Here is a 144,179-nt window from a genome sequence, read left to right as displayed (position 1 = left end):
CTAACATAAAGCACTAAGTCTCTTGAAGACTGTAGATTTTTTTTTTTTTTAATTTTCCTACTTACATTCATATTCTACAGTTGCTTATGCTCAGCACACACACAGGATTTTTTACATAAGGTTATAAGGCCTCTCTGTTACTGTTCAACTAGTAAAATTTATATTCAGAAACATCAAAGAACTTTGAAAGAGAAAAGCAGACAAGAAACGTACAATTTTACTCAAAATCTCAAACACTATCCATTACAGCTATGCAACTTCTTTCTTCTGTTGATAGCTCAAATGTACATTCACATATTAGGCAACTCCAAGGAAATACCTCATCAACTACTTAATGGAGTGTGTTTGAGTACTTGATGTAACTACCAAATGTAGAACTATATTGGCCCTTAGCAACTCAAAGTACTATTGCATTTTATGATGGTATGCCAGACAACATGGAAGAAAAATTTTCCAACAGTGCCAGTAATATTGCCTCTGGTGGAGTATGCCCTGATTACATTAGAAGGACCTATTGTAGAAGATTCATAGGAAAACTTAATTCAGACTACCATCCCTTGGACACCCATTCAGTAAAAATGGCTAAATATAGAAAGTGAACACTGCAGAAAATTTCCTGTTGTCTGTGGAACTGTGAACAAATATCAACAAATTTGTTTACGTTGAACATATGAAAGTTAAATGCTTATTTCATAGGTCTTATCAGGAATAAAAACTGGGGGCTTAATTTAAGCTCTTACAGACAAAAAGAAATTTTGAGAACATTAAAAGAGTGAAAAAAAATGCAAGGAAGGTAAATGGTGGTAAATTTTGGTCATTCTCTTAGCACCAGTAATAGCAACAAGAAAGAGACTTTCAAAGTTAGATGAAGGAATAAACAGGTACATGATGTTTCAAAAGGGGACTCATGAATATACATAACACTAATTTTAAATCCCACTGGATCGTAGCTTCTCTAATGGCAGAGCATTTTAAAATCCCCCTCAAGAAGTCTCACAACAGTGAGATGAAAGAAAAGCAGAAACCTGATCAACATAAACATGGTAATAAAAATAGACCTTAATTAAGAGTTGAGTGAGAGTGGACTCATCAGTTTGGCCAGATGTCTCAAAACTGTGGGAACCTAAATGGAAAATGAAAGAAAAAAATAGCAAACAAAGCTAGTCTTCAATAAACTTGTTTCTATTATTGTTAGGATAAAATACTGTGTTCTCATCTATCTTATGCAGAAGTTTCACCATCTTATCGTGGTGGTTGGTCAGGAGGTCAATTGAACAACCACGAGACTGGAACATTTCTGCAGGCAAGGAAGCTCTAATGACTATTGACTCTCAAGTCACTTCAATGACTCCATGATTTGTAAAGATACATAACCTGACTTTGAACATTCAACTTCACAACCTAGACACTGGAAAGAACCTTGGTATTCTACAGAGATGTGAGTGTGTAGAGCACGTATTACTCTGTTAATCTCTTTATTGACCACTCATTGCAATAGGCATCAAGAGAGATCTTTATGTGCCAGTGTTTGTGGGTAATTATTGTTAATTTCTTGTTGACAACTAACAGCATCAAAGAAGACTAAAATGAAAGATCTTGAAATGGTAATTGACTCTGCTGAGAACAACTGAATACATGAAAAAAAATAAATTAATAAAAAATTGGGAGGATCAAGAGTTTTCAGTATTTCATAGTTTTCAGTTTTCAGTATTTCATAGGATTTCAAGCTGTATTTTTTATCCTTTCGCTTTGTATTGGTTTTACATGCTGAAAATTTCTATTATTATTATTATTATTTTTATTATGTATTACTTTATATTTTTTTATATTTATGTTTTAAAATTCTGATTATTAACTGGAAGATAAGAAAGTTTTGCTATCCAAAACGGTTTGCTAAACTTCTTCTCCTCTGGTATCAAAATATTGTTACTAAAGAAGACTCTTGTATATAGGTTTAAATATTCCAAAGGTGTAGAAACACTGGTGTCACCAGTGGCCTTTAATAGAAGAAGGGTGTATAGTTTATTTTCTTACAGAAGCCAGAAAAATATATACAGTGGCATAACATCCCAAATGGGAAATATAAAAGTTAAAGCAGCATTCTAAACTTAAGTGGCAGGAGGGAAATACAATATTATTAAATTAGCATTCATTACAATAGACAAAATAGACAGAAACCTGCATCATATGTCAAGGTTTTCATATACCTCCAGGCAAGCTACAACAGGGAAAAAAAAAAAAAAAAAAAAAAAAGCACAGAGCATACCCATTTTAACTCTGCAAAATGACAAAAATGACAAAAATTAACATCTTTAGCTGAAGATTAAAACTTTTTATTGGCTATGTTGATGAAAACTTTTTATTGGCTATGTTTCAAAGTACATTCTCTTTCTACATTTCTCTCTAGGCTAAAATGTGTTTACGATGTCTATATTTTATTTTGGTCTCTATAATTTGGAAAAATTTCAAGCACTGAACTGATATTACATCACACACATGCAACAAGGAAATAATATTCAGTGCTGTTGAAAGCATATGACCTTCTTGCACATGGTGGTGAATAAAATAAGTGGCATAACTAAGTCCTAAAGATAAGTACATAAAATACAGTCTATTTGTTTGTTATTAGACTCTGGGATTCAGAAACAAACAAATAAAAAAAAGCACCACCATTAAAAAATAAAAAAATAAAAATCCACCTAGTTTTTTTCCCATCAGAACTTTAAAATACAGTTACACAGAACATAACCAATCCATTAATGACATAGATTTTTCTTGGTTTTCTAACAGTTTAAAATATTATATACCTGGACAATGAATCATAGAATATCCTGATTTGGAAGGAACACATAAGGATCATCAAGTCCAACTGTTGACTCCACACAGGTCTACCCAAAAATTCAGACCATATGACTGAGAGCATAGTCCAAACACTTAAACTTCAACAGGCTTGGTGCCTGTCCTGGTTTCAGTTAGGATAGAGTTAATTTTCCTACTAGTAGCTGGTAGGGTTGTTTGTGGTTTTTTTTGGATTAGGATGAGAAGAGTGCTGATAACATGCTGATTTAACAATTGCATTGTGCATCACTTTTTTTGTACATATTATTATTATTTTTATTATTATTATTATTATTATTATTATTATCATCATCATCATCATCATCATCATCATTATCATTATCATTATTTTCCTGTCTTAGTAAACTGTCTTTATCCCAACTCACAGGCTTCACTTTCCCGTTTCTCTCCCCCATCCCAGAAAGGGAGGAGGGTGGGTGAGCAAACAGCTGTGTGGTGTTTAGCTGCAGATGGAGTTAAACCACAACAGTGCCATGACTATGTCCCTAGGGAGCCTGTTCCAGTGTACAACCACCCTCTTGATAAAGAACCTTTTCCTGATGTCCAATCTGAACCTCCCCTGTCACAGCTTGACTCCATTCCTTTGGGTCCTATCACTGGCCACCAGAGAGATCAATGCCTGCTCCTCCATTCCCCCTTGTGAGGAAGCTATAGAACATGATGAGGTCTCCCCTCAGACCCCTCTTTTCTATGCTGAAAAAAACAAGCGACCTCAGATGCTCCTCATATGTCTTCCCCTCTAGGCCATTCACCATAGCCCTAAACAAGTTAACCAGATAGATATCTAACCAGATACACAATTCCCACTGCATGCATGATACAATCACATTGAAAAACTGACTGAACAGTTATGAGGTATTTGTGAAAGACTTCTTTCTTAATGCATTTTTCAAAAGGAAAATACTAAGACTAGAAAATGATAATTAAAATTATTAATGTCAAGAGATATTGATATATTTTAAAATTAATGACTGTCATTGGCTTCCACAGAGGCTGTGTTCTTGATGCAGTGAATCTTCTTTTAATCTTTCTTCAGCTACTTACCAACTATTTCCTACTGTCTCTCTCTGAGAGTATAGCTATAATCTCTGACTGGTATAATTAACTAATTCATTCACCACAGTTAAGTTCTTCCCTGAGTCTTCTCAGGATATAAAACAGAACAAATTAGGAGCTTACAAAGTCATGTAGGTATACCTCATTACCAGCCTAGTCAGCTCACAGAGGCAACACTGGACCTTGTAAAGCACAGAAACAGAATTCACAAGGTTCTTTTGTCTGTCACAGAGCTTGGTATTCTTGATTCAACTCATCTTTTTATGCCTTTCTTCCTAATCAGTAAATTCCTGACAAGATTTCCCTAGATGAAAGGACCCTTTTGTAACAATATCCATAAAAAATTAGAATATACTCAGAAAAAAATACGAAATTTATAGTCTGAATTTTTTGAAAATTTAGTGCACAATGTGTCGGCTCTGAGCCTTCATTGTGTGATTTCAGGAATGGTAGAATTTCACTGAAGTCTGCATTAGTATGGAGTTTCTATTTCTTTTCTAGTATTGCCTATGAAATTTGAAAGACTGTGGTTAAGCTTGTTAGAAAAATTCTTGAAGACAAAAGGATGAAGACAGGGATTCCTGCTCCATTTGATATTTTAAAAACTCTCAGACAAACCCTGAAGTTCTTTTTTATTCACATCTCAGAAGTTAAAAGGAACTTCATCCTTCTTCCAATTTCTTTAGTTTTCCTTGTCGTCTTTTTTTTTTTTTTTTTTTTTTTTTTTTTTTTTTTAAATGAAGAAAACATTTATATTGTATATTTCACAGTGAAAGTTAATTGGTTCAGAAAAGCTGCATTCTCCAAAACACCTTGCCAGTTTAAGCCTGATGCTATAACTGCAAAGTACTCCCTTAGCAAAGGGAGAACTCCAGGGATTGGGAGTTGAATAGTTATATGCTGCTGTTAAATGAAGTAGTTGTGCTTGAGAAGCCTCTGCCTGAATGCAACTCATTTTATAGCATCATCTGGGGACAAAGTATAGTTTAAGATGTAAACTGAAATGACATCTTCTGGTAATGCAGAAATATCCCTCAGTTGACTTGAAGAAAGAAATGAAGCTGAAAACTGGACCAGCAGAAAACAATTGATCATTTTATTTTTGGTAGGGGTAGTCTTAACAAGTGTTTCTTGGACTGAATGTTATTCTGTGTATGCGAATGCATTAAGTGTGTCACTGAGGGTAATCATATCTAAAATGCTTAACCATGCAATGTCACTAATGTAATTCATTTATTTTTTTTTTTTCCAAGAAAGGGAAATGAATTAAAAATATGAGTTGTAAATGCAGGTGTGCTTTCCAAAGTCTATGTATTTTTGAATGTACAGATATCTGGAAAAAATGCAAAAATACATTATAACAGAGAAAAAGAAAACAGCTCAAGTAGCTCAGGACAAATAGACTGAGATAAACTAGGACTCATAAGGATCATCAAGTCCAACCTGTGGCACCGCACAACCCAAAAGTTTAGACCATGTGACTAAGTGCATGGTGCAATCGCTTTTTAAATTCAGACAGGCTTGGTGAAGTGACTACTTCACTGGGGAGCTTGTTCCAGTGTGGAACCACCCTCTCAGTGAAGAACCTCTTCCTGATGTCAAGCCTAAACTTCCCCTGCCTGAGCTTAACATCATTCTTGTAGGTCCTATTAATGCTGTTTACAGAGAATAAGTCACCTGCCTCTCCACTCCCCCTCGCAAGGAAGTTGTGGGCTGCAATGAGGTCCCCCCTCAGCCTCCTCTTCTCCAGGCTGAACAGGCCCAGTGACCTCAGCCGCTCCTCACACGTCTTCCCCTCTAGGCCCTTCACCACCTTCGTCACCCTCCTCTGGACACTCTCCAACAGTTTAATGCCCTTTTTGTACTGTGGTGCCCAGAACTGCACATGGTACTCAAGGTAAGGCTGCAGCAGCACAGAGTGGGACAATCACCTCCCTCAACCAACTAGCAATACCATGCTTGATGCACCTCAGGATATGGTTGGCCTTCCTGGCTGCCAGGGCACAATATTTTTATCATTAACATAGACAGTAGGATCAACTGCACCCTCAGCAAGTTTGCAGATGACACCAAGCTGAGTGGTGTAGTTGATAACAAAGAAGGAAGAGATACCATTCAAAGTTTCCTGGATAGGCTGGGACCATGTGAACTGGTTCAAGAGCAAGGTGCTGCACCTGGGTCGGGGCAATTACAGACAGGAGTACAGACTGGGAAAAGAACTCATTCAGAGCAGCCCTGCAGAGAAGGACTTGGGGGTTCTGGTGGACAAAAGGCTTGACTTGAGACAGCAGTACACACTCGCAGCCCAGAAGACCAACTGCATCCTGGGCTACATCAACAAAGGAGTGGCCAGCAGGTTGAGCGAGGTGATTGTCCACATCTTCTCTGCCCTTGTTAGACCCCATCTGGAGCACTGGGTCCAGGTTTAGGGTCCCCAGCACAAGAAAGATGTGGACCTGTTACAGTGAGTCCAAAGGAGGGCTACAAAGATGATCAGAAGGCTGAAGCACCTCTCCTATGAGGAAAGGCTGAGAAAGCTGGGGATGTTCATCCTGGTTAAGAGAAGGCTCCTGGGAGACCTCATCGTGACTTTTCAATACTTAGAGGGGATGGAGAAGGACTTTTTACTCAGGTAGATAATGATAAGACAAGGGGGATTGACCCTAGACTAAAAGAGGATAGATTTATACTAGACTTTAGGAGGAAATTCTTAATTGTAAGGGTAATGAGGTACTGGAAGAAGTTGCCAAGAGAAGTTGTGGATGCCCCATCACTGGAATTGTTTAAGGCCAGGCTGGATGAGGCCTTGGCCTGATCTACCTGATCTAGTGGGTAGTATCCCTGTTGGTGCCAGGGGGGTTGGAGTTAGATGATTTTTAAGGTCCCTTCCAACCTGATCCATTCTATGATTCTATAAAAACTAATTTTATTTATTTATTTATTTTCTAGTCCACAAACATGGAAAAAGCCCACAGTTTAACAGACCTAAAACTGAACAGTGATGAAACTGACTAAATGCATAAGTACATAAATAAGCAACACCTTTAAAAATTCAGTTCCACTGTATATCCAAGGATTTTGATCTTTGCTTTTGATGAACTTTTCACTGACAGTTTTTCCTCCCTGTTATTTATGAACGAATACAAGCAAGAGTTGTGAATGTGAATAGACAGTGAATATAAAGGTTAGCACTAAGGGCAACCAAAGCATTCGGTGTGGAAAAAATGTGATGAAAAGCCAGGTCACCTGAGGTATAAAATAAGTACTAATAAAACACGAGGTGGAAGATGAAGCTATAAAAACACCTGGCACTCACAGACTCAGCAAGAGACATATAAAAGCAGCAATTCAGTAGGATAAACCTAAGGAATAATGACATTAAGGAGAAAGGGTATGGAAAAGTTGGACAAGGAAGGGACACAAAGTAGATAGAAAGTGGCACTGGAAAAGGTACATGAGTAGCAATATAGTATGTTTCAACCATATAAGGTTGTATGCGAAGCTTTGTTTTCATTAGGTTAGCTTCATTTTCATTAGGTTATTTTTTTTTCCTTTCTCCTCATCTCTTCTTTACATACATACTTGACAGACAAACCCCTTCCATGCTGTTATTTTACAATCTTATTCTCTTACTAAATGCTTTGAACTGCTTCAATCTGAAGTTTGCATTTCTCTAAATTTTATAATCCAAATGATGCTTTTATTTTGATGAGAGGCTCTCTTTGTCTCAGCAAAGAAAAAGAAATGACCACACAGAATTCTCTAAGTGGAATCAGGCACTTTTATGAAATTTATTCATTACATGATTCAGCTCCTTTAGCCAGGAACTTAAGCAGAAAGACCTTTTACATTATATTACTACTATTAAGTCACAAGAGCATGTTGTGTTAATAGAAGACAGGTGGAAGGATACAGGATATTTCATTTATGCAGGAAATTTGTATTGGCAAAATATTTTCTACTGTCAATGTATATGAGTCATCATTAAAAACTCAAAATCTATGTTTGGATAGACCCTGAGTTTGTAAATATTTTTCTTCTCAATGTAAGGAACACTTGCTCCACCAAACTCTTCAAATAATATATGAATTTAAAATAACTAATTGCATAGATTGTCACAGATTACTCTTATTTTACTTATAATCAAGCTTTTTCTATTGAAACTATTTCAGAGGCTTAATTTCTTATGCTTTTTACATTGCATCATAGGTCCATATGAATGTACTATTAATTCATTAATATCTAAAATAAGCTTTTGTCCACATAGAACCAAATTAAATAAATAAAAAGAACCAGTGCTGCTCTATTACCTTCTTTATAGCTTTTAGAATTACAAAACACGTGCTATTTATAAAATTACTTTTTGCAAAATTAATTGTTCATTTCATTCTGTACTTGTAAATATAACTCTTTCAAAAACTCATTTGGCTGCAATGCTTAAATCTGAGTCTAGCAACAGTGTTGGTGTCACAGAGATTATACGCTTGGACTTCGAAGAGGTCAATGAGATGACTGCAGTACTCACTGTACAATAGCTTTCACTAGCTAATTCATAATGCAGCACTGTCAAATTATGAACATGCACCTGCAGTTTTTCAAGGAAGAGAATTCAAAATAAGAAACTCCATCTGGACCATTCTCTCTCTCTCCCTCTTTCTCTCTCTCTCTCTTTCTCTCTCTTTTTCTTTTAAAAGGTGTTCTCCTCCTATTGAATATAACAATGACAATAACAATTAAAGACCTTTATGGTAAGCATTAGACACTGGTATAGAATGCAACATCTACTTACTAAACACACTTTAGTGCATAAAGACCTATCTGAAAATACTTATTCAGGAGTCTTGCTGAATCTTTGATCTCTGTGTGAAGAAATACTGTTATAGGAACTAGCAGTAACAATTCAGTAGCTCTGTAGCAATAAATAAATAGACAAAAACAAACCAACCAAGCAAAAAACTACAATCAGAAAATAAAAAAGTACATATAGATCACTAAATACAGAAGAGAAAGATTATGAGAGAGAACGCCTTCAGAAAATTAACACTTCCCACATATTTTACATAATATCTTGTGAAAACATTTTGAGTATTTGAATATATTCAAGTTTAGTCTTCCCCTAGATATAGTGGATGTCTTTTTACTTTACTTACTCATTGCTATTAAATGTCTGCAACCATCTTCTTCCTATGTTCAGTGCTGCACATATAACTGAAACAGTAGCTTTTTTTCTTGTGACAGGAGATCTCCCATACCTTTAGTACATGTAATAGGTTGCACATGATCCTTAGTGTACAAGGACTCTCCTTTCTCTTCCTTCCATCTCTACCCACAGGTATGAATTCTAGAGTTATAAAACTGCCCAAAGCTCAGAAGCAAAAATTTATTTCCAAATTGGAATGCTATTCTTGTTTTTACATTTTACAATGCTATTCTTAAGTTTTTACATTTGCCATGGACAAAGCCCTGGAGGGAAGAGGCTCCCAAGAACACTGGTTAATATTCAAGGATCACCTCCAAGCTCAGGAGAGATGCATCCCAACAAAGTGGAAGTCAAGCAAAAATGCTAGGAGACCTGCATGGATAAACGAGGAGTTCCTGACCAAACTTAAGCAGAAAAAGAAGGCTTACACAGAGTAGAAACTAGCGGTGTTCCCCAGGGGTTGGTGCTGGGTCTGGTCTTGTTCAACATCTTCATCAACAACCTGGATGAGGGAATAGTGTCCACTCTCAGCAGCTATGCTGACAAAGCTGGGAGGAGTAGCTGACACGCCAGAAGGCTGTGCTGCCATTCAGCGAGACCTGGACAGGCTGGAGAGATGGGTAGGAAGAAACCAATAATAAGACCAAGTTTAATAAGAGCAAGTGTAGAGTCCTGCACTTGGGAAGGAACAACTGCATGTATCAGTATAGGCTGTGGGACGACCTGCTGGAGAGGAGCTCTGAGGAGAAGGACCTGGGGGTCCTGGTGGACAACAGGTTGACCATGAGCCAGCAGTGTGCCCTGGTGGCCAAGAGGGCCAATGGGATCCTGGCGTGCATTAAAAGGAGTGTGGCCAGCAGGTCAAGGGAGGTGACCCTCCCCCTCTACTCTGCCCTCAGGCCATACCTGGTGTACTGTTTCCAGTTCTGGGTTCCCCGGTACAAAAAAGACACAGATCTCATGGAAAGAGTCCAGTGGAGGGCCACAAAGGTGATACAGAGCCTGGAGAATCTTCCCTATGAGGAAAGGCTGAGAGACCTGGATCTGTTCAGCCTCGAGAAAAGAAGACTGAGAGGGGATCTCATCAATGTGTATAAATACCTGAGGTGTGGGAGACAGAGGGATTTGGCCAACCTCTTTTCAGTGGTTTGTGTGGACAGGACAAGGGGCAATGGCCACAAGATAGAGCACAGGAAGTTCTGCACTGACATGCAGAAGAACTTCTTCACAGTGAGGGTGACGGAGCACTGAAACAGGCTGCCCAGGGAGGTTGTGGAGTCTCCTTCTCTGGAGATATTCAAGGCCTGTCTGGATGCCTACCTGGGCAGACTGCTCTGAGGAACCAGCTTTGGCAGGGGTGTTAGACCCAATGATCTCTCGAGGTCCCTTCCAATCCCTACAATTCTGTGATTCTGTGAAATAAGGATGGATAGCCTGGGAGACACTGTCTGAGCAGCTGGGGATCAGGTCAGGAAAGCCAAGATCCTTTTAGAATTAAATTTGGCCAGGGACATCAAGGGCAACAAGAAAGGCTTCTATAGGTACATTTGTGGTAAAAGGAAGACTAGGAAATCTGTGGACCCTCTCCAAAAGGAAACAGGAGACCTGGTCATCCAGGATATTGAGAGGGCTGAGGTACATAATGATTATTTTGCCTCAGTCAGACAAGAGCTCTAGCCACATAGCCCGGGCCCCAGATGATGAAGGCAGGGACTGGAAGAATGATGAACCACCCAGTGTAGGAGAAGATCAGGTTTGAGACCATCTAAGGAAACTGAAGGTGCACAAGCCCATGGGATCTGGTGAGATACATCCACAAGTTATGAGGGAACTGGTGGATGTAGTTGCTAAGCCACTGTCCATCATATCTGAGAAGTTGTGGCAGTCCTTTGAAGTTCTCACTGACAAGAAGAGTGGAAAGATAACCCCCATTTTTAAAAAGAGAAAAAAGGAAGACCCAGGCAACTACAGGCCAGTCAGTCTCACCTCTGTGCCTGGCAAGATCATGGAGCAGATCCTCCTGGAAACTGTGCTAAGGCACATGGAAAAGAAGGAGGTGATTGGTGGCTTCACTAAGGACAGATTGTGACTGACAAATCTGATTACCTTCTATTATGGGGCTGCAGCATAGGTGGATAGGGGAAGAGCAACTGACATAATCTACTTGGACTTGTGCAAGGGATTTGACACTGTCCCCCATGATATCCCTGCCTCTAAATTGGAGAGACATGGATATGATGGATGAATTAACTACTCAATGGGTAAGGAACTGACTGGATGGTAGCGCTCAAAAATTTGCAGTTTTGTCCTAGTAGAGATCACTGTGGAGCAGTGTTCCCCAGGAGTTGGTATTTGTACCAGTACTGTATATCATCTTTGCTGATGATGTGAACAGTGGAATTGAGTGCATCCTCAGCAAGTTTTTCAATAACACCAATCAGTGTGCTGTAGTCAACAGGCTGGAGGGAAAGAATGTCATCCAAAGGAACATGGACAGGCTTGAGAGGTGGGCCTGTGCAAACCTCATGAGGTTCAACAAGGCCAAGTGAAAGGTCCTGCACTTAGGTAGGGGCAATACCAAGCACAAATACAAGGTAGGTGGAGAATGGGTTGAGAGCAGCTCTGAGGAGAAAGAATTGGGAGTGCTGGTTGATGAGAATCTCAACATGAGCCACTAATGTGCTCTTGCAGCCCAGAAAGCCAACCATAACCTGGGCTGCATCAAAAGAGGCATGGCCAGCAGGATGAAGGAGGTGATTCTCCTACTCTATTCTGCTCTTGTGAGACTGCACCTGGAGTTTTGTGTTCAGCTCTGATGCTGCCAACACAAGAAGGACATGGAAGTATTATAACAAGTCCAAAGGAGAGCCACAAAAGTGATCAAGGACCTGGAGAACCTCTCCTATGAAGACAGCCTGAGGGAGTAGGAGTTGTTCAGCTTGGAGAAGAGAAGGATCTGGAGAGTACCTAAAGGGGGCCTACAGGAAAGCTGGGGAGGAACTCTTTATCAGGGGGTGTAGTGATAGGACAAGGAGTGGTGGCTTTAAACCAAAAGAAGGGAGATTTAGATTAGATATAAGAAATAAATTATTTGTTCTGAAAGTGGTGAGACACTGGCATAGGTTGCCCAGAGAAGCTGTGGACACTTCATCCCTGGAAATGTCCAAGACCAGGTTGGATGGGGCTTTGAGCAACCTGGTCTGGTGGAAGGTGTCCTTTCCCATGGCATGGGGTTGGAATTAGGTGATCTTTAAGGTTCCTTCCAATCCAAACCATTCTATGATTCTGTCATTCTACATGTGTTTGTTTTGATTTGTGATTTTAGTTTCTCCTGCTGAACAAAGTTTACAGCCTGTTGCTATGATTTTTTTTTCCTTTTCCACCAGCATAGACTTTGTATGTACTTAAGTATTAAATGTAATTACATTATCAAAAAGAGTCTTACTGAGAAAAATCCTTTCATATGTAGTTAGTAATTTACATGATGCATATACCATTACTACCTAGATGTTATTATTAATTGAATAAAAGCAATAAACAAAAGTTATTTTGGTAGATAAAACCATCACAGCTTCTACCAGTAAATACACTGGCAGTCAAATTGTGAAATAAACAATTAAAAAAATATAAAGAAAATCAAAACAACAGAACTAAAGTCATGTTGTTTTCATACTTTTTCATGGGAAGCCAAGCCAAAGAAACACTAGAAAAGGAGGATGCAAAAACTGTGGTCCTTTCAGAAAAATATTGCCTGAAGAATTCTCCTATGGAAAAGAAGAGTAATGTGTATTTGAATAGCCTCACAGATATGTAGTGGTTAAGAATCTCTCTTAGGAAAACAGACATAGATTTGAATATTATCCTTTGTATTTTGGACTGCTTCCAAATTTCAAAACAGTCTCTATAGGTAATAATCTGTAACGCATATCACAGAAAGTAAGTTGACAATTACTTTTTGGTGTGAAAATAATATACCTTTTCCATTCACCTTTCTATATTCTTCTAAACAATTCAGTAACAATAAATAAATAATTAATAAATAATAAAAATGAAAATAAAATCACATCTTATCTACTTTGTGTCACTGCCTTTCAGTTTAATAAAAATACCTAAATTGCTTACTTAAGTAGCTGCAGTATAAAGAAGAAAAGAAGACTGCTTAATGACTTTTGATGTTCTATTCGTATTATATTCCATCAAAATTAAAAATCTCATTAACAAAGTACAGTAAAATTTTACTCTTCATTTAATGCATATATTTTGGAAAGTTGATATCTGAAAAAAAAAATCAGAAAGAATTAAAATAATGTTTTATTCTTCTAGTCCACAATGATTAGAAAACCATCTTTTTGTTTGTTTGTTCGTTTTCTTTCCCTTAGTCTTGTGTCAAGTAGATGGAAAACTATAAACCTTGGGACAATGCTGTTCAAAGAAAAAAAGACAGGAAAAAGTCCTCATAGACACTGCATGAAGAAAGAAGATCTCCAGAAGATTTATAGAATCTACACAAATGCCTGAAATAGCCAGTGTAAATGTCTAATACCTTCAGTAAGAAAAAGAGCCTGAAAATTGAGACAAAAATGAAAAAAACGTAATATCCCAACACATTAAAACATTTAGATGTTAACATTTAAATGTTAAATTTCTGGAGGTTCCCAAAGTCTGCTTTACTGGGCTTATTTTATCCAGTGATTTTTTTATTTTCTCTTCAAAATTTTTTCTTTTTAAAAAAATATTAAAAATTTGTCCTTAATTCAATCTTGGATAAATAACTGAAATGACATATGGATTTATGAATACCACTGGGACTTCCATATTTCACACATTCATTCCCATTGTAGATATAATACTAATGTCGTCTAGCTTATGCCTTACTGGTCATAGAATATAACTACATTTATTTAATCAGTTGCCAATGGCCACAAGATAGATGAAAAAATTGGCATTTCTTAGTCTGTGTATTTTTAGTTTCCACCTTCTGAGACACTGTGCACAACTCAAAACCTAATATTGTTTGTCAGTCATTAGGTAGTCTAATAGTCCCAGTAATATGATATGGACTGTGTACAATTGTCTGTGTAATGGACTCTTCCTTAAAAAGTACTATAACTCTGTATGTTATGTCCTGAAAGCAAATGGAAGAGAAACATGAGGACATGTTCCATGTCTTTCAGTGCTTGTTCCCATTTCGTTCCAGGGGAGCTGGAAAATCTTCAGCATCGTTTGCTGCTTCTCTATGTGCAGCAACAAGGCCTTTGATTTCTGCCACTTTACAGAGCTAAGTGATGGTTCTAGCAGTGTGACACTAACAATTAACCAAATAGAAGTTCTCTGAAATGATGCTCAGTTGGGATCACCATTCACAGCAGCATATTCAACTTCAGCTAAGCTTGGTACCTTGAAGTACTTATTTGTCAACTTTTAATAAAGAACAGAAAATAAACTCTTTTATTTCCTGCCAAGATATAGTGATGAAGGGTGGAAGAAAGTTAGGTTCAAGAATTTCACCTTCCCTCTGTGCTGTGTCTTATCAGGATGCCCACAGGTTTCACATGATTTGTCTCACTAACTCAATTAAAATCATAGAATCATAGAAGCAATGTTAGACATATATTTTTGGCTCTGAAAAATTTCCTTAGCATGATGTAGGTCTTGCCTTGAATGTTTCCCCACAAACATATATTCACTTCTGTCTTTTGTTGCTCTTGCAAGATGAGTAAACAAATGTCTTAAATCTAAACCTACTAGTGAGAATAAAAAAAAAAAAAGAGAGAGAGAGAGAAAAGGAAAATTAAAAATGAAAAAGAGAAAAAGAAAAAAAAATAAAAGGAAAAAGGAAAAAGGAAAAGGAAAAGGAAAAGGAAAAGGAAAAACAATGTACCGTAATGTTTTGGAATTAAAAGCAGACAAAAATATTTTTTTTTATTCCCAAGAAGTTCACTTTTATATATATATATATATAATAAGAAAATAGACATAGCTCTAAACTTCCCTCAGGTTGCTATGAAATCATATCAAAATTTTGGTACACTACCATCCAACATGCTTGAATGTATTGCGAGAAACCAGTCTATCACAACGCTTTTAATAGACAGACATGTTTGTTATGCTAAAAGATACAATTAAAAGTATCTGGGTTTTATCCTCAATATTTTGAAAGGTACATTTTCTGCAGATTCAACAATAGCAGCCTGTATCAAATTAATATTTTTTATGTGCTGTATGTGAGAGTTCAAGCACTGCTTTAAATGCATAGTTCTCCACATAAACGGGATTAGCAACTTCAACACTGCAATGTAACAGTATTATGAAATTATTATTGAAATCAATAACACTTTCATTTCCAGAACTAATCTGATGGTAAGATCTTGTTTATAAAGATATTAAACAGATGCATTATTCACATTTTGTAACGATTCTCCAGGAAAAGGATTTTTTTTTAATTACCACATAGAAGTAGTGTAATAAATGAGTGTAATTTTTAATAATAGAAGTTAATTTACATAAAACAAATGCTCATTGAATTATTGAGTATGATAATATCTACATGCCTAGTCCTGTTTGTCATATTTTGTGCCTTTTGGCGACATCAGAATTATAACAACCTGATTTATGCACTAAATTTAATGCATAATATGACAACATACCGATAGGTATGCCTTATAATGTATAATTTAAACATGATTGCTATATATTTCACCCATATTTTCTTGGCTTTACAAAGATTTCTCATGCATCTAAAAATCTCAATTGTAATGTAGGTTGCCAGATATGAATGTCTGTTTGAATTAATGAACATTTTTATAAAAATACTCTGACTATGAATGTTTTAAAAACCTTGTCATAACATTCACCAAACTTACACATGACAGCTAGCATGTGTTACTGCATTTTCATCTTAAATATTTGATGACTGCCTCTTTAAATCCAAGATTCATAACCCAAAGGGTTTCATTTTCTTACAGCATATGTAATTCAAGAGACATTTATTAGTATAGTTCTCATTTTATGCATCAACAAAATATTTTTCAGAGAACCATTAGATGAACTCCCTGGTTTTCAGACTTCTTTCTGAGCATTTGAATTATAATTGTATGTTTTCTTTGACACTATTTGTACACAGTCTATTTGCAATGTTCCCTGCTTCCCTATCTTCATCCCCATTGGAACTGAAAGAATTCTGCAATATACAATAATGCAGAGTCAGAAAATATGAAAAGCATCAACTGGAATCTTATACACACTAGATTAAATATGTGAAAACCCTTGGTAAGCTTTTTTTAACCTCTGAACATAACCTAAGAAATGTTACTGTAAACAACTATGATTCATAAAATTTCCTAAACACAGATGTTCGTCTAATGCTATTAAAATATTACTGAAGCATAAAATGAAGATTTCCGTATTCATTGTTATCTCCATTTTAAAAATTCAGCCATGAAAAATACCAAATATTAAAATGTTTATAATTATTTAAGAAGCAAATCAACAAATCGTTGTTGGTGCAATATATTACTATGTTAGCACTGAAGGTTGTCCACTGACAGGTCACTCTCACTTGACCTTGTATGCACAGAAAGGTAGTTCACCATGGTAACCTTGGTCTTGTGGCTTTCCATACAGTAAATCATTTCAGCCCTCTTCATGTAATTCTTTTATTGGCTGTGCAATTGAAATGTCATGCTTCACGAACAGAGAAGCTAGTAATTTCTTATGGGTGATTAAACTACGTCTGCAATGTATGAGTATGGATAGAACTATATGCAACAGACTAAGGCATATACTTCATCTATTAAAATTCTTGATATTTTTTTTCAGATGCTTACAAGGAAGTTTTCTGTGAGAATGAAGATCGCTTCTTTTTCATATATGCATAATAAACACTTAACATCTCTTTTAGGTCATCTATATGAGCAAAAGGAAAACTGCTTAGAAAAAAGAAGGAAAAAATATCTTTTTAAAAATTAATAGCTAATTTTAATCAGAATGGCAAATTCCAAAAGTTAAGATAGTTTATAAAGGCCAAGTTGGGCCCAAAGCAGGAGCTGACATTGTTATTGACATTGTTATTTTAATTATAATAGAGTTATATATATATAGTTAGTTAGTTAGATAATGATAGTTATAAATAATAATTAATAAACATATCATAGTAAATATATGATATGCAATAAAAATATAATATGTTATGTAATAAATGAGAGTTGATTATTATATAGCTATATTTAAGAATAATTTAGTTTATATATAACATATATATAACAATGTATATAATATATATATAACTAAATTATAGCTATTATATTATCTCACCTATATATCTCACCTGTAAAGGTGAGATATTACAGAAAACAATCAGAAAAAAAATAGAGAGAGAAAGATGGGCAGACTCCTTCAGCTACTATTTTATTTAGTATTTACATTGACATAGAATTGAACAAATTAACCTAATGCTTTCTTTGAACAATTACTCCTTTGAATTTAAACTACAACAGCAGAAAACAAATGGGCTTTTAAACTATAAAGATACATTTAGAAGAACTTGATATCTTTTACATTTTCTTTTGTAAAATGTCACACTTCCATATATAACTGTAATATAAAACAGTCTACTTGCCTGCCTGAAGTTCGTACCTGGATTTTTTTCTTTTTCTGCTCTTGCATTTGTCAGGTTGATAAAAAGTCTGAATGACAGACATATACAGGTATGTGAGTATGCAGTAAACAAATGGATATGTATTTCAAAAACACAAAAAAAGACATTGATACTTTAATTCCACGTACATTGTTTTATAAAAGTTTTTTAAAAAACCCGCAAGTAGTAAAAATAATCATTTAATGGCTTTCAAAACTTTAATTAATGATAATTTATGATAAGCCTGACTTTTATTTTAGTTTTTCAGTTGTACCAATTTCTGAACATATGGAAAAAAAAATCAGTGATTTATTCATAATTAAATGAAGTAATGGTCAACTGAAGATACAATGATTAATCTGGAAACAATCTGATTGCTGAGTTATAGAGAAAATCTGATAATTTAACTATCTCTAATCATTGCATCAAATAAATAATGTGGAAGAAGCTTATCAAGGACAGGGTGGGATGATCTAACAGATGTTACAAAATTCTACTTCTGTGTTTTTATAAGACCGCAGAAACATGTTTCCACTGAGCTTAAGAACCCAGCTCTGCTATCAAGGGATCTATTTGTAAAGGTATACAAGTGATAATATAGCGGACTGACACCCCATTCAGCTGGATTAATGACCTCATGATGAGAATGGCAGCTGCTAGCAGAAACTTGAAAACACTCCTAGTTCAAACCTTGAATTTTGTATCTTGCCTATTTTCTATAAAATATTTCATGTTGTATTTATGGCAAAGGTATCATAGCAAAAATAATAATAAAAAAAATATCATGCAGACTAGGAATTTCACTTTGACAATAGCATTATTATCAAGCAGTTGGACATCTCAAATATGTGGAAGTGCACAAAAAAAAAATCTCTTTGCCCTTCAGTTACTAGTGGTACAAAATTAAAGTTATGATTGCATTTGTAAACTGTAATAATGGAAGAGATCTGCTCTCATGTTGTTTTATACAGGGTCGGCATTTCACACAATGTCTGAGCACTGGCTGAAAAATCATTTCATTTTAGAAAAAAATCTCAAAAAAATTCATTTTTAAAGTTGGGAGACAGCAAACACTTTCTTGAACGAACGATCACTGGAAAAGGGCTACCTCCTGTTTGAGTCAGCAAAATGACAAATAAAGAAAATGGATTTAAATAGTACTCATTTAATCTTTTTTTCTCTTTTGCTTTGTTGTGGAAGATTAGGCTCTGGAACAAGCTGCCAGAGAACTGGTGGATGCCCCAGTATTCATGTGTTCAAGGCCAGGTTGGATGGGGCTTTAAGCAACCTGATCTAGTGGGAAGTGTCCCTGCCCATGGCAAGTGGGTTGGAACTAGATGATCTTTAAAATCCCCTCCAACACAAGCTATTGTATGATTCCATGACTGAAGGAATTCCACCATGTTTGAGAAAAGTTCCAGGGTTAGGTACAACCCTTCAGCATGAATTTGCAAGCTACATCAAGATGTGCTCAATGAAAAAATCACAAAAGATTGTAATCCCTCATTCATCTACTTGTCACCTTCTGTATGCACTATCTAATAAGCCAGACTACACCTTTCAGGGCTCTTAAAGAGAAAAAAAAAAAAAAAAAAAAAAAAGATTTCAGTTAGATTGTGTTCTTCTAGGTATGTTATTAAGAAAATACCTACATATCCTCATTGGTCCCACGGATTTTGTTTAGGTGTTAAATCTAAAATTAACAGCGATAATAGACCAATAACTCAGTGAAATGGCATGGTGTTGTTTAAGCAGGGAACAACAACAGCAAAAGTTTCTTTACAAGCATAATTATCTAGGAGTAAACAACATAAAGGAAGCGTCACAACAAGTATGACCTTACATGGGAAAAACAGGTGTTTTATCTCTCTGATGGGAAATAAACAAATAAATGTGTTAGATATATCTAACACATATATATTTTATTATTAAAATAAATTTATTAATAAATTTATTAAATTTATTATTAATCCACATATATTTTTTTCTGATATATCTAGATATATCAGAAAAAAAAATAAAAGTAAGGATTCTATGAGAAGTACTTACACCAGAACTGAGATTGCTGACTAGAATTCTTTCTTTTAAAAAATATATATTTTTATATGTTATATAAATATATATATATTAATGTTTATATATAGAGAGAGAATTATATATAAATATATTGTATATAAATATATAAATATTTATATATTTTAAAATATATATATTTTTTTTCTAAATGGTGTTACGATTGAATTTTTGTTTTGTTTCCACATTTTCACATTTGTACATGTCTCTATATACTATATCTGAGCTCTACAGACTATAGAACTTAGGGCCTACAATGACAAAGAGCTGTGCATCATATTAAGTTGGAATCTCTCTTTTTTTTTTTTTTTACTGGAACTTTAAATGAGAATTCTAGCTTGTTGTCTTTTTATTTTCTTGTAAAAACAAACAAAACAAAATAAAACAAAACAAAAAACCTGTCACTACTCCACAGATTCATCCATGTATCTTGCCTGATATCTAACATTTTCACTTACAACTAGATGCAAACTGCCAGCAGGAATTAGATTTTGCTTCTTAAGAGAATTATTCTTTCCTTCATATCATAGCAAGGAAACAAATAGCCAGGAAGTCTTCAAGATTGTACATTTAGGGTCCACTTCACTATGGTTATTTTCTCTTGATCTTTATGAAAATACATTTCTTTTTCCTTTTTTCTTTTTTTTTTTTCCTTTTTTTTCTTTTTTTTCTTTTTTCTTTTATTTTTCCTTTTTCTTTTTCTTTTTCCTTTTTCTTTCTTTTTTTTTTTTTTTTTTTTTTTTTCCCACTGTGAAAATATTGTCTAATATCAGGTAGTTTGAACTGACTTTCCAGGGATTTCTGTATGAATGTAAAGGTGGACCAATTAACTTGGAAACAGTAGGGACCTAACTACAAGAAGCTCTAGTTAACCTTGAAGATCAAAGGACAGCCTGGACAAGTGTATCCAGCACTTTTTTATTACAACAAGAAGCAAGACATACCCAGGAGGACTCACAGTTCTTTTCACCCTTAACCAGTCACCCTCCCTCATGAAGTTAGCATTTGTTTAAATGTTTAAAAATAATTAATTAGTGAAGCTGCTAGCTTTAAAGTTAAGCTCAATAAAAACAATGACAACAACAACAACAAAATATTTTTGCAGTTGTGCACTACATCAATTCAGTTGGAAGGAATTTAGATTTTGGCTGAATTTTTTCTCTAAGTAGAGAAAATTTTGGCTGTTTTTTTTTTTTTTTTTTTTTTTTCTAAGTAGAATCCTAATGAATTAAATATGATGATAAACTTCAAGGTGTCTTTAAAAGAACAAGAAATTTAGTAATATATTTGCTAAGCTAGTGTTTTCCAGGTACACTACTTTGTTTTACAGTAATTTTAACTGATAAAATTTTATGTTTTACTGCCATCAAATCCAATTTGTTTTGATCTAATAATCTATAGATACTTTGACAAAGCACTATCCCACTCTGAACCAGTTTGTAAACTGTTTACAAATGCTATCCCATGATGTGAAATTAAATACCACCACAACTATTTTCTGCACAGTATAACTCCTTAATTTTTTCTGCTATACAATGTCTACCTTCCTACTATTGAAAACTATCCTTGAACTCACTCAACGTATCCATTCAACTCTATCTCATAGTTTTCCTCTGTTTCTTGGCCTATGTATTTCGGTCCTCCATGCTCAACACTAGATTTTTCCATTCCCAGTAACTCTTCTGTGTAATTGTCTGTTGCCATTTATAGAATTTAGAGGACAGATAAAAGGAATGGCCGTGTTTCAGTGAACTACTCGATTTTTATTGGACTACTCTCCTGTACTTAATCCCTTACACATCATTTAATCTCTCTTCAAACACTCATATCAAATTATTTTTTATTTTATTTTTATATATTTTCTCTGGAATTCCCTTCACAAACTATTCTGAAATAATTGACTGTTTATTTGTACATGACAAATATATAATATGTTGGCATCTCAGAATACATAGCATGGAACTGAGAAAACATTTGTGAAAATGCCAGAACGTCATATGTGCAAGTACTGCACCATATGTCAATGAACATTACTGGAAGAGGAAACTATATTATTTTACTGCAATTATTGCAAGGCATTTTAAAGTATAAAAATACATAGAGAAAGTCTGAGCCTGAAATCACATTTATATATTGCTATTTCTGAGATACTTTATCCTTGTCCTTACTTGAATTCAATGTTTCTGGTATTTCTCCACTTCAGACTGCTTAACATTAGTTAAGGTATCAGGTTATATTTAAAAAGAATTACTTCGATTTTCTTTAAAAATGTACTCAGTTCATGTCTATGTTACCTTTTCCCTGCAGTCTCTCCTAGACATACCAATTAGTGAGGTACTTTTTAGATACGGACTCCATTGCAGGTCTTTGAGTTTCCTGAAAAAAAATAAAAAAAAATAAAAAAAAAAATTAAGAGATTCCTTGACTCTGAATTCATCCTACTTCAGACAACATAAGTAGTGTTATAGTCAGCAGAGCCTCATTAGTCCCTGATATCACAATAGCTGAGGTTTCAGTCAACTGAGAGTCTTCAGTTTGAGAAAGATCTATTATACACTGTAAGTAACTGCCAGTGATACAGGCTGGTCTTATTGTGAATTGAAGGGTTAAAGAATGCAACATTTGTACTGCAGGCTGTTGTACTTTCAAGAGATGTCCTCCTGCAATTACTTGTTTTATAGAACACTTTAAATTCAAGGAATTAGTTGGTACTGCAAAGAATAAGGGTCTGAGGGGAGAAAAAAAGTTAGCACTGTGAGATTAGATGATATGGTAACAAGCCTGCACCCTGGAGTTCTCCTTTCAGAGACAGTGTGGGACCTATGGGAACCTTGCTCTGTAAAGGTTTATTGAGAATTGGTGTCTCTTCTTCATAGCCAGAGCTATGAAAGATGATCGCAGAGAGCCAATCATACCCAATAGTCTAGTCATTGTATACACCTGATGCTTCTTTGGAAAGAAGTTTGACAGGTGTCTAGTAATAGACTCAGAACTTACAGGGCCTTCACATGTCATATCATGTGGAGATCCCCTGCTGTTTGAGACCATAAGTAACACAAAGGTATTTGCCTTCTCAATCCATTTTCTTTGCTGTAAAAGAGAGATTCCTGCAGTGCTCATAGGGATAGGAGAGATGTAAAGATAGCATAGATGCAAGGTATTCTTTTTCTATTAATACTTTTCTTTTACTTTTTCTATTAATATTGTATAACATCAAATAATATGTATTTCTTTAATATAAGGCATGCAGCTCTGCAGGTGTGGTAAAGGAAAATTATTTGAGGACTTTGTTTTCTGTCTGTCTATAACATGCTATCGTAAGCAGGGAAAGTAAAAATATATATGTTTGTTTGTTTGTTTGTTCGTTTTGGGGGGATGACATCCTTACCTGATTTCTGCAATATATAATAACTTTCCAGTTTTTAAACATCAATATCAAAACAAAGAAAATAAATTCAACAAAGAAATTCAACTGCAGACTTTTTTATTTATTTTTTTATCTTCCTTCTTAATAATAATAAAAATAAATAATTCAGTTCTTTCAAGAGACAGCAAAATAACTACAACAGAAAGCTAAGAAACAAGATCCTTGGAATCATTTTCAATCCTTTATTAATTATCTTTCTCTAAATAGCATACCATACAAGTACAAGGTGAATCTAGCTACGTCATACATAAAATGATAATATTCAAACATAGGGAAATTGTTAATATTAGCAAATCCAAATATGAAATCTTTCAAGAATGTTTCATCTTCATATGTTGACCACAATACTTAGCCAAGAACTTCTCCTCTTGATCTACTTAAAATGTATTTGGAGAAACAGCAACCTCATTAAAATCATTCCACTGAGTGTCATAGGTTCTCAAGCGAAGCAGAACCACTGCATATCCTCATGAAAAGGTCAATGTTGACTCAGATTCTGTTTCTTTGATCTAAACTCATCTCAAGATCAATTTCAATTCTAAAGGAAAAAAAAATATTAACAATTTAAGGTTATTTTTATCATTTAATTGTTTACACATTTAATCTTGTTTATTATTAAGTGTGAGTACTGTTTATTCAATTTGCTATTTTTTCTGCTTGGCCTACTGCAGAGAAAACCGATGATGCAAGAGAAGCCATATAACTAAAAAAAAAAAAAAAAAAAACACACAAACAAAACACTGGATCATAAAATTTGCTAAATCAGATGTTAGCAATTGCCTCTTCTATCCAAAAAGAAAACAAACAAAAAAGCACCCCAATATTCTTTAATCTTCATTACTATTTTTCTTTACAAGAGCAAGAAGTGTATATGACGTACTTTGACCACTTCTACTCTATGCGTTAATAAAGTATTTAAATTTAATGTGTCCTTCTGAATGACAACTTGCTTCTCCTAGTTACTAGTTAGTTAGTAGCCAAGTAAATAGTTAGTTGGTAACTAAGTAACTAGTTACTAGTTATTAACTTGTTAATAACTAGTTACTTAGTTACTTTCTCTGAAACTAAACAATTAATAAGCTAGGAGTTACATGAGTTATACATTATTCATTCAAATAAATAGTCAATTTTAAAGAGTGTTTGTTTGTTTGTTTGTTTGTTTAAAAAAAAAAAAGGAATAGAGACAACTGCTTTTAATATAAAGCCTACACTAGTCACAGTCTCTTTAAACACACGCAATTTGCATAAAGGAAATGTAAGCAAAGGTATATTATAGTTATTTATGTTAAAATAAATGAATGCGTGGTTCAAACAAAATAATGAATCCATGATAATTTACTGATAAACAGAGGGAAATAAAAATATTACAGTTCTGTACTCTGTATACAAAAAGTATATTAAAGTTCTCCAACAATGCTAGTCTTACCAATATTTAAGAATCTTCTCTCTTGGACTCATACAAAAGTTACAATACAGCTTTAAACTTTCTCAAGTTCTTTGGAAAATATTCAGTGTTCTCATGGGCATGTCAAATAATTTTCCTGACACTTAGAAGAAAGCAAGACAATGGGCATAGTCAAATTTTAGTTTAGCCATGACATACATAGAGATATATGAGAAGCACAGATCAGTTCTTATTTCTTGATTTAACTTAGATTTATTCCAGATGTGGGCATTTGTAGCCAGAAGGAGACCAGAATTATTCTCCTATAAAAAATGTTCTTTGTGAATAATGTTTGCAGTCATTTGTAGGAACCGTGGAAAAGCTGCATATCTTTTATTTATTTATTTTCCAAGAAATGAAGTACCAGGATGATACCAGGATACAGATGTAACAATAAGGTCAAAATAGGCAGGAACAGACACCCTTTCTTTATCAATGCAAGAAAACCCATGCCCTTATTATAGATACAATCTCTCACAGATGAGCCATCATTCTTTAATTTTGTATCTCATTCTCCATATTTGTTATTTTTGTAGATTTTAAGCTCTTAAATATAAGATTGTCTCCTACATAATGCTGGTATAGCACATATCCTCCAGCCTTAAGGGACTGACAAAAAAAAAAAAAAAAAAAAAAAAAAAAAAAAAAGTTGTATGTTCTCTAACAAAAATACATAATTTTTTAAAGGATCAAAACTTACCATAAGAATGTCTATTCTGTGTTACAAATTTTTTACTGAAATGTAGCTTCCAGTTTTCCACATAGAGGGACACTTATTTTAATAGCATGCTGGTATTAACTTCTGACAAAGGCAGTAATTTATTTTGAAGTTTTTCATGATGTCCAAAGAAACTCCAAAGTAAACTCCTGTTTTTATTTGTAACCTAATCAATTCCTTATTTTATAAGACTCTACACCAAGCTACCTAATCCTACTCAGAAAAAAAATAAAATGAGAAAATAGTAAATTCATATTAGTCTTCACACAGAATAGCTGCAATAAAGCTAAAATCTAAAGAAAGCCTGCTAAAGACAACATGCCAACTCATGAAAGTTTGTTTCATTAATAATTCTTTTTCAAGTCTACAACTTTGCATGTTTCTATTACTTTGTAGATTGATTTAACTGATCTTAACTGCTTGAAACTGAGGTAGCTACAAAATAAACAAACAATCAAACAAACAACAACAACAACAACAAATTTTCAAGTGAAGACTAGATTCCATTCTGGGAGAATTTCATTAAAAATTCAAGAATTCCAGACATTAATACTTGCTGTAGGGATTTCCATAGACATAGTAGGAAGGGAATGGCACCTCTCTACAGTGAGCATGGAAAATGGTGCTGTAAAGTTTCTGTTTCCCACCATGCAATCTTCACAATTACCTATTAATTATATTTTTTGGTTGTTGTATCAACCCCAAACTGCTCTAAAAATATTTTTAAGGACAATTATCTAGCAAATCTAGAAGAAAATATTTATTGTTTACAAAATAAATATCAAAAAGAAGACTAGGAAATGGACTGGGAGGAAAAAACAAACAAACAAACAAACAAACAAAACAGTAACAGGATATACAGCAGGAGGAATGATTTTGCTTCATGTTGGAGGTGCACAGCTGGGAGACATGCTATTCATTCATTTTCATTAAAATGCCTTTGGACAGTTTAGCTATTTTTATTCATCACATCATTTTTAATAAAAGAAAAAGAAGGAAGAAGAAGGAAAGGGAAGGAAGGGGAAGGGGAAGGGGAAGGGGAAGGGGAAGGGGAAGGGGAAGGGGAAGGGGAAGGGGAAGGGGAAGGGGAAGGGGAAGGGGAAGGGGAAGGGGAAGGGGAAGGGGAAGGGGAAGGGGAAGGGGAAGGGGAAGGGGAAGGGGAAGGGACTTGGTTTCTACTGTGATAGAACCCAAGTTCACCAAAATCTGGAAGTGGAGCGATCTCACTTTTCCCTTATCCGTTGTTTTTAGGATAAGTTCTTTCCTCCAGCTCAAGCTCAGCGATTTTCACCGGCTTTCAGTTTTATTCACACTTCTCAATCGCCTCTACATTTTCCTCCAGAACACTTTCTTTCTATCATATCTTGAAGCTTGTTTATGGGACTCTTCACAACTACAAAAAGAACTTTTGTTCAATTCAAGATTTTGTTGAAATGAACTCTACTTTCTTCTCTTTTAATTCTTGTTCAGCTCACAGTTTGATACTTTTTCTAGCTGTATGCTGAGAAAGTACTCTCTGAGAAGAAACTGTCTGTCCTTTCCCCTGTTATGCATCCTCTGCTGTCTCCACAATGTTTGACTTAGAGCTCATCAGCCAGAATAAGGTAAGCAGGAAGCCTTCCCTTCTGTTTTCCTTCTGGCTATGTTTATTAGCAAGAAAAAATATGCAGTGTACTGATGGTACATGGTGAAAAGATACTATCACATCCATCACAGTTTTCACCAGTCTTTCTAGATTCAGACTGCTGGAATAGATATAACTATTTGTGCTACTATAAGCTGACCATTCAGCAAGTTTAGACTATTTGCTCTTCAGTGTGCCTTGAAACTAGTGGCTTTAAACTAGGTAAGAAGGGGGATGGGGCTGAAGCAAGGATTGTTGGGGCTGTGCCAGGGGGAGCAATGGCAAGGCCGGAGGATAAGGTAAAGGCCCAGCTGAAGTGCATCTACACCAATGCATGCAGCATGGGTAAGAAACAGGAGGAGCTGGAAGCCATCGTGCAGTGGGCAGGCTACGACTTGGTTGCCATCACAGAAACGTGGTGGGACCAGTCTCATGACTGGAGTGCTGCGATGCCTGGCTATAGGCTCTTCAGAAGGGACAGGCAGCACAGAAGGGGTGGCGGTGTGGCTCTCTATATTAGAGAGTCTTTCGATGTTGTAGAACTCGAGGCTGGGAATGACAAGGTTGAGTCCCTTTGGGTAAGGATCGGCAGGGACAACAAGGCTAGTGTCCTGGTCGGGGTCTGCTATAGACCGCCGAACCAGGATGAGGAGACGGATGAGGAGTTCTACAGGGAGCTGACAGAAGTTGCGAAATCTTCAGCGCTTGTACTCGTGGTGGACTCCTACTTCCCTGACATATCCTGGAAGCACAACACAGCCCAGAGAAAGCAGTCTAGGAGGTTTCTGGAGAAAGTGGAAGACAGCTCCCTGACGCAGCTGATTAGTGAACCTACCAGGGGTGGTGCCCCGCTAGACCTTCTCTTCACAAACAGAGAAGGACTGGTGGAGGATGTGATTGTCGGGAGCTGTCTTGGACAGAGTGACCACGAAATGGTGGAGTTCACTATTCTTGGCAAGGCCAGGAAGGGAACCAGTAAAACCACTGTATTGGACTTTCGGTGTCGAGAGGCAGGAGACCTTTTCTCCATTAACACCAGCGACAGGACCCGTGGGAACGGAGTTAAGCTGAGGCAGGGGAAGTTTAGGCTGGACATCAGGAAGGGGTTCTTCACAGAGAGAGTGGTTGCACACTGGAACAGGCTCCCCAGGGAAGTGGTCACTGCACCGAGCCTGACTGAATTTAAGAAGAGATTGGACTGTGCACTTAGTCACATGGTCTGAACTTGGGTAGACCTGTGCGGTGTCAAGAGTTGGACTTGATGATCCTTAAGGGTCCCTTCCAACTCAGGATATTCTATGATTCTATGATGCTATGATTCTAGGGCTGACTTTGGGCTGCTCAGGACACTAGTTGGTGGAATCCCTTGGGAGGCGGTTCTGAAGGGCAGAGGGGTCCAGGAAGGCTGGGCACTCTTCAAGAGGCAAATCCTAATGGCGCAGGAGCGGTCTGTTCCCATGTGCCCAAAGATGAGCCAGCGGGGAAGAAGACCAGCCTGGCTCAACAGAGAACTGTGGCTTGAGCTTAGGAGAAAAAAGAGGGTTTATAATCTTTGGAAAAGAGGGCAGGCCACTAGGGAGGACTATAAGGATGTAGCGAGGCTGTGCAGGGACAAAATTAGGAAGGCCAAAGCTCATCTGGAGCTCAATCTGGCTACTGCCGTTAAAGATAACAAAAAACGCTTTTATAAATACATCAACACAAAAAGGAGGACTAAGGAGAATCTCCATCCTTTACTGGATGCGGGGGGAAACTTAGTTACAAGAGATGAGGAAAAGGCGGAGGTGCTCAATGCCTTCTTTGCCTCAGTCTTTAGCGGCAATACCGGTTTTCTCTGGATACCCAGTACCCTGAGCTGGTGGAAGGGGATGGGGAGCAGGATGTGGCCCTCACTATCCACGAAGAACTGGTTGGTGACCTGCTACGGCACTTGGATGTGCACAAGTCGGTGGGGCTGGATGGGATCCACCCAAGGGTACTGAGAGAACTGGCAGAGGAGCTGGCCAAGCCACTATCCATCATTTATCAGCAGTCCTGGCTATCGGGGGAGGTCCCAGCTGACTGGCGGCTAGCAAATGTGACGCCCATCTACAAGAAGGGCCGGAGGGCAGACCCGGGGAACTACAGGCCTGTCAGTTTGACCTCAGTACCAGGGAAGCTCATGGAGTAGATCCTCTTGGGAGTCATCATGCGGCACTTGAAGGGCAAGCAGGCGATCAGGCCCAGTCAGCATGGGTTTATGGAAGGTAGATCCTGCTTGACGAACCTGATCTCCTTCTATGACAAAGTGACGCGCTGGGTGGACGAGGGAAAGGCTGTGGATGTGGTCTACCTTGACTTCAGCAAGGCTTTTGACACCGTCTCCCACAGCATTCTCCTCAAGAAACTGGCTGCTCTTGGCTTGGACTGGTGCACGCTTCGTTGGGTTAGAAACTGGCTGGATAGCCGGGCCCAAAGAGTCGTGGTGAATGGAGTCAAGTCCAGTTGGAGGCCAGTCACTAGTGGTATTCCCCAGGGCTCGGTGCTGGGGCCGGTCCTCTTTAACATCTTCATCAATGATCTGGACGAGGGCATTGAGTGCACCCTCAGTAAGTTGGCAGATGACACCAAGTTAGGTGCGTGTGTCGATCTGCTCGAGGGTAGGAAGGCTCTGCAGGAGGATCTGGATAGGCTGAACCGATGGGCTGAGGTCAACTGCATGAAGTTTAACAAGGCCAAGTGCCAGGTCCTGCACCTGGGGCGCAATAACTCCAAGCAGAGCTACAGGCTGGGAGATGAGTGGTTGGAGAGCTGCCAGGCAGAGAAGGACCTGGGAGTGATGGTGGACAGTCGGCTGAATATGAGCCAGCAGTGTGCTCAGGTGGCCAAGAAGGCCAACGGCATCCTGGCTTGTATCAGAAACAGTGTGACCAGCAGGGCTAGGGAGGTGATCGTCCCCCTGTACTCGGCTCTGGTGAGGCCGCACCTCGAGTACTGTGTTCAGTTTTGGGCCCCTCGCTACAAGAAGGACATCGAGGTGCTTGAGCGGGTCCAGAGAAGGGCGACAAAGCTGGTGAGGGGCCTGGAGAACAAGTCCTACGAGGAGCGGCTGAAGGAGCTGGGCTTGTTCAGCCTGGAGAAGAGGAGGCTCAGGGGCGACCTTATCGCTCTCTACAGATACCTTAAAGGAGGCTGTAGTGAGGTGGGGGTTGGCCTGTTCTCCCACGTGCCTGGTGACAGGACGAGGGGGAATGGGCTTAAGTTGCGCCAGGGGAGTTTTAGGTTAGATGTTAGGAAGAACTTCTTTACTGAAAGGGTTGTTAGGCACTGGAACAGGCTGCCCAGGGAGGTGGTGGAGTCACCATCCCTGGAAGTCTTCAAAAGACGTTTAGATGTAGAGCTTAGGGATATGGTTTAGTGGGGACTGTTAGTGTTAGGTTAGAGGTTGGACTCGATGATCTTGAGGTCTCTTCCAACCTAGAAATTCTGTGATTCTGTGAAACATTAAGAGCAGTAAAAGATTTTTGACTGCATCCAGTGATTGAGGACCTTAACTGTGTGAGCTCCACAAAGATCATAATTTGAATTTATAAGAGCACATCTCTTTCTGAATAGCTAAGCATTTATTTGTGAATGGGGGACAAAGAAGAAACTGGATAATACAGAACCATAAGAATTTTTACTGTTTATATAATTTCTTGTAATATATATGAGCTTAAGCAGATGAAGTTATTCTTAGTAGAAGAATTCTTAACTTCCCCTTAGTATTTGTTTTATTATTCCCTTTCTTGAGAAGAATGAGATTCCTATCTGCTACTGATTCAGAACCTCAGCAAAATCTCCTTTTATGCCTAAAACCAGGGATTGCCTCTGCTCACGCAGGAAAGAAATCCAGAATACAGGAATAAATATCTACCAACATAAATAGTTTTTCTTCTTCAGAATCCTAATTAATATTCTTCCTTTCATCCAACTCTTCATAAAACCTAATGATTTCTAAGCTGCTGAATGTCCAGATTCCTCTTATCATGTTGACAAGTATCACATTTTGTCCCCTTGTTTCTAGTTCAAACTGCTTCTAGTCTCATGTCTAGTAATTCATTTTAAATACCTTAAGGATAAATACCTTTTTATTCTGTATTTGCATGTTACTAGCTTAACATAGGCTTATGACAGAAGTACTATGATAAGGCAAGTAATAAGGAATAGAAAATGATTTTTATTTCCAGATTAAAAGACATACCAGTAGCAGTTCTAATGGATCAGATGATAAATTTGCAGATTTAATTAAGTACACATTAAAACTTTGATTTAAAAAAATTGTCACTGGGCCTGGGCTTATTAAAAAAAAAAAAAAAAAAAAAAAGTCACTAAGTATAACATAGGAAAACTATTTAGAAAGTGGCAGAAATGAGTGTAATGTTTCCAAAGAAATAGAAAAGTAATTATTACCAGAGAATTTTGTCATGAAAACAATTTTCTCTTCTACACTTTATACTAGTGAGGTTAGAAGTAAAGCTTGATTTAAATACAAAATTCATTAAAATGCTTAGAGACATTGCTACTCTGGATAAACAGAAGCAGAGTTAAAAGGAAAGGTGAGGCTCTTATCATGGACTATGCATGTGTATCATATAAATATATGAGAACTCTGATGCTCAATATTTAATATACATTTCTGTTTATCACCAGCATCATTATGAAATAACAGTATGAAAGCATACTGTTATATCTTGTAAAGGACACTTAATATAGAGCAATAATTAAAAGTAGGTTTTATAGACCAATTACATATATGAAATGTTCAAATACATGTCATTCTCCAAAACATTTCCTTCTTGCCCTAATTTTCAATATTGGCATTCACAGAGAGGATAAGCCTACTTGTAAACATTCCCATAGTCATGCAACACATAATAGTTTCAAGTGACACAAGATAGAAACATTTTTTTTTTTATTTGACAAATTGACACTGACTGGTGCATACCCCACACATCAGAACATGCCTGGGGACAACTGGCTGGAAATAGATCATTGTGGACATGCTGGATGTGACAACTTGGATAAGATGAACATGAGCAAGCAACATGCCCACATGGCAAAGAAAGCCAAAAGCATCGTGGGCTGCATTAGGAGGAATGTTGCCTGCTGGCCAAGGGAGGTGATCCTTCCACTCTCCTCAGTACTGGTGAGGCCACATCTGGAGTACTGTGTCCTGTTTTGGGCTCCCCAGTATAAGTGACATGGACATATTGGACAGAGGCCAGTAAAGGGCCAAACAGATCATGAAGGAAGTGGAGTATCTCTCATATAAGGAAAGTCTGAGAGAACCGGGACTGTTCACCTTGGTGAAGAGGAGACCCACAGGTGTCTTGTCAATGTATACAGAAAACAGAATTTATCTAATGGGGGAAATAAAGCATATGGAGACAGATTCTTCTCAGTGGTGCTCACTGGCAGGGCACCTCAATGATTCTGTGATTCTTCATTGCAATGGAAAAGAGAGAAACAAAACAACAGAACAGAATAAAACAGAACAGAACAAAACAAAATAAAACAAAACACACTGCAAGTTACCAACAGGAGTTTAGTATCATGTTTCTTGAAGTGTGAATATTTACTACAAATATTAATAAAAATACATGCTTGGCATCAAACTTGTAATAAATATTCTTGCAATTTATAGAAAAATCCACAGTTTCTCTAGTATGGGAATTATTAATTCAAAATACACCATCCAACTATAAAATAATAAAATTATTGATATTAAATAACAAAACATTTTTCAGATCAACTAAATACATGGAACAGAAATAGCCAAAATCAATACAAGTCTTGTTTCAGTAAGCTTTAGCCAAACCAAATTTTTACTATTCTTGAGGCTTTTTTTTTTTACTCTTTCTTGTCTTAACAAAAAATGTGAAACGATTCTAGATGGTAATTAAAGATGAATATGCCAACACTCACATCTGTCAAAACTGTATCAACCTCAGCCACAAAGTAAAGGATTTTTCCATACTGCAGTACTGTTGACGTGGCAGCATGAAAAGATTTCACTGTATTTCCACATGAGGAAAAATTTTAGATAGAAAAATTATTGGTAATGGCATTTGTTGTTTTCTTGCTCTATCACTATGCACAAATAAAATCTCTTAAAGATAGCTCTATTTTTATACCCACCACTAATCAGAACAGCAAAAATTTCTCAAAACCAAAAGGTCTTGTCAATCAAGAAAAGTATTAATACAGCATCTTGCTAACATGTTTCATAGTCAAAAATTCCTGAGTAAATTAATATCTAGAAATAAGCACAGAGATATCTAGAAATCAGCCTAGCATAAAGTATATTATAAAGAATATAATAGGAGAAAGAAAAATAAAAATGAGCAAGACAGGAAAGATACAAATAGGTGAATTAAACTATATGTAAACAATATTTCCCTAATTCATATTTGCTTTTCTGTTTGCAGCTTGCTTATCAGAATTCCTTACATATATAAGAACATTCATACATACATATGAATAGGAATGTATATGAAGATGCACTGCAAAGTAGGGTGGAAATAATTTCCAAAGAAAGCCGTGTATATTTATTTAGTAGTACCTACTAAATATAAATATTGGCTACCTGGCTTTCTTAGTGCTCTTGATGTTAAGATGCCATTTCAAGTGTTTTGTGTTTTTTTTTTGTTTTTTCCAGAAATTAAGGAAGACTTAGAACAATCTGTATAAACCCAGAAAGAAATCTTAGAGTACAAGGCCTCAAATATTATGTTGATTTATAACTGTGAAGTGATAATACAAAAAAAAAAAAAGTATATTTTATGAAAATATATATATAATTCCCATCTAAATAAATGGAAGTGGCTTAGAGTCTGAGCATTGTCTAGCACAGATTTTCACTATGAGAGAAAATAGATATATGATAGAAATTTGAATAAATGACTAGAAGACACTAACTTTTATACAGTGAAAAAGAAGGGAAAGTAATGAAAGGAATAATAATTATAATAAAATACTTTAACAAGAACCTGTTTAGAAAGTATGGTGCATATGGGTTACTTATTAATTTAAAATTGCAGCATACTAGATTAAGACAAAAACAAGTAATAGTAATAGGGTTGGCTAGAAATAATTGTTTTGCAGGGAAAGTGATTGCAAAAGATAACTAGAATTATGAGATGTAGAATTTGATATAGGAAACATGCAATGGAAAACTCACCTACCTGCAGGAAGGAATAACAAGGAGTCAAATACATCCAAACTACAGATTGAGAATAACCTCATTGTAGTAGATTATTTTTTTTGGTAAATCCTGAAAGAGGAAAACTAACCATGGTCTTCTTTGTATTTTGTTAACTTATCTTTTCAATCTTGTCTTGGCAGATTTTCTATCTGGTTTCATACTAGAAAGTAGGATGGCACCAGATTAGTTACATGCTGAAAGTGCAGATGGCAGAACTGAAGCTCAGCTGTTCAAATGAAAGAAAAGAAGATTTAAGGAAGTAAGTGGACAAGACCTCATAATGGCCTTGATTGACGTGCCTTTTTGCAACATTGTAAGTGCATTTTTACTGCTTCTCTTCTATGGAGATTTCTTTGAAGGACAGGGGTACACCAGGAATAGAGGATTTTCACTTACAACAATAATTAAATTAAACCTAATCAAACCATTTTATTATTTTGTGCTGAAGGCCAATATATTTAGCATCTCCTTCCATGCATAATAAATTACATTAGCTCTAGGCATTTTCAGAATGCTGATTTGTTAAAGATGTTCATATATATTCAATGGCATTTTTCATATTATCCAGGTAAATATAACCAGTTGAATCCTTTTGTTTTTGAAAGGAAATAAAGTATTAAGTTAATTTGGTTTATTTTAAAGATAAAAATTATAAACCTATCCACTGATATGTCTTTTACACTTGAGACTTTGCTAAGGTCATTCCTACACTAACACCCACACTGTCTTTCGCTGCAGTTTTAAAATAAGAGGGTCAACATTTTAACATAAGAGGCTCGAGGAGAGGAGAGGAGAGGAGAGGAGAGGAGAGGAGAGGAGAGGAGAGGAGAGGAGAGGAGAGGAGAGGAGAGGAGAGGAGAGGAGAGGAGAGGAGAGGAGAGGAGAGGAGAGGAGAGGAGAGGAGAGGAGAGGAGAGGAGAGGAGAGGAGAGGAGAGGAGAGGAGAGGAGAGGAGAGGAGAGGAGAGGAGAGGAGAGGAGAGGAGAGGAGAGGAGAGGAGAGGAGAGGAGAGGAGAGGAGAGGAGAGGAGAGGAGAGGAGAGGAGAGGAGAGGAGAGGAGAGGAGAGGAGAGGAGAGGAGAGGAGAGGAGAGGAGAGGAGAGGAGAGGAGAGGAGAGGAGAGGAGAGGAGAGGAGAGGAGAGGAGAGGAGAGGTCCACAGACTGCAGAAGTTAAGTATTTTGCATAAAACATATCAGTACTCATCATAACAATAATTATTCTTGAAATGGCTTCATTATGTGTTGGAAATATTTTGCATAAAAACATAAAATATTTTTGCATAAAAACAAAGTAGATGGGATACAAAATGTTTCTACCAACTATGTCCAAAACTACGTATGAACTACCCACAGTATAATATTTCCCGTGTTGAAAATATTGCATTTGTATAAACTGACTTGCATATCAGTCAACAATTCCCAAATAATATTAAGAAGCTTTGAGTCTCAAATTTCATCTGGCATATTCAAAATTTCTTTTAATTTTGCAACGTGAAAGTATGCAAACAACTGAAACTGTATCTCAGTTTATTCTAACTCCCTCTATTGTATCCAAGTTTTGAGAATCTCACATATTGTTTCACAGATTAACCAATACGGAAATGTACATATTTATATGTACATAAAAGAATTATCGAAAATCTTATTTCTGGCCTTCCATCCCAAGTTTTATATCATGTCTGTTGTTACCACCAACTTTTTCAGGTCTTAAGGGCTACAAAGATGGTGAAGGGCCTAGAGGGGAAGATGTATGAGGACCGGCTGAAGTCACTTAATTTGTTCAGCATAGAAAAGAGGAGGTTGAGGGAAGACCTCATCGCAGTCCACAGCTTCCTCACAACGGGGAGTGGAGGGGAAGGTGCCAATCTCTTTGGTGAGCAGTGATAGGACCTGAGGGAGTGGTGTCAAGATGCAACAGGGGAGGTTCAGGTTGGACACCAGGAAGAGGTTCTTCACCAACAAGGTGGTTGCACGCTGGAACAGGCTCCCCAGGGACGTAGTCACCAAGCCTGTCAGAGTTTAAGAAGCGTTTGGACTATGTTCTCAGTCATATGGTCTGAATTTCTGGGTAGACCTGCGTGGAGCCAGTATTTGGACTCGATGATCCTTGTGTGTCCCTTTCAACTAGGGATATTCTATGATTATATAATTCTATGACTTTTAAAAATTAAGCTTGTTGATTTCAAAATTTTTAGAGGCCACTAAGATTTTAATTTATATAATCTATAGTAATGTTTTCTGGAATATTAGTCATGTCTATGGAACAGTAGGAAAGAAGGGAATTAAAAATGAGATTCTGTAAGTTCAGAACAGTAAGCCATTAAAAATATACAATGAAACTGAATCTGAGGTACAATTCTCATAAAGAGGCAGTGCTATTTTTGTAATATTTTTGTCACAAATATATGAGATAAAAATGCATTAGATTTATGTCTTGAGATATTCACACCTATATATTGGGTTGTAACTCAGTTTAAATTGAGTATATCACTATTTTTGTATTTAGAATCTATAGATCTGGTACAGTATTACTTGACAACTTCTTAAACCAACCTGCAACCCCAATCCTTTAGAAATATCAGAAACATAACATAAATAAATAAATAAATTGCTAAATCAGCATGTAGCAACATGATTATAAGAAGGATTTCTCATCAGCTTCTGGTTTATGTTATATTAATATCTGAAAAAGCTATTTAAACATTAAAATTAATACATCATAAAACAATAGAAATACTTCATATAAAATAGTTTTATTTGAATCACAACTACTCACAATAGCTATGAATATCCCCATTCAAATTGCTACCATGAATACTGTATAAAATGAGAATAAACTAAAAGTAAAATTAGAATACTCCTTTATAAATTACTATATGTCAAGCTAACAAATGGTAGACTTGTCATATTGAACAACTAAATGTCTAAATGATCATTCAGCACTCATAGTGTAGGGAAAAAACACTAGCTTTGTTGGCTATAAAGCAGTTGCTCGATTTTTCATACTGTCATTCTGCTCTATTAGCAAAGCCTAACACAATTAGGTATGAATATGCAGTAATAACATGCAAATTGTTCCCTCTCAATTGCCCCAAGGCAGCAGTCTCAGCCTTTCAAAGCTTGATTTCTTCTACATCATTACAGGCTTGGCATAATTCATCAGAATAAAAAAATACCTCAGCCTTATTGCATGTGGCCAGCTAGTAAAATCATCAGTAGTTGTTAACCATTCTCCCTCAATAGGTTTGTTAGCAACGCTGTCCCCAGCTCCCTGCCACTCCTGCACTTGTACATGTTTCCCTTGGGTAATGTTAGACACTACATTTGAGCCTGCCAGAACAATTAACCCTACTGTTAATTAGAATGAAATGTCAGGCGCACAGATGGTACAAGCTGGCACCCTGCCATCCTGCCAACTGCTGCTGAAAGCAGCTACCCCACTGCTGACAGCTGTTCAGCTATGTCCCAAACCAGCAGATGTCAAAACTTTCCAGCTGAGGAAAGCTAAAAAAGCAATGATGGGGGTTTCTAGTCCCAGCAGTAATGATGACTGTTTTACTGTTATTGTATCTATTACCTGTTGTCATACTGTACCCATCAAGTGGAGTCATCAAGCAGCAAGATACAAATTAAAAATACCGAAAGTCAATAATTGTAAAAGTGCTTTTCAAGCTAATTCTGTAAAACTGTCTCTCTCTATATATATAAAAGAATGGAAGAATGAGAAAGAAACATACCTATATGATGATACATTGTATTAGAAAGTATTATTCTAAATATTTAAATATTTGTACAGTGGAGTATGAAAATCTTTCCTGAAGACAATTGTTAACATATGAACTCATTTCTTCAAATCTTAGTAACATGAGCAATTTTCACACATTATTTGCCTATTTTATTTTTTTTTAATTGTTTTGAGATATGAAACAATGAAGACAAAGTTTCAGAAGTCCAACTGTACCTAAATTCTCTCATTGCCTAAGCAACCAATAATATGAATTTAACGCTAAATATGTGAAGGAAAGATCACAGAACTTCTTCTGGAGTGAATCAGGATTCTAATTCTGGCAACTATGCTTTGGTTACTTAAATTCCTCTTTGATTTTAGAAAATCTGCTTTAGCTTTTAATTTTTGAAAATTTAAAAAAATATAGTGGAAGATACCATTTCTGCAACATGAGAAATTCTCCCTTATGTTCATAGCTGCATAAAGATAGTAGAATGAGTACTTTCTTCAGGATTTCTTTACAAATATTATATCACTTAGCTTTTGACAATAATAATAATAATTAAACAAATTAGAAATATTTAAAAAAATAATATTGTTTCTTATATACTTATTCTAACCAATTGTTCAGCAATTAAATGATTTTTACCAAATAAAAAGGAATACAGAATAAAATACTATTATTAACATAATTATGATATATTTGTTTTACCATTCAACAAGATTACACTAATATCTGTCAAAAAAAAAATAAGATCCATGAATTATAAATTTTGAGCAAATGACTTCAGTTGCCTTAGAAGTTTTTGGGAAAGAAGTTTTTGAAAAGAATTTCTGTAAAGTTAGAATTAAGGAAAAAATATATGTAAAATATATAAATAACAAAAATCAATTAAATTGACTTTTTTTTTTCTCTCTGAATACACATTTCATATATTCCTATAGACATGCACTTTCAAATGTATTGTTTCTGACTCTGTCTTGTCAGTCTATAAGACAGGTATCTGTCCATATTTATTATGTTTATATTTAGCATAAATGCCTCTGATTTAGGTTCATTTGGATTCATATATAGGCTTATGTGGTGCTAGTAAGAAAGTAATTTTTTACTTATTTTAAAATTAGTTTGGTTCTGGTTTAGATTTTTTTTCTACAGTTAGGTAGTTATATACAAACTTTAGGAGAAAGACATAATATTAAGAAATAAATGTAACATATACTTAGTTCATCAGATTGCTAATGGTTCGTTGAACTTACTTTGCAGTCAGAAGCTTCATATAAATATCATGTACACTAAAAAGAGGAAAACAAATATGTGCTAACAGAGGATCTAAGGCACTTGTTGCAGAAGGCAGTCTTTGATACTTATACTAGAATCTTGCCAGATATGGCAGCTCTAGCTAGATACAACTAATAACTGTCATGGATAAACTACTCTACAGTAGTTCATAAGACACTTCAGACACAGTTGTCTTCAATGACCATAGTAAAATTTAAATCTAAGGGTAGGCATCAGCCCAATTTTTCTAAAGAACGTAACTGATAAAAGACTCTTGTTTCGCTTCCTTTTTTCACGTCATGAAGCTTTTCTAAGATATTGCCTGTCCTTTATATGGTGTGGAGATGCTTGTTGGAGGCTTCATGTATTATTTTGGAAGGCATACCTTTCAAGAGTGTAAGAAGAGAATTTAGGATTAAGTTGTTCCTGCTTTGTCTGGACATGAAAAGAATTTAGTAGGAGACCTTGTTGATACGGTGTATGTTTGCAGGCAGCTGTTACTAGTCACAAAAGCCCATTTGTTATTTGTTGAGCTACCATTAACCTGGATGTACAGTTTGCATTGTACAGCCACGTATCTTCATATAATACTTCTGATGCAGACAACATGCCTGCTAGACAGAAAAGTAGCCAGGCATACTGCAAAAAATCAAAAGGGAAGGGAAGGGAAGGGAAGGGAAGGGAAGGGAAGGGAAGGGAAGGGAAGGGAAGGGAAGGGAAGGGAAGGGAAGGGAAGGGAAGGGAAGGGAAGGGAAGGGAAGGGAAGGGAAGGGAAGGGAAGGGAAGGGAAGGGAAGGGAAGGGAAGGGAAGGGAAGGGAAGGGAAGGGAAGGGAAGGGAAGGGAAGGGAAGGGAAGGGAAGGGAAGGGAAGGGAAGGGAAGGGAAGGGAAGGGAAGGGAAGGGAAGGGAAGGGAAGGGAATCCAGAATTAAAATATTGGCAGCTTCCCCACACAGACTTTGCAGTAAAGTTTCAGTGACTCTCAGACAGCCTCAGTGCCGGCACCCTCCCTGTTACTGAGCTGTCTGCAAGCCTAGACTCTCTGCAAGACTGCAATTCCACCATGACCCCACAGCAGTGCTGAAAGTCTGAGGTCCTAAGCTGTACTGTCTGGTCAAGTGGTATTCAGTACCATGCATAATGCATAGCCTGTGGCAACAGTCAACCTGCTAATAATGGTCAACACAAGGTACAATTGTAACACCATGTCATAAGCATCATATAAATGATGAATTTTCTGTATCCTATGGCCAGGACACACTAGAATCCCCTACCAATTTATGATATAAGCTGGGCAAAGACCTAGTTACTGCACCAAAAGGTCCTACCCAAAATTCAGGGTCTGTCAGCAAGTATCAGGACTTCAGTTATGGTTCCTCTGACACAATGACTCTTAGACCTGTTTGACAATTGTTTGGCAACACAGGAACTTCTGCTAAGACTCTCCCAAGTCACCATCTTCTCTGAGTTTAGACAAAATACAAGAAGAATTTGTACTTGATAGTTTTGGTTTCCCTGGCTCTATGAAGCTGGAAAATTTGACTGGACAACATATCTCTTTGCTTCCCAACGGAAAAAGTAAATTAACAAATGAACAAAAAAGACTTTAAGCGGATCCTTCAGACATTCATTTTCCCTTTTTTCTATCTCCTGATTCGACCTATGTGGTGGTAACTCATTCAGTCAGCTCCCACATGAGCCAGGACTAGTAAGATCTCCCACTTTTCCACTTTAATCAATAATTTCCCAACTAACTTCCCCAGCCAAGGAGCAGCACTGACTCATTTTGATACAGCTCTTACCCCTTTCTCCTATCTTTTTATCCTGAACATTTTAACTACCCCTCTCTTCAACAAGGAAAGTTTTATGCAAGGGCAAAATATACCGTATATATGAAATAAAAAAGAACACTGAAATTATTATAACTAGATAAACATCCTCACAGGAGGTTCAAGATTTAGGACAGGGAATTATTATTTCACAGATAAAGAGAAATATTGCTAAAAGAAAGAAGGAAATAAAGTAACACTGATCTAAGAAAGATTCTCAGAAACATTTCTTCTTTTTATCACAGAATAAAAGTAATATCAAAGAAAATAATATCAAAGACAGTAACCTCTTTTCTACAGAATTACTTTAAGAAAATTTCAAAGTTCAGAATTGGGCATTACTCTTTGCAATAGCAAGAGTAATGCCTCAGTACCACACATACTTCTTGGCTAACAGCCTAGTGAAATTGAAGTCAAGGGTTAAAGGGTTAAATTTCTGATGCGTCTTGTTGGGCCAAGATTCAAGTAAACTATACATAAGATTATTGTTGTTGTTTATTTACTGTTTCTTTCACAGAAAAAAAAAAAAAAAAAAAAAAAAAAAGGAAAGATATGGTAGAGCTCATCAAACTCACTAAGAGATTCTCCATTTTAAACAAGTTTCTTTCTCAACTTTAGTAAATGAAAGACAAAAAATTGATTTGAAAACCTTCACAGAAGTGCCTCCCCCACCCCACTTGCTGCTAACAAAGGTACTTGAACTAGTGCCATCTCACAAACAACTGTCAGATGTTTCAAACCCACACAGTTCCTCAGGGCATTCAGTACATTTATACGAATCAAGGACATTGGGTATGTGCTTTGGATCAGAGGGTTGATAATATGCATACTGAATGCATCTCAGACATAAAGGATCTCATTTATGTTCTCAGGGTATAGTGCTTCAGGCACAAAACAAAGTATTTTCTCTGGGATTCAAGCTGCACATACCTCCCTATGCACAGCCTCTTTTTGCAATGTATTCTCACTGTATCTGAGACAGTGTACATAGTCCCTACCATGTTTTTGATCAATACATGCACTACACACCATATGGAGATTACTACAAAACAATATAATAATAAATACATAAAAATTAAAAAATAAAGCTTTTGTTCAGAGCTCATTCAAAGACTGAACTTTTAAATACTGTAGGCAATGTCTACTAGTTAAGCAGTTCCTATTAATAATTACTAATTTTAGTGAATCTGACAATTAGTAATTATCTTTACTAAACACTTAAAGAATTCCTTACAAGCTTTGAGTGTCTCAAATAAACCACCAACAGCAACCATTTAAGCCATTTAAACATTTCAATCTCAATGTACAGTACACGAGCACATATTCTGAACATGAGATCTATAAGCTGAAGGAAAAATGAAATTTCAGTGGTTACCATCAATTTAAGTCTATATTAATGCTGTAGATTTTCTTCAAGTACTGGCTTAAATTAGAGTTGACACCTATTTCAAATCATGCATTTCTGAAATCCTTATTAATAAGTCACCACTATTTTAAAATATTCATCGCCAAAATTAGGTCAGATGATTAAGGGATTATTCCTACAAAGCTTGAAATTTAGAGTGTCTGAACACCCACATTTTCAGTGACTTAAGTGGAACTTCCTTGAAAGCTACATGATCTCGTGGATTAAGGTTAGGCCTGGGAGCCATAAAGTTCTGAGCTCTGTTTCCTCTTATTTACTTACATTACATTACATTAACAATTTTTTGTACTTGACATTAGTACTATTTAGTCTGAAATCAGGTTTATATATATTTATATTTATATGACTGATTAGGACACTGGAAAATTTATGATGTTAAATGATATCCTGAAGGTGTGAGAAACAACATAGCAAATTCACCTCTAGCATTCTGTATTCTCTTCAATATCAAAGTGTGCATGTAAGTGCGTGGTGCAAGAGGTGGGAGAGAAGAATGGGGACCCTTCTAATTCTGAATCTCTGTTTATGTCCCACCAAAATCAAACAAAAAAGAAAGAAAACATCATTTGAGCATTGAAAATAAGTGTACATTTAGTAGAAAATTAGTGGTGGAAGACTGGCGAAATAAAGTGCCGATCTGTACAAGGCTTACAAATAATAGATATATTTCATATTGAAAATATCATGTACTTCACAAAGAACCTATGTACTGTCTAGGCAGACCTTTTAAAAATACGGACATTCCAAAAATATATTAATTTACATTTCAAACTTTGACATAAGAATTTTTTTCTCTGAGCAGTATTTTTATTGAAGATAAGAATGTGACATACTTCTCCCCATCACCTCACACTTTTTCTAATCTCTTCATGGAGCCAAAAGGATTTCCACTAAACTTTTCCTGCTTATACTAACAAGATCCTGAATTCTACAATAATATTCCCCTTCCTTTTGCAGTAGCCAATTTCTTCTTCTCCAAAAGGTCATTACTGAGTTACAGGATGTGTTCCTGTCCCTCTTAGGGTTTATACATAATACCTCATAAACATAAAACTAAATGGATACTGTGGCTAGATGACATATTTCAATAACAGGAGATTATTAAATTGAGAATTGCTATCTATTTGGTATATTCACAGATTAAATAAATATGCTGTACAAAACATAACATTTACAAAATACACTAACAGACATAAATATATATACATACAGAGAGCAACAAATTGTATGTACATACAGACAAATACATAGCACATTATAAATATAGATTAATGCACTTTAGAATATTTAAACTGAATAATTTCTGACAAATGATCTAATCTACCAGGAAGGTTTAAAGGTTCCACATAACTACACATGTAAGTATGCCCTTACTGCTGACCTTACAATGCACTTAGTATCTTGTACTTCACTAATGCTGTTTCTACCACTACAAGCAATTTATTCTACCTCACGTTCATCAAGTGCTCATAAATCAGCATTAGGCCACTTTTTTTTACTGAGTTGCTGATTTTTAGCCAGCAGACATCAGCAGCAGTTGGATTCAAAGCCTAATATTGGCACACATATTGATTCTAATTAGTCTAATTAGTTCATTACACTAAAAATCAAACAGACCATTTATTACATTCCCAACTAATGACATATGATCAAGGATTTAATATGATAATGAGCAAGATCAATTATCACTCATAAAGGAAGTCATTAACAAGTGTAAACACTGCCAAACTGAATACCATTACAAATTATGAAGTCATAGCTAGGTCATTTGCATAAGCATACTAATTTTATTTCCTGATATTCCTTCCATTTAATACTCTGACTACCTTTCATAAAGCTCCTTTTTTTTTTCATGAGATTTGATTCATTGCTGTAAACTCAATTCTTACTGTCAGTAATACAATTGTTCACTACATAGTCCTTAAACTCTGTGCTATTAATTCAAGGTTCAAGCACACCAGACGATGTCTATGGACTCTCAGAAAATATTATGGAATATTACAAGACGGAAGTGAGGTTTCCAGCTGTATCAAAGCAGATCCAGGACTATTTGTCTACTGGGGAAAAGTTAAGAACTACCTTCTTTGTGGTCTGGAATATTTCACACACAAAATTGAGTGTATGATTGAAGTCTGTCCTGCCCCTGTTGTTTAGCAGTATTAAAAGAAGGAATCAACATCCACCAGGGCATTTTCACCTTACTGTAGAAACTGCAGAATTAAAATTTTTAAAATAAAATATACAACTTGAGCTCTGAGTAGTTAAATATTCTGTTCTCTTTAAAGTCTCAGTACTTAATTCTATTTGAATTTCTGCAAGGTCCCTGTCACAATCATTATCTATTCAGTATCTTACAGTAACATCCAAGATGTCAATCAAAATCATAGCGATTATACTTTCTATTATAGGAGAATTATATCTACATGTGCACAACAATCAAGAATGTAAAGTATAATACATCAATTTGCAAAAATTACTTTTCTCCCATTTTAGTTTATAAAGGTTACTTTGGAATACTTTTACTATGCACATCCCTATACCAGATTTTATTCATTTGCTGTATTTTTTATAAGAAAATGGAAGAAGTCTCCATTCCGTTGAAGATTTTTAAAGAAAAAGCTATAAATCCCACCAATAGCCCAGTGACTTGATGTTTAAATTCCATGGGTAGAGGGAAAATTGAATTTACTAATACTCAGATTAGAACTTCATGCAAGAAGCAAAAGCTTTTAAGTATAAAACTAAATTTTTAATTCAAAAGATACCTTGCATATTGTGAGGATAATAGTCTAGAAGCAGCACATTATTAATAGATTTAACAGCGTTCAATCTATATCAAGGTGATAGGCAACTCTAGGTATGTTTGTCTGCTCATCAATAACAGAAAGCTATACCTTCAGATTCTTTGATTAACTTTCTTACAAGGCCTCAGTCTTGGATAGCGTCATCAAAAAATATTCTGCACTTTGCAGGAATAAACTCAATGTTGTCAAATTCTAGTTTTTCCATAACACATATTAATATATAGGTGCTTGTTCCTTCTACTAAATTTCAACGTAAATAAATACGCATTAATAATTCTTAAGTTAGTGCATCCCTGTACCAAATAATTCAGGAAATGTGCAAAACATGAAAAAAACTAGCTACGTAACTTTGCAATCATAAAGATTGGAACAGCTCTTTAAGGCACTGCAGAGCCAAAGCTGCCACATCCACTATCCATCTCCATTTAGTTTGAGATTGGTAGAAGTTAACTGATATATAGCTGGGTCATTAGCTGTTTCATGACTTCAGGTTTTATGTGCTTACATGCATTAGAGCTTATAATTTTGTATATATTTTTGCTTAGTACTTAATTGGATATATTCTGGATTCTGCTATTTAAATAACCAGGTCACCGATTTTATTCAATACATACTTTCTTAATGTCATTTTTATTCTACTACAAGTCCACTTTTTTTTTCTTTTTTTTTTTCCACACTTTTTGTTTTTCCTTTCTTCTCACTTCTACTCATTTGATCATCCCTTCCACTTCTTTACTCTGAATCTTTACTCCATTTACTCATTACTCCATGCCATTTTTTCTCTCTCTCTTTTCCTAACATATCTCTGTGCCTTAGCTGCCAAATCAGTTTGTGCTGGCTTTAAATACAAATGAAAAATTGTATTGAATTTGAGTATATGTTTATATGTACACCAGAACACTATTTAGATGTCACAATAAACACTGAACTAATTATTGGCTACTATTCTATACAGTATTTACAGGAAAGATTTAGAAGAAAGATTCATAACACCTTTTTTGTTTTGTTAATAAATGAATAAATAAACAGACAAATAAATAAAAGCTATCAGTTATCACTTACCACCATAGGAAGGGAAGCTCTGTGCCATGGTCACAATGACAGATGTACAGTCTATTTCTCTCTGACCTAGAGAACGAAAAACAAAATATCACCGTACAGTTCAGACTGACTAAACAGAAAACAAAAGGTGGGAACAGTACTTAAGTAAAGAAAATAGAAATAAATTCTGACAGATTAAATGTAATACATAAAAATGTAATACATAAAAATACATAAAAACATCTTAACTAGTAATGAAATCTAAAGATTAATATTTATTTCCAAAACATCAGGAAACAAAACTCTGTCAGGGAGATGGTAGGACCAACTGACAACCTCAGAGTCACTGCACAGAAGCTAAATGAGGTCTCTGTACTAGCATTCACTGTGGAAGAAATTGAGGAGATGACTGTATTGGAACCATTTGGGGGCAGAATGGGCTGCAACAGATTGTCTGTCTGAAATTGAACTGTGAAAGCAGTTGCGGTACAAACAGGCATAATGGACCAGACACCATAACCACCTTAACCCGACATCGTAACAGACAGTATGCATCCACATACCCACATGCAACTCAGGGAGGAACAACCTGAATTAATAATGTTAGGATGTAACCTCTTGTTCTTCCTTAGTACAGAATGCAAGGTATCAAAAGCAATGACTATATATATAAGGGGCACCAGGGGACTTTGAGCAACCACACACCCATAAGCCAGAAAGTATATTGGACACATTAGCAGAGGAGGTAATCGAGTTCAGAATCAGTGAACATACATATGGATTATTTGAGCCTTTTTTCCTCCTTCCCAAGTACCTCCCAATCTGTTTTGGAGAAGAACATTGAATTAAACAGACTCCTTTAACTGATATGACAATTCTTATGTTACAATACTCATTCATCCACACCCATATATTCTGATTCCACTGCTTTCCATCTTAAAATAATATCTAATATTAAAAAGTGTGAAGAAAGGATAAACAAGGTACAGAACATCTTCCAGACAGCCAGAGATAAATACAGCTTGCCTCTGGAAAAGAGGCAACTCGGAAGAGATATGACAAAGACCTATAAAGTCACAAGTAGTATGAAGAAAGAGAGAAAGTATTTTACTTATACCAGAAGAATTAAAATACTTCAAAGGAAATCATCAAAATGATAGATTCAAAACAAGGAAATACTATTTATTTCCTTGTAATATTATACAATAATATTACTTGTAACTAAGGTGAATGTTGTCAGGAGTTCAGAGAATATTAACAAAAATAATATATATATATGCATATATGCTTGTATTATTCTAATATTTCTAACATTAGAATTAATATTAAGAACTAATATAATATTAAGAACTAATTATTAATTAATTAGTTCTAAACTAACTATATTAATTAATATTAAGAACTAATATATTCTAATATTTCTTATATTACTTATAGCCCTTTACTACTGGTCACAGTTTTAGACAAAGTATTGCCTGGATGGATTTGGGGTGTGGTCCAGTGAGACAACTCTTAAGTTTAGAGACCAAAGACATGGCCTTTCAGTACAGGCCCTAGAGTTTTAATTGTTATTTTAAAAATGCAGGTTAGTATGACTCTAAAATATAAGGCTGTTAGGATTCTACTCTCATTAAAATTTCAGGATTTTTCCCAAACCAGACATCTAACTTGATTATTAAGTTGAGACTGTATTGCAATGCTTTTAATCCTTACTTCATGAATAAATGCTGGAGATTTCATTTCTAAGAATTCTACTGATATTCCTATGGCTCTAGCAGCAGGGATCTCTAGATATCCAGTCTAAAAGACTTAATGGGTCATGTATAAATTGGAAAAAAGAAATGAACGATTTAGATAAATTTTGTGACCAAAAGCTATCTCCTTTTGGTAAACCATGCAAAACTAGTGTTCTGCATAAAATAATTTTAATATGAATACATGTTGCACACATAAATGAGAAAAGCTTTAAGAAAAGAATGGTTTTACTAACACAGTACAATAAGGGTAACTGGCAGAATCAGAGCCTGTAATATACTTTCAGTATATTCTCACTCATAACTTAGTTTGGGATGGACATTTTCAGGTCGGCTAGCTCAGCCCTGTGTTTAAAATGGGGCTAACTTCAAAGGTAGATGAGGCTGCCGTATTCGTCAGACATTCCACTAAGAAAGTAGAAATCCTGAGTGCAAACTGTAGCATGACAAATCTTAGAATAAACAAAATAAGAAAGAGTTCTGGGGTGGGAGAACAGATTCTCACTAGGTCTTACCACTAGAATGAGATGACTCATAAGTGGAGAAATGAAAAAACAAAAGGTCTGAAACAAGGAAAGGATATTGATTAGCACCCAAAGCATTTTTGCATCTGGCAAGTAAACCAGGGAAAGGAATTACATGTAGATGTTTTTAAGGTTTTCCATTGATCTATAGCACTCCTGAACCTTTTATTGATGCTGATGGCACTTCACTGCAGAGCCAGTATGTTCCTTGCTTTAACTGTTATATGGTCCCCGGACAGTTAGACTGTAAACCAGAAGCGCCCAGAAGGTTGGAGTGCAAGGGTCAATGTACTCAAGCTAGTACATTCAATGCTAGTCTTAGGTGCTAGGGTAATTGGGATACAAGCCACGTATTTCAAGATAAAAGCATCAAACTCTGCACTTGGGCAGAATGTTCTTTAGAGGCCATGCTTAGAGGTAGCATCCCTAAAGTACATATAGTATGGATATTAAAACTGAATAACAATTTGATGACCATTGGCAGCAAAGAGTTCCATCAACCCCTTAATAAACTTTTAAAAAATCCTCCTTTTTAACCTGTTTTAATAGCTTTTTTATTTCAAGAAATAATTATATGGGGAATAACTTACCAGTGAATTGCCTTTCCAGTAAGAGGCTGAAATTACATATAATGATTAGCAATTGATATTACAAAGTATTTCACATGCTAACATCCTTTATTTCAGGTTATATTTTTTAAAAATCCATGATTTTCATGTATGTTACCTGACATTGTCTGTCTTTAAACCAGCTTTTCTTCAAAGAGTTGGCAAAATAGAAGGCTAAGGTCAGTCAGATCACTTGCTGTTTCAGCAAATTGCTTAGAAGCTTCAAATTCTTGGGAGATTTTACTCCACTGATTATGAGGAAAACAAAGTAAGGATAACAACTTTGAAAGGAATACCAAGTCTGACACTTGCTTTCAAGAAAGAAGAGTAGGCCTATGACACATAATGGATGGCCAAAGGCAATGTTTTCTGATTCCACTGACCTTTCAACACTCTATGGACAGGATGTATAAATCTAATGATTAAGTCACGGGCTGCTAGACTAGACAGTAGAAGACTGCTTTTTATAGGAAATAAAGTGAAAGACAGCAAATTAGTAATATAATATGGAATTTCACTCAATAGTGCAATTTGAATGAGCATTTCTATGAAGTTTAAATATTTGTAATGGTAAATAAAGATTTTTTTTTTTTTTTAACTGTCTAACAGACCAACTGCTTTTACAGGAATTCAAATAATTAAAAAATGATGAGTTATAGACTAGATGGTAAAAAAAAAAAAAGTTTTCGAATGTATCATACATTTCACTAACTATGTGACTGATTAAATCTACACACTTCATCATACTTGTATCCTGCCAGTTGATTAGCAGCATCATTAGTCAGTAACTCATATTTTGTTCAATGCCAAACTTAAAGTATGTATTGATTTTTTTTTGTTAAAATTTCTAGTATTACACATATTAAAATGCAACAAAAATGTAAATTAAGTTTCTTGTAATATAAGTAGTGCTTTTAACATAATTTCAAGGGCCGAGAACTTAGGCTTTTATTTTCTCAGTTTATTGAAATTATTGTGTAACTACACTCAACAGATCTTTGATTCTATTCTGATTACTGGCACAGCTTCAATAGTGAGAGTGATACCAACCTATAGAAGCTTGTCCTGGTACAGTGCATAAAGTGTAGGTCAGCTGGGAAACACACTGTGAATCCTGTCAGAAAAAGAAAGAAATTGAACTTAAGTTTCCTCATGTTTTAAGTACTTTAATATAAAACAAATTACCTTTATTTACATATTTATTAGTTATTTAGTTAAGTCCGCTGGTATCTTTTGAACAATATTTACATAACTGCTTTTACAGCAGTACAGCAACCCTAAACAACTAAATGCTAAACTGACACTCCAATTATCCAATAAGAAATCGCTAAAGCCCCTTTGTAAGCCCACTCTTATCTTTTTTTCCATACAATTAAAAAAAAAAAATCACATCTAAGTCAAAGGTCCTCTCCTCTGCCTCTCCTCTGCCTTTATCAGCACTTCACTACCACCCTGGCTGCCAAGAGTTGTAAGGCAGTAAAAAACAAATGGTGCTAAGAAGGTTGAGAAAGACTACAGGCAGAAAAGAAGCCTAGAGAAAAACCCACAAACTCTTGGGGTTGGATTTAAAACCAAAATTCTGTCAATGCATCCAGGCTTGAAAACTGCAGGGACATGGGAGTACTGTTTTGCTTTATCACAGAAGCCATTCTCATGGGCTTAAATGCTGTAGCAAGAACCAACAATGTTGGAAAGTCTAGGGAGACATTACCTGTTTTTCACCACGTTGATGGTTTCAACCAAAACAAAGACTACTTCTGTGTTTAACCATGACAACACAGAGGTAACATGCTGAAAGCCACTCCAAATAAAAACAACAAAAAATATCTTAGGTTTAACAAATATGATATCAGATTTATAAATAAGGAATGCCTCAAAAAGAAACTGTTTTGAATCATATCAGTGTATCATGGCATAAGATGCTTTTATGTTAGCCATCTTCTCTGAACAAGTTCAGTAGCTAGCCAGCAGTTTATCTAATCAAAGTTGAGGTACAGATCCTAACTCTCATCCAGCTTTTACAGCCAGATGATCTGAAGGACCAGGTGCTTTGTCTATGCCATCTGAAAGACAGAAAGACAGTGACAGACTCAACTTTTTAATACCTTCTGAATACCTTCCCTAGTAATGCGAACCCTAACATATAAACTAAAATCTTTTTTTTCCCTAAGCTATCTTCTAGATAGAAACAATAGAAAAGTTCTGAATGGCATCAGCACTGTTCTTCATTCTAGGACTTTTAAACTGCGTCTGGCATCCATTACTGAACAGCAGGCTGTTAACACTGTCTCCTGCAAAATTCTTGTATCCAATGTAAGATGTTAGTCTGGATGCACGGACAACTAGATGAATTTAAAAGCCAGTGGGACAGTCAGGCTGAGAGGAAAGGGCTTAATGTGCCAAACTACTGTAGGCCAGTAAGTAACGATGGAACAACACAGAGGTATGTATGTATTGTGACCTCTTCTCTTTAATTCTTCTCTTTAATACCTCAATGACTCAAACAAGACAACAGAGTTCATTCTAATCAAGTCTGCAGATGACACTAAACGGGGGGGGGGGGAAGGGGGGATTTGTGGATATGCCTAAAGGTATGGCTGCTGTTCAAAGGGACCTGAACAGGATGAAGGAATGGACAAACACAAATCTTAAGGGTATTCAAGGACAAAGGCCAAGTCCTTGGAAAGAAGGACTCCTTGCACCATTACTGTCTGGTATTGGACTGCTTGGTGATCAGCTATCCTGGAAAAGACCTGCTTTGGGAACCAGCAAGCAGAACATAAGCCAGCAGTGCGTCCTAGCTGCAAAGGCAGCCAACATCATTCTAGGCCACATGGAGTACAGCTAATAGATCAGAGAAGTGATTAATCCCCTTCAGCACTTGATCTCAGTACTTGCTAGCTGTTATCTAGAATACTGCATCCTATTTTGCCAACTATCCTACTACAGGAAAGTGTGGTGGTTTTACTCAGGTGGGCAGCTGAGTTCCACCATGGCCGCTCTATCACTCCCCCCTCCTCAAAGAGGAAGGGGGAGAAAATACAACACAAAGAGCTTGAGGTTTGAGATCAGAATGATTTAATTAAAGGGAAAGGGAATGGGGAAACCAAACCAAACCAAACCAAACAAACAAAACAAACAAGGCCACGCGGAAGCACAGAGAGAAAGGAAAAAAAGTTATTCTCTACTTCCCATCAACTAGCAATGTTCGGCCACATTCTGGGAAGCGGGGCCTCAAAATACGTAACGGTTGTTTGGGAGGACAGCCTCCTCCCCCACAGCAGCCCCCCTTTTTATTGCTGAGTGTGACATCAGGTGTTATGGAATATCCCTTTAGTTGGCTTAGGTCAGCTGCCCCAGCAATGTCCCTTCCCCATCACTTGTCCACCCCCAGCCTGATGCTGTGCCAGCACTATGCAGCAACAGACCCAACACTGGAGTGATACCAGTGCTGTTTCAGCTATAAGCACAGAGCACAGCACTGTGTAGGCTGCTGCAGGGAAAGGTGACTCCATCCCAGACAGACCCAGCACAGAAAGCCACTGATAAACTGGACCAAGCTCAGTTGAGGGCAACAAGATGCTGAAGCACATGCTCTGTGACACGAAATGTACATTTAAGTTGAAACAAAAAAGGTTATTGTGGTTGTTTCACATTGATGGGAAGCTAAACTTCAACAGACCACTCCTACACTTCCCCTCTCAAAGGAAGAGGTGGAAAAAAATTGATGAAAAAGGGCTCAAGAGTTGAGATAAGGGTAAGGAGATTGCTCACTAATTACTGTCAAAAAGAGCAGTGAGAAATTAAAAGCAAACTAAAACCACCTTCCCCCCATCCACCGTCTTCTACATGCCCTCTCTGCCCCTCCCCCCCCCTCCCCTGAGCAGTGCAGGGGAATGGGTGTTGCAGTCAGTCCATAACACCTCATCATCTGCTGCTCTGTCATAGCCACTCGTCCCCCAATCCACATGGGGTCCCTCCAACGGGTTGCCATCCTTCTTGGACCGATCCTGTGTGGGCTTCCCCACAGGCAACAGCTCTTTAAAAACTGCTCCAATACAGGTCCATACAACAAGGTCCATCCCTCAGGAGCAAACTGCTTCAACATTGGTCCCCCAGAGGTGGCAGCTCCCTGCAAATCCCCTATTCCTGTGTGGGATCCTCTCATGCTACAGAGCTGATGCAGAGCCTGATCCTGCAAAGGGTCTCCACAGCCTGCAGCTCTGGCCAAGTGCCTGCTCCTGCGGGGGCTCTCCATGGGCTGCAGCCTCCTCCAGGCCACATCCACCTGCTCCGCCAGGGGCTCCTCCACGGGCTGCAGCATGGAGATCTGCTCCATGTGGGACCCATGGGCTGCAGGGGGACAGCCTGCTCCCCCAGGGGCCTCTCCACAGGTCACAGGGGAACTTCTGCTTTGACACCTGGGGCACCTCCTGCCCTCCTTCTGCACTGACCTTGGTATCTGTAGGGCTGTTTCTCAATCTTCTATCCCAGCTGCTTTCGAGCTGGTGTTTTTTTTTTGTTGTTTTTTTTTTTTGTTTGTTTGTTTTTTTTTTTTTTGTTTTTTTTTTTTTTTTGCCTGCAGTGGGTCTCTTTTGGAGCTGGCTGGAACTTGCTCTTATCTGACATGGGGCAACTTCTGGGCTCTGCTCACAGAGGCCACCCCTGTGGTTTCCCCTCTACCAAAACCTTGCCATGGAAGCCCAATGCAGCTGTGACTAAGGAATTTTTTTTCACCTAAAATTTATTTTCACCCAGTCAAGAACTGGCACAGGTTGCCCAGAGAAACTATGCAGACTCCCTCGTAGGAGGTTTTGGAGTCCAGACTGGACTAAGCCTGACTTACAACATACACTGCTTTGGGCAGGGAGTTGGCCTCTTGAGGTCCTTTCTACCCTGAACTACTATATAATCCTATCATAATTCCTCAGTTAGAAATTGATCTACATGATCATTCTCAAGACCTAAAAATTTGCAGTAGGCATCAGAAGAGCATTTCTGTGTAAATACTATTTCCATTCATTCACTTCAGAGGGAAGAAATATTTTCACTAGAATTTTTACTAAAAACCCTTTTCCACTATGTTTTTTTGGATGTCTACTGACTTGAACAAAGCTTGAAATGGCCTAATGCATAATCTGTCAAATAACATCACAAATGTGCAAGCTATCTTAAGCCTCCAGAGACTAGTTAGACTTTTGTAAGCATTCAGCTGTGTACCATAGACATTTTGATTAAGACGCTAAAAAGATGCAAAAAGAAAAGTGCTCTGAGTCTTTCAGTCACAAGGATGTTAAAAAATAATCTGTCAGTGTTGGAGACTTGCCTTTGATGACAATATTTCATCATCTTGTGTGTTAGTACTTCATAGAACAGAAATAATGTAGCCACTGCATCTGCCTTTTTGTAACACATGCATTTCCTTAAAAGATTGCATTTTTTGTTGTTGTTGTTGTTTGTTTGTTTTTCCCATGTTATTTTTTTTAGTGACAGGACAACACTGCACCTTTGAAAATACATAGCCAAATGAGATTAACAGAAAGACTTTTGTTGTTGTTCTGTTTTGCTGGTTAGGTTGATGCTGGTTGTTTTTCAAGACATCTTTTCACTGTGATTCCATTTTACAGAGCAAACTGTGGCTTCTGGAAATGAATCAAAAAATTTATTTGTACTTTCCCAGCTATATGCCTGGTCTTCACTTACATGCAGTCCACTAGTTGAAATTTATACTAAACAGGCATTCTGGAAAATGTAAATCCTGACAGAAACAGAAAGTATATATATAAATAAAATGTCTAAATTATCTTTATTAACCTTAGTCTGTACTTCAATCTTCTATCTTCATAGCAATTATTAGAATTAATTTACCTTAATAACTCAAAGTACCCTTTAGTGCCTTGACATATTCTTTTGTCTCCAACAAGTTAGAGAGAAAAGTTTGATTAGAACCTGTCAAAACATTACTTAATAAAATAGTACAGCAAGGTATGATTTACTAAATGGCACCTATTATAAATTAGCTCTGCATCTGTATAATATAAATGAATTTGTGGACCTAGGTTGACATCAGGGTATATGAAATTAAATATCTTTATACCAAAGATATAATTACACAGAACATAAACTTAATAGTGAGACAAACAAAATTTTCAAGACCAAAAAGGCAACTTGAGAAACTAGAAATGATTCTACTTATTCTCTTGCTAAACTGCAGTTCAAACATACAAGGTAAACTAGCAGAAGGGAAATTTATGTTGCTGAAGCAATGGAACAACAAACACCTCAAAACATACTTAAACTGATCTGATACATCGCTTATAGCCAGACAAGCCTTTTGTTCTCATTAACCTGTTAATACATTTATCCCAGAAAAAAAAAAAAAAAAGTAGTCAGCCACTCTCTGCAGCAATGTAAAAGCACTACCATGTGTTTATATGTATACATTTATGCATCATTTCTTTACCTTTAATCTTCATCTTTCAGATGTGAAATCAGAACATTTTCCTTGTGTCTTTCTTAACCAATTGTGTCTTCTTAACCAAGAAAGACACAATTCTTAACCAATTCTTGTTTTTTTTTCTGTGTTCTCAGAACCACTCCAATTGAAAAACAATCAGAAACATGTTATCTGTGCTTTGCTATGGTAGATGACTACTTTTAAAGTGACTTATTTTTAATTTCTGGTGGGTGTTTTGTTTTCGTTTTATTTTTCGTTTTTAAAATCCTAACTAATGCTCTGTAATCTATTTCAGTTTAAGATTTTTTGCACCATACAGATAATGTAGATTGGATTAATTGCAAAGAATCAAGATATCTGTAATTATAGCTATAATTGATGTAGCAAAAAACAGATGTCTAAACTATCAAGTTTAGATACGGTATTACAGGAAAGCTACATTTTAATATATTTATTTTAAAAGAAAAAAAAAAAAAAAAGACTGACAATTGCTGAGTTTAGCCTTGACCTGCACTGAAACCCATGAAGCCTAACATACCAACATACCATTGTACCATCTCAAATAAGCAATGTACTTATTTGTTCTGGATTCTTTCTTAGATACATTTTTGTGTTCATAATTTTTCTTCTTACTTGCCCAAAACATGTGCTTGATGAATCTTGCAAGTGCTTTAAATACTATTCCTATTATTTTCTCTCGTGCACACAGTCTGCCATTACAATGAAAACTACTTGCTTTCCCATACATAGTGGGAAAAATAGTGATTTTTATCTCCCCAAATTATTTGATTTAGACCAAAAAAAAAATTACATTCATATCGTAAAATATATAGTATTGATAAAAATTTACTATATAGTAAGTGCATAGAAAAATGTTCTTAAACAATGAGTGTTTCTGACAATGATCAGTACAATACATTTCAGTGCAAAATGGAAAGGAACATGAAGCAAACATTTGGGGGAAAAAACATGACTGTAGAAAAAGCTTAACGAAAAAAATGGCACATAACACCTGGAACATATCACTACTGAAAACAGGAACTTCAAAGGAAAACAAATCACAAGATAGAATTCTTATGTTCCTATAAATTATTTTATTTTGTTCCTTGAAAATAAAAATGTTATTAAACACATTTTTATGAAGTGCATTTTTCTGTAAAATCTTTTTTCAATAATATATATGTTCAAGTTGGAGCTTTTAATAGCTTTATTTTAGAAGAAACATTAAATTATGAAAAATCTGCATACTTATGTGACATGCTATTCAGGGGATTCACAGTACTTTAAAATATAGTTTTGAATTTGGAATCTAAATGTAAAGTTTACAGTCAGAATTTACTTCTAAAATATTTACAGTGATATTTAAATAATTTCATTAAAAATAGCTTGCCAATATGTACTTCTTTTAAATTCATTTATTCTTCTTAAAATCATTACAAGTAAGTACACATTAGCACACAAAGACAGCAGTACTGCAAAGCTCAGTATTTTATCTAGTAAATAAATCTGAATTTTTCTTGTTCTTTAAACATTTATTAGTTTCATATGCATGTCAGATACTTTGAAACCATACAAAGTACATTTTATAGAAAAAAAAATCAAGCTATTGATAAAAACAAGTGAAATTAATGTTATACTTGGAAATGAACCCTCCCCCACTCTGAAACAGAGTTGATTCTATTAAAAGTGATAAATGAAATGGAAATTAAAATTTTAATGAGGTGCTTGTTAATCCATTTGTTCACATCTAATTTGAACTTGGTTAAATTGCTACTTATTATGAATACTATAGATATGATTCCTTCTAAATCTCAAGGGCAAACAAAATGTTAGAGGACTGCTTGTCCCAAGATAGGTCCACAGTATATTATCCAAGCTTCTGAAATTAAGCACTGGAGCTATTTCCTGTGATACATTTCATTTAAGAAAATTAATGACATTTTAAAGCAGTTGGTTAAGTCCTTTGACATGGTAATTGTCCACACCAGAACAATAGCAGAAATATAACCAAAATGAGATTGCCTACCTGCCATTGATCATTTCCAAGACTGGAGGGTTTATTTGTACCTACTACAATTCCCAAAGACTTTATCAAGCACTATACTTTCTCTTAGTAGGGTTTTGGGTTATTTTATCTTATTTGTTCTTGACATGAGCACAAGTATTTGGTACAGACACATATCAATGATTTTTTTCTGCTTGATTTTCACAAGCAGTAAAAAAAAATAAAAAAATAAAAAATCACCTAGAAGACAGCACTGAAACTACACTATTGATAGCATAACTCTGGACATGATTTATATTCAAAACCAAAATGCAGAGCAATTGCAGTAATGAATAATGTACAGTTTTAGAATAATTCCATAAATTCTGTATATTAAAAGAAAAATGTATCAGACTATAAGTAAAAAATGCCACAATCAAGGTTGCATATATGCATCCCAAAAGGGGTTTCCTGGATTTATGCATTATACTTCCTTTAGTTAAATACAACACATCAATAATATAATTAACTAAAATGCTATCTTAAAAATAGCTGTGTTGTTTGACATTAATGCCCATTTTTATTTTATTTTTTTTCTGAAGTTTCCTTATTTTATGCAGAGTATAATCCTCCCAAGTTCCTGGACAGTGTATGTAGCTTGTTAGGCGACAATAAAACATTTAACTTAGAGATTTTTTTTTTCCTTTCTTGGTATTTTCCCCAGCAGATGTTGTCACAAAATAAAATTTTAGGAACCACCTACTTTTTAATAAAAAAATCATTCATACAATTATTAAAAAACAATTACTAACAATGTCTTTATACTCTGATAATTTACCTTTCAGCATAACCGATTGTCTTCCTTTACTAAATCTTTAGTCATGTTATATTCCTGTCTGTTCTCTCCATTTCATATTTTCCCATCTGTAACCTCTAAAACTTATCCAGAATTCTAAACCATCTCACATATGTCTGTCATATCACAATCTAGGAAAAGGAAAAGATATAGAGGAAGGATCCTTGCAGGTGAAATCTAGATCACACATTATTTGGTACACATTGCCCTCATTTCACTAACTTTTTGGAGCAACTAGATTTAATTTTTCCTCTTTTTCCTCTTTTTCGAGTACCGTCTCCAGTTCTGTGCTCCCCGATACAAGAAAGATAGGGATCTCCTGGAAAGAGTCCAGTGGAGGGCCACAAAGATGATACGGGGTCTGAAGCATCTTCCCTATGAAGAAAGGCTGAGAGACCTGGGTCTGTTCAGCTTGGAGAAAAGAAGACTGAGAGGGGATCTCCTCAGTGTATATAAATATCTGAGGGGTGGAGGATAGAAGGATGTAGCCAACCTCTTCTCGGTGGTTTGTGGGGACAGGACAAGGGGCAATGGCCACAAGATAGAGCACAGGAAGTTCCGCACTGACATGCAAAAGAACTTCTTCACAGTGAGGGTGACAGAGCACTGGAACAGGCTGCCCAGAGAGGTTATGGAGTCTCCTTCTCTGGAGATATTCAAGGCCTGTCTGGATGCCTACCTGGGCAGCCTGCTTTGAGACACCTGCTTTGGCAGGGGGGTTGGACCCGATGATCTTTCGAGGTCCCTTCCAACCCCTACAGTTCTGTGATTCTGTGATTCTTCCTGGTATAGCTTGTTATGTTGGTTTCCTAACCTAAGATTGAAGTAATCTAAATAAAATACAGTAGTAATAAAGTTTCAAATTGCAAGAAAAGGTACTGCTTTGATAATCAGCAAAATTCAGCTAAATAAATTGAGCTGAATTTTGGGGCACTCAGATAATAGACAAAAACACATGGAAAAAACAATAGCTATTTAATATTACTGATTCTACTTTATATGAACCCCTTGCATTCCGTACTGAAATGAACGCGGACCACTTACAAATTCATTTATCCTATCTCAGTGGAGGAGGATGTAATGAACAGCTGCAGGATAATAAATCCCTATGTTTTGTACGTAAGCACCTGTCTACGTGTTTAGTCACATTACTTTGTCCATTCCTCAGGTACTCTCTTTTAGAAAAGTTTTTCCTTATGACTTCCAAAAATTGTGAACGCACATCTGCTATGAGAGTAAAACTGATTACATCTCATGAAGGAGGATTCGCTCAAATTAACAATTTCCTTGATAAAAAATTATTAATATTTGGATTGGAAGGAGAACAGATACAAAGGACAAAAGTAAGAACACAGCACTGGAGGGCTCTATGCTATCCTCCAAGCCAGATTAACATATTTCTAATCGAATACAAAACCCTGATTATACTGCCCTGAATATAAGGCCTTTTTTTTTTTTTAATTTTCAAGAAACCATTTAAAAAAATCCAGTTCAAATCCAACTCACCGTAAATTCATACATAATAAGACATAGTCAAGGATTAAACAGGCAGTAGCCATGTGTCAACTGCTGAGTCCCATGCTCATACTTTGGAAGAAATACTTTGTCCCATGCTTTGAACTAAGCAGTTGCACACCTACCTACACATGCAAAATGGCCCATCTGGAAAGTAGATCTCATGAGAAAAAAGGTAGACATAACACATGCATAAGGTTGGGAATTTACCTATGAAAAGTAATTTTTCATGATTGCTGAGGGTTTGTTTGTTTGCTTGGTTTGCTCTGTGTGTGTTTTTGTTGTTGTTTGTTTGTTTCCTTTTATTTTTCTTTGAGGAGTGCACTAAAATTGGAGGCAGCTCCAGTCAGTAAAACATGTATAGAGCCTAACACTGCTGGTAACTACAATATACCAACTGTAAAAAGTTTCTAAGCCAAGATGTGCTGTTAACAGTGGAGAAGCTTGATGATCTTTGCAAATTTTAGACTCCAAGAGGAGAAGCTCAGGATTCCTATTAAATTATAGACAGGCTGCTAGAGACAGCCAAGTACCTGCAGTGGAGTAAATCAGTGGGACTGAGGAGAAGAAGTCTCCAAGAGCAGTCAGTCATGGGCAGAAAAGAAATCTGTTTGATGTTGTAGTTGAGTATATTGAAGAGTAATATTCTCCTAGAACAAGATTTAAGTGGCAAGTCTGAATTCGGTTGACATCCTACCTTCCCCCAGGTTTGAGTCCCACTGCCTGCATTTCTACACAAATATGCACACAGCAGTCAATCTGCAAATGCACAGTAAATTCACTGAGTCCTGACAGCATTTGATTTATAAAGTTCAACTGTACTGTGTGCACAGTAAATATCTAATCCTTTCCCATAACTGAGGAGTAAACAACAAAGAAATAGGTAAAGAGCAGACTGCCTTCCTCAAAGTAATTCATTCAGCCCACAGCTAGTTTTTGGCTGACACCTTTCTTGACAACATATCAAATTTCAGCAACTGATGCAAGGCAAATGAATAACACCAGTGGTAGCAGCTAGCCCTCTTCATTGCCCCTTCAAGTAGCCTCTCCCATTGTGGCTCACAAAAGATAATAACCAAGGCAAACTACAGAGCAATCAGACTGCATGTGCAGGTTGAACAAATTCTGCAGGTGGAGCACTCTCCTTTCTTTGTTCTTGACTTTTTTGAGTACTTCTGTCCAAGTGGTTTTATATTCATGCACTACTGTGGAGTAGATACCTGACCCATGACCACAAATCACTTGGTAAGTCATGTTGATTGTTTGCTATTGCTTAGAAGAGATATTTCCTGCTGATGATTTTTGGGGGGTAGGGGTGGGGTTTTTCAATACTGCCAAAGAGAGAAGCTCATTACCACTATCATTTCTCAACTCTATGAAACGTAGTGCTTCCTGTCACTCTGAGCTCTCTTGAAAGCATACCATCTTTCCCAGATGGTAGGCTTCCAAGCACTGGTGCACCTTAACCTGGTTGTGTTTACACTGGAAATCCCTACAATGTGGAAGAGTTTTAACTATGAACAATTACAGTTCTCTGTAAGTCAAAAGGCCATATACTATTAGTGTTCAATATTACTGTTCATTTAATCCCTCCCAAATCCAGTAAACATAATTGAAGGAAGTGATAAATATTTATGCTTTCAACAGTGAAAGGTCAAATTATTATTTCTGCTTTTCACCTCTCAATAGTAAGTTATATTCACAAAGAATATATATTTTATAAAAACAAATAAACACCAAAACTCAGCATAAATTGAACCTTTTAGAGACTTACTCTACAGATTCCTTAGGAAAAAAAAAATAATAAAAAAATAACCATTTTAACCTTTACAGAAACCACCAGCCATCAACAACTTCAGTAACTGTAAGCAAAATCTGTCAAAACACTGGATATTAATCATTTTCTAAGCCACACATGCTTATGTACTGTAAGTCATCATTACTGAAAATTCGAGCTGTCTCTGAAAATTGGACCCACCAAATCCCACCTCTGGAAAAAGATACCAAGATTTACAAAAGACAGCCATGAATGATGCGCACAAAATAGATATAACAAAAGATGTTTGGGAAAACTCTCTCAGGTTAAAATATATTTGGATAGAGTTGGATGCAAAAGATGATCTTTCTATGGGATGAACATATAAGAAATGTCTCTCTTTTTAGCCCATTTCTTACCCCTAAAAAGAGAAATATTTAGCAGTTATGATACCACCACATACCTGAGAAAGAGATTTTTACCTGACACAGGTTATGAGGATGGAATAGGGGGACCAGGCTCAAGTACAATTCAAATTCCATGTGTGCAAGGTGCAAGCAACTGATACGTGGATCCCAGGCTTTTTTATATACTATTCGTATACTCTGTCACTTCGCCATTAAATTGAAAAGGAAAAAGAAAGTGACATGGAGTAAATATATATAATTTATGGAGTTACTCCCTCTTAGATCTTCAACTCAAAAAGGTACAAAGATATACAATAATATCCAAAGGGTATGGGATGTATTGAATGTATTTCTGCATCAGAAATAATGTGGCCAGCAGGACTACAGAAGTGATAGTCATCTTGTATGTAGCACTAGTGAGACCACACCTCAAATACTCTGTTCCATTTTGGGCCCCTCACTACAAAAAGGATATGGAGTTGCTTGAGTTTGTCCAGAGAAGAGTAATGTAGCTGGTGAAGGGACTAGAAAAAAACATTAAGAGAAATGGCCAAAGGAACTGTGGTTACTTAGTCTGGAGAAAAGGAGTCATGGAATGGTTTGGGTTGGAAGCGACCTTAAAAATCACCTAGTTCCAACACCTCTGACATGGTATAGTGATGGGACTCAATAGGTCAGGTGTATAGTTGGACATGATGATCCAGAAGTTCTTTTCCAACCTAACTGATCTTACAATTCTGTAAGCCAACAGGAAAAGCTTACAAAGGCTCCAAAAAGGAGCATTTGAACTGTACCTGGGGTTACAGTTCAGGAGGAGTATACTTGCTGACTTGGGCTATGCTGCATCAACTTGCAAGGAACACAAAACAGGGAAAAAAACTATGGGCAAGACACCTGTGAAGCTGCAAGGTGAACCAGGAAACCCTGTGTTGGTGTTGGTAGCTCAGCAGGCTGCATCTTTTTTTTTCTTTTTTTCCTCACAGAAACAAAATCCAGAGAACAAGTTTTTTCTTCCAGAAGCAAATTACAGAGCAAAAGATGATGCATTGCTGGTGACAGCATTAGAGGTATCTGTAAACTTGAAAGATAAATGGCAAGGAAGATCAGCTTAGGAGGACTAATCATCTGTGGAATCTTCCATCATTTCCAAAGAAGACCAAGAAAAACAGCTTCTGATACTGGCCATCTTGCTAGAGCTGACCAGATGAGAAGGAAAAAGTCTATTCTGCTGCACACAGCAGACTTTCATCTCCAGACCCATGGTGAGTGGGGGGAAAGAGGAAGTGCACAAGTTTGTGGGACAGTATTTTGATGTGAGCAACCATAAATAGATCTACTTACGGTGGTGGTTTTACCTTCCTAGGCAGCTGAACTCCATCACAACCACTCTCACCCCCCCCTCCTCAGAAGAGGAGGTGAAGAAGAAAGTATGCTGGAAAACAAAACACACAACAACAACAACAACAAATCTCATGGGTTGAGATAAGGATAATTTAATTTAAAAAAAAAATGGGGAAAAAAAAAAGGCCGTGTGGAAGCACAGCAAGAGGAAAGAAATTACTCTCTAATTCCCATCAATGAGTGATGTTCATCCATGTCCCTGAAACAGGGCCTCAACACCCGTAGCCATTGTTCAGGAGGACAGACATTTTCATAACAAGAGCCCACCCCAAACACACCTTTCCCACCTTTTATTACTGAGTGTGACACCATATGGTATATGTCACCATATTAAGGTCACCATATTATGGTCACCATAATATCCCTTTGGTTGGTTTAGGTCAGCTGCCCCTCTCCACCTCTTACCCATCTGATTGATGGCTTTCGGGGGGTTGGAGGGAGCCCTGATGCTGTGCCAGTATTGTTCAGCAATAGACACAACACTGGTGTGATACCAGTCTGTTCTAGCTACACGTGCAGAGCACAGGACTGTATTGGCAGCTGCAGGGAAAGTTAACTCCATCCCAGCCAGACCCTGTAAACCTACAAGCCTTGAGTACTACATAATGGAGACTGTGTCTTTCATAAAGGAGGATTACTTCAGTCAAGTGCAGCAATCCCTCTAAGACCCCCCAACAACCACAGTTTCTAAAGGCACTGTAGTTGCTGATGTGCACAGTCAAGGACACTGTTCTCCAAGTTTTCAGATTATATTATGGAAACCATAATATAAATGCATAAGTATATGTATGCAGAAAGCATAAGCTTTCTCAAATATGAATATATTTGAAAGGCAGTAGAAGTATACATGATAGTATTTTATTTGCCATGCAATTACACATAGGTTATACTTAGCAGCTTCATCTCGTATCTAAGACAGGGCTTGCAACAACAGAATGTTTGGCTAAGTGAATATAATAACTTGGATCCAGAAACATCTATTGTGAGCAGTAGCTAGTTGGATATTTTTCTCAAAATCAAAAATGATAATGCTTGTAAGAGACACAGTGGGAACACACATATGGGTTAGATTAAACCGACCTAAGACACGCAGCCTTAAAAGAAAGGCAATCGTCATATTCCAGAACGTGTTCCAGAAAATCCGTGAGCTGCAGCAGCCATCAAGTACCCACATGATTAATCCTGAATTCTTTTCCCCTGGACTTTTAGCCAGAAAAGCAAGCTTCTCTTGTGTTACTGATAAAAGAACTTCATAGTTTGCTTAAAGCATTCCTTGCAACTGCACGCTTAAACTGTTTTCTTTATTATTACAGAACATGGTCCTGCAATTTATAATAGGCCTTTCTCCTGCAGCTGAAGAGATCAAGCATGTGATACATATTTTGAACTGGACATCAGCATTTCATATTTACTTGACAATGTTAAATTGGAAAGGAGTAGAATTTACTCAGTCCTTAAATAAAACAGAAAGAAGACCATCATGAAGAATTGTAGTTCATACAGGACCACAAATCAGGTTCACTCTGACATGGAACTTTAAGATAGAACTGCAACTGAGTGTAATTAAGGACTGTAAGCATAATGAAGATTAATAATTGTACCCTTTTTATATATGAACTTTGTAGACAGGCTTTTGCAGCATGAAAACTGCCTAGCACTTGAAGCAGGCAGCTTGCAGGTCACGTAAAAGGATGTACAGTGGATCCAAGAAAACAATAAGTCAGAACGGGAAAGGGTAAAACTGCAAAGAAAAACTGCAACTGTTTAAAGTGGGATTAACAGCTATAAATGTTGCATCTTAGAAGTCCTTTATAAATCTTGTAGAAAAAAAAAAAAAAGCAATGCGTCATACTTGTTCACGTGAACCATTGGTGGTAATTCAGTTCACTTTTTCCTGGTTCACTACTTTCAGCGCTTTTCACTTTATAATTCTAAGGTTTTTCTTTCTCAAACAAGACCCAGAAGACACAGACCTTTATTTTATTTTTTTCATTTCTTTCTTTTGGATGTATATGGATGTATCAGTGTATTCTGGCACATATGATGGATCAGAAAGTGAGTCTTCCTTAGATTACCACATGACTTCCAGCTAGTGGATGGGTTTGAGATCAGACAGATAGGTAAAATCATGTCAGTAATGTCTGTACCAGAAATCTAAAAGAACAACAAGAACAGCTGGTCCAGAACTCTTTGCATATTTACAAACAACTGGATGTTCTTGCAGGAGGAGGTCATACATTCGACAAGACAAACCAGAACCATGATTTTTGGGAGACAAAGTAGATAAGAAAGCATCGCTGAGGCAGCTGCTATTTGCATTCAAATGCGCATGGTGCATGCACTGTGATAGAAGAGTAATGGCCAATTACTGTCAGTTGCTAGTGAATTAAAAATTACAGGGTAACAGGAGGAGGACATAGACATAGAAAATTCTTTCCTGGGTCGGTACACTGTTTTCTGTGTCAGCATACAAGAGAAATTCCAGTTACAGCTAAATGTATCTAGAATATTGAATTGCACTATGTATTTGGAAAATAAATTATATACTTAATATTGACCAAATCACTGAAAACTAGGATATCACCAGTAATAATTTTAATAACAATCTCCAGTGGCACATCCAGAACAGCAAGAATTTCCAAGTAAACATATGTCTTTTGTTAACATCAGATAAGAAGTACTGTTCTTATCAACATCAAACAGAAAATTAAGCCCTTTAAACTTAGCAAGAACCTTCAAGCTTGCTTTCTGTCCTGTAACATCTGTTTTTCAAGCAGTATGTGTGTTAGAATGGAACTATGGCCTGGAAGAGACAAGATAACATCCAAGAAAATGTCTCCTTGGTTCACACAGGAATCCCAAATACTGCCTGTTCAGATTTGGAACCATAGATGCATTCAGCTGAGGGAAGGGATAGAGAAGACCCTTTCTGCAGGAACTTGCAGTGTACTTGGTCTCTGTTTCTTCAGTTTCAGGGCATAGAAAAAAATGGAACACGTGTACATTTTGTTGCAACAGATATGATACTCTTCTTGAAAATGTGACAGAAGTATAATAACAGCTGCCATTTTCAAGGATATGCTTGGCATCATAACAGGAACATTCCAGGATATTCACTGTTCAGGAAAGGTTTTACTTGTTTTTGCAGCATTGTCTTACTTTTTTTTCCCCCCTCCATTTAGGTTGAATGAGCTGGTAGCCTTCATCAGATATGCACCACAGAAACACTGTGATAGCATATGCATGAGCTATCTTGGAAACAGTGGAAATCTCCCTGAAGAAGTCCAAAATGGACAACATAAAAAATAATATTCTCAGTTGATGTTGCAGATACACAACAAGTGCTGCCTACTGTCAGGATTTTGTAGCTCTGCTAGGCACTTAACATGAACAAAATTTTTCAAAGTAATTAGTTTCCAGAGGTTATACACAGAGTTGTTTAGCAAAAAGTCATTTAAGCATTCAGGACTTACTTCCACATTGCTAACATATCATAACAGAGGAATACCAATAATGTATACACGTGAACATTTAATAGTTAAACTGTGACCGTTCCTTTTTTCCATTGTTGAACTATCACCATGCATCTAAGAATTAGTATGGAAACACTAATCGCAGTGATCCATATCAACACACACAAAGTATTTCCTAACATTTTATTTGTCCATAAGGAAATGGTAGAAGGTTCACTATGAAGAGGAGTTCAGGTGCAAAGTAACAGGTTAAGTGTACTGAGAAGGCCAATGAAAATGATTAGAGAGCTGGCAATATTGCTTGTAAAGGAAAACATTTCAAAATTAAAAACACACAATTTCCCTGCAGAGGATTGATAGGCAACACATACAGTCACTTTGATATTAATAATAACACATAATATTTATATGGTTAATATTTTGAATTATTAAAGAATGGCTTAGAAAAGAAAAATAAAATACAAGCAGTAATAAATAAGTACGGAAAAAAAAATATGCAGCTGAGTATCATGAAAAACTACTTGGCAATGAGATTTGCAAAGCAGTACAAAAGCATCCCAAGGGAAGCAGTGGAATCTCCATCATTTGGGATATTTAAAACCAAACTAGACAAAATGTTGGAAAATGTTCTATAGGGAATAGTCCTGAATTGGTAAGGAGACAGACTGGATGACCTAACAGGTCTTTTTCCATCTGTAATGTCTATTACTCTGTAATTGTCTCATGTCCTCAATCCACACATTAAGCAATCCTCACATAGCTCCAGTGCCAAATGGTTTGGTTCCAAAGCTCCCACTCTTTCTTTACTCATCATTTAAGACTAGCAGAGCAAGTCCTACTTAGCAATGAAAATGTTCGTAGAAAGATGAACAGGGAAAAGAAATGATTCGGAGGCCCATGTAATGTTTCTTACACCACAGGTTCTCAGACTGCTAACGTGCACCTCTCATAACAGGGTACCATTAGAGTACAAACAGCTTCAAAATGGCATGCAGCTCACCTCAGTGCTTCTGCTTCTTAGTTCTACTTGCATTTGTTATGTCAGCATTTGGTAAATCCTGCTGCAACTATCCATGACTTTCAAACATTTCTATTAGGCACAAAAAAGTTTTTCAGCTTTGAGAAAATGAGTAGAGTAGTCAGATCACAACCACACCTTGCTGAACACCTGTAGGATTCTTGGGTTTGGCTTTTTGTTTAACTGGAGCTTAAACAAATGTGGTATTTTAAATGTTCATGCTTTATGGCTCTGTTATTCTCATGATTGTTTTATATTGTTGTTCATCAAAAGGAGCATATATTAAGAACATCTAAAGGTAAGAAATTTACTTGTATTGAATACATTTCATTTAATAACATTTAAAATCTATGGATTTTGAAGGGTTTTATTTCAATTTCCTAAATATAAATGTTTTGCATTGTATTACATATATATGTATACTTTATATAATCCAAAATACTGGATTAAGTACTATAAAATCAAATCGTAATTTTATTGTCTCTGTAGAGCAGGATAATTCAACTAAAATGTTGGGGGTGGTTTTTTTTTATTATATTTTATAGCAATGTTAACATGTTTTTACATTGATTTCTACTTTGCTTCCTTTTACATTCACAGAGGGAAAATTAACCTGTTAGCATAGGCAGGCAAGCTTAGGTCCTTTCCTGGCACAGCATGCAGAAGTTATCACATGGCACACATACGTCCAACTTATTACTCACATATTAGGAAGAACATCCAATTTTGAAGACAGAAATTATAATAAATATGCTAGTTATTTAAATTTTAACACTAAAGAATAAAAATCTCATGCTGTATAACACTGAATTTTCCATTCTTGATTTTGCTTCACAGAAAGAAACCCAATATTTGACAGTACCTCATTGATACATCATTATAATTGCCTGTTTCATTCTAGGTAACCAAGTATAAACAGCAGAAATAATGTAGTCATATAAGATGACAGATTCGTGTATATTTCTTATATATGTACAAATTAGCAGGCAAATTCAAAATATATTTCAAGTTAAAATTTAAATTCAACCTTGTTTATTCAAGCTATTTGTTCTTTATATGAAGGACATATTTTATTTTTAATGGTTTGAGATATCGTTAATGTTTAAAATGTCCTTGTTTTAATTGTGATGTCTGGAATAGTTTTTGTGGATGTAGTGCATTGTCTTCAAAAATGCACCATCAAAAACTACCACACTACACAAAACTTTAATGGTGAAAGCCGTATTAGTGGCAAAAAGTTGAAACAGTTAAAAGCAGAAGTGCATCTTCTCACTGAGTGGAGAAAGGTATTAAGCAGTACTGAAAGCAAGCATTGGATATCATTAAGTAAACAGTAAATTAAGAATAAGAAAAAAAGTACTGTTTGACATCAAAACAGGGTTCACCTCACAGATCTAACTTTTTAAATTAATGAGAGTAATCCATATAGACAACAGCATTAGCTTTAGAATAGCATTAGCCATCCCCATCAACTGGCAAAGTTATCTTCTATAACTCTAGAAATTGGTCCCAGGGTAGTAGAAACATCAGCAGTGCCCAAAAGTGACAGGCTACTTGTTAGCTCAGCTAGACTTTACATGACACAGAGATAGAGCTGAAGAAAATATTTTTATATGGAACTTAGAAAGGATATCTAGTAATTCATAAGCATTATCAAATTTGTTTCAGATAAAGAACAATAAGTCAAAATATTTGAGTTAAATTTTAGAATCCTTTTTATAGCTCTTCATCTTGAATCATATTACAGTTAAATGTAGATGTAAGCATTAATACCTTCATGCAAATACAAGTCAAGATTTTTATTTTATTTTTTTAGAAGACATAAAACATCCAGTATCTCGTATTTACATTTTGCTTTATGCATAGGTATACATGGCAGAGAAGCTGCAAGACATGGCTATCAACATGGCTGACTCCAAAAAAGTGGTTCTCTGGAAACTTGCTGCCTCCTGCAGCTGACAGCTGCTTCCTGTTCAAAGGTTTGGATGGCTACCTCTAATCTCTACTGCCACTGACTTCCATTTCTTCAGAATAGGTGCTTGATTCTCAAGAGCAGGAGCATTTCTCTCTCTCTTAGCACAGAAGAATGGCATAGGATTAAGGTCCTGTTCAACAGTACCAGCACTTGGTGCAAACCTCTCTTCCCTTACACATGTATCATACTCCTGACCTTCACATCTGTTGTTGCACTGTGAACTGACAGATCATTTTGTTTGCTTTTTGTATGTGGTCATTTTTGTATCCCTATAAACAGGAAACAATGCAAAGGTTTAATTACACCACGTGAATGCCCTAATAAAATTAGACATATTTCGTCTGTAAGTGAAGGATGAAGCGAGTGCTTTCTTTCCATTTGTAGCCCAGTCACTTTGCTTTCTTGTTGGAAAACGACATAATAAAGGGGCTGAAGAGATGCTGGAGTGGTCACTTCACATTTATCAAACCTTTTCCCCGCAAAAACAGAAAATAAGTATAGCTAACAATACTAGTAGCCTACTGATCTACCAACTCCATACAAGTCAAAATATGAGATACAGTCATTGAAACTGACACTAGCATCATTTTTAGCTGGTTACTCTTTTTTTTTTGCTGACCTGTCATACCATAGTGTTAAATCACCCCCAATTCCAATTCCAATTCCGACTCTAAAGAGTCTATTATATTCCTACAGCATTTGTTCAACAGGCATAGTGAGTACCCTCACTATAAAAATTAAATCTCACCTAAATCTGCCAAATTTCACTTAATGTCCATTGACGTGCTTAGTTTTCTACTATATGCAAGAGCCTAATATCAGCTACCTCCTTTAGGTTTTTGCAAGTTTTAATTAAAGCTTTTCTTAAGCTTCTTTTTTCTCAATCACGGTGTTGTGAGGGAGAAGATATAATCTATTTTAGCAAATATTTTGGAGAATCAGTAAACTCAAATCATATGGAGAAGGATATGGGAAAAAATATACACAGGAATAAAAAGAGAGAATAACAAGCAACCACAAAGCTGGGAAAAAAAAAATACAAAGAGAATTCTGTTTACAGCAATATAACATCATCACAGCTGACTTAACTATTTAGTCTTCTTTCAAAATGACAGCATCCACAGGAGCTTTGTCACTGAACTCTCTTTCAAAATCTTCAGCTGTTTGAAGCAAAACTCTATTGTGGTCACCTAGATGATTTATGCAGAACTGAAATTCTTATGCAAATAAAAGACAAATTAAGCCCATACCATTAAAAAAGGATCACCTTGTTCAAAATTTTCACTTGAGTTAAAAAGTAAAGAGTTAAAAAAAAATGTTCCTCATCATTCTACATTATTTCATCATTCTTTCTTTTTCTCTCCCCCTAATTGTCATAACAAGTGTGCGCATGTCACTTAATATGTATTGAAATAAAAACAATTACAGGGAATACAAATGTTTGAAAAAGTAGCCCCAAGGAACTGCTGAGGAAAAAGGCAAGCTTTCTTACTTTTATTAGAAGTTTAGACTGAACTAGAGGTTAAAGGTTCTATAACAGACTAACAACATGGTTTCCTTTAGGATATAGCTTTTGGAAGCTGACCAAGACAAATTTTAACTCCTTGTACAATTCTAACCCTGTTTGTTAAACAAACTTCTTTGCCTCATTCAATTCCTTCAAAAACTCAAGACTGTCACAAAGACTGGAAGTGAAATTATTTTTGTTAATTATTCTCTCAGTTAAAATATAATACTTTTCTACAGCTCCGTCCTTTTCCCCATGTGAACTGGACTTTCTCTCCTTTACAAAGCACCAACACATTTTAAAGTAATGGATAATAATTATATGAATGTTTTAGAAATTGAGGTTCTATACAAAACTGAATTCCATATATGTCCTATGTCCTTATGAGAGACCTAAAATAGTACGATACTTGACCAAAACAGATTTCATATGAAAGCAATAACTATAAATAGGACTCCCTGAGGACTACCTTGCTGGGAAAATGCTGACATACTATGATGTTACAACCAACAAAAAGAAATATTTTCACCAAAGTGTGGAACCAGGAAATTATTTTCCAGAACAAAAATAATGCTATTCAGATTTAAGAAATATGGCCTAACCAATTGTAACATAAGTAAAATGAGATAGTCTGTTCAGAGAGAAGGACGGCATTTTCTGAAGTGTTAACATTAGTCAGAATAAAGTAAGCCATTTAAGAAAAGTCTGAACGAACAGAAAGCTGGAATTCTAAACAGATAATTCACATCTTCACCAAATTTTCATATTCCTAAGAACCAAATGCAAGTCTGAACAATATGTATTTATTTTTATCTAATGAATATAGTTAACTGCTTATTTATGAATTAAAACAACTGTAAGATGGAAACACCGATTTAAAAATGTATAACAGATGGGATGTCAAATGCAATTTCTCCTCTGGTCTTTGCTGTTTAACAATATTCTTTGAGGAAGATTCCTGTTAAATACCTATATGAGACTGAAATTCACTGAAAAATCTCTCCCTTCACAGTAAGCATCTCATTCATCCCATGAGCGTTAATGTAAATATCTTACCTTTTAGGAGAAAACAGCAGAGGAAAATTTAATGCTTTGGAAAACTCATGCACCACACACTGCACAGAATAACATAGAATCATTAAGGTCAGAAAAGACCTTCAAGATCAACTGTCACCCTACTACAAATGTCACCCCACTAAACCATGTCCTTAAGTGCCAGGTCCAACCTTTCCTTAAACACCCCCAGGGACAGTGACACCACCACTTGTTGGTGTGACACTGTAAGCCAAAAGCAGTACGGACACAACTGAGGGACGGTGACTAAGGGCCACGCACAGTAAGGCAGGGACACCGCCAAGGTTCCTAATGTTCTCTAGCCACTAGACAGGGCATGAACACCCCTTTGGGACAGTGGCTTGCAGGAATACAGGAACCATTAACACAAAGTAGCCGACAGAATCCATTACACAAACCACCTGAATCAAAGGAGGCTTTGATGCCCATTGCCATACCAGAGGTGTTCACATGGACCGAGTACAACTCACAGCAAAATGTACTTGTACTGGGAAGCAGGTGAGAATATGCTTATGGAAGTGTTTGTCTAATTGCTCATCATTTTCTTTTTCTCATCACAATCAGAGATTCATGCTGGTTCATAATCAGTTATCTCAAGTAAAATTCTGCAACTCTGGATTGTTTCTCATACTATACTATCTTAAATTTTAATCCAGTGACCTACTTCCATGAAAACTTAAAGCAACTGAATTCCCAAAAACATTAAAACTTGTGTGGTACAGAGGAGGGTGAAGAAAAAAAACAGTGGAAATAATCTCTATCAATTTCTTGACTGATGGTAGAATAGGGAGACAGGCAGCAGGCCATTCAGCACTTGTATTCCTGTAATAAACACAAGTATCATTTGTAATAAGCCACAGCACATGATGCCTTTTGCTGAGCTGATAGAAGCAAAAGGAATCTAAGGGTACTACAAGTTTTTAAAGGGACATAAGAAAGAAATGAAAAAAACTGCATGGTGATTTAAGGGATATCAGAGGACTGAATGTATAAGGACATAAGTGGCATTGCTTTAGATAGCCCTGAAGAGGGTTATCTGAAGGTACTACTAAACAATGCCACAGAAAGAGAGAAGTAAACCTAGATTTTACAGTGTCAGAACGTAGGGGACCTAGGATACAAAAATCAGTTATGAAGACATATGCTTTAATTCCACAGCACTCTAGCCACCAAGGATGGGCTGAGAATGGGATACTACTCATCCCTCCTGCAGCAGCAGGTAGTCAGGTGTCCAAGACACCTGGGACCAAGTGTGCCATCACAAGAATTTTGCCTTCTCATCCTTGTTCCAAAGAATGCCTACTTTCTATGCAAGATCCACTTGTACGCTATATCAGATTTTGCTGTAAAATGACAAAAAGTGATCTTTGATGCAAATTATGGCAGCTTCCTTTATCACTCACTTGCTAATTATTTCTTTTTAAACAATTTTGATACTACTTCTCATTCTGCCTTTACTATTCACAAGATGGTCCCTATAAGACCTACATTTTTAAGTTTTACCAGGGAAAAAAAGAAGTATTTTACCAATAGAATATTTTAACAAACTAATTAGTAAGAATTTGAAAGCTATTAACTTACTGAAAAAGCTATTAACATATTTTCATTACACTATCTTGCAAATTAAATATTATCTATGAGACTAGAATCGTGTCTCTATTCCGAGAGGAAACCTCTCTGCTAAGGAGATTAATTTAAAATTAAAAAAAAAAAAAAAAGAGAAAAGAAAAAGAAAATAATATAACTTGTGGTGGTTTCACCCTGACGGGCAGCTAAACTCCACCACAACATCTCTCTCACTGCCCCTCCTCAAAGACAGGCAGAGAGAAAATATGATGAAAAATGATTCAAGGGTTGAGATAAGGACAAGGAGACCACTCACCACAGGCAAAATAGATTCAGCATAGGGAGATTAATGTAATTTATTGCCTATTACTACTAGACTAGAGCAGTGAGAAAACTGAAAGCAAGCTAAAAACACTTGCCCTTCCATCCACCCTCTTCTACCTCCTGTCCCTGAGCAGCTCAGAGGAATGGGGGCTGCAGTCAGTCTGTAATGCTTTGTTTCTGTAGTGGGTTTATGTGGCAAGGTTTTGGTAGCAGTGAGCAGCAGGGGTGGCTTCTGTGAGAAGAATCCTGAAGCTGCCCCAGAGAGTCAGTTTCAGTAGGTTCCAAAAGGACCTGCCACTGCCCAGAGCTGAGCCAATAACTGATGTTTGCGCATCTGTGAGAACAGATTTTAGAAAGGAGAAAAAAAGGAAAAACAAAAAACAAAAAACTGCTGCACAACACAACAGCAGCTGGGAGAGTGAGGAGTGAGAAACAGCCTTGCAGACATCATCGTCAGTTCAGAAAGAGGGGGAGAAGGCACTCCAGGTGCTGGAGTTCCTCTGTGGCTTGTGGAGAGGGCCGTGGTGGAGTGGGCTGTCTATAGAGGACCTCATTTACTTGATCTTCCTGATCAGGTGGCCTGTAGCGGACCCCAGTATGTCACCTATCTCTGCCCTCCCTTTAATCCTGACCCATTAGCTCTCAGCTCCTCATTCATCCCCAGGCAGAGCTCCATGCCCTCCAGCTGCTGACTGACACAGACAGTGATGAATCCCCCTCATCCCCCCTGCCTGTCATAGAATCATAGAATGGCTTGGGTTGGAAGGGACCTCAAAGATCATTGTAGTGGGTTTACGTGGCAAAGTTTTGGTAGCAGGGGGGCCATAGGGATGGTTTCTGTGAGAAGGATCTAGAAGCTGCCCTATGTTTGGTAAGGGTCCCATTGCTGACCAGAGCTGAGCCAATAAGTGATGTTGTTTTGCGCCTCTGTGAGAGCATATTTAAGACAGGGAAAAAAAATGCTGCGCCACACAGCAGCTGGGAGAGTGAAAGGAGTGAGGAACGGCCTTGCAGGCACCAAGGTCAGTGTGAGCCAGAAGTAGGAGCAGAAGTCCCCTGCTCCCTGCCGGAGCAGAAGTCCCCTGAGGCCTGTGGTGAGGACCATGGTGAAGCAGGATGTCCCCCTGCAGCCCATGGAGTACCACGGTGGAGCAGGGTTCCACGCTGCAGCCGGTGGAGGAGACCACGCAGGAGCAGGTGACCTGGCAGGAGCTGCTGCCCGTGGGGGAGCCAGGTTGGAGCAGTTTTCTCCTGAGGGATGGACCCCATGGTACGGACCCATATCTGGAGCAGTTCTGGAAGAGCTGCTGCCTGTGGGAAGCCCACGCTGGATCAGTTCATCAAGGACTGTATCCCGTGGGTGGGACCCCACAGCACAGGGGACGACAGTGACCGAGAAAGAGCGGCAGAGAAGAAGTGCTGTAGACTGACCATAACCCCCATTCCCCCGTTCCCCTGCGTCGCTCGGGGGGGAGGAGGTGGAAGAGGGTGGATGGGGGGGAAAGGTGCTTTTGGTTTCTTTCCTTTGTTTCTCACTTCTCTCGCTTGTTAGTAATGAGCAATAAATCTTACTATCTATCTTCTTATGCTGAGTCTGTTTTGCCCGTTACAATAATTATTGCGTGATTTTCTTGTCCTTATCTCAACCCTTGAGCCCTTTTCACATATTTTCTCCCCATTCCTCTTTGAGGAGGGGGAGTGAGAGAGCGGCTGTGGTGGAGATCAGCTGCCCACTCAAGTGGAACCACGACAATCATCTAGTTCCAACACCCCTGCAAGGATGCCACACACTAGATCAGTTTGCCCAGGGCCCCATCCAACCTGGCGTTGAACACCTCTAGGGCATCCACAACTTCTCTGGGTAACCTGTTCCAGTGCCTCACCACCGTCCGAGTGAAGAATTTCCTCCTAATATCTCATCTAAACCTCCCCTCTTTTAGTTTAAAACCATTCCCTCTTGTCCTGTCATTATCTGATTGAGCAAAGTGTTGCTCCCTATCCTTTTTAAGTCCCCTCTAAGTACTGAAAGGTTGCAATGAGGTCGCCCTAGTCTTCTCTTCTGTAGGTTGAACAGCCCCAGCTCGCTCAGCCTTTCTTCGTAGGAGAGGCACTCCAACCCCTTGATCATCTTTGTAGCCCTCCTCTGGACCCACTCTAACAGACCAATGCGTCCTTCTGCAGCCCATGAGGTACCACAGTGGTGCAGATCTCCATGGAGGAGACCACAGTTGCACAGGTGAACCTGCACTGGAGGAGGCTGCGGCCTGTGGAGAACCCGCAGTGGAGCAGATTCCAGGCCAGGCCTGTAGTCCATGAAGATGGGACCACACAGGAACAGGTGACCTGGCACAAGCTGCTGCCTGTGGGGGAACCATGTTGGAGCAGTTTGGTTCTGATGGATGAACTGCATGGTACAGACCCACATTTGGATAAATTCTTCAAGAACTCTCTTCAAGAGCTGCTGCCTGTGAGAAGCCCATGCAGGATCAGTTTGGGAAGGATAAGTTTGGGAATCCCACATGGAGCAGGGGCAGAGAGTGACCATGAAGGAATGGCAGAGACGAAGTGTTACAGACTGACCACGGAGCCCATTCCCCCGTTAGCCAGCACCACTCAGGAGGAGGAGGTGCAAGAGGGTGGATAGTAGGAAGGTGTTTTTGGTTTCTTTCCTTTGTTTCTGACTTCTCTAGCTTGTTAGTAAAAGGCAATAAAACCTACTAGTCTCCCTACTCCGAGTCTGTTTTGCCCATGATAATTGTTGAGTGATCTCCCTGTCCTTATCTCAACCCTTGAGCCCTTTACATCATATTTTCTCCCCCTTTCCCTTTGAGAAGGGGGAGTGAAAGACTGATTGTGGTGGAGCTTGGCTGCCACCTGAGTAAAACCACCAGAGTCTCTGCCATTCCTTCACAGTCACTCTCTTCCCCTTCTCCAGTGTGGGGTCCCTCCCATGCAGCAGCTCTTTAAGAACCACTCCAATACAGGTCAGGAACAGACAGTTATCCACAGGCAGCAGCTCCCCCCACATTCCCTGCTCCTGTGTGGGTTCCTCTCCACAGGCTGCAGCTCTGGCCCGGGACCTGCTCCTGCGGGCGCTCTCCATGGGCTGCAGCCTCCTCCAGGCCACATCCACCTGCTCTACCGTGGGCTCCTCCATGGACTGCAGCATGGAGATCTGCGCCATGTGGGACCCATGGGCTGCAGCCTGCTTCACCATGGGCCTCTCCACAGGCCACAGGACAACTTCAGCTCTGGTGTCTGGAGCGCCTTCTGCCTTCCTTCTGCACTGACCTTAGTGTCTGCAGGGCTGTCTCACATTCTAGACTTCTCACAAAGGCTGCCCCTGCAGACCCTCACTACAAAAACTTTGCTACATAAAGACAATACACAACTTTACAAATGTCTGTGTATTTCCCTTACAGTTATTTAGAAGTGCTGTTCTTTGTACAACAAATGCTTCCAAGATGTCAGACTTTGTCCAACTAAAAAGAAACTAATATTTCAGCTCCCCAGGTGAAAAAACGTAACTAAGCTGGCAGTTAAAAAACAAAGTACATAGGAAATGTTTTGTCTTTATCAAAAGTCAGGAAATGTTTTTAAAGGAAAATCATACTCATTATTTAATGCAAGAGATTGAAATAAGGCATATGTGATGAACTATCTCAAAATAATATTTTCCCAAACCTTGCACCGTTTCTCACCTTCGGGCAAGTTGTGAATCTCTGCAAATTATATTTTGCGTATGTTCAGCAGAAAATTCATTCCAAAAGAAAAAGTCTCTAAAAAAAAAAAAAAAAAAAAAAAAAAAAACTATCCCTACTAAGTGTTCTACAACTTGGAGATGAAGGAGCTAATCCATTCCTTTGTTGTCTGTGTTCCAGGCTGTAACAAAGCCAAAGACAAGAAAAGACAACAAGGGAACATCTTTTGTGCATTTTGTTCTTTCACTAACTGAGCACTGAGAGTTCACATATGATGGAAACATAACAGAAGGAAGAAAGACCAAAGACAATTTAGGTAGATTAGATAGACAACTTCTACTGAAACAGTGATGTAAAAGGTCAGAAAAAAAAAAACAAAACAAACAAAAAAAAAGCGCAAGAAACTAGGGAGGAACTAAGATGAGACAGTTTTAGACACATATTCACATATTTACTTATGAAGGACAATGAGCAAAGTCAGAACAGACAGTAAAGCAATGATAGCAAGAAGAAAAAAGATGCCAGGAAAAGACGTTAAACAAGAGGGACACGGACAGATGTGGTCAGCTGAGAGGAAGTAACGGACAATTCTGTACCTATATAATGTAGGAGCAGGATGTATCCTGCTCAGAAACTTGAACACAATCTGAGTCTATAATTCTCAGTTTTCAGTGGTCAGCAAAGCACATGCTTTAACAACCTGTAGAAGTCAGTGCAAATATAGATGACTATCATTAGTTCTCTCTCAAACTAAGTAGCAGATCACAATGAACTATGTGAAAATCAATATAACTCCACATGATGAAAACTGTTTTTTGTTGTTGTTGTTTTTGTTTTAGTTGGCTTCACTTAAAAACTTTGCAATTCATATTGATAAAACTACAATTTTTATTAAAATTATTAAATCAAACTATTTAATTCCATTACCAAATTCAAAGTCATTTAAGAAAAATATCCTTCACAGTAAGCCAATTTATAAAATCAATACAGCAAAAGCAATCTTTGTATTTACCAAGTTTTCCCTGTCTAGATAATCAGACAGATAAAAGTGAGACTTGTCTTGATAAACATCCATGGCCCCATTTTTTATTCATTTAAATCTTTTTTGGTATATTTCATTGTGAGGGTGATAAAATAGCATGCTTTCTTCATTAGCTGCATGCAATGTTGAAGTGAAGTTTACAAAGAAGTTTGGATTTTAATGTTTACCTTTGTATAATCATCAAATATAATGTAAACACTGTAGTATACCTGCTTTCATTAAAATTTGTACAAAGTAAGAGACACCTATGGTTTGAGAAACAAGTTAGTGTACATAATTCTGCAAAGATCTAAAGGACAAAAACTGCCAAGAACCTGAAGCCTCAATCTTAAAATGAGAAAGGTACTACAAAAAGGTGCTTCCCCAAAAGAAAATGAGACACATACCTACAAACGAGACAAAGCATACCTTCCTTATCTCTAGCCACTGTTCTGAAGAATCATCTTCAGCCTCATATCAGAGCAATGTTGACTGAAAAGCACAGAAAGCAAATTTGTTGCATTAATAGGTACCATTTCAAATAGTAACTTTTCAGATTAAAACTGCATTTTACAGATATGCAAAGAACTACAAAGCTGAAAAGAAGGATTATAAGACAGAAAGGGTGCTCTTCATTTTAAGAAATATTTCTATTGCTCTCCAAGGAGATTTATTTCATCCACCCTATAGCATGTGTCAAGAGTTACGCTGATCCTTCACTGGGAGCTAAGTACCCAATAGTTTTTACATTACCATGCACCACAATAGCAATCCTTGACATTGGTTATAAGTGTCAGACAGAACCTTCATTAATTGTCATCATCTCTAAGACATAAAAGAAACCCTCTCTTCTTGAATGTTATTACACAAAAAGTGTACGTTATCTATATACAGCAAGTGCAAAAATGTTTTGTACTGTAATAATAATCATTTAGAATATATGGGATAGAAAGTGTACTATTGTTAAACTGTCAGTCAAAACCCTTGTTATACAAGGATAGAACATCACATCCATCTATAACAGCCTTTTCTGTCAGTCAAACGTGTTGTTCTATACAAATCTAACATCCATTTGATTTTTAAATTGGCAGAGGCTGTAAAACATTATTCTGATGTGATACCAACGTGATCTAAGTTGCTGTTGATATCAGAACACAACAGAGGTTTCCTCTAAAATCCAGTTCTCCTCCTCCTTTTAGGTATCTGCATAACTTAGTTGATTTTGCATGTATAATTGCATGAATATTCATATTTTTTTCTTCCATTACATCACAAAGAACATACTTGCTGATAATCTCCTCTAACTTGAAATAATCTATAACGTGAAAATTCTATCAGTCTGATGAAAACATAGTACCCTAGTTTTTTACTAACACCCTAGAAAAAACAGCAAATACTCCTGTTTACCATTACATAAGTTCATTCAGAACTTAGCCCATTTAAACCAGTTATGAGCAACAGTGGCTTATGAAAATTGAGTTAAACAGCACTGAATTCCTATAGGATTTTTCTGTGACATTAGTTGCACAATGAACTGAATGGAACGAACTATTCTCTTGTAAAAGAATACAAAGTTGGACTGTCATCTTACTGAAAAAACAAACAAAAATAAAAGGGACAGAAATAATTCAAATTTGATTATAATAGAGGAAAAGAAAAGAATAAATCAAGAAATGCTCTTTTTAGCCTATTTCCATGCATAATGTCTGCAACTTTTGTACTAATGTACTAATTTTTGTACCTGGGATCAACACAAGTAGAGAAGGCACATCAAATCAATCTCTCCAACAACCACTAACAAATGAAGCCATATATTTTGTTCTATCTATGAAGTGTGCAAGTAGATGTAATAAATGTACAGGTTACCAAAAGCATTATTAGGCTTTCATGTCTTTTTTTTCTTTTTTTCTTTTTTTTTTTTTTTAATTATTATTATTAAGTTCGTACAGGAATCATTAGTCTAAAGTAATTTATTACCCTCACAATTATTTGAGCACATGCAGCACAGCACACCTTTTTCCTTTGGTGTCTTTTAATGCAGTTGGCATACACAACAACTTTATGGAATACTTCCTAATGATCGACAGGATTCTAAAATCCTTAAGAGCTCTTAGGGCAAGGTCAAATGAATTGTTACTGAAATGGTATCACAGATCCATTTTCCACTTGTATTGTTTTAGTAGCACCTACAGTCAAAAGTGAAGAGTACCTATGCCAGCTTTCAGACCCCTAAAGCTTGAAACTGTTAACAAAGGCACAGGACTATGAAACACAAAGGCTAAACTGACTTTAGTTTACCTATTCGGCTAGCTTTCTACAGAACTGGGGTAAGCGACTGGATACAGTAACATCACAACATTAATGAACCAGGATTAGAAGTTATATAATCAATTCAAAATCGGACTATAACTCAAATGAATCCCAGTATCCTGCTTTTGTTCTCAACTTCAACATTTTAACTTCCCATTAAACCACCTCATATTTCTGACTTAGTTAAAATTTAACTATTATATATAAAAAAAAAAAATAAAAAAATGTCTACCTCATTCCTTCTTGTTAAAACCTTAAGATAAAATCATTATACTTAATATAAAATAATTTTAAGGCAATTGGGAGTTCATGCATGAAAATTAAACACAGGTAATTAATGCAAATAGCATTTATTGCAATATTTGTTTAGTAGCATGTCAACTGAGGCTAAAATATAAAGCAGCTTGCATTAAAAGCTTGCATATCAATTCCTTGTAGTCTTTCCATTCTGAGAAAACTAATTTATTCAGTACAGTGCATTGTATATATTCTATTGTTTAGCCTTATAACATTCCACATGGCCAATCACGTTATGCTAACTACTGCTTACATGCTTTTAAATTAAAGATAGGGATAAAATAGGGCTACTCAGCCTCAATTACCATTTTAAATATTTGAATTGATATACAATGAAAAAGTCTTCACAAAATACACAAATTACACAATCACAGAATGGTTGAGATTGGAAGGGACCTCTTATCCAAAGCCTGCTCAAAGCTTGGTGAACTACAGGAGGTTGCTCAGGTATGTGTCCAGTCAAGTTCTGAGTATCTCTGGGGATGAACACTCTAAAACCTGCCTGAGCAACTTGCTCCAGCGTTTAATCGCACTTAAATGATAGGGAATATAATAAAACACTCATTTCGTGACAACTGGTAAAAATAATATAAGCATTGTTATACTAGACAAAGAGAAAAAATAGCTAAATTGTTTTTGAAGATGTTGATTATTCTCCTTAGAAAACTGGTCTATAATTAGTATCCAAAATATGTATTTTTCCCCCATAGAAGCTTCCTTCATGAGAGGTCTGGTGCTTGACAATAAAAAGACATAGGACACAATCCCTATCTCAGTATGTCATCAAAAAAAAAAAGTTAGGAGAAAGAACCTCAAGTACACAGAAGCACAACTAAAATCTCAGCGGGTGGGGCGGTAGGTATGCAGTTGGCAAGGGTTATAAAACAAACCTGTTCCTTCTCTTTTTCTGGATAAGCATATGTACTAAAAATGAAGTGAGCTAGATTCAACTTTCATTTTCAACTTCAACAACATTCTATGTATACTTAATATAACACTGAGAGGAATAACTAGTTCTTCATTAAAAGAAAAGAGTAATGGAGAAATAAACTCAGGTTACTTGATATAGCTATATATTGAAATTAATCTTTGAAATTCACATGATGAAGAAAAATGATATAAACGTATCACACGTTTTATACATTGGAGTCAAAATCTGAAAGTATACTTACAAAACCATTCACAAGATTTTTCCATGTATTTCAAGATACTGAGACAATACCATCGATACCAGCGGAAATTTGTTGCTTTCTAATAAAGACTATGAGCCACGTAAAGGCAAAATAAAATTAATCAGAATAGATGCAAGATCTTTATGTTACTTCATAAACAGCAGAACTGAATCACAAAGTTGAGCATATATAAAGTACCTTTACCTGACACAAGAAAAGAAAAACTTAAACTGTGGAGGTTACCACACAATCTTTTTCTCCAGAAAGTAAATATTAAGATTCAATCTTTCACCAGATTTATACCTGCAAACATGACTACATCATAGTTAATTTTCAAACTTATGTAAATAGTGACAGAAGACAGCACACAAACTTTAATAGTAACAGTCAAATCCTAATCATGATTTTGATCAATAAAAACATCTAATGTGTATAAAATATGAAATGATTTGCCTACGATACAACCTCTTCCACCAAAAATAAATAAATAAATAAATAAAAATAAAAATAATTCCCCTGCCTTATGCATCATAAAGTAATGGAACAGAATTAGTTCTGTCAGCAGATCTACATCGCCACCAGGGCTTTTGCTAGGTTTTTTGGTTAGGCTTTTTTTTTTTTTTTTCCTCCCCACCTCCTGAGCTGTCATTATTATGCCAGTAGAACACAGTTGGATGGACTAGTCTTATGTTTTCAAAGCAGAGAACAGACATTAATTTATGTCTACATCACTATGAAGCAAGCAGGTATTTTACATATGGGGAAATCAAAGAAAGGTGAAGTGCTTTGTCTAAAGGCACTTAGAAGAAATGAGCAACAGAGCTATAATTAAAATTCAACATCAAGATTCATATTAATCCTCTAGACCTAACTGCCTTTTTCAAAGTGCATGATTTGGAACATCAAAAATAAGAATCAATTCAGTTCCTCTCAGTGTACATGTTAATGATAAAATAAAACATTGCATTCATCTTCCTCTGCATTAGCATAAACAGTCATCCTTAGAAATCAAATTCACAAAACCATTTAGATTTTTAAAAGATATTTAAAAACAAAGTCATGTCACGGTTAAAATTTAAATTCCACATTTGATTTGGCCTCCACATCTATGTACTGAGAGACTCATAGGAAAAAAACACATACATACCAGGTATGTTAGTATACCAACTTATACTAGACTGATTTAATTAGTTTGCTTTCAACGCAAAGGTGCAGCACCTCAGCAATTATGAGATCGTTAATACAACAGAGCATAACAGCACCTTTAGAGGTCTTGTCTAACCTCTAGGCACACATATAACTCCCATTAAGGCTAATGGGAGTCACATGTGTGCATCCAAGGGAGAAGAGGCCCATTAAAACTGATACAACATATCCATTAATCTTCAGGTCACTCTTAAGGTCAAACATTATAAAAATGTTTATGAACAGTACTTACTAGGTATGCACAGTGGCTACTTTGGTTTTAGGACAGACCTGTGAGCAGTTAAGGCCATGGAAAATGTCTGCTTTAAAAGCATCACCACGTTTCAAGTAGTAGCATGGAAATTTGAGAGTGCTTTTCTATAGTGACAGAGGATGTTTTTCTATCTCCTGAAAGAATTAGAAGGATAGAAGTGACAGAGAGGTTAGATACAATGAAAACCTTGGACAAAGGTATGCTCTAGCTTTTCATTTCTCTTCCATCCCCCATGCTTTCCTTGTGTTTCAGTCCCTTAGTTGTGGTTTTCTGCTTCAGGAAGAACATTTAACTCCAGTGACTAAATTCCTAATCTGTGCAGTCTGCTATAAAGACACTACAAATAAGATTTTGATTACTGAATCAGCCACAAACCACTACAATTCAAGCACCACTTGCAGGGTAGAAGGAGCATTGAAAGTTTTTCGAAGAGAAAGGTAATCTTAATTTGCTACCCCTTTCATTCTGCGTATCTGATTTTTTTTTTTTTCACCACTATGGTATAGTTTAAGTAAGCACATTCTTTTCCAGCTTAGAAAAAGCTAATAGTACCTGTTTTCAGCCATTCAGTCTATAAAACTGATATAATTGGAAATGAATTTTCTGTCTTCATCCACATAGAGTCCTGGAGGAGAAATTTCTCAACAGCATGGAAGCCAGATGACATCCGTATGAACAGAGCAGAAGAAACAGCACGAGGAAATGTGATCGTCAGATGAGTATAGAAACAAGGATAAAATTCAGACATGAACTATCCATTTGTTTAGTGTTTCTTTTAAGAACTCGAAGGGGGGGAAAGGTGGCTTCATTACAGGTTCTGTACTCACGAACTGTTCTGAAACTTGTCTTCCAGAACCGATGTCAAAACTTCTATTCTGCATGCAAGATTCAGTGTCCTATTACAGGGTCTCTCTTTCAACCATTGACAACAGCACTACAAGCTTGTATTCTGAAACTTCGTGTGACAATCGGCGATTGTCAGCTGTATCTGCAGTACTGGGTCAAAACACAGGCAAGAAGCTGGAGAAGACTCTCACCTAGAAAGTATGGCTCTCAGAGAAAACCAGTAAATAAAATCAGCCTCAAAAGGATGCAGCACAGTGATCAGTCTTGAGCTACAGGTCCTCTATTGTTTTATGGTGGTATGTCCATTTCACACCACGTCTCACTTTGTGATGTTTATTAAAGAGCTGTATCAGTGCTTGTACCCTGCACATGGAAGCGTTCTTTGTTTCTAACTCAAACTTGCTGCCTAGAACCGCAGCACCCAGCTTTCCAATGGGGTTTTCCTCAACTGAAAGCGCATTAAGCCCAAGCTTTTTGTACAGAAATGACATCAGAAGCTCGTTTCCACACTCCTTCCGCGTTTTTCAGGTCAGGCCCTGTCTGAAAAGCAAGTCAGGCCAAAGCCCGTGACCTGCTTTTAGCACACGAGCTGAAGTGATTTATCTGCACACGCCAAGCAACAGCAGCAGCTCCCTCCTCTCTCTTCCCCACCGCCCCCGCCCTGCCGCTCCCAGCTCCTCCTGCAGCAGCTGCCCTTCCCTTCCCTTCTCGCCCCGCCCTCTCCCCTCTCCCATTGGCTCCCCCGGCTCCCGCTGAGCCTCTTGATTTGCTTTCCCGCCTGTCAATCAATGCCCCGCCGCGGACACCATCCCGGGAGACCTTCCAGTGCGTCATCTCCACGGCCGCGGGCACTTCCTGTGCAGCCGCTCTGGGCGCTCACCTGGGGTATCTATCGCCGCCGCCGCCGCTCTGGGCTGCGGACGTTGCCTCGGTGACCGCGGGCTGGTGGTGGCAGCGGTGTGGGGGAGGAGGCTGGGCCGGGGAGGCTCCGGCCGCACGGGCCTTCACGGGGAGGCTGCAGACAGAGCCCCCCGTGGCAGCCCTGCGGGTTGGGCCCGGCCACGGGGGTGGGCGGGCGTTGGGCCTGATGGCATCGGGCCCTGCTTGTGGGAAAAAACAAAACAAAATTTGTGGTTCTCCTCTAGCGGCCTGCCTGGGCTGCGCAGTGTCGTGAGGCCCGTCGGTGTGCTTCCTCCCGGTGCCTGCCTACCTGAGCACGCAAGGAGGCTGCAAGGCTTCCAGCTAGGCCCAAAGCGTAAGGTAAGAAAGGAGGGAGCCTTAGCACGTCGTCTGGAGAGAGGGCAGGGTGATGGATTCGTTTGAATTCTTAGGCCGATGTCAGTAGAGAGAGTCAAACAATTATAGAGCTCCAGAAGTCTTTCCTATAACTATGGTCACAATTGCAGGTAACTAGCAATAGCACTAGAGGGAATGGCCTCAAGTTGCACCAGGGGAGGTTCAGGTCAGGAACGAGGAGATATTTCTTCTCAGAAAGAGTAGTCGAGCATTGGAATGGGTTGCCCAGGGAGGTGGTGGAGTCACTGTCCCTGGGGGTGCTTAAGGAAAGGTTGGACCTGGCATTTAGGGACGAGGTTTACTGGGTGATATAGGTGGTAGGGGATGGTTGGACCAGATGATTTTGGAGGTCTTTTCCAACCTTCGTGATTCTATGATATACCTCAACTCATAGGTTCTTGCTGTTGAGGGGATGGGTCTTTGCCACTTTCTGTTAACTCAGTTTTGTGCAGCCTGCAACTGTTTTGCAAACTAATGGTTTGTCACAAAGCAAATGGCGATTGCATCTGATGGCCAAGTAACTTAAGCAGAGAGATGAATTACATTTCATGACACAGTCACTACTGAGAATGAGAGGACTGCAAATGTCTTTAAATCCAGAGTAGTTGTGTTATCTTTTAACTGCCAGTGGGAAGGAAATGTTCATCAAGGTCAAAGATAGAGAGTATGGTCACTTTGTAGTAAAACCCCATTCCAGTACAATCAAACAAATGGCTAAATATTTTGCAAGTTAATGAATTCTTGTCTGACTTGTTTGGAGCCATTATCAATATGCAGTTCAGCAATAGAAGCTGACAAAGCATTCAATTTGAGACTATTTTTATTTATTCTATGTGAAAAGGTATTTATTGATGCTTTCTGGTACAAACATTTTTTTCTCTTTAAGAATCTGTTTAATCTCAGTTTTTGATTTTCTGCATGGTGTCATTATCACAAGTTTATCTAATGAAGAATTTGGTAAGAAAACAGAAGTATCATTGATGGAATGTAACATACAGTAGAAATAAACTGTTAATGAGGAGTAACCATTCACACCTCTGAATTCTTTTCTGTCTGCTGACAGGGCATGAAGTCATCCACTGCAGTTACTTGATCTTGACTTGGGGGGATAACTTCACACCTACAGGGTAGTGTTTATATATATATATACATATATATATATATATATATATATATATGAACTCTTTAAAAAGCTTTCTCTCTCTCTCTCTTTTTTTTTTTTTTTGTGGAAATGCAATAGGCCAGTAGGGTACATAAATTCAAGTGTTGAAGGGATTCAACACTTAGGCTTTAGTAATATGGAAATAGATGATCGGAACATCTGCTGTGGTGGCTAGTGCTCTTATTGGAATACTTCTTTAGAATTAAAAAATTATGTTATCCACATACTCTGTCTTTGGAGATAATATTTCAGCACTTGGTCCATATATGTCAGCATAGATACATGTTGTACATGAAATATTACACCACAAATAGGCTAATCCAAACTAATATCCATTTCTGTAAAGGAAAAGAAAATCCTTTCAACGTCTTACCATCTTATACGTTAATATAATGTTTTGAAAATAACTCAGTGTATATGTACATATTAAGTACAGTACATTCTAAAATTACATTAATCTGGGGACAAAACAGAAGAGGCAAAACTCTAAACTAAAACTTAGTTAAGTCCCTTTAACTTCTAGTCCTGCATGGGTTTAAACTTGTGTTTTTATTTGTTGAGATCATCCTTTCCAGACCTCAGATGAAGAAAATTAAGAGTTTCACTGGAGTTTTAATGGGAATGAGTGTTGATATAATTGGGTAAACAGTTAAAATTAGACACCACATTGAATTGTTAAAATTTACTTCTGTTGCAAATGTTGCAAAACTGTAAAGTAATAGAGGTCAACTTACACATTACATAAGTACAAGCACATAAAGTATCATCCTCTGAACTTAGTTTAAGAAAAGTTTAACCTCTTAGGTAATGGACCTTCAGATGCATTATAAATTCATTCTCTGATTAATAAGCTGTAAGGTAGCTTGAATGGTATGCCCCATTTCATGATGATGGATTAGTAAGGATAAAGCAAGATACATCAAACATGAGTTTAAGGATACAAACCCTTATTAAAAAGCAAAAGTAAAATTGATTCAACTTAATTTCATTATCTAAGGAGAAAAATGCATTTGCAGATAATTCTTCAAAAATGCAAACATTGCTGCCTTTGACTGATACACTATACCAGAAATCGCAATCATAGAATATACCATGTTAGAAGGTAACAAGGATCATCAAATCCAACTACTGGCTCTGCACAGGACTTCTCAAAAACTATGTCATGTGTCTGAGAGCATTATCCAAACACTGCTTGAACTCCAGCAGGCTCAGTGCCATGACCACTTCTTCCCTGGGAAGCCTTTTCCCAATATTCAGCCTGACCCTTCCTCCCCTGTCCCAGCTCCATGCTGTTCCCTTGGGTCCCGTCACTGTTCCCAGAGAGCAGAGCTCAGTGCCCTTTGTGAGGGAGTTGCAGGCTGCTGTGAGGCCTCCCCTCAGTCTGCTCTTCTCTGGGCTGAACAAACCAAGGGACCTCAGCTGCTCCTTATACATCTTGCCCTCCAGACCCTTCACCATCTTCATAGCCCTCCTTCAGGGACACTTATAGTGTTCTTATACTGTAGTGCTCAAAACTCCACACTGCTCAAGGTGAGGCCATGTTAGTGCAGAACAGAAAGGAACAATCACTTTCTTCAGGATAAATACGTGTAGGTAAAATGATTTGGCTTGATAAAGTGCTCAATAACTGAAAGTGAATCTAACAACTCTAGATAGAGCAAAATCAACTCGTTTGGTAAGATAACTTTGCTTCTGAGTGTTGCACCTTTTCTCTTTTCAGATTGAATGTCTTTTGGGCAAGGAGGGTGTTAGTTTGTGAGGGAATTTTTTTGTTTGCTTGAGAGCTTTGTGTTTGTCTCCTTTTAGATTTTTTTTTTCTTTTTTTCCCCCCCGAGACTGTAGATATCACTTCTTTTCTTTTGTTAGTGAAGGCGGTGACTCACAGAAAGCTTTTGATACTTACTGTGATTCAGGACATGTAGGAAGCAAATGTTCCTGTGACCGACTAGATAAAACTCAATTAAAACTTGCAAACAGGTATTGATAGTGTATAAAGACTTCCTTAGACAACTTATAGAATAGGAAAGGTAATTTCTGTACTCTGACACTGTTAGTAATCTGAGGACCTCCATTTGTGCTTTTGACATCAAATGCTGTGGTGCAAGTCAAGAAAGACATTTGATCTTCTCTAGTGTTTAATCTTTTATAGCTTATAGTCTTTTATAGTGACAGTTCTGAAAACTGCTCAAGGCTGCTACTCAGAGAATATTTGGGAAGGAAGGAGTGAAACAAATTTATGACTATTGAGTATCAATATCATATGACTACACAGTAATCAATATAAAAAAAATATATTGTAGAGTGAATAAAAATGTAGGTAATCAAAGGGAGGGAGTGAGGTCTGAATCCAGTATGAGCATTTATCTTGTTATAGTAATTCATCACATGGTATTTCAGAAATAAAACACTTTCTCCCATTTAGAATATGTGATAATAAGAATGTATTTTACTATTCTTTTAGAAAATATTGAAGTCATTTTATAGCTTTGAGGTTCAGAGAGAGTATGAGGAAGGAGAAGAGGGAGGAGATGAACAAATATCTAAAGGAAAACCTAGTCAGTTAAACATAGACAAATCATTCAGCAATATCAGCTTATGAAATAAATAGCGTTGTTACCTGAGCTTTTTTTTCCATGTTGGTTATAATGGCCTACTTTTCTTTTTGATTTTTTGATTGCATTTGCAATCTCTGTTTATTCATTTTCACTGGGATTAGAAATCAAGATTTTTATTTATTTATTTAAAAAAAAAAAAAGAAATTGCATTAGGAGAAATGTTGCTAGCCAGCCAAGGGAGTTGGTTGAGGTTAAGCGTCTTTTCTCCTCAGCACTGGTAAGGCCAGAGTACTGTCTCTAGTTTTGGACTCCTCACTATAAGGCAGTGATGGAGCTACTGGAAAGTAGTTAGTGAAGGGCTACACATGCAGTTTAGGGATCGGACAATCTCACGTATGAGGAAAGGCTGAGGGCTAGGAGTGGTAACCATAGAGAGGAGTAGGCTCAGGATGAAACTCATGGTTGTACCTGCAGGGAGGGTGCAAAGAGAGCAGAGAGCAGGTTCTTTTCAATGGTGCCCAGTGCCAGGACAAGAGGCAATGGACACAAAGTGGAACACAGCAGGTTTTCTCTGAACATCCTTTACTGTGTAGGTGATGGAGCATAGGAACAGGTTGCCCAGAGAGGATGTGGAGTCTCTCTCCTTGAAGATCTTCAAATGTTCTAGAAAACAGTCCTGGGCAACCTGCTTGAGATGACCCTGCTGAGTTGGACATGATAAGCTTACAATAAACACACTAATCCATTTTTTTTGTGCCTGTTATCACATTTATTAAAAACTGAAAATTTAAAAAGCAGGGAGGAGGAAATAGCAATCCAGAATTCTTGTTGTTGTTAGTTTACAGTAAATATGCAAACAATTATTTGTCAACCCAGTAGTTGAATTTTGCAAGCATATTGTACTTTAGGAAACTCAGGGAGGGAAGCCCCTTTTACTACTTTCAAATGACAGAAGAAAAAAAAATCCAGCAAACCTCAAGAGAGGTCTGTTTTTCTTTAAATTACAGTCAACTCTATCCTGTAAGTACTGTTAAGTGTATGTTGTTCCTTCGCATTATGGGTGTACTTAGCTCTGTACAAATATATTTGCCTTATGTATATGTGTAGCATATGCTAAACTCATAAGAAACAAAAAACAAAAAGGGTATTTTTGCAGTTGTATGTAATGTGTGCTGTTAGCTGAAGTTCATTTGGCCAATTAAAATTGTTCTTTCCTTAGAACATGTTAATGTGTATTTCCTCCCCACAGGGGCTGGTTTCCAAATGTGAACTTTTCAGGCGGAAGGTCCAAGTTCACAAATTTATAACAAATAGAGGGTGAATTTAATATTTCAGTGTAAATGATGGTAACTCTTCTATGACAAAGCCACTGTATTGCTGCTGCACTTAATGATGACAGCCCCTAAAATTTGTTATGTATTTTGGAGTACAGTGGATTACTTCAGTATGGTATTTTAAAGCAAGCTGCTTATTCTGCTTTGGTTTTGTTTTGGTGTGTTGTTGTTTGTTTGTTTTAGCGTAAAAGAATAGATACTTTTTTCACATAGACCAGTGCAGGGGGAAGAGAATAGATGTGGTACTGCATCTCTAGAACTAGTATGCTGTAAACACCAGCTAGTCCATAGCACTCCCTATACTCTTTCAGTAGTAAAGTTAAAAACAGTGAATTAGAGGGGAAAAAAAAAGTGTTCTACTAAAAGGCTGCAGACTCATGAGTCAGATAGGGAAACTGGAAGACTGTCCTACTACTTTTTCAGGTGACTTAACTGTCTCTTGCAACCATGTGTTTGTACTATGTCTACAAGCATTGTTAGTGCATATCTAAACTTTGCAAACATCTTCAGGAGAGGGAGAACAAAAAGGGTACTGTCTCTTTGCATATGGCTCTCTCAGAGACAGTGGTAGGACTTCTTTGTATGAAGGTAAAAAGCAAGACAATTTGAAAGTCTAAAATTAATTCAGAAAAAGAAACTAAATGTGGATTTTTCAGAGGAAGAAAGGGTAAAGATAATGAGTAAGAAATAAAATTTGAGAAGGAAGAAAAAGAGAACAAATATATAACACAGGAAAAGAGAGGAATAATGACAATGGAGCAACTCTTAATTCATGGGTTGACTCTGACTGGGTCTGAGCACTTCCTCTTTTCCCTGCAGCAAAGGACCTGTGGAGATTTCTAGCCTTTAGATGCAAGTTCATATTCATTGAATTTGTATTAGTATCTGCCTGGGAAAAATACAACTAAAAATGCTGTCTCTGCCCCTGCTTATCTCCACTGACTTAGTGTCTGCTAATATTGGCAGTGGAGTTGGAAAAGAAAGAAAATAAATCAAGTTCAAATTCTAAGAAAGCTTGAAAAATATGTTCAAAAACAATATTATTCAAAACCAATGTTACTAATTCTATAAGCAGAAGAGCAGGCAGGAGATATCACAGGAGGGGGCTGGCATGAAGAAAGGAAATTTTTCTGGAAAGGAAATTAATGTAGGGCTATGACTCTGTGGGGCATAACTAAATCATGAATGTGGATTTGTGCTGGAATTGCAGAAGGACTAAGAAGCTGTCAGAGGTGTACAGCTCAGGTTGCATGGTAAGGACGTTACTGTTCCTTTTCAAATCTGCTACTTGTAATATGTGTGCGCACCCCTGCTAGTAGAATCTGAAATGCTAGTGAAGGTACAGGATTGAAGAGCGTGTAAGATCTGGGGACAGTGAGCACGTCTGATTTGCTAAGCATCCTTATTAGTCCCTGTATGCCAAACATTTCAAACTAAAATCATTACCAAAGAGTTAAGAGTTGAGAGAAAACATGTCATTTTCCTTATTTAAGCAGAGTTGCCTCTCACCTGCAAGATTGCCTGAGTCCTACAGCTTATACAGACTTATACAGGTAATTCTTTGGGTTCTTTTAATTTTCAAAAGACAACAAAAAAAGTTCCAGTGTGCAGATTTACGCTATTTTAGTGCTATCCTTGCACACTCAATGTATTAGGCTTGAAGACTGAAAGAGCGGTTCAACTCATTAAATAAAAGGCTTGGTTTTCTATCTCCCTGTTGATTGGTGGCAGATGCAAGAGTATGTCAAAGGCAGACAGTCTTGTGAGTGCTCGTTTATTTCTTGGCCTGATGTGGGGCACACTGATGTTGCATGGGTCTTCCATGATGCTGGGCTGACTGGTTTGTGTACCAAAACTGGAGAAAAATAAATTGAAACAATTGAAACAGGATTGTTTTCTGCCTCATCAACACACTAAAACAGTTCAGCAGAGAGTGTTGGTGCTAGTCTGCTTAAGAAAAGGGGAGAGGGATAGGAGCTATACCAGGTTGGATTAAGATGGGAGGGAGTAACTAGCTTTCGGAAATTCCATCAGCTTATATTTCTGCAGAACTGGAGCCTAAAAAAATGAGATATATGCTGATGTAAAATACCATTCTTTATCTTTTCAGTAGTTGAGAGTTCTTGACTATAGTTAGATCCAATTATTATTGTTACACCATATAATGCAAGACCAAAACTTAAAACTGATGGTGAACAGGCATAACTTCATATTGATGAAGGGCCTTGGCTTTAATGTGCTGTAAATATATACAGTCTGTTTGGTTTTACATATAGTACTTCTTTTGGTACAGATGTGGACAAAGGTTAATTATGAGTTAGCTATGCGTTTAGGACAGATTTTACTTTTCTCATCTAATAAGTATTTCTAATAAAAGGTTAAAGGACATTATGTTCCTGCGGTGCAGTACTTGGATCAGCACTTGCATACTACTGAATATTCATGACTGTGCAGTTGGTATGCATATGTGTGTCAAAAGAAAGATGGAATAAAATCTGAGCAATGACTGTGTTTACAAATGGTGAAGCTAAGGTATGTATAATGCAAGATTTCAGTGTTCTGTCATCTGTGGTAAATTATATTTAATTGTATTTCAGTATGTAGAACAGGCATTGCTTCTGAGTCTCTTCTATATATCTTAGTCTTCATCCTGGGATTTCCAGAACTGTCTGGTGATCCATTCATACAGATCAGACAGAAGCAGAACAGAAATACAGCAGAGCTGTGAAATGGGAATTTAAGCAAGATTCCTTTTTTTTTTTTTTTTTTTTTTTTTTTTTTGTAGTATGGAAGAAAGGCATGGAGGCCACAAAACCAATGCATAAAATTAGCATCGGCACTGTGCATGACAAATAAGGCTATGTGACATACAGAGTCCTTAAAACAGGTATTACATGTTAGTACACATAAGGCCAACTTCTTTGGTAAGTAACAGTAACCAGCAAATGAGTAGTTATGGCTATTACTGCCCACAGTGTGCCAACAGCCACTCATTCACGTTCTTCGAACCATTCTGAAAGGGAGCTGCATACCTTTGCCATAGTGTGATGTTTTACCTACTTAGCACAAAGGATGGCACATGTAAGCTTTGCATTCTTTTCACTTTTACATGTGAAATGCATTGTAGACTTCTGCTTATCAATCCGTATATCAGAACGTGGTATTCTCATCATAACCAAAATCTATTCAAACACAAGGATATTTGTCTCATCTGCTGATGTGATTGTCAGTGGTTGAGACCTACGTTTGTAGCATAAGGGATCCCTTGTGCTCATACCTCCTGATACAGGTTTAGTCAAAGACGTCTTTCTACTTAACTCTCATAGTCTCAACTCTGTCAGAGTGCTTCAACCAAACCCTCTACCATTTTGATTTAACTACAGTAAATACAAGGTATGTCTTCAGACAGTTCTCATTACCTACTACTGTTTTCAATTGAAAAATGTCAATATCATTTATTAGGCATATATTTTGGCTCTCCATCTTAGTGTTCGAGATGTGTTTTGTTTTTTTTTAGAAAATCCTCAAGAAGTTACCATGCAGTGTCTTCTGTCAAGTTTTTTTGTTTTGTTTTTTTTTAACATTCAATTAATTAAAAGCAACAGCAGTTAGCAGTTCAGCAGGGAATGGGAATTTACTTGTGGAATTGATGCATCCCTGTAGAGATGTTTGCAATTTAACATGCTATGGAAAAGGATGACGAGAACATAAAATTAGGGAAGAAGAGGAAATGGAATATGAGGTAAAGAAGAATAAGGATTGCATGCAATTTATTACATGCTTCTTATTTAATAAATTAAAATTAGAGCCATATCCAGAAATTTGGAAGGATGATGCTATCTATGCCCATTATACTGCAGGGAATGCAAATACATAATCAGTGTTTCTTCCCTTCAGTTTAACATCACAATGTTTACAAGGTAATACTTTAAATATGCTGGAATTAGACTCTCAGATTTAGGTGTTTGTTTTTTGTTTTTTTTTTTTACCTAATAATATGTCTTTTAAGAGTGCTGACTCATCACAGATTTTTCTGAAGTCGGTGGGAGCTCTTAGCACTCAGTGTATCTTTAACTCTGTCCAATAAAGGAATTCTGTCTCAGTTGCTAGAATTCATTGACAGAATGTGTTGCATTGATGCAGGATTTTCAGTTTCCATCAAATACTGACAGAAATGACGGATGAACAGCTTCTAACAGTGCAGCACTTTTTGTACTGCTCTTCATTACTGTTTTATCAATTCTGGCTCTTGCGAGCTGGTTTTGATTTTGTAACTTGAAGCCCTAATATTTTGACTTTGCCAGGTTGTTTATGGAAGATAAGTCAATGAGCTATCGTTGTTTTCTTTGCTGTCTCGAGGCATTCGTCAGTTGTTAATCTCTTCTATCACATTGTATGAAATCTAGGTTTGCTGAGTTGAAGTTGGAAAGGCAACCTATGATTCGAATGTATTTTTGTCTTGCATTTGGTCTTCTGGCATTCAGTGTAAATGTTGTGGTTTAACACTGGTAGGCAGCTAAGCAACACACATATGTTCTCCCTCTCCTCAGCAGGACAGGGGCAGGAGAGAATATGAGATGGATGATAGAGAAGCAGTGTAATGAAAGGAGAAAAGAAAAAGAAGAATAGGCCCTGCATGGAAGCAAAAGGAGAAGAAAAAATACTCTCAACTTCCCATCAGCCAGTGAAGTTCATCCATTTCCTGGGAATCAGGCCCTCAGTATATACATGGTAGTTGCTCCAGAAGACCTTCATAAGGAGTGTCCCCCCATCTCTTTCTCCCCACAGCAATGATGTTACAGTGTGGGATATCCCTTTGGTCAGTCTAGGTCAGCTGCCCTGGCCATGTCCACACCCCACCTCTTGCCCACCTTCAGCCTACTGGCTTTTGCAGGGGAGTTGGAGAAACAGGCTTGAAGCTGTGCCAGCACTGCTCAGCAGTAGCCAAACATCAATGTGATATCAACACTGTTCTAGCTACAAGTGCAAAGCACAGACAGCACTGTAAGGGCTGCTGTGGGGAAAGTTAACTCCATCCCAGCCAGACTCAGTATAATCGCATTCTGGAATTTGTTACTAGTTGCTCACTCAGCCTCTTTAATAAAAATATTGATTTCATCTATGGGATTCATTCAGTGTATTCCTTTGTTTTTTTGACTTCTAAAAATATTCCTGTTTCGCAGGAATATCAGAAATAAATGACATCTTCTGTAAGTGCAGTGTATTAATGATATTTCAATTAGTGCTAGTAGCTATTTCAAATGGTTAAAGAGTCACTTTGTTCTTTACAAAATGATAGGTGTTTAGCAGATGCATATCAAAATCCAGACAGTAATAAAACATCAATCTTCTGTAAGGTTATTTTAGGTAATGATGAAGTGATGTTATTTATACAGTGATTAAGAGACAACGCAGTTGGGGCTTCCAATTAGTCTTTGATCTGAGAATATTTCTCTCTGCAGTTGAAGAGCAAGAAAGAGATGAGAATTAATGATAAAACGTGGTTTTCAGCATCTGGGGTCTACGTTTTGTATTTTATTATGAGGGTAGATGTAAAGGAAGATTTTGTAAGTAAATGCATACCTATAGTTTGATTTCTCATCTCTAACATCTGTTGATTTCAAATTGACATCTAAAACATCTACTATTGAAATAAGTGAACAGTTAAACAGAATATTTCTTCACTAAACATCAAAAAAAACACTTTGCACTAAAAAAAATCACAGCATTCTTGTGACTGACACAGAATCTTGAGTCCAAGGCCCATTCAACACAAGTTTTTCAGCAGACAACACAGCATTAGAAAGAGGACCTCTGTGACCATCTATCTGGGAGATTTAAGCTTTTGTTCATACTAAGATTTCAATTCTGCACTCATCTTCCACATATCTGTCAGATTATCAGCGATAGCCCAATACAGTATAAATATGGAAGAGGTCAGGACACTTTTTTTTTTTTTTTATACTTCTCTTGATGCCTCATTTAAGATGTTTTTTCAAAAATTTGATGAGTAAAGAAAGTAAGTTCAAGCAACTATTCACTGTTCTATAAAGCTAATCTGGAAAGCAGAATTATAGGAAGAGAGTGAAGTCTTGCTGACTTAGTAAGATAGAGTTCATTTGTATGCAAAGATACTATTTTATCTTAAAAACTTTTAGCACTTATGAAAATCCTACAAGTAAACACACAAAATCAAAGAGTTTTCTGAGCAAAAATAATACTGATTATTAGGGATGAATGTAAAGGAGGAGCATAAGAATGTGATGATAAAATCAGGGACTCCAAAGAATAAAATATGTGTCAATTTACAAAGCAAAAGAATAGAACCAATGAAAGGGTCCAAAAATCTAAGCAAGAGGCAGCGTACTGGGTCAATTACCTAGATCTCTTATTTAATAAGAAAGGAGGACAAGTAACAGACTTTCAGATACTGTGTTTAGTTTGTAAGAGATATGTTGTGACCTGCTACTTCAGAAAATTAATTTTAGACAGAAAAAAAGAGTAGAACTGAAGCACAGAAGAATAGCCTACGGAATCTTAATATAGATGCGCTCAAGAGACAAATTCTAATAAAATTCTTCTTAAGATGACTGTGGAATTAGGCACTGCTGATTTTATTTATTTATTTGCTTAACATTCTAGAGAGTTAAAATAACCAGAAAAGTGCCAGAGGTTGTCTGTGTCTGTTTGTGTTTGTCTCTTCATTCTTTTGTTGAGAGTTATCGAAGCTGTTACTTTCAGTTCCAAATTAAGGTTTAGTAGCAAATATTTTAGCAACTAATTTGTACCTTGAAGTACTCAGAAGAGAAATTGTAAAACAGACAGTATATTTTGACCCATACATGTTTTTAAAAAAATCTTAATATTCATCTCTTAGAAAGGATGGCAAGCTTAGTAAGGGAGAAACTTTAGGTACGATACTACTTCATTTTAATAAAGACTTTTTCCTCACATAAGCAAGCTGGTGAAATATAATATCAATATTGCCCCCATTAGGTGGTGATATTATCAGCATCAAGTTGAGAAATTGCCTTTATAGGGTAATTATCTATAGTATCCTGTCTAAATGGAAAGGCACTAATGAGATGGATGATTGAAGAGAACACACTTACAAAAGTTACTGATGTTGTTAAGTGGAAGAGGGGTTGAAAATTTTGGTGTTTTTTTTTTTTATTTTTTTGTTGTTTGTTTTAACATAAGGTCTGAATCCAACACACTCTTGATGAATATCTCTGAAATCAATGAAATGAGATGTAATGCGTTTCATGCAATGCAACCATAAAGCACTACGTATAAAAGGAAAAGCATATATAAATACAAATCAGGGAATAATTACTCAGTAAAATGACAGAAAAGGATCTGAAGATATTGTAGACTTCAGTTTAAACACTAACTATGCCACTGAAAAAAAAAAAAAAAAAAGCTTTATTCTGGAGGATAACAACATATTGTAGGAAATAGTATATTGTCCTGTTTGGCAAGTCTTCTGTATACTGTTGGTCTTCTCAGCATCCCCACCATTTTTTTATCTTGAGAAAATGCAGACAAACTAGAAATTCTTCTGTGATGTTGTTATTCGTTTCTCCGGTGGAATGAAAACCATCTTTATTTATAGCAAGAATGATTTATATTGAGTATGAGAAACAGTTTTTTGTGTAATTAAAACACTCTAACAGTGATAAAACGCTGTAACAGACTACCTAGAGAAGTTCTGGAATCTGCTTATTTGGTAGTTAAAAAACTTTCTCTAGGTATTTCTCAGCCTACATTCATGCTGAGTTAGGATTGGGTGGTCCCTTGTGGTCTCTCCCTCATCAAACTGTTTTATCTGCATAGAAGAGACTGTATAAAATACAGTCGTGAACTCATTGAGGTGAACAAGGGTGCTACTTCTTGTGTGATAAATGCAGTTTTATGTTAATGTTGCAAGGGAATGTTTGGTTTTGACTTAATAAAATATATTTTTATTTGACCTCCAAAACTGTGTTTTGCCAAGTCATACTAAAAAATACTTTGACGCTTCTGTTTATAAAATGTCAGTCTAATGCTCCTGCTAGAAAAGCAGGGAATGAGATTGCAGTAGCACTGAGACAGTAGAAACCCCTTGATTACTCATCCACAGTGGAATAGCCCCATGGAAAAAAATGGCACTCTGGAGATTACTTGGATTTGTGTATTTCTGCAGGCAAAGTTTACAGACCTGTAAATTTAAATGTAGAATTTTTGTAGGCAGAACGCATTGACAAATATGCCTGATGGTAATACATCTCATACTGATAGTCCCAGAACAGGTCAATAATAATGCTTATATTGATAGCAGGAGATGCTACTTGGTATTATAGCTAAAATCTATGTTATCCCCTTAATCATAATTACATTAATATTGGCAGGCTGTTGACAATACTCACATTACTATTGATAGATTTCTGTCAATAACATGTTTCCAAATAAAATATATTCATTCATAATTTGTACAATGCTCAATAACAGCACTAACATATACCAGGAGAAACTCCTATTTCCCTTGTGATATACATTTTTTGTAGTTGTAGTGCAGTGTGCTGTATAAGTAGGATTGTTGATGTGCTTAGTTGGAAGAAAAAAAAAAAGACAAAGTGTAGGTTATTTAAGACAGAAAAGTTCCTTGGGGATGGACAGACAAATTTTTAGTTTTTATATGCAATATCTGTGAAGTTATAAAATCAAGGAAAAACATTAATGTAGCAGTAGTCTTTAGAGTTTTGTCTTAAAGAGTATTTATGTATCAAGCTCATCATACACAGATCTTATTGTTTATTTTCATCAGATTTTTTTGACTGTTCAATTCTGATCATAGATTATATAACCGTGCGAGATAACCAATGTGTGATGGCATCTTTAACTGAACATTGATATTTTTCTTTTTCATTACTGTGTCAACGATTCAGAGTTCTTAAGTTCTTCTTACTTTAAATAATGTAAATATAAAGTAGACCAGTAAGAGCATGACAATCAGCGTTTAACTGGAGGTAAGACCACATTCTCTTTATGGTCTGGTAAGCTCAGCACAATATAGAATGTAATATTAGGATAAAAAGTATAAGTATTGACACTCAAAGTCTGTGTTTCTTGTATCTGGTTTTAGGACAGAGAGCAGATTTCTCACTTATTCCTACTGTAAGACCACTATGTTATGAAAGCAGTACAAACTAAAAAATCTAATAAAGTTCTGAAAGATTTTCATATGGAGGAAGTAAAGAGGGAATAAAAATATCTTACTGTCACTTGAAAAAACAGCCATCACAGACCAAAACAAAATTATATATTTTATATATTATTTTATATAGATAGATAGATAGATAGATATAGATATATAATGGAAATTCCCTACAAAATAGGGTAAGTTCAGAATTCAGGCCTCTTCTGTTGAACAGACAGTTGCCGTTACCTAGGGCTTTTGAAGACATTTTTCACAGGTGAATATGTGTTTCAAATTTTCCCTTTAAATGTATTTATTTGGAAAGTAAATAGGTAATGTGTATCTCAGGTGGAAAATCTACCCTGTAAATGCAGTAAAACGTTAAATCAGTTCTGAAATAAGTATAGTTTATAGCAGAGTGCTTCAGCATGTACGTAACGGTAAGTACACTAAAATGTGCTTAAACATTAAAATCAAAACTATATGGATATAATGTTTAAATAACTTGCAGGGTCTTCTGGTTAACAGCCATGACCTATGGCAAACTTTAGGTATGCTTTGCAGTAATCAAAAAACCTGGCAATAATGTTCAGTTTTATTACTTTGAGAATTCTTACCTAACTGTTGGGGAAAAAAATGCTTTTCATGCATAGTAATGTTATAAGCATAATTTAAATGAATTTTAGAGGAATATATATATAACTTGTATTAGCTGGTTACATTTCTGTCTTATCCTTCCTTTTTCATATAGTTGACATAAAATTTACTTTGAAGTTGAATCAAAATGTTAGTTGACAATTCAGAAAGAAACACTAAATATGCCACAGTTAAACAGTATATATTGTATTGGTTTCAATTTTAGGAAAGGAGTTTTCATGGGTTTGGGATGATTTTGGAAATTTGACAAACAGTGTTTGGACTCATTGGTTCGAAAGTGGTTTCCATTTTCTGTAAACAAAATTCCATCCTACACTGACAGGCTCACTGAAATTACTTCCTTCAAATAAAGTTCTGTAAAGGGTCAGGGACATGAAAAATATGTGTATTTCTAGTCACAAATCAGTTATGTTATACGATGAGCCATGCACAAATTTATTGGAAGGTTGAGGACCAAGGTCAGGGGAAAAGATCTTGATGACATCTATTACATCCTTCTATGAAAACAGGGGATAAATTCAATGTTAGAACAAGTAAATCAGGACATTGTTTGACCAAGTTTTAAGAATCTCTAGTGATGGAGATTTCACAGTCCCTCTAGACAAACTTGTTCCGGTGTTTAACCACTCTCCTGAAGACAATTTTTTTCCTGTGTGGTTGGAATTTCTCATGTTGCAACACATGACCAGTTGCCACTTTTTCTTTCACTGTGCATATCGCAGAAAGGTTTGACTTAATCTTCTCTGTAACCTTTAGGAAGTGGGAGATTACAATTAGATTGCATTTAACCATCTTATTTTCAAGATAAACAATCTGAGTTCCTTCATGCTCTCCTCATATATCACATGTTGGGGCTCCCTGACGATATTAGTGTCTGGACTCTTTTTGGTTTGTTGACATTTGTCTTGTAGTGGTGATAGTAAGAAGTCAAAATTAGATGCCTGGTGTAGACCCAGTAATGCCAAGTAGAGAGGGATGAACATATCCTTTGGTCTGTGCCATTCTAATGCAGTCCAGTAGGCACTATTGCCTCAAGGGTGCACTGGTGATTTCTGTTCACCTGGCTGCCTACCAGAATTCCCAAGTCCTTTTTTGCAATGCAGCCATCCAATCAGTCAGTCCCCAGCCTACAGTGACCAAGATTTCTCGGGTATTTTGTGATCTGTTTTGGTCCTGTGTATTTGACACGTTTTCCTTCAACTTCAAGAGGTTCCTGTTGACCCATATCTCACTTGCTGAAGTTTCTTTAAAGAATCTAGCCATACTGGAGGAAAAAAAAAAATCTGCAGAGTTAGCCTACTTACCTTACACGAAATCTACAAGAACAGGATCTCAGCCCCTGGGATGGTGCTGGAAGACAGCTGGAAAAAATGATTGTGTTGAAAGCTGATCCACTAAGGCTTTTTTCTGTGGGTGTGGAAGTTTGATGAGATGGCAGTTAAAATAGAATTAGGGTTTTGAAGGGAGATTATATGTATTGGAAGCTGTACAGAATGCTTATGAGAGGGTAATCAAAATGGGTGGGTGAGAGTGAAATGAGTAGGACTGAGATGTTACTAGCAATGAAGAAGGCACTAGATTAGGGGTGAATATTATGAGGCTGGAGTGACAGGTTCCAGAGCAGGCTGGCAGAGACTGGGGTTCCTAAAATTGTAGTGGGGTGAGAAATGAGGACTGGGAGCAAGGGTATTCATTGGAGCTACTGTTAATGAAGAGATATAGGGAGATAGATTAGGGTCCATATTGATCTTGTGATCACAAAGTGGAGGAGATAAGTTTTTGGGTAGTGCTTTCCAGACAAACTTCCTGTGCCTCAGTGCTTACTACAGAAAAGGTGGAAGTGCAAGTGAGACAGGCTTGGTATGCCCTTGTTTACTGTCTTGTCAGGCTGGTGGGTGTCAACCTGGTGGGAACCTCAGTTTGTCCAGAGGGGGTGGCTTTACTCATATTTTACTTGTTAATGAGGAAGGAAGAGTTAAAAGAAACAAAGTGGAGTTATTCCATGCCCTATCCTTGTAGCCAGTCATGGTTAATTGGAAATTAGCATTGCATAGCATACAATAAGAATGAAATCATATTTCCTATGAGCTTTGCACAGTATTTTCCTTACAGACATGACCAATTACAGGTCATACTTCTGTAGGTACAGAAAACAGTACACATGGTACAAATAAATAATATTTCATACTGGGCTTTAAAACTTTTGGTGCACAGTGTTTCAGGGTGGCATTATTGGTTTGGAGGACTTTTTTAGTATTCTTAATATCATGAGCAACCATTCATATCTGGGGTCCTATCTAGCAACTTATATTCAAAGTGATTTTGTGTTAGAGCAGGCTTTCCTCATATAAATTGCAAGCATTTTTTCTGTACCTTCTCCAAAAGGCTGTCCCTCATCTGTTACACAGTCTGATTCAGAAATTGAAATATGTTGCCCACTACCTGAAATATGCCCCTTTCCATAAATCCCTTTGTTGTCTTTTTTCTGAACAATAATAATAAATAAAAAAAAAAAATCACACAGTTTTTGCATTGTGAAAATGTTATCCGTATTTTGCTCTTACAATTTATGACATTTATTTTCTTAGAGAATTTCAGATATGATGACATTTAAGCTGAACAATTTTTTGATTTTTTTTTTCTGTAATGCTCAAACATGAAGAGTATATGTTTGTTGAGGTTTCTAGTAGGCATTAGTCTTGCTAGGATCTTGCTAGGAAATTTAATATTTAAGGAGTATAAGTAGTACAATTCTGCACCTGTCTAAGACTCTGGAAAATATATTCTGGCTTTAGTGATGTGCTGTATGATAATTGATGGCTGAATATTTCTTTAATCACCTATAATGATTCTTCCCTAAACTAAGCTGCCTTTATTTAGCAGGTTTTATCATTCTTGCCTTAATTTTCTTCTATATTTTTCTGTATGTAATCTGTACATTTTTTTTATATTGATAAGATTTTTACTTTCAGCTGCAACTACTGAATTATAATTGGAACAGTGTTTTCTATCCACCCCACTGTTCTCTTCTGGATTTTTTTCTGCTCATTTTCATGTTTTTTCATAAACAATTTTACAGTTTTACAGGGTTCTTCCATTTTAGGATCCAGTTGAGTGTAACAGTTGTGCCCAGGATTTTTTTTTTGTTTTTTAATTTACACAATGTGAATATGAAATGAGAATAGTGAATAGTGAAATGTGAAATATGTGAAGTTTTTTGAATATTTGAAACAGGTTACATACTTCTATATAACCAAGTAAAAGTGTTACTATTTTTGAAAAATAGTCTAATACAAGCGCTTTTCAGAGCCAATTTTATACTGTCTATGTAAAGCTTGCTGAAGGGACTCGTAGTAATTCCTGATAATATAACAATATCTAAAGAAGCATTTGTTATTTATTGTTTATTGCTGGTATATTACAATTTTGTTATCTGTAATAAGAATGAAAATAGGAAATGCTCTGTTACACTAAAATCTATTTGTGTTTATTTCTAGAAAGTTGTGTTGTTTTTTTCCTGAAGAAATGTCCTCCAGCGTTGGAAATGAAAAGAGTGTGAGTCCTGTGCTTAGAATAAGTCAACTCGATGCTCTTGAACTAAACAAAGCCTTGGAACAACTAGTGTGGTCCCAGTTTACCAGCTGTTTTCATGGATTTAAACCAGGAGTGCTGTCTCATATTGAACCAGAATTAAAAGCATTTCTATGGCTTTTACTGTGGAGATTCACTATCTATTCTAAGAATGCAACTGTGGGACAGGCTATTCTGAATATTCAGTACAAGAATAATTTATCTCAGACAGAAAAATACCAGCCTCTGAGCAAACACCAGAAGTTATGGTATCTTATTTTCACTGTTGGTGGAAGATGGTTGGAAGAAAGATGTTATGATTTATTTAGCAATCGTCAACTACAGTCCTTCTGTAAAATCAAGTATTACCTTAACTTTGGAGCTGGACTTCTTAAACTGTGTGGACTTGTAAATTTTCTGATTTTTCTTCAGAAAGGAACATTTGCAACACTTACAGAACGCATTCTAGGAATTAGGTCAGTTTTTTGCAAGCCACAAAGTGTTCGTCAGGTAGGATTTGAATACATGAACAGGGAGCTCTTATGGCATGGTTTCGCTGAATTTCTGATCTACCTGCTGCCACTCATTAATGTACAGAAACTGAAACTCAAAATTTCTTCGTGGTGTTTGCCTATGGCAAGTCTTCCTAATAATGAAAACACATTAGCAGTTCACTGCAAGGAATGTTCATTGTGTGGGGAATGGCCTACTATGCCGCATACCATAGGCTGTTTGCATGTTTTTTGTTACTATTGTATTAAAAGTAACTATTTATTTGATATGTATTTTACATGTCCTAAGTGTGGCTCGGAGGTACACAGTCTTCAACCATTGAAATATAAAATTGAAATGACAGAATTTCATGCCTGATAGGGAAGTTGCTTTGGTTTTATACTGCACGTGAAATACTATAGTAGAGTTGAATGGGAAAAAAAAGTCAGAAATTACTATAAACATCTTAAAAGTTTTGGAGATTCTGTAGTTTCTTGTAACGTTTGTCTTTGCTGGTATTATATTTTTTTACTGAATAACAGTGTCAATTTGCCCATCTGAAGGAAGGAAAAGAACAGACTTCACCAGCACTTTTGTTCTCTCAGACTATTTGATCCCAGTTTGGTATCCCTATGTTGTCAAGTATCTTCTTAGATCCATGGTCTGGCAGCGCACCGCTTCATAACTTCATGCTATATACTCTTCCCTTAGGGATAGATGAGAAGATGATGAATAAGTTTTTAGCCACTTTGTAGATTTTTTCAACCTTGTAAAATCTTCTTCTGTTACCAACATAACTAGTAGATTTTATGTGAAAGTCATCCTAATTACACCTAAAGAATAGATTTATTTTTGAATATTTAAAATCTGAATTCTCAGTGTGATGATCCATGTGTGAAGGAAGTGTGAAGGAAGGAAAGGTGTAAGACGAAGTCTTATCTCAGCAGATTATTAATAGTTGTCATCAGATTCAGCCATCATAACAGGACATATGGTCTATTTGTAAGAGAAGAATAACCTTTTAAGTGATCTGTCTGGTCAACAGACAAAAAATTAACTTGTGCCTGCAGGAGATATAACCATCTCCTGATCAAAATACACCTTCTAGTTCTTCATCAGATGACAAAACTCATTTTCTCACACACCAATGTGTCTGGGATCTTCAGTGATGTATGTATGACCACCTCCCGTTTCTTTCCTATGAAGCTGAGGGACACAAACCCACTGGGATGCAGAAGCTACCTGAGGCAACATGCATTATTCTAAATCAGATACTTTGGAGAATACAGTTTGCTCTCAAGATGCTGTCTTTGGGACTTGCCACTCTTTATTTGGAGTGGTGATGGTGGGTTCCAAACCTCACTAACAGAGAAAACCTCCGTGAGGTTCCATACCTCACTCACTCGCTACCACAGAGAAAAGAGATCAAACCAGATATGTGTGTAAATGTACTGAAAATTGGGTAATTGTTCCTGTTTTGGGCTATTAAAATTTGTTTTTCTCTTTCAGCTTTGTGATGTTTTTATTCCCTTGTTTAATGCTTCATCCATTTAGTCTTTGACTTGGTTTTATAGAGTATATTATTTTTTTCAAAATTGCATTATTTTTCTTTAACAGAAAGTCTTACCCATAAGTGTCTCATTAACACACAAACACATTTTATCGTACTCTGGCTCTTAAATCAAATTTGCAAAATCTTATACAGTTCAACCAAGTAAATCACTTTATGATGACTAGGTTCTTGATAGGCTATCATCAATAATCAGTCCCCAAAATAGTATAGTAACAACTGACGCATACCTTTGATCTCCTTTTACAAAATGGTTTATTACATTCTTCAGTGTCTGATTAAAACAACCCACCAGTCTATTTGTTTGAAGATCTTAAATTCTGTTTTTTGATCTTTAGAGTGACACATAATGCTTTCATCTGATGCAATTAAAGTTAGTAAGATCGTAAGTATCTTTGGGCAGCCCAAAAATTCATTAATTTCGCTACTATTCTCTGAGTCAACAGAGACTTCAGAGCAACTGCTTCCAGATACTGTGTACTGTAATATATAATTTGTCAGTGTGTATCAGCAGCCTGCCAAATTTCTGCTATTCGCAGTTGCTATTTGAACCATGAGGTACCAATATGTCCTTATTAGAAGTATCAAAGCTAGTAAGTCTGTTGGAGAATATCCACTAGTTAGTGCTGAAGTGATGATTCTGTATCAGTTATCCCTGCACGTTATTTAATAGATCTTCCCAAAGAAATGTAATAGCAGCCTCAACTTGACAGTGGTCTCCGGAAAGGATTATCAGTATTCTGGCTACCTCTCCCCTCAACTGTCCTTATTAATTAAAATATATACACATCCAAAATCCAGTGTTCATAGGTTATAATCATAGCAGACCTTTGTTTTCTGTGGACTCTTCAGTCCTTCTGAAGTCACAGTGCAGTATTGTGTCAAAAGTGCCCAGATTTTCTATATTGGACTCCTTTAGGTGTTATGTTCTTCTTAATTAAGAGTTAACTTCTTTCCTGTTCAGTAATGTTGCCTTTCCCTGAATATTTAAATAATGTTTTCTTCCTTATTTGCTCTACCTCTGTCCATTCTGCGCTTTGACTTACTTAACTAAGCTGTACAAGTTTCCAAAGGTTTGTTTTATCTCTTGCAGCTTCACACAGGTGCAAATCCTAGTACCAAGTATAGTCTATTTTTCAACCCAGTTACAGATTCAGTACTATACCCGTTTCTAGAAATTTTGTACTTATGTTGTACAGAACTATACCACTGCTTACTCTGGAATACTGCTGTTGGCTGCCCTGTTTTTCTTATGGAGTGGAACCTTTGATAATTAACTGATGATGGATTATAATAGCAAAGCATTGGCCTACTTCTGTAGTACCTGATCATCAGCGTGTTAGCTTTGTAACCTGCAGCACTGATAACGTTTGTAGTCTGTCTCTTATGGTATGGATAAGGTAATGCAAACTGTCTGAAATTCTTTTTCTTACAAGGCCAACAGATTTGACATCCAGTTTGGTATCTTCAACATTGTTCTGAAGTGTTTCTTCTGTACTGGTTGCTGAGGATCCAAAGTCTAGTAAGAATAACTCAAAATATTTTCAGACTCTTAGCTGCTTTTCCAGGGATTAATAAGGCTACTTCTGTTTTTCATATTTGAAGATTCTTAGATTTGGTTTTGGTGTATAGGTAGATACCTGCCAGAAAACGGTTAGTTCTTGGCTCCCTCTAGAACTGTCCTTGCAGAATCCAGAACCTTACTTTTAGTCCTTGGCTCCAAATGCATACATTTCAGAACCTCATAAGTTCAGAATATTACAGAGGAATAATTTTAATTTCACTAATGGGAACTTAATATATTCTGTGAAAGCTACAGATGTATTTAGTCAATTGTTTTCATAATCCTTATTGAAGATAGGAGAACACTTAAATCTACTTTAAAAATAAGAGACTGATTAGTAATCATAATAAAGGTAACCTTCCACATGAATAAAATGGAGAGCTGTGATACAGGAGAATGTTACCTTAACCATATTCACTTTCTATTGTATATTTGTAAATTTCATATGTGCTATTTAAACTGTTTTTGAACTATGTATAATTAGTCCGGTGTTCAGCCAGTTGGCTGTCTCGAAAAGACTTAAGGTATTTAGTGTCATGTCATGCACTGTAGGGTATTTTTGTTTGCATTTGGAGATGCAAATATTCTATACAAAGTAATGGCAGTGTGTGTCCACACTTCAGAGTGGCTTTAGTTCTTATATTTTCAATGCGAGTAAGCAAGTACCAAACATCTCTTAGAATTAGAAGGTTTGGGAAGAGGATGGTTCATTTTGTTGTTGGTTTTTGGTGTTTGTTTTGGTTTGGTTTTGTTCTTTAACCGACATCTTCCTCTCTGCCCTGCTCCCTGCCCCCAGCTGTCACCGTTTGGTGATACCTTTGGTCTGTTGTAGCCAGAACTCTGATTGCTGAGACCAGAATTTCAAGTTGCATATTCAATAATCATTTGCTTTTAGGGTAGCATTTTATGATGACAAACTCAATACTCAGCAGCTTTCTTATAACATAGTGTTGTTTTTTTGTTTGTTTTTTTTACTTCATTTATGTTTTGTGTATCTTGTAATGTGTAAGCTGCGGAAAAATTTTAACTGAAGAGATGACAGAAAAAATAATAATTTGTAGACTAATCAAAGGATAATTAATTTTATATACTAATTGCATGGATAACTTGTCCTCATAAGCATTGTATTTTCAGGAAAAAGTAATGCAGCGATGGACCAAGATAAATTTACTGATGCTTCCTGCAACAGAAAGAAAAAACTTTATTTTGGAATGTTAATCTTTTCAATCATCTTCTCTAAACTAAAGGCTTTTAGTGTTCACCTACCATGAGAATGTACTTCTGAACAGTTATATATGCAACAGTGAAAAGGATCAATGCCTAGAATTTAAGAAAGCTATATAACCAGAACTCTTACCAAGCTTACCGAGTCTTGGATATGAGTAACAAGCCTGTATTAACAGTTTTATTTGTTGTTATCTGTTGTAGGTCTTGCGTGCTACATGAACATTTTCAATATATCAGAAATAAATAAAAAAAAAAGTGAAGACTAATTAATAAACATGTTAGAAAATACTTAATGTGCTTTGATTTGAATGAGAAATACCAATTGTCATAAGGTATGTTTTTGGGGGTATTTAGAAGAAAGGAAGTGGAGAATGCTGATTCCTTGCTTCCACAAATCACAACTCTGTGTACTCTGTATGCTGTAAAAGAGATCTCAAATTTAAGTACTATGTAAGACTTAAAATCAGAGGTTCCAGTATGCTGTAAAAGAGATGACAGGGATAGAATCCCATTTCTGCATTACCTGAAACCATCTATTTATCTTTCCATACATGTGAGATGTTGTAGAGGACAGTGGTCTGGACAAAATGGTGGAAAGACAGTAAAAACATTGGAAGAAATATATTTCCTAAATATGGTCCAAACTGAGGAATGTCCTTATTTGAGGATATAACTGCTATTGATGTCTGGGTTGCATCATTCTTATGAAAACCAAGTTGGCTTTTTTTCTTTTTTTTTTTTTAAGAGAGGTAGTTATCATCCCTATTTGATGGTTTGACTGTTACACCATTTCATACTTAGCATTTATGAGACCAAAATGCCAAGAGGGAAAACAGTTTATAGTTACAGTTCATTTAAAAATAATTTCTACTATTTTAGGTTGCAAATGAAAAAATTTAACTGATTTTTTTTTAACAACTTCCCTTTTGAGTAGACTAATTGTATTTTCTACTTCACTGTGTGCTTGTTAGGAAGCTGTCTTGGCTTGTACTAAGAAGAAAATACTGTGACGTGGCTACACATACAGGATAGAGTCATTTGCTTGCTGCCATGTTAGGCAGTAAAGCTCATGGTGTCCTGGTTTCAGTTAGAACAGAGTTAATTTTCTTCTTAGTAGCTGGTAGAATGCTATGTTTTGGCTTAGGATGAGAAGAGTGCTGATAACACGCCGATGTTTTAATTGTTGCAGAGCAGTGCTTACACCAAGCCAAGGACATCTCAGCTTCTCACTCTGTCCTTCCAACAGGCAGGCTGGGGTTGCAGCAGGAGCTGGGAGGGGACGGGCCCAGGACAGCTGACCCAAACTGGCCAGAGGGGTATTCCATACCATCTGACATCATGCTAAACAATATATAGGGGTGGCTAGCTGGGGTGAGGGGGCCGGACTGCTCAGGGTTAGGCTGGGCATCGGTCAGCGGGTGGTGAGCAATTGCATTGTGCATCACTTGTTTTGTATACATTAATATTAGTAGTACTATTATTATTTTTATTATTACTGTTATTGTTATTTTCCTGCTTAATAAACTGTCTTTATCTCAACTCACAGGCTTCACTTTCCCATTTCTCTCCCCCATCCCAGAGAGGGAGGGGGGAGGGGGAGTGAATGGCTGTGTGGTGTTTAGCTGCCGGCCAGGTTAAACCACGACACATGGTCACTTACTTCTAGTAATAAAATTATTGTAGTCTGAGCACAGCACTTGTAACCAACATACCAAGGAGCAGTTTTAAAATGATGCTTCATACCTTATTCATTTCCAGGTGGAACTGATTAAGTAGATCACAACCATCTTCCTTCACCCTCCCAAAAGGTTTTTTCATGTTGTTGCTACCAAAGCATTCACTTAAAATTCTTACTGCAGTCCTAGTAGCATTCCAAGGGAGCCCACTTCCGTGGCAGGATCTAGCATAAGCCTGGCAATGTCACCAAGTAGATGGCATTCAAACAGAAGATACTTGTGAGGGGATTCGAGTCCAGGACCAGAGGACTACACATACATGCATAGTGAGTGATACAGGGCATCTGCCAGGGCCAGGCAGTGATTTGTTTCATTCTCTGGAACCCACCTTGGTTTTTGTACCTCTGCTTAAGGTTGTGTATGATACAACAACATGTTTGGCATTCTGGATGTCAGTACCCAGTCTGTTACTGGAGATCTCCATCTTACGACGTGAATTGAACATCTGACTGAATATGCAACGAGACCCATTATTCTGAAAAAAAATCCATGACCCTTTTTAAGAAGGCATTAGAAGCAGTGTTCATGACACAGAAACAGAAGCTGATTAAGCTTTTATGAAAATGCTTTTGAATTGATGAAAAATTGTCAGTCTCTGTACTCAATTAGGTAAGAGTTTCTTATATTAATGACCACCACAGCCAGTCATATCTACAAAACAGTCTCTGTAATTAGCAAAAGCCTACGTGATGTGGACAACATATTTATTGATAAATCCTAACTCCAGGCTCCTTCGATAAAGGCTTATGCCTAAGACTGGATCCTGTGGATTGCCCCACATAATAAAGTCAATTGGTTCAAAGGATTTTTCAAAGATAGATTCAGAAAGTCAATAATTACCATCACTTCAGAGTAGTATTCATGATGCTAATGAACCATCTCTGATTTGTTCAATATTATCCCAAAAGATCAGAACAGGGACAGACTAGAGGCAGCGAGGGGTATTGGACACAGGAATCAGAGCTATATAGAGCAGTGGCTTCAGGATAAATGACATGAGGATATCAAAGAGTGCCTTTTCCATGCAAAAGCTTTTGCAGTCACTGCTGTTCATTCTATATACATAATGGTCCCATGCAGTGAGTAATATTTCTCCTACAAAACCAGTCTTTGAATGGTCAGAGCATGCTGCAAACACAAGGATGAGATGGACAATTAGCCAAGTTGCAAAGCTTCTATTGCATACACTGTGGAAAACAGTAAGTTAAGTCATGCTCAGGCCAGCTGTCTCCAGGTTTGCTAGCAGAAGGCATAGATGGACCTGCAGCATGCCTTTTCAATTTCACTCTTTTCACAATCCCTGTCACTGATATCAGCAACGGCAGGCAGTGTGTAATGATTTGAAAGGTAAAGCACAAAGGAATGAAGGTTACTTATTGTGCCATTACTCAGTGCCACTAAGACTCATCTTCATAAAAATATAAATAGATCCAAGAAAGTGTGGTACATTAGCAATACTTGAAAACCAATATAGATGTCAGACAAGTGAAGAATTCTAAAGAAAATAGCACTTGAAGTTTTTCACTTGTATAGCAAATACAGCTTTTGCTAAAGAAATGCAAAGTGTTTTCATCATTAAAAATATGTATCTGTACATTTCTAATCACTCCAGTTATTCCTGGAAATATTTGGCAGGATCAAAAAAGAAATCACATTCAAGCAGTGACATCTTTTACTGAAATTATCTCAAGCTACCAAAAAATAAAAATAAAATAAAATACAATCTGTTAATTTATCAAAAATAGAGCCACTAATGGTAGATATACAACAGTCTGGACACATTTGACAGTAAAAAGTAGTTTTTTGCATTTTTCACAATGATCAGTTCTAATCCCCCAGGTATTTAATTCTTGCTTAAAAGAGACCTAGTGATTTTTGGTTTTGTTATTGTTTATTTTTTAGAACTGATTGGTACTTTATCTTTTGTCATTCTCAGAACAGTTTCTTCAGAATTGCAATTTTCTCCCATAGGCAAGACGTTACTCACAGAAAGAAGAAAGTGAGACTCTGAAAGTCAACATATCTTACATGCAAACCCAGTAAGTACAAGAGAAGGGGCATGCAAAGAAGAGCAGGTACTTGATTGACAATGATTAAGAGAGAAAACTGGTTTTGAAATTTGAAATGTGAGCAAGATTGCTCACAAGCAAATTTTCTTCTGCATTTCAGATCTAATTCTTGAAGCAGAAGAATTTTTACTTGAAGAAATTATTCTTCTTAAAGGTATGTTAACAGACAACAGTGTTATTACAGTCCCTGTTATTTTTTCTTTTAAAGGATGGATGGAAATTTTAATTCTATTACAGAAGTAAAAGCTCTCTTTTGGCATTTTATAAGCAGATGATATTCTGCTAGTGACTGTCATTTTAGTAATATGTTGGTCTAAATTCAGAATTCTATTATTTCACATCTACAGCAACTGAAAGTATATTTTTTTATAAACAGCAAACTTCACCTCATAAAAATTCATTACATAAGGGCATAAACAAGTACTTTTCCTTCCAGTCATTGGCAGTAAGTGATTCATCAGTTTTCCACAGAAAACCAATTTCATTGCAGATGTTCTGTAATTTCCAGACTCCCTGAATTGTAGAATCATATCATTCAATCCTAGTGCAAGGAATGCAGGATATTTTTTTATTTGTTTATTTTTGTAAAGAAAGAAAAGAAGAGAAGGGGAAAAAAAGGCTGTGCTTAGTCTTTTTAATAGGATTGAATATCATTTGCTGTCTCATCAGTTTTGTGAAATAACCATAAAGTAATCAGCTTGCCATTCTTTCCATTGCTATACAGGCTATCAACTTACCTACTATGCTTATTCCGTAGCAAGTAAGTGAGTAGCTTGCAGGAGAGAAAAATCTTTCTTTGAGGTTAAACAAAATGTACCTGTCTTACAAAGCTGTCTTTCTTTCCTCCCTCCCTACTTCTGTCCTTTCCTCCTTCACTTCTTTCTTAAACCTCTAGTCTAGGAGTCTAGTAATGTATTAAATAACGCAATAGAATACTTCAAAAGACAGAATTAATTAACTACTGGTTCAATTCTGGTTTATCTCAGAAAAAAAGGATGACCCTGAAAACTACTCTTTGCAAAATCATGCCATTCAGTGTAGAATCATAGAATCATGAACACCCTCAGTTGGAAGGGACTTACAAGGATCACTGAGTCCAACTCGCTCTGTACTGGACCACCCCAAAACCAAACCATGTGTCTGAGTGCATTATCCAAACACTTCTTGAACTCCATCAGGCTCAGTGCTGTGGCCACTGCCCTAGGCAGCCTGTTCCAGTGCCCAAGCACCCTCTTGGTGTAGAACATTTTCCCAACACCCAGCCTGACCCTCGCTCCTCTGTCCAAGTTCCATGCCATTCCCTCAGGTCCTGTCGCTGTCCCCAGAGAGCAGAGCTCAGCACCTGCCCCTCCACTCCCCTTGTGAAGGAGCTGCAGGCCGCCGTGAGGCCTCCCCTCAGCCTGCTCTGCTCTGGGCTGAACAAACCAAGGGAACTTAGCTGCTCCTTATACGTCTTGCCCTCTAGACCTTTCACCATCTTCATAGCCCTCCTTTGGGGACACTGTAATAGTTTTATGTCCTTCTTATGTCCTTGGCCACTGTGGTACCCAAAATCACACACAGTACTCAAGGTGAGGCTGCACCAACACAGAATTTAATTCTATTCTGTGTGGCATACAGGATCCAGCCTACTGTGTTTCCATAACATTAAATTATGTTGACACCAAATTCAGTTCTGATAGCTGGAGGAGAGTAAGGAGATAAAGGAAAGAATATGTTCAGGTGAAAATGAAAATGGGGTGGGAACGTCTGAAACAGAGAAACCAGGCAGGCAGACAGTAGGAAGTAAAAATAATTATTTTCCAGTAAGGAGAATGAATTTCACCATTAAGTCCAATAAAGGGTATATTCAGGGCGTTGTTCAACCTGATCTTGAACACCTCCAGGTCTGGAGTATCTATAACTTCTCTGGGCAACCTGTTCCAGTGCCTCGCCACCCTCTGAGTGAAGAACTTCCTCCTAATTTCCAATCTAAATCTCCCCTTTTAGTTTAAACCATTCTCCCTTGTTCTGTCATTGCCTGAGCAAAAAGCTGCAATAAGCTCACCCTGGAGTCTTTTCTTCTTCAGGATGAACATCCCCACCTCTCTCACCCTTTCTTTATAGAAGAGGTGTTCCAGCCTTCTGATCAACTTCATGGCCCTCCACTGGACCTGCTGTAAGAGATCCACATTGTTCTTGTGCTGGGTGTCCCACACCTGGATGAAACACTCCAAGTGGAGCCTCACAAGGGCAGAGTATAGGGGGACAATCATCTCCCTCAGCCTGCTGACCATGCCTCTATTGATGCAGCCCAGGATGCAGTTGACCTTCTGGGTTGCACGCATGCATTGCTGGCTCATGTCAAGCTTTTTGTCTACCAGACGCCTAAAGTTCTTCTCTGCAGGCCTTCATTCAACAAGTTCTCCATCCAGTCTATACTCATATATGGGATTGCACTGACCCAGGTGCAGCACCTTGCACTTCGACTTGTTGAGCCTCATTAGGTTCATGTGGGCCCACTTTTCAAGCTTGTCCAGATCACCTTGGATGACATCCCTTCCTTTGTTGTATCGACTGCACCACTCAAGTTGGTGTCATCTGCAAATTTGCTGAGGGTGCACTCACTCCTATTGCCTATGTCACTGATAAAGATTATCAATTATTAAACAGTACCTGTCCCAGGACAGACCTCTGAGGGACTCCACTGGTCACTGGCCTCCACCTGGACACAGAGCCATTGACCACCACTTGTTCTGGTGGTCTTGATATGTCTTTCAAAGCTCTTTAGTTTTATATGGAATCAGGTCCTTACCAAAGGAAAGAGAAACAAACAAACAACAACAACAGATATAAATTAATTGTCTGTCTTCATCAGTGAAAGCCATTATTACTTTAAATGTGGTACTACAGAATTATGTAAGCCTTCACAGCTATTTCCCATTTTGTTTTCTCCATAGCTACTATTCTTAACACAGCATGAAAGAACACTTCGCCAAACATTGTAAATCACAGAACTAATTACAGAGCAAGATCCAATCTTGCATCAGTATTCACAAAAATAATATATAATTTGATATTGAAAATATTGGTGAAAGTCCTAAGAGAGAAATCTAATTTTCAAAAGACTGAGAAAACAGCAAAATACTGATCCAGCTGAGTTTTGTTGACCTGAGCAGATTTAGGATTTCAGCAGATAGAACAGTTACACTATGTCTATGCTAGCAAACTGAACCTATCAGGACCTTGCATTTTCTGTTGCTGTGGCCAGGTGGCACAGCACAGTCACCATCTATGCTGGTTAATTCACCATTTTTCCCCATTATAACTTTACACATATAAATAGAAACAACCACAGACCTTTCTTTTTTAAGTCATTTCACATATATTTGGCAAGGTATACACTTCACATGTATTGTAACTATGCTCACAGGTTTTGCACTGTAACTGGTCTCAATAATAGAGAAAAGTAGACAGATGATACATGCTGCCTTCTTATACTAACCCCCATAGAAATGGACTTACTTAGAACTTAGGGAGTCATAAAGGGAACATCAGCTTCAACTTTGGCGTCTCTGATCCTGCAAATGAAACTGAAAATATGCTCTGCTTTCTTATTGCTTCTCCTGTTCACCTTTTTTCCAAGGCAGAATCCCTGTGTGGTTTCCCTGTGACTGTATGAATAAGCAGAAGAGTTGTCCATGTTTCCAAGATAAAATCCATACGACTTGCTAAGAACAATGCTACAGAAATCATCTGCCCATCCCTATCCAACCTGAAACCCTGGTTAGTACAGGAACATAAGTTCTGGCCTGCTCAATACCTAGACTGATCTTAAGTGTGACCAGCTCCTACGTTCTTTCTTTCCAACCTTATTTCTGGCTCCAAACCACACAGAACCAAGACATTGACTATCTGTTGAAATGTGGCATACCTTCTAGAGGACAGTGCACTTGAGCTACCTGTATTTGTCCTTTTCAGGCTATAACAATAAAAGTTTGAGTACATACTAAAGCTCTAATCATAGTCTCTTACTCCTTCAGAACGCTCAAAAATTTGTCCTGTATGCCTATGTAAAACTATACGTGGGTGAGGAGGGAGCAGAAATAGGCACAGTACTCCAGGTGCTCTCACCAGTGATAAGGATCACCTCCCTTGGCCTTTTGGTGATACTTTGCCTAATGCAGACAATAATAATTTTAGTCTTCTTAGCAGCAAGGACACTTTGCTGATTCATGTTCAACTTCATGTCCTCCAGAACTCCTAGAATTCCTAGAACTTTCTGTAGAACTGCTTTCCATCTAGGTAGTTGGCAACATGTATTGGTGCCTGGGGTTGTTCTCCCTGAGTTGCAGGACTTTGCACTTTCCCTTTCCAAACTTCATGATGTTCCTGCCAGTCCACCTGTCCAACCTATCAAGATTGCTTTGGATGGCTGTGCAGCCCTCTGATGAGTCTGTTTTTTGTCATCTGTGAATTTACTGAAGGTACACTCTACCTCATTGTCCAGATCATTAATGAAGATGTTATACAGGGTGGGACCCAGTATTGAACCTTGGGGTACTCTGCTAATTATTGACCTCCAACTAGACCTTGTGCCACTGACCACCACACTCTGGGCCTGGCTGTTCAGCCAGTTTTTAATCAACCTCACTGTCTGCTCATCCAGACCATATTTCAAGAACTTCTAAAGGGAGATCTTAGGACCTTATGAAGGACAGTGCCAAAGGCCTTACTGAAGTCCAGGAAGACAACATCCAGTGTTCCCCCTTCATTCTTCATGTGCCTGGAAGTGTTTTCCAGGATTAGCTGTTCCATCACTTCCCAGGGATCAAGGTGAGCCTAACCAGCCTGTAGTTCCCTGGGTCCTCCTTCTTGTCCTTGAATATAGGAGTGACAGTTGCTTTCCTCCATTCTTCAGGCACTTCGCTCAGTTGCCACAATCAAGCAAAGATATAGAGTGGCCTCACAATCACATCTGCTAGTTCTGTCAGTACTCGTGTTTCTGTCCCATCTGAGCCCACAGACTTGTGAAAGTCTAGTTTTCTTAAGTAATCCTTAACATGATCCTCTTCCACCAAGGGAACATCTTAATTCCTCTAGCCTTCCAGTCTGGTCTCTGGGGCCTGGGGATTCCTGAGGGCCAGTCTTGCTGGTAAAGACCAAGGCAATTCAGTACTTCTTTTAAAGCCCTTCTGCCTAAATGCCTTTGGCATCCCTGGCCAGATTCAATTCCGTTTGGGCTTTAGCTTTCTTGATCTCTGATACTTGGACAATGTCTCTGTATTCCTCTCAGCTTAGCTCACTTCCAGATTGATAGCTTAGATATATATAGAAAGGATGAACATTGATGTTGGCATTAAGTCTGCATTCCTTGTGTATACATTGAGATAAAGCAATGAAGTAAGTGCCAACCAAAACAAAGAGAACTGGTCAGTCTTAAATTAGTGTGGTAAAGACTGAGAAATTGCACACTGTCAGTAATGAGGAATGGATTTCTTCTTATGAATGTATATATATACATGCGTACCTACATGTAAGGTGGTTTATTAACTGTAGTTTTTAGGATCTACTGTTGTAACATCATAAACTTTCCTGTTCATCTGAAAGCAGTGCAGCAGTCTTCCAGGGTGCCAGACATTGTAAGATCAAACACCTAAGGAGAAGAATTTACACAGTTTTCTAAGAATGAGCTGTGGCAGGACATAAAAATATGGTTCAGGAGAAAGAAGCAATAGACAAATGTACAGAAATAAAAAGAGGAAGTAATTTGAGACAAAAGCTTAAGACTTGAGAAAAGGGAAGGCACTTGGCAACTGGGGACAAGAGTTACTTCATGCAGCCTGTTGGAGTTGAGGAAAGCAGCACATAAAATGAAGTAGGTTGATTCTTACTGAGGTATTGAAAACTCCTATTGAATTAAGTTTTTCCTTTAAGATGCGTTGCTGGAGCTTTCTGTCTGAAAAACAATCAGCCTGCTAACTGCAGACTCCAACTGAATATGTGGGAAGAGATTTTTCTTTCTGTGGTATAGCTTGCACTGACATGTAGAATGAAGGCTTAATGCTATACTTTATCATTAGTCCAATGAAATTGCAGATATCAACTCTTTTAATAAATTAAAGTTATACCACATGGAGAAAAGGATTAAACCACATACAGAATTAAGACTATCTTCATTCTTTTCTGGTTTCAGATCCATTGAAATTAAAAGGACTAGTTTCAGAAAGTTGCTAGGAGACCATAATCACATGTGTCAGAATAATACATTTTTATTTAAAATAGGAAATGTTGATTAATGAACATACTTAACAGATAATGAGTAAAGGTATTGAAAGCATCTATGTTCTATCAAAGTTGAGGTGAAACATTTAATTTATACGTTGAAAAGCCAATGTGAATTGGAAGTTTTCAAGGTAAAGCAAACTAACACATGCAGGACACAATGAAGGACTGAAGGACACAATGGTTTCATAAGTACTTGATTAGAAACCCCTAGATAGAGTACTGAGAAGCACAAGAAAATGTTTCCAGTTTGCAAGGCCAATAAGACTAAAAACAAAGAATGAGAAAGGTTTAGATATAGGAGTCTCATGTAAGCATTTTGTTGAAAGTAAGATGAGTCAATTACATTTTAGACAATGAATGGATTTAAAGGTAAGATACTGGAGAAGATGATGTATACGCAGCATAATCAAATTAGAGAAGACTAAGCAATAATTGACGGTATGAAAACTTCATCCTAAATGAAAAAAAAATAACATATTGAACCCTGAACAGAAGGCTCCTAAGATTTCTTAAACCAAATCCAACAATTGTATCTATAGTTCTGTTGATTTAATTTATGCTATGACAATTTAAACAGATATTTTACACTGAAAATTCTAGCATGATACTTTGCATGTAAGATTTATGATCCTTATGTTCTTGGAATCTGAAGTCCAACAATGTTCTGTACTCTAAAACCACAAGGTATTTACTCCCTTTCTTGCTTTTACATGTAAGAGATGATATATAATAGAAAACACTGTGGTTACCACCTCAGACTCATGTGCACAGTCTGGATTGTGTTCTTAGTGATTCACATTAGAGTCTTGATAAGGAAACAAGTTAAACAAGACCCATACAAACCAAGCAAAAATAATGTTAGTGCTACAAACATTTATTATTTTTTTCAAACAAGCTAACACCTGAGAAGACAGGAAATGAGATACTGGTCCAATGTCTGGCTTCTGACCATTCCTCATACTGGTTAAAAGTTTATCATAGATACAGATCTTGAAAAGTTTATTAGGGAAAAACATATTTACTAACAGAATGGGAATCACAAAACCCTCTTGAAATAATGGTACTTTGAATTAAGCTGACAATTTCAGTGTGGGATCATCATCATAAAAGCAACAAGATAATATATTTCTTTTGTGATTTTGCTTGGTAAATAGTAAAGCCAGACATTTCTTTGTACCAAGCCATAATTAGTTAATTCTAACTTAAATATTTCTAATAAAATATTATATTCATAAGTTTAACTCTAAGTGAAGCAAAAATTGTTTCTAATTAAAAAAAAAAAAAAGAAGTATTTTCATACAATGAGAAAATGGTCATGCTTAAAGCAACTATAATGCAGAAATAATACATTGCTGGAATAATGACAGCTACTTACACAGGCAGTGCATAACGTAATAGTGTTTCACTTAAAAGTAAAATAGATTACTGTTATTTTAGTAGTTGGCATGTATTTGAAAAAGCAAATTGTAAAACTGATAGTTTTCCACTATCCAGTAAAATAATAAAATTTTTAAAATAATTTTTAAAAGTTTTGGTAACTAGTAACTGAGAAGAAGTTAGAAGCAAGTGTGTTTTTTGTGTAAGGAAAAGACACAGCCCAAACTCAGAAAAAGTTTGTATTTCCAAAGTTTACTTTTAGTTCCTGCTGAAAGAATTTCCATTAACAGTTCCTTGTTACTTTTGGTCTGAAGAAACCTTTCCTGGTAAATTGGAAAGTACTGGCACTACAGATAATAAAAAATAAAACAAAAATAAAAATGAATAAGCAAAAATAATACTGTTTATTATTACTTGATATAAATTACAGACTTAGATGAAATATATTTGTTTGAACATTGATAGCATTATTATTTAGTCAACTTTATATGACATGATATAATTCTGGAATTTATTTTTTTATTTACATTCTAATTTAATTTAACAGCATGTCTTGAATCCTTACATTAGTTAACAAATTCTAATTCACCAGAAGTGCAACATGAGTAATCACCCAAGAATTAGCAAAATTAATTTATTTATTTTGTGTAAATAAAAAAAAAAGGTATTGCACTGTGTAAATAAGTGTACTCTTTTTCTTTTTATGCCTTCAATGAATTACTTGTTGAATCATAAAACAGAGTTTGCTGTTCTTAGGAATCTTCAGAAAGCTAAATTTCATAGCCATTATATGGGAAAAGCAAACCAACCAAAAACAAACAACAACAACAAAAACTTAATTTATGAATGTTTGAATATTTCAAATATATATTAAAGATGTTCAATGTATACCAAAGATAAATTTTGGAGTATACATACAAAGACAGTTTGGCTTTAAGATTTGGTAGGTGAGTACAGAGATTTGTTGTTGTGCAGTTCTTCCACCACACAATGAATTTACTCTGAGTTTTTATTTCCATTTGCATCAAAATAACCACAGATGCATTCTCACTGAACAGTTAAGAGCTGCATTTCCTTCATTTCAGCTGAGCAGTAAGACAGTATAATAAAGTAAATGTGGCTTTGTCTATTATTTCCCTCTCACCTTCAAAGCTGTTGATAGTGTTCAACAGTTATCTTGAACAGAGTTTAATTTTATCCTCCAAACACCACATGAATTTCACACATAAAACAGGTGTATAAATTTATGCTTGTGAGACAGAAAGTGTGGAACAAGGAATATCTACATGGTCTTACACAGTATGCAGTACTATCAGTAATTTTACACAGATCACCACAACAAGAGTGGAGTTATAAAGGTATACAGACCAGTTCTAAGTCCTGTCTAAATATTTGCTGTGATACTGCTACTTGTAGTTATATAACTACCTAATCAGAACAGAAGAGAAAATGAAACAGAAGGAATATAAGAAGGATTGTCAATTCAGACTACAATTTTTGCTTAGTGACGGTATTCTGTCAGTTTCCCTAGAACTGATTTCAGCTGATGGGCTAGAAGTGAAAGTGCAGCATCAAAGCAGAGGTAGGATTACCTCTATTAATCAAAACCTTTAGACAAAATTTACAGATTTGCAAATTTATTCAGAACTATTGTTTGCTTTGTCCATCTGTACCATCAGAACAGCCAGAACTACTAACCCAATAGCTCATCTAAACTGTTCCTGAAGAAAACTGCAGTAATTGAGCAATTATTTTTTTTTTGTTCAATGTTCTTTAAGGATCTGGGCTGTCAATTCAAGGAAGTTGATCAGGACTGGAAAACAGAGGGACTGGTATATTCAATCTCCAATTTTATGCAGTTGACAATGTTCTTGAAAAAATGGATTTTGAAATTACTTTCATGAAACATTTTATCTATATTTTTGTTTTCCCAATACAACAGAACTTTCAAAACTGAAAGTAGACAAATGCAGGTATTAGGCAAGCTTCTAGACATTGCACAAAAGTTCTGTAAAGTTGTGTAAAGCTTCTGGAAAAGTGTGGACAATATAAAAGATTCACGTATAAGTAGAAGAAAAATCGAACTTTACATTCAACTATTTTACTTGATCTTACCACTGTCTGCTACTTTCTCATGAACATTTAATTTATGGTCAAAATCATATGTAGCACATATTAAAAAGTTTTCTATCTTCAAAATTATTTTTTCCTCTTTCTTAAACAATTTATCCAATGAAATAGTACTTACTGAAAAGAGATTTCATAATTTAGGAAAAGGGGAATAAAGTTTCATTCTCTCTGGCTTTTACTTCATTATTCTCAAAAACAAACAAACAAACAAACAAACAAAAAACAGAGATACATGACAGAATCTTTGCAAAATCTCATTCAAAAAAAAAAAAAAAAAAAAAAAAATTGTATACAGAGCACTTTCCAGGCTTTCCTAAAAAAAAAAAAGATATAATGATAAATGATGGTAAACATGGTTTAAACTTTAAGATAAAATGCATTTTGAAAACTTGCTGCCTGCCATCATCCTTCTCACTTGTCTCCCCTCTTCTGTTTCCCAACCATATTAAGATGGAGAGGAGTGCTCAGGTTTTATTCCAATAAAATTTGTTTTGAGTTTACAAGAGGATTTGGGAAGTAACCCTGAATCTCACAATGTCGTTACAAGCTACAGCTAAATGCCCACCATAGTGCTTCAGTTGTAACAGCTACATTGTCTCAAGCTATCAGATAGGAGATGATGTGTTTTTCAGCAGTAGAGGAAAAACATCTCTGTTCCTTCTTTCTCTGCCTGAAACTCAGTATTTAAGACCAAAACAATAAGACTGGATTATTTACTAATCCCAAATAAATTCTTCAAGACTTTAAGTGACATCGTTTCATGTTCTACTAATATTTAGGAAAGAAAACCAATGAAACTTAAACATTCATTAAATTTCTAAACAAACTGCAAAGCAACAGTGAAGAGAGAGGAACAATAAACCTCAGTTTGTATCTATCTGTATTACAAATAAGTGTTTTACACTAAAACAAAACAAAACAAAACCAAACAAAAAAATTTTGAAGGACTTGAGTGACCAAAATGCACACTTTTAAAGAAAATATTTATACATGTCATATCTAACAAAATATGCAATTGAGAGAGTATTTTTTTATTGTTTTGTTTTATCTGTTTATTTATATATGTATATATATGTATTATGTATTTTTATGTTGGAGAACTAAAAGACTTTCTAAAAGAGTCAAAAACTGTCAAAAGTGAAGATTCTGGGAAGTCCTTTACAGTGGGGGGCCCAAAGCAAGATGCATGGAATCTATGGTCACTTTTGAAAATTTTTGCAATCTCATTTAACATTTTTAATCTAATTTCCTGTGCTTATTTACAGAATAGTGCAAGCTAACCCCATATTTGAACTGCAGACATCCTGTGAGTTTATGTTACCAGTTATAAAAACGTATGCTGCCCCAATTTCACAAGTCCTTAATTGCTCATCTCCTCCCACAGAAACCATTAGCATGTGATACATGATATGTATTTCTTAAAATATAACATGGAATGCAATGTGTCAGACTATTCAGAAACGATGCATATTTTGGTGACTCAGAACAATGCACAGCAGTATAAGAAGATTAATAAAATTAAGAGTTCATATTCATTCTCAGTTCCAGTTGGTCTTATTTAAATTCTGGGCTGTCCTAAGGTTAAAAATAAGCCTTTCTAGTTTTAAGCTTTTAAATTGTAGCTTTAATCCTTTGTCTCATTTAAATTTGATAGACTGTATTCAAAGCAGATGGACTATAAATATTCATGAATCTTATATTTATTTATATAGAGAAATGCTACCCTTTGCTAACCAAAGAGGTCAGCAAAATGCAATTTCATAACTTTCCAGTGATTATTGAAATGTTTTCCACATGATGACAAAAAATGTTGCTTAAGATTTATTTTAATATTTGAACTCAGTATTTCCTCAGAGAAAAGTACTGATAGGACATATTTGTAAGGAGTCCCTCAGACTGGGATTTGTATTCCATTTGATGCAGAAAACAAATGTGTTGCATATATTTAAGGAAGGGAGAAATATGATCTGAACAATTAAAAACATCATAATCTTACCTCATTAAGATTTTAGAACAACTATATAAATTAGAAGTGAAATAAAACTGTAGGTATGTTCAGCAAAAACAGATTGTGCCAGGGTAATGCTGTACATTTCTTGGCTAAAGTAACAGGTTTTCCAGACAAAGAAAATGAATTAGCTAAAATATATCTGGACATAAGGTTTATAACAAAATAATTCCCATAGCAATTTTTTTAGGTTAGTGAAGATAGAGATTAGTACAATTATTACAGTATAGGTAGGTATAACTGCTAAGGTAATATATTAGTATGAAATACAATATTGTTTACAATGATAATGAGTTAAGATATATTGTTACACAGAAGAGGTTCAGACTATCAGAAGGAGAAAAATGGAAAATGAAACGTAGGAGTAGAAGAGATGGGATGACATACAACAGTAGGAAGTGTGAAGTTTAGTACTAATAGTGACACTTCAGTGGTTATAGACTGGAAATATTAAAAAAGAAAAAAAATAGTACTGTTAACTAGTCACATCAAATTTGTGAACCAGTGATCTGAAGAGGCTATCAAAATAACAGACGTGATCTCAGGATGTGGCAATTAAAGTATTTGGAGAATTGACAGGAAAACAATAATACCATTGTGGAAGGCTTAGTGAGATCTCACCTGAAGTTTCTGCTAGCTGTTTACCAGAAAGATGTAGAGAAGCATAAAGGACCTTACATATCTGTCTACAGAAGACAAAGGGTATGCTTGACTGCACCTATTATGTGCAAATCTCTCACTTTCCTCAGCCCGAGTACTGTGCTTAAAATTCTGATAAATTAGCAAAGTACTTCATTTGAGATGATCCAGTATGACTCTGGCATAAGTTTGTTCTTTTTGAATACCTTGCCTAAACAAAATAATTTAGAATGTGTAGGAAGAAAAAGTGGCGCTCACAAAGTGTCTTAGTCCAAGGAATGTTTCAGAACACATAAAATGAAGCTAATATTCCAAGCTGACTGGAGTTGATGAATTTGTCCTGTCTGTGTAGTGCCTTCTTTTTGTAGTATTCAGACACTAGTACATATAATGTAAATGCTTAGAATTTAGGAGAATTGAAAACTATGGTTCTCACTGGTAGTTTCCAGTATATTCTGCAGCCTAGTCGTTTGGAAAATGCAGGGACCAGAGATAGAGACATAGTCAGAATTTTTAGAGGATAAAATGTGGCAAGTTGTTTAATCATCACACTCATTTATAGTAAAACCTGATTCACAGACGCACTGAATGAAAACTAAGTTGTTAGAGGAAAGGATTTCCTTCCTTCCAGAAGAAGAAAAATGAGTTGGTCTATCATTGTAACTTACATCAGAGTGGAAAATGTAAAGCTGCAGGTAGAAGGTAGAGCCACCTACATTCAGATCAACCATAGCAAACTATATCCTCATTTTCCTAAGAACATCTCAACAAAGTATCTGAATGATGCTCAGCCAGCATTTTGAATTTGATGGTGAATAACATAAACATATTTTGTATATTTACACAAAATTGTTTAGATAAAATAATATGCAGGAATATTTAGAAAATAATTTATGTTTCGGACTTCATCAGTGGAATTTCAATTTAACACAATCTAATGAGTGTTAACAGTCCCAACAAATATCTGAGATCACTAGCATAAAATGTTTTATTTTAGAGCATGTTTTTATCTGGAAATATATCAAAACCAAATAATCCCGAGGCCAAAAGTTTTTATACTATGGAGAATTTTCTCCCATGAATCCATGAGAGACTTACCTTGACAGCTCCTATTAACACAAGAGGGAGTCGCAAACCAATCCCCTATGCATTATTTGAAGAATTTATCTCAAAGCATGGCCCAAAGCAAATTTTTATGATAGCTTGGTACCCTTGGGAACAGGGATTTATAATGGCAACAACCGAAAAAGACCCTAATCTATAGTTTAGTGATGGGAATGAAAGTACTGTTATACATTTTTAGTTATTATGCTGCTGAACTTGAACTCCAAATTGTTTCCTTCTTGAAGAAATATTTGAAGTAGTTTTATAGAAATAACTATTATAATGCTTTAAAGTTTCTAAAGTATTTTAATACTATCTCAGATTTCAACCTTTATTTCCATTCCTCAGTCATATGGCACATCTTGCCTTATTCTAATGTAACATCTTGCCTTATTAACAGGTTATATAAAACCCTTGAAAACCACCATGTAAAGCAACAAACACTCTTGTATATATACCTATAAAATCATGTTTTCCTAATATCTATACAGTTAATCTATTACTGGCAATTTTTGCTGTGATAAAGAATCTGACTTGTTCTTTGAGTAATCATCTATGTTTTAAAAACTTCCAAAACGAAATAAGAAAAAGACTCTTAAGCTAAATGGCATGAGTAATGCTCTGCAAATTATCTTGTCAATGCAGCACAACATTTAAAAAACAAGGATGATAAAAGCATCTAAATTAGAACTCTACATATGGATTTTTAGAATCTTTTGACATGGTAAATGTTGCAGTTTTGTAATTTTAGAATTTCTGCTACATTTTTAAAAATAGTAACAAAACGTTATCTCGTAATGGGAAGTTCATACTCATATTAGGTTTTTCATGGTTATGTTTTTAGATCTTCCGAAGAGAAAAAGATGTTTTCTTAAAATAAATAATGGCAAAATATTTTGTTTTCCAAGTGGGTGTTTCTATTTACAAAGGCAGGTTTTGCAGAACCTTGAAAAATGGACAGATTTTGATCTCATGTAATTCTCCTTGATTTCATGTATAATAAGTTTATAATATAGTTTATAGCTTGAAAAATTACTTTGAAATTGTTTTTGGTCAAAAACACATAATCAGTGAATGGCTGAGGTTTGAAGGGACCTCTGGAGTTCCAAGCCCTCTGCTCAAGATGTTTCACCCACAGAAGGTTGCCCAGGACCACGTCCAGACAGCTTCTGAATGGAAGTAAAGACAGTTTCCCAAGGAGGGACACTCCACAACCTCTCTGGGCAACCTGTTCCAGTGCTTGGTCACACTTACAGTAAAGAAGCGTTTCCTGATATTCAGAGAGAACAGCCTTTATTTCAGTTTGTGGCCATTGCCTCTTGTCATGGTACTGGATACCTCTGGAAAAGGTCTGGCTCCATCCTTTTTGCATTCCCTCTAGTGGAGTAGAGACACTGATAAGTAGTAGGTAGAGACACTGTTAAGATGCTTTCTTAGCCTCCTCTTCTCCGGCTGAAGAGCTGTCTCAGCATTTCCTCATATGAGAGATGCTACAGTTTCTTCATGGATCTACATTGTATTCTCTCCAGTATGTACATGTCTCTCTTATACTGGGGGCCCCACAACTGGACAACTCCAGGTGGGCTCACCTAAGTAGAGTGAAGGATGTAGGCTAAGTAGAAAGGAAGGATGATTCTAGGAATTCTCTCTGAGCAGCAAAGAGAAACAAAGGTAGAGATATAGAGTGATGGCAGAGGTACAGAGGGTTGGCAGTAGCTGTCCTGAAGCAAGCTGGCTATAAAATGCCATTTTCTGCACACAAGACAGATTTATATGCAATAAATTTTCCACACACTCACTGTGAAGGCAATATGATGGTTAAAGGATGAGCAGTGGAAAAGTATCTGCCCATACTTACTAGAAATTATATAAGTAATTTCCAGGAAACAGGAAATAGGTTGCAGAAATTAAGAATCTATAAAATTATTTTAAAATGATTATCTACAACAACAGGTAATGTTATCCACAAAGACAGTGGGAAAAGACTTAACAGAGAAAGATATAGTGGAAAGACTAACTTATTTAGCAGTCAACCCATTAACTGTTGTCACTTCATATGTATTTACACATATGCATATATAACTCTAAAATGCACTATTATTGTTGATTATCTCTATGTGAAGTGTAGAGTATGGTAGAAAACTTTATATCATCAGCTATTGGGGGATGAGGAACTAAAAGTTGAGATAAGAAGAGTTGCATAAGTGAAATTTGTACAGCACTCAGACGGAAGTTGTGTTGCAAATAACTTCCTCTCTGAACAAATCCTAGTAGAACTTAGGTTTATTATAATTGTTATTTATTACTATTATTATTATTTATTATTAACAATTTATTGTTAACAATAATAAATAATATTATATTATATTTATTAATATGTTATATTGATAATGTACATATAATAGTATATAATAATAATAATAATAATAATAATAATAATAATAATAATAATGATAATAATGATAATAATAATAATAATAATAATAATAATAATAATAATAATAATAATGTATACATTCCTTTTAAAAATATATCGGGATTAATTCAAGACTGGTCAAACCATTCCATTTATTATTCAGTTGTAACAACGATGACTTTGTGCTATTTAGCTGGAATCCACAAGATTTATCTGGAAATCAGAAAAAACAGGATCAAGTTGGTGGAAACTATTTTGGTACATTATTTCTAAATGTAAATTTTATAAGAGATGGACACCTAAAAATATCATGAATAATTATGCTATATCCATGCATTGCTCGATTCACTTCTACTTGTATACATATTGATACAGCTGACCTGCTATAAGCTGCCAGTCATTATTGCTCTTAGGTGATTTTAACCTGGCTTACTTATCTGAACAAGAAGGTTGATTTTGAACAATGAATTTTTGAAAAAAAAAAACAAAAAAAACAAAAAAAAAACCTATTGATATATTTTGTTTCGTTTGTTAAGTTACTTACTGACTTTTTTATCAATCAACTCCTGATATACAAGCTCTAATTCATCTAATATATGCATAAAATGCCACATATGTTCACCTTATACACAATTTTATACACAGATATCTGCATATCTAAGATTGCTTCCCTATTTCTTGTAGTATTAGCTTACAAAACTAAATCTTTCTAACAAGAGACTAGCAGATCCCAGGGCCTTTTTAAAAATGATAACCATACTTTTTTTTTTTTTCTTTCTCTTCTTTTAACGTAGTTGACAGTCAGATCAATGATTCAAAATGTTTTGTCTGAATGAAAATGATTAGTCTTTTTATCTTTAAAAGTGTTTGCACCTTTGAAATCTGCCATACACCTCCTTATTTTTTGAATTATTGCATTTACCTGAAAGAGTATATAACAATTTCATTTGTTTGTCTTATGAAGTACTATACTACATGAGTAGAAAAATCCCAGTGACCCTGAATATTCTCAAGACTATTTCATATTATGGCCATGTTCTGATTTCATTTACTCTGTCTTCCACCCAAAGAAGGTGCCCACCAAGGGATTAAATTGAGAAAGAAACCTCCATCACTCCAATGAAAAACAATGTTAACATATATCCCATGTTTTTTTGGCAAGAGAAAGCAAACAGTTTGCTATCTATTTTAAATATCTGCATTAAAGTGTTACATACAAGATAGTCTGTCATGACTTCTGTTCAAAATAAGCATTTCTGAATTATTTTAAATTTAGTTCCATTATTTCTTATACCAGTAGAATTCCAGCTTATTTATTAAAACCTTAGGGCCCATCATATGATAGGTTGCAATCAATAAAAGTTGTGCCAACTCATGTTATTCTGCATGTCAAGTCATATTGCTACAGCTCAGTCTGTAGGAGACTACAAAGCACTACCTTGTTTGCAGTGTTCTTTTCGACCTGCTTTTAACTGACTCAGGAATTGTTTCACATAACTATAGCAATGAAACAAACAAACAAACAAACAAAAAACATATCTAACAAAAGACATATCCAACAAAAGAAATTTCAATTTCTATCAAAAGACAAAAACAGGCTAACAAAGCAATGCACCAACTGTTACTGCATTGTTTCAGATAAATTATGCAAACCAAATAAATTACCTTCTGGTAAGAAACTTGCATGAGCTCTCAGTCATATCAGCTTGCTGCCAAACCTGACTAATTTAAGCAAAAAAAACAACCAACCAATCAATCCACAAACTATATTTGACATTGTCAGATCATCTCCAATGCTACAGGGTTCATCTACATTAGTTTGGTGTATGTATTTTAAGTAACAATCTAGATTTTATTTATAAGATTTTTTATTTTTTTTTTACATTGAGTAAGTTAGGGGAGAGAGGGCCTTTTTGAAGGAAAAGATATAAGAAACAGAATGAAGAACAATGTGGTAAGTTTTATGGTAGAAACTCACAAGGGACTGATGAAGCCAAGATAAGTACTGTCCATAGTACAGTACAGTACAGAAGCCAATTCTATGACTCTTCAGGGATCAGCTGTTTAAAGCTGGTTTTGTTAATCTAATATATATTTACATATATCCAGAGACAGGAAAGGATTTCTGTTGCCATTTGGTTTTTGACAACTGGTCTGCTATTTAGTTCTCATACATTCCTTCATTAGTGTCTTGGACTTTGCAGGAAAAGAAGACAAGACACTAGGAATGTGGTTTAACTAGGCCGTGACTTCATAAATAACACATCTGGGAACCATCTGGCAATGAGTCGTCCAGTGCAGGTCATACTTCCTTAGTAATCCATACCACGTGGTGGCAAACTGCCATCAGCCCTCCACCCTGCTAACATGGCCTTAGCATTACTCCTGAGATCCATGGACCTCTTTCCCCCAGAAGAAGACTGAAAACAGAAAAAGGAGGCTGCCTCATAAGTCTAATGTAGCCCCAACCTTTTCTCCAGTCTTCTGTTCCCTTCTCAATTCTAATTACACTTTATCATAAAGTGGAATCCTTAATGGAGTCCACTCCATTGGACATTTGCTATAGTAAGGTATCAAATTTTCTACCCTAACCAGATTCTCACATTGTTAATAGTTACTTCTATTAGAGTAGCAAACATCATAAAATCTTTCAAGACAGAAAATTTGAACAGAACATACTATTAAATTTAATACACACTCCAGACGAACAATTAGCTGATTTTTTTTTCTTTTCTTTTCAGATAATTTATAAGTCAGTTAAATTGCTCCTGTGACCACCTAAACCTTCTGGTGTGGTGTCCTGAAATCTTAGTCATTCATTGTAATATGAGCTGCCTGTACTTATGACCTCTCATCCTAATCTCAAATCTGCCATTATTTTATCTCCATTGGTTTTATCATGATTTATCTTGATCCATTCACATGGCTTCTCCCTCATCCTGAATGAATCAGAGCTATCTTCTGACCCCATGCTATGCCTCTTCAGTTGGGCTAATACCCACCCAAATGCTAACAGAACAACTTCCAGAAAAGCTAGCTTCTTGATGGAAGCCAAATGCAGATGGTTAGCCAGACAATATATTTACAGTCTGACACTTCATTCTGAAAAATAGGCTGAACATTAATATTACTGAAACTGTCCCATCCCTACTCATGTTTTGTTTCAAGTATTACCACTCACAGGCAGAGCCTTTTGGGTTTCCAGTCCCATGTCTTCTTTAGATGCTATCATTTTTATTTCACATGAAGAAGAACCAGTTTACTATAATGCCAGTAATATATATTCTTTGACATTAACATAAAGTTAAATATTCTTTCCAAATTAACTGCCTTTGATGGGAAGCAACAGTGGCAAAGCATCAATAGACATCTTTGTCATGTCTGAATAGTCTGAATAAGATCATATAACATTCTAATACATAAATTTACCTCATCACCCTCATCATTTTAATAATATTCTCTGAATAACAGGAACTATAAGATGCAAAGACAGTTTTTCCTCTTGTTTTTATTTTTTATTTTTTAATACTCTCTGTGTTGTAAATACTCAAGCCAAGTCTCTACCACAATTTTATTTTACCTGTTCTTGAGAAACTGCAGCTATCCTACACTCAGACCTATTTAATATTGGAATAGGCTCTTTATGGGCACCAGCAAATTCTCCATCTCCTTCCCTCTTAGACTGACTTGAAAAACATAAACTTTACGTTTCACTATTTTTCACTATTATTTGCAAATTGAATTAGTGCCACTTAAGTTTAGGGGAAACTTCATTTTTTCCATAACATATCAATCTACCTTAAATTGTTGCTATGGCTGATTCTAGTCTTACTCTTCAATTTAAATAATATATATATGTAAAAGAAAAAAAAAAAAAAGTCATGACCTCTCCAATACCATGTCCTCAGTTTCTTGGTTTGCTTCTGCAACTGGCCACTACTTGCAACACAGCTGATAAGAAAGTATCCATTTCAAAGCGATTTCCCAGAATATTAAAGATACCATATCTGTAGTTAATCTTTTTGAATACTGCAGTAATCTTAATGATTTTCACAATACTAACAGTTTTAGTCAGTATTTAATCTAATCTCCAACTGAACTAGCTTAAGGTAACAGTGAATAGAGAGGAAGACTTACTATTTTTCGTTTGCTGGCAGTATCCCAAAACTACTGATCAAAAGAATACGAGGGTAGCAAACTTTTGTCCTCTTATGAACACTTGCACTAAATAAAAATTATCTATGGTGGCTCATTTTATATAACCTTCATGAAGCCTTATGAAGCCTATGGACCTGGCTTCAGCCAGTCCACATACATCAATATATAGTCATAGTGCACTGAACAACCTATGCATCCTTTGGTTTGATCAGCAAAAAAATCCTGGAGCTTTCACTAAAAGGTTGAATTAGACAGAAATCTAATGCTAACATACTAAATTATCAGTATATGAACCCCGAGGTTAAAAAAAGGGGGGGGGGGGGGGGGAAGGGAAGGGAAGGGAAGGGAAGGGAAGGGAAGGGAAGGGAAGGGAAGGGAAGGGAAGGGAAGGGAAGGGAAGGGAAGGGAAGGGAAGGGAAGGGAAGGGAAGGGAAGGGAAGGGAAGGGAAGGGAAGGGAAGGGAAGGGAAGGGAAGGGAAGGGAAGGGAAGGGAAGGGAAGGGAAGGGAAGGGAAGGGAAGGGAAGGGAAGGGAAGGGAAGGGAAGGGAAGGGAAGGGAAGGGAAGGGAAGGGAAGGGAAGGGAAGGGAAGGGAAGGGAAGGGAAGGGAAGGGAAGGGAAAAAAAATGCATAGTACTGGCCCCTGGAAAATGGTAATGTGGGGCATGCCAAAGTTTCTGTTGCAGATTCTCCCGCTAGACAGCTTTCCATCCTGTGCAATGTTGTCCAGGTGATCCTGCTTGGCCGAGGGGTTGGACTAGATGATCTTCAGAGGTCCCTTCCAACCTCGGTCATTCTATTATTCTGTGATTCTGTGAAATGAAGAAATGAGGGTAGGCCCCTCACTTCATGGGCTCTCAAACAGTGTCTTGCTTGTATGAACAACAGATATCAGCACACCTCTAATTCTTTGGACACTCAGAAGTAGAAAAACATGATAAATGTTTCTGCCTTCTCAAAGTAGCTTGTTCTTAACACCAGGTGGTAATCATAGACAGGTACCAAGAGAAAGAGACCTATGGAGACATATATATATATATGTGTGTGTGTATATATATATATATACATATATGTATATATGTATATATACAGGACCTCCTCCAGAGAAACTGCTTGTGCTTGCTGGATGAAGAGGACCCAAGAAGCTGAACGTTCTGCTTCACCAGTTAGCTATAGCACCATCATCCTGTCTTCTCCAAGTCTGAGAAAAAGTTGAATGGCAATAGAGAAGGTGGCTTGCGAAGATATTTACACGAAGGGCAAAGACTCTGCTGGCCCAGAGAGTTTCCTCAGCAACTGAGGGTGTGGGTTGGGTTGTCCTAATGGTCAGTGCACAAGCTGGTTGCTACAATTAAAAATAATAATAATAATCTCTAGCCTTTGGGTTCAGAAATTTTCTCTTGAAAGAATCAAGAGCTTCATATAATCATATAATTCCCTAATTGCTACTGAGAGAACGTGCTTTGAGTTGCAAACTGATGAGAGGAGCAATAATTAAGAGGGTATACCAAGTACATCTGCCTTAAGCAAAAGTAATTTGCAATACTGAATTAATGTATTCTTTATCAGTGATATTTGGTGCCACATTTACTTCTGTTATTGTTTTGGGCATATTTATTTATTCTGACTGATTCTGTTTCCCTTGAGTGTGTTATTTCCCCAATCTCACTTTCTTTCTTTTTTTCTTTTTTTTTTTTTTTTTTTTTTTTTTTTTTTCCTGAATAAATGCAAAATTAAATATGCCAGGAGAATGGCTTTCTGTGATACCCTGCCCAAAATCAAAAGATGTTTTTTTATTGTTATTTACCAGAAAGTCATAAAATAGATACATATATTTTGACAGTCATCTGTTCTCTGGGATGCAAAATATTTTTAATCAATTTTACTTTAAAAAAGGTATCTATTTCTTCCTATTTTTATCTCTTTAAAGCTTTTGCTCCACTATTATTATAATACTTTAATATTTTTAATACTTATCTCATTATTTCAACAGATGTACCTATTATTTGGTCAATTTAATAGATTAGAAGGTAGCACTTCATGAAAACACCTTCCCAAAGATCTTCCTACCTCACAGACGGTGCCTCACAGAAGGTTAAATCTACAATGAGATTTGGGTGTTAAAATCTCATTGTAAAATCTACTACTGTAACATTTTTGGTATCCTACTTTCATCTCCATTTTCCCAGTGTGAGGCACAAGAGAGCTGGTTTCTTAGCAGTTGACTTAAAGCAACTAAAAGTGAGTGGACCATCCTCCAATTCAGCTAAGGATATATGCATGATGCCTACACCATGTCCCTCACAGGGACTTAACTCAATGTGAATTTAGATTGCAATTGCTTACTTCTATTCTGGAATCACATCTGGAAACCCCTTCCTGAATGAGACACCTATGCCAAGTCAATAATTTCCTGAAAAATAAAAATCTGTAGGGAGGTTTTATTTCCATTAAACCCAGCTGCCTAGTGGTTAAAGCATCTGACTACAAAAACTAGATGAAGGGACATAGGTGATCTATGCTTAATTATGTCCCCCCATGCCCTACTAAGACTGTTGGGCTATTACACTAGCCATGAAGATATAATATATTTTGGGGATAAAATTCTTAGTTGCTTTTAAAACATTTTTGTATAAACTACTTGCATATTCACTTGGAGCAAGAAGTAGGAGCTGGATTTCCCTTGTGAGTGATTTAACCACCAGGCATTCTAACTCTCTCTCTCGCCTAATGAATATTTCATATTTTATTCTGTGGAACAACATATTATGCAATCATTCAATTAAGCACTGTCTCATAATGCATATGCACAAGGTGTTATTCATGAATAACACCACTGAAGCTGAGAGGCTTGTTTTGTAAAATAAAAAATACTGTTCTTCATTATTAAGCACTACATCTTTATCGTTTTGCTGTTGAAAGCAGAGCTGATGTTTGGAAACAGAGCATCGAGCAGGTATTATTAAAAATATCACTAAACCCTAGTCAACTTCCAAACCAGCATGGAAAGATCTGGACAAATGATCCTTCTCCATCACCTGAGGTATCCACAGAATGAAGCACCTGTTCTAAAGGATCTTGTGAACACAAAGACAGCTTCAAAGGGAAGGAAGACAGGAAATAGTCCACAAAGCAGAAATACCAAATATTTGGCTATAGAAGCAGGCATCTTGTAAATGGAAGAGAGAGAAATAACAAAAGACAAAAAATGAACGAGGAAAAGGGGAACAAAGAAGAACAGAAATTTCAGGGCTGAGAGACTAACTACTTAGAAATACTTTTTCTCTCTTTCTCTTTCTTTCTCTTTCTCTTTCTCTTTCTCTTTCTCTTTCTCTTTCTCTTTCTCTTTCTCTTTCTCTTTCTCTTTCTCTTTCTCTTTCTCTTTCTCTTTCTCTTTCTCTTTCTCTTTCTCCTTCTCTTTCTCCTTCTCCTTCTCCTTCTCCTTCTCCTTCTCCTTCTCCTTCTCCTTCTCCTTCTCCTTCTCCTTCTCCTTCTCCTTCTCCTTCTCCTTCTCCTTCTCCTTCTCCTTCTCCTTCTCCTTCTCCTTCTCCTTCTCCTTCTCCTTCTCCTTCTCCTTCTCCTTCTCTTTCCTTCTCCTTCTCTTTCCTTCTCCTTCTCCTTCTCCTTCTCCTTCTCCTTCTCCTTCTCCTTCTCCTTCTCCTTCTCCTTCTCCTTCTCCTTCTCCTTCTCCTTCTCCTTCTCCTTCTCCTTCTCCTTCTCCTTCTCCTTCTCCTTCTCCTTCTCCTTCTCCTTCTCCTTCTCCTTCTCCTTCTCCTTCTCCTTCTCCTTCTCCTTCTCCTTCTCCTTCTCCTTCTTTTTATATAAAAAATATATATAAATATTCTTTAAATAAAAAAATAAAATAAATAAATATATATATATAAAAAAATATTCATTATTCAGTGAATAAAGAGAATTAAGAAGTTCATGACATTTTCTCATCCTCAGGGAAAAAAAAAAAAAAAAGGAAGGAGAAGAAGAAGAACTCAGTAAGATAGCTTATCTGAGAAGAATAGCTTGCCAATTTTCAGGAACGTATTTAGCCTGCTCCTCTTCCAGCTATAAGAGGTGAAGACTGGAAAGCCCTAAGAAGGAAAGATGGATAGTAAATTTACCTTAACAAGAATCAGAAGCAGAACATTTTTAGCAGTTATTGTATTAAAAAATGATGATATGAAATCAAGATCTCTGAATTTTACATTTTCATTCCCTTACCAATTAGTCATACTAATTTGCTTTTTTTCCAAGTTTGAAAGTATTCTAACCTTTTGTTGTCCTCCTTCAAAAATACTTTGCTATAAAAAGTTCATATTGATCCCAAGCATCAATCTTTGATGAGAGTTTGTACTTTGAGTTAGTTTGACGAAATTTTCTTTCCCAATTAAGTTATTCAAGGTCAAAGCTACTACTGTTCAAGCTACTCTCTCAAACATACAAAGCCATACTTTCAAGACTTGTGAATTTGGACTAGAGGTACTGTAATTCCACAAGCACTCAAATCTTTGTGAGTATTGCATTTCTATTGCATTTCATATTTGCAGAACCCCAATCTTTATGATTTTGGTCAGCATTTAATGAAAGTTTTGAAGAATATAGTATATTTTGAGAACATATTTTTGCCTTCAAATGTCAAATATGGAAAAAAAATATCTCATATTATCAGTGTCTATACAGAATCTATGAACACAACATTTCAGAGATGTACTCAAGACCATCACAAGTTTTATAGCACACTTCATAAGGTATGCTATTTAAGGGATCTAATTAGAATACTACACAAACTAACCAAAAATGATAAACTAACCCAGTACACTGAATCTGAGTCTGAATCTGTGGATTTTTATATCTGTGGATGTTTGTATCCACAGATGCAGGCATTTTATTTAGATGGGATTTACAGCTAAGTTTATCATGTCAAAGGAAGCCTTTTTCTCACTTCATTGATGAGGAACTTTTTCTCTGATCAGTCAGTAGTCAGGCCTCACATCTTCTGTATTATATTTCTGGCCAGCATTGCTATTTACTGAACATTGCTTTCTCAGGGAAACACTGTTCTTATTTATTGTGTAAGGATTGTGGGCATATGAGGCTGAGAAGTTCAGATATTGACTAAATGACAAGCAGTTTGGCACTGAAATTACATTAATAAATCTACTTATCTTTAAGAATATGGTTTTACATGAATTAGTCTCCTAAACTCAACACGGGCTCTTCACACAGACTGTGGGGCCTATTTCGTATTTATCTTCATAAAAGTATTCTATTTATAAGAATAAACAACAACAAAATGAGACATTCACAGAGTAATAATTATCATTTGCTTCCAGCATATGTATTTAAAAGCATTAGCATTCGCTCTTTTTTCTTCCAAAAAAATTAGTTAATTTTCAATAAATAATTTAATACTAGCCTTACTGTGTGTTTAATTGTAAATATTTTATACCATCTTTTTAATGGAAATATTTATCTCAATCTTCTTTTAATGTGATTTTGTGCTGTAAGAGTTGGGCAAATTAGTATTTTTGTATGTTCCTTTGTTCACCTTTGCAGTAGACACTGTTGTTTTGTTTTTGTTTTTGTTTTTTTTTGCTGTGTTGAATAACACAAGAACTGACACTTTTTCTGCTGCTTTTGGTGTATTAAGACCTGAAAAAAAAAAATCCCTAGCCAGTATTTTAACTAAATTTAATTCCCAAATAGCTTAAAAATACTGTAAACATTTGATCTTCCTTTGTTAGAATAGGAAAAACCTCTTCTCATTGTATCTCATCCTGTCACCACCACTCCTTGAGGTTAACATATTGTCTGTCTACTTTTAATAGAAACATTCTTCATGTATTCTAACAAATCGCGTATATCTGAATTCTACATACAAAGCTGTAATTCCATTGAGAGTTTGTAGTGACATTGATAAATGATGTCACCAGAACCCTTTGCTTGAATTACAATCTTAATTATGTACACCTGGGTTCTTATTATTCCTTATATTATTTCTGTCATAGCACTATCTTGTCCTATTCTTACTCTGATGCTAATTTGTTTTATCAGTAGCCTAGGCACTGCAGCTTAGCAAAGCCTGTCCACAGTGTTTAAAGTACTGTAAATTTCTTCCTTGTTTTTGATATTTTAAACACAGAGTGTAACAGTAAACAACAAATACATAGATACATACATACATATATATATATTTATTTTCAGGAAGCTCATGCAGATTGCACTTTTTTTTTTTTTTCTGTTTTGTTTTTACAAAAGAATTCACTTCTGTGGGACTGCTTGGCATTTATTACTCTACTTCTGTTTGTTTCACAACTCTCAAGAAAAGAGAAGCAAAAACATTTGTTTATTTATTTTTGTGCGGAGAGTAATATCCATATGCTTGAAGATGGGAATCATTGTGTATGTTAAGCCTGAGAATGGGATATGAAAGTTTCTTCTAGTTCTCATTCTACTTTTTGTTTGTTTGTTTTGGTTTTGGTTGGTTTTATTGTTATTGTTGTTTTTGTTTGCTTGTTTCCTATATTCACCTTATGAACCCACGCAGGATTAGTTTTGCCACAGGAAATATAAAATATTTTACTCTGAATGTATGTGTGTCCAGTGGAATCCATTTGAAAATGATCAATCAGACTATGACTTGCTTTGTACTGGAAGATTCTTGAACAGACAAGCTCACAACAAAGGTGATTAGAAACTCTGAAAACCACTTTATCTTCCTAACATTCAAAAAAGCATGAAGGAAGCTTAGGCTTTTAGGATATAACTTGCATCTGTTCACTATGCTTATTTAACTTGAAGAATGTATGTCCTATCTAGTACAATTCTCACAGCTGCACACTTGCAAAAATTTCAGAACTAATGTGTTAATTTTTAACTTGGTCTTTAGTTAGGCAAATATCTTGATGAGTTGCATCAGTTATGGTCTTCATAATCATATATCCCTCCTCTTTTTTATTATTATTTATTTATTTATTTATTTTGCTAAACTTTGTCTGCTTTCTGGCCATTGGCAGAATCTAAATTGTAACTGCTAGCAAAAAGGTACATTTCTGCTTGGTTTGTGGTCAGACTGACCAGGACTGAGTATAACACTTGTCTTCCTCCCCAACACTAATGAATGCACTGTCTCTGCTCTTTCTGCAACAGCAACCCACAGAACCCAGTAACAGGAGGCAAAATGCACTGAATTTTGGAGCTTTACTGGAAAATCAGGAGAAAGAGATCCAAAAGTGAGTGGAGAAAAGTCTGGACAACCATATCATAATTCTTGTGCCAAATGCATTGTAAATCACTATTTACTAACCTTTTCGTGTTTAGTGGAAAGACATAACATCTTTACAATGTTTATTTAGTTGTATATGAACAATCACATATGCTCAAATATACAGCTCAGAAACGATTCATTCTGGGCTCAACATTCTGTTATTAAAACTTTGTACTTACCTTATCTCTCTTGCCAGTTGCTACATTTTGTTTAAGATCTCAGTTCTTATTCACATTGCACATATGTCCAACTGAGTTTTTGAACTTTCCCAACATTGTTTTTCGAGCATAAGTCCTGTCCTAATAGCTCTTCCTATTCCTGACATATTATGTGAAGAGTCCTTCAGAAAACATTGAGTCCTTCTGCCATTCTCTAGGGTGACTGTAATTTTTTACTATTCCACAGACTTTAAAACACTAATTAGACTCTTATCAACTTATTGATTGTAATTCTGAACCTAGGGTATTTCTCAATAATTCCAGCCTATATCACTAATCATCTCCTTTTGGAAACCACACAGTCCATCACAATAGTCAAGAACATGAAAAACTGTAGAAAGGTAGCCAGCATGGTCAGGTGAAAGGAAATCTAAGACTGCTTTTACTTTACTAAACTGTGAAGCACTTGGGACTGACATCTCAAACAATTTCGGGTAAGTTTTTTCACACTGCTTATATGTTTACTGGGATGTGCTTTTCAGGTACTCTTGGCATCCAAAGCTTGCTTCAAATTCAGCCAAGGTTTGGTTTGCATATTAATTATTCTAAATGCATCAGAATACACCCACTTCCCATTCTGGTATCCCTTCCAACTTTGAGTGTGTAGGTTTTTTTATGTCATCACCAACAACATACAAGCATACCTTTTTTTCCTCCCTGTGTACATGTCCACGTGCACTCATAGAAGTGTGTGTGAACATGTGTGTATGTGTAGATGTTCTTTATGAACATCCTTTATTTTCTGGCATTCCAAGTCCTCAGACATGCATGTTCTTGTCCACTCTGAGAAATATGAGCCAAGTTAATGATGAAGTGAAGTACACAGACCATTATAAACTGTTGGAGGGATTTGAAAGTGAGCTCTTTCAGGTTTACTAATTTTATTTTTGTCTTTCTGTGATCCTCAGTTAAAAAAAAATAATGAGAAATTAGGGGGGAAAAAAGTATTTCTGAAAAGTTAATATACATATCCTACTAGGCAGATCCTAATCCACCCAAGTCTCCTTAGAAAGCAGTGAGCCAATAAATCTAAGTTAAATACTTGTAGTCCAAATGTTTAAAGCTCTACTGAATCAGAAGTGTTACAGATTCTTAGTGGTAACATACATTTTGACACGTGGTAAAAATTCTAGTAGAAAACTGAATAATTTTAGAGGGAAGAGGCAGGGTAACAGATTCCTGTGGCTGGGATCCAATTCTGATATTTTCCTCTTAATATATATATATATATTTATCTCTCTCTCTCTCTCTATATATATATATTTAATAAATATATATATTTAATAAATATATATATAGAGAGAGAGAGATAAATATATATTATATCTATACAATATATATATATATAAATCTATCTATAGAAATATATATATATTATATATTATTTTTTTTGGAGGGGGGGTTGGAAGAAGTTGCTATGTAACTGGAAACCTGATGCGACAACTTCCATATTATTTTAAAATAAATTTTAAAACAATGTTAAAATAATGTTTAGGGGTAATTCTTATAGAATAGGTATGGCCAGAGTAGTATTAAATGAAAATATCCCAGAACTGATTATTATTTTAGTTGTTTAAATGGAAGACAAAGCTCAAAATAATTTTTTTTCTCAAAGAATCTGCATGTCCTCCAGGAGTTAGAAATGTCATGCTATTCAGCTTGCTGTTTAAATCAGACACATAAATTTACTAGTGTTGTGCAGCTTTTTCCTCATTCTTTTATCTTTTGAGACATTCACTGACTGTTCTGCTCAGCCCAATTGTAAGTCTATTTATAACAGATCCTAATGAAGGTATAGAACTGACCAATACTTTTCTGTGCATTCCTGTCTTTACTTGAGAAGTGTTTTTTGTGTTTTGTTCCTTTAGTGTTAAAGTATTACAGATTATAAACAATAACAGGAACAGCTATAAGGGAAGAGTGATCCTGCATTCAAACATTTATGATCCATTTTTCAACATGGGATGCACATAAATATACTTTGGGTTAGATTCCAAGGTCAGTTAAACAACTATAAGTTAGATATACCTTCACTACAGTTAAGAGATTATTGATATACACTTGAATAACTAAATCAGATTTTTTACATTTTTTTCTCAAATAGTTTGATTCAAAACTTTCCTTCATTCATGACTAAGGCTTTTGGGGATGGGGGAATGTAATCTCAGAAGTTATGTGTTTTGTTGTTGTGGTGGTTTTGTTTGTTTGTTTAGCAAAAACTATAAAGTTATTAAAAATAAGTAAATCAGGAACAAAAGCTCTTCATCAGTTACTGTCTGGGAACACAGATTTTCCAACCTCCCTTTGAGATTCTAAAGTAAGCCAATAAATAGACAGAATACATTGATCAGTGGTCCTGCCCTGAGCATATCTGGGACATAGGCTCACTCACAGCTCATCAGTCAAAGCTGAGCTATGCTCAGTCATACCAGTTCTATTTGCACTTCACACTGGGAAACAAAGAATCACAAGCACCTTTGCACTCATGAAGGGATGGGAAGTGTACTCTAAGTAAATTTACTCAAAACGGGGTGAGAGGAAGACTTGGAAATGGGGTGAGAGGATGACTTGGAAAGCTTGTTTCTTCACTCCCTAGAAGTCTCATGCTTGACATTTTCTCCCATTGCTGCACAGAACACATCTTTCCTCAACATTCTCCCTCCTCCTTTTTATGATTTCCCCACCCTTGTGAGACACAAAAACAGAGAGCCTATCATTAATCTTCTTTCCCAAAGTGTTTAGGTCTATGAGATCTGGCTTTAATTACCAGTCATAAGAAGAACTAATTACCCTGTCCTAACAAAGTCAGGATGGAGGAAGGGG

General features: G+C 36.4%; 1 protein-coding gene and 3 long non-coding RNA genes across 20 annotated transcripts in view; 2 read left to right on the top strand and 2 right to left on the bottom strand.

The window, feature by feature from the left end:
• LOC137851216 (uncharacterized) overlaps positions 1–17,801 on the bottom strand; it is a 44,026-nt gene extending 26,225 nt beyond the window's left edge. Inside the window, exon 1 of the long non-coding RNA XR_011093076.1 lies at positions 17,750–17,801. This is a non-coding gene — a long non-coding RNA (uncharacterized lncRNA). The remainder of the gene's footprint in view (positions 1–17,749) is intronic.
• Positions 17,802–23,359: 5,558 nt separating this feature from the next.
• On the bottom strand, positions 23,360–85,208 carry LOC137851214 (uncharacterized). Of its 8 annotated transcripts, none has more exons than XR_011093074.1 (7): positions 85,077–85,206; positions 84,213–84,658; positions 79,716–79,778; positions 63,568–63,658; positions 50,302–50,365; positions 46,387–46,452; positions 23,360–23,788 (listed from the first exon to the last, which is right to left on the bottom strand). It is a non-coding gene; the product is annotated as an uncharacterized lncRNA (long non-coding RNA). The 8 variants fall into 8 exon arrangements; XR_011093075.1 differs by having other exon boundaries at positions 84,504–84,658; XR_011093068.1 differs by lacking the exon at positions 63,568–63,658 and having other exon boundaries at positions 79,694–79,778.
• LOC137851213 (uncharacterized) lies at positions 84,584–85,870 on the top strand. The gene is made up of 3 exons (XR_011093067.1): positions 84,584–84,721; positions 84,804–84,961; positions 85,146–85,870. It is a non-coding gene; the product is annotated as an uncharacterized lncRNA (long non-coding RNA).
• A 280-nt stretch (positions 85,871–86,150) lies between these two features.
• On the top strand, positions 86,151–141,313 carry PEX2 (peroxisomal biogenesis factor 2). 10 transcript variants are annotated; one of them, XR_011093066.1, is made up of 5 exons: positions 86,151–86,255; positions 86,516–86,630; positions 113,648–113,750; positions 113,881–113,934; positions 141,021–141,313. XR_011093066.1 is itself a non-coding variant. In XM_068672141.1 (4 exons), the coding sequence occupies exon 4, from the start codon at positions 105,078–105,080 to the stop codon at positions 105,990–105,992; it is 915 nt and encodes a 304-aa protein (XP_068528242.1). In that variant the 5' UTR covers positions 86,151–86,255; positions 86,516–86,630; positions 94,503–94,604; positions 105,050–105,077; the 3' UTR covers positions 105,993–107,122. The 10 variants fall into 10 exon arrangements, 8 of the variants coding, with proteins under 8 accessions (XP_068528242.1, XP_068528241.1, XP_068528239.1 ...); XR_011093065.1 differs by lacking the exons at positions 113,648–113,750; positions 113,881–113,934; positions 141,021–141,313 and adding exons at positions 93,214–93,270; positions 94,095–94,249; positions 94,503–94,599 and having other exon boundaries at positions 86,151–86,301; XM_068672141.1 differs by lacking the exons at positions 113,648–113,750; positions 113,881–113,934; positions 141,021–141,313 and adding exons at positions 94,503–94,604; positions 105,050–107,122.
• The last annotated feature ends 2,866 nt before the right edge of the window (positions 141,314–144,179 follow it).

The sequence above is a fragment of the Anas acuta genome, chromosome 2, assembly GCF_963932015.1.
Source record: "Anas acuta chromosome 2, bAnaAcu1.1, whole genome shotgun sequence".
Classification (NCBI taxonomy): domain Eukaryota; kingdom Metazoa; phylum Chordata; class Aves; order Anseriformes; family Anatidae; genus Anas; species Anas acuta.
Note: the sequence above shows the minus strand (reverse complement) of the source record. Positions and strands in the feature narration are given on the sequence as shown.

Coding starts and splice junctions, on each gene's coding strand:
- PEX2 (XM_068672136.1), top strand. CDS start 105,078: ATGTCCTCCAGCGTTGGAAATGAAAAGAGTGTGAGTCCTGTGCTTAGA.